At 38.9% G+C, this 134,740-nt stretch overlaps 3 protein-coding genes across 9 annotated transcripts; all 3 read right to left on the bottom strand.

Moving 5' to 3' along the window:
* Nucleotides 1–25,709: 25,709 nt before the first annotated feature.
* Nucleotides 25,710–34,886, bottom strand: LOC105444835 (zinc finger protein 577-like). The gene is made up of 4 exons (XM_030991878.1): nucleotides 34,825–34,886; nucleotides 34,453–34,731; nucleotides 33,855–33,944; nucleotides 25,710–29,099 (listed from the first exon to the last, which is right to left on the bottom strand). Exons 3-4 carry the CDS (start codon nucleotides 33,925–33,927, stop codon nucleotides 27,937–27,939), a joined length of 1,236 nt encoding a protein of 411 aa, XP_030847738.1. The 5' UTR covers nucleotides 33,928–33,944; nucleotides 34,453–34,731; nucleotides 34,825–34,886; the 3' UTR covers nucleotides 25,710–27,936.
* A 66-nt stretch (nucleotides 34,887–34,952) lies between these two features.
* On the bottom strand, nucleotides 34,953–82,161 carry LOC100891720 (zinc finger protein 271). 4 transcript variants are annotated; one of them, XM_030991876.1, is made up of 7 exons: nucleotides 81,917–82,136; nucleotides 68,873–69,730; nucleotides 68,069–68,158; nucleotides 60,632–60,691; nucleotides 53,309–53,560; nucleotides 44,381–44,539; nucleotides 34,953–35,082 (listed from the first exon to the last, which is right to left on the bottom strand). In XM_030991876.1, the coding sequence occupies exons 1-7, from the start codon at nucleotides 81,987–81,989 to the stop codon at nucleotides 34,967–34,969; spliced, it is 1,608 nt and encodes a 535-aa protein (XP_030847736.1). In that variant the 5' UTR covers nucleotides 81,990–82,136; the 3' UTR covers nucleotides 34,953–34,966. The 4 variants fall into 4 exon arrangements, with proteins under 4 accessions (XP_030847736.1, XP_030847737.1, XP_030847734.1 ...); XM_030991877.1 differs by lacking the exon at nucleotides 34,953–35,082 and adding an exon at nucleotides 41,076–41,645 and having other exon boundaries at nucleotides 81,917–82,131; XM_030991874.1 differs by lacking the exon at nucleotides 34,953–35,082 and having other exon boundaries at nucleotides 41,801–44,539; nucleotides 81,917–82,161.
* A 13,067-nt stretch (nucleotides 82,162–95,228) lies between these two features.
* LOC105438556 (zinc finger protein 2-like) lies at nucleotides 95,229–108,978 on the bottom strand. 4 transcript variants are annotated; one of them, XM_030991872.1, is made up of 5 exons: nucleotides 108,692–108,978; nucleotides 101,888–102,139; nucleotides 101,288–101,428; nucleotides 99,631–99,720; nucleotides 95,229–97,089 (listed from the first exon to the last, which is right to left on the bottom strand). In XM_030991872.1, exons 2-5 carry the CDS (start codon nucleotides 102,033–102,035, stop codon nucleotides 95,669–95,671), a joined length of 1,800 nt encoding a protein of 599 aa, XP_030847732.1. In that variant the 5' UTR covers nucleotides 102,036–102,139; nucleotides 108,692–108,978; the 3' UTR covers nucleotides 95,229–95,668. The 4 variants fall into 4 exon arrangements, with proteins under 4 accessions (XP_030847732.1, XP_030847729.1, XP_030847730.1 ...); XM_030991869.1 differs by having other exon boundaries at nucleotides 101,288–102,139; nucleotides 108,692–108,974; XM_030991870.1 differs by lacking the exon at nucleotides 108,692–108,978 and adding an exon at nucleotides 104,068–104,656 and having other exon boundaries at nucleotides 101,288–102,139.
* Nucleotides 108,979–134,740: the final 25,762 nt, after the last annotated feature.

Raw genomic sequence — 134,740 nt, 5'->3', positions numbered from 1 at the left:
GATTTTCTTCTGCCTCAATAGCCAAAGATAATTAATGTATAAACCTGTGGATGGGGCCACTCAGCAAATGAAAATGTAATTTACAACGAATATGTGCATGGTTAGGGGTTTTTAATTTAAATTCACAGATCTGCTGTATAGACTGGCGCTGGCAAGAGTCATGAAAGAGACATTCATGCATTCAAAACAATATCACAATTCTCCTCCTCCTTCTTCTCCCTTTTTCTTCTCCTTCTTTCTTATCCTTCTTTCTTTTTCTCCTTCTCACCACACGCACAAAAGAAGGAAACAAATGAATCAATCAGTCTTGCAAGAAAAGGTAGGGGTAGGACGGAGAGATCCAGGGCCGGGAGATCCCCGAGCCCGGTTCCTGGTTAATGGTTGACGTCTGCACCTGTCTGTCTGGAAAAAAAAACCAACAACAAACCTTTTTTGTTTTCTTTTATTTCGAAGCAGAAGTTGTATCAGCCGTGACAGGGGTTTCTCTTCGTTTATGACTAGGTCTAGAGAATCTAGTGCTTGTACTTTTAGGATCCATATGTCGGATAATTAGAACCAATTTTGGTAAAGCCTGCTGCGTAATTGGTTGGGACCTATGGATATGGCGGCGAAAACAATCCTCGTCTGAATACAGTCCCCCCCCCCTTCCCGCGCGAAGCGCGGAAGCTTTTATGTTTCATTAAATTATTAGAGAAAGAAGACGATTCGTTGTACCGTTCTCGACTCTTATTCATCGTCTGAATTCAGTACCCCCCTCTCCCGCGCGAAGCGTGGAAGCTTTTACGTTTCATTTAATTATTATAGAGAAACATGACGATTCGTTGTATCGTTCTCGAAAATATTCCTCGTCTGAATTCAGTTTCCCCCTCTCGCGCGAAGCGCGGAAGCTTATACGTTTCATTAATTTATTAGAGAAAGAAGACGATTCGTATTACCATTCTCGACTCTTAACACTTGTCTCAATTCAGTTCCCCCCCTCCTTCCGCGCGAAGCGTGAAAGCTTTGACGTTTCATTAAAATTATTTAAGAAAGAAGACGATCCGCTGTAACGTTCTCGTCTTTTAATCCTTGTCTCAGTTCAGCTCCCCCCCCCCCTCCTGCGCGAAGGGTTTGACATTTCATTAAATTATTAGAGAAAGAAGACGATCGTTGAACTGTTTTCTTAATCCTTGTCTGAATTTCAAACATGTTTTTTTGTCTGCTCCTTCTTCTTTCTACGTCCTCTTCCTTTTTTTGGGGGGGGGGGGGGGGCCCCCCACCGCCTTCTGGCTACGCGCCTGCGGTCAGATGAACATATTTTGATACCTTGTCCGCCCCGGAAATTACAGTCAGATAAGCATTCAGGGTCCCGCCTTTAATAGGCCCCTGGTGGGGTCCAGCGGGTGGAGGCCCCGTAAGCTCAGGGGTTTTAGGCGTTTAATTACGGTCAGATGAGCATTTTTGATACCTTATTTTGTTGTGACACTGGCAGTTAACTATTTTTTCTTTCTTGCTCTCTTTCTTTCTATTTCTCTTTAATATTTTTTTATAAAAAATTCAGGGGGGGGGGGGGGAGCTGGAAGCCCCCGATCCCCGCCGTTTCGCAGGCTCTGACATGTAGGCATCTCAAAAGGCATATTTCTTGCCTGGCTGTAAATTTAGGAAGTTGTCATTTTACAACAAACGCATAACAAAGTATAATTTACTACAAAATGAGAAAAAAAATCTCGGAAAATTATGTAATTTCAGCATTATGTGTAAACTACCGTTATGGAATTGGAAATAAACCACGATTAAATTTGATTTCTCCCGAGCCCCCCTCCCCCGATCTACACTTTGTTGGCGTAAAAATCGCAACTGATCTCCCCTTCCTTTCTTCTTTCTCTTTTTTCTTTCCCTTTCTCTTCTCTTTCCCTTTCCCTTCCCTTCCCTTCCTTCTCTCTCTTTTAGGTTTGCTGGTGGGGGGGGGGGGGGGGGGGGGGGGGGGAGGCAAGGTCCTTTCAGTCCCCACCCTTTTACACACGTGTTGGCGGGATTAACCGCAAATTATCTATTTCCCCTTCTTTTCACCCTTTTCTTTTCTCTTCCTCTTTTTCGGTCCCTTTTAGCTCTCCTTTTTTGCTTTTCCTTCCTTCTCCCTTTTTTTTAGCGGGGGCGGGGGGAGGCAAGGGCCTTTTGCCCCACCCCCACCCCGGGAAAATTGCAACTAATACCCCCTTCTTTTCTTTTCTTCTTCCCCAATTTCTTTCCCTTTATCTCCTCTTTTCCTATTTTATTTCCATTACCTTTCTTCTCTCATATTTTTTTGATTGGGGGGGGGGGGGGGGGAGGCAACAGCCTAGGAGGCGAGCCCCCCCCCCCGATCTCCTTCTTCCCCCTTTTCTTTTCTTCTTCCTCTTCTTTCTTTCCCTTTCTCTCCTCTTTCCCTTCTTTTCCTTCTCTCTCTCTCTTTTTCCCCCTTTTTTCTCTTCTCTTTTTGTTCCTTTATTTTTTCCTTCTTTTTGTTTTCCTTCTTTTTTTTCCCCCAGGGGGGAGGGGGGAGGGAACTGAATTCAGACAAGGATTACGAGTCGAGAACGGTACAATGAATCGTCTTCTTTCTCTAATAATTAAATGAAGTGTCGAAAGCTTCCGCGATTCGCGCGGGCGGGAAAAACTGAAAAATAACTTGGTTCCTGGCCCAGGGTTTATAGAGTTAAATTTGTAAACATTGGGAGTGCCATGGCTGATTGTCAATGAAACGAAGTTCAGTCTTTTGTCAACTCTACTTGTTGCTACGGCAGGCAGCCAGAGAAAACGAACTTTTAAAATCAAGTTATGAAAATGCAAGCATCACTTTGTCTGAAAAAAACCTCACTGGTCCTTATAGTTTCACGCCTCAAGCTGCCCCCTCACATGCCCCCTCCCTTACGCAAGGGGGGGGGGGGTCCGGGTTAACCCCCCCCCCCTTGTTTTTTTTTAATATGTATGTTTTGTGCATGTTTTTTGTGAAAACTCCCCCTTTATTATTATTATTATTTTTTTTTTATTAAAAAAAAATAATGCCAATGGCTGACCTAAAAAAGGTGACCTTACCCCCCCCCCCCCCCAACGGAACAAAATGTCAAATTTTTAAATTTCGAGACAAAAAAAAAAAAAAAGTGTCCGCAGCACCCCCTCCCTCCTTGAGCAAAAAGAAAGAAAATAAATTGAGGGGGTCACCTCCAAAACACCCCCCCCCCCCCACCCACCCCCTGCGTACGCGCCTGCACATTACATGTACATACTCCGTGGCAAAAATGAAATAAGTGAGGCAAAGGAAGGGCAGTGACACAAGGGAGAGAGAGAGAGAGAGACTGAGGGGGGGGGGGGGGGTAGCCGATGGCCCAGGTTCAAATTCAGTTCTCTTTTATTTATTAGACCCGGTACTGATGTTCAACGTATCTACCACGTGTTTGCTACGTGTACGTCACACCGAATAGCACCTCATTTTTGTTTATTGATGTAAGAACTTATTGGCATGACGCAATAGATGTTTATCAAGTGTTTGATCTTGTTATTGAAAAAAAAATCAAACACATCATCATAATCTATAGAGTGCAACCAAACATTTCTTAAAGGTAAAGACCAGTATTGGAAACGCCCCAATTTCAAAAAAATGAAATGGAAGCTCTTATTAACAATCATGTGAAAGAATATGTTTTGAATAATACATGATGGTAACATTTTTGCCGGGAAACCGCCTACTAATTGATATATTTGGTAAATTAGTTTATCTATTGGTGTGTGAGAGATAAAAACGCACGTGTCGCGCACCTGTGCGTGGTCTCATATACATCTTTCTGTGTATAGTGCTTGTAACTGTATGAAGACTGGACCAAATTTCTTATCATTTTGATGATTCCAGAACCTTGCAGTACATCTATGCTAGATGATCAACCTTTTCTGTTCGATTTCACAACGTTTCTTTCACAATGCAATCGCATGACCATATTTCTTTCATGAAGCCTAACAATAAAAGCTGTGTTTGATTCGTAGAGACGATGAACATATCTCTCACCGAGGGGAATCAACTGTTAAACGAATTTATCATGTGTTCTTGAAAAATTAATTAATACTGCTTGTCAAATATTATTGAAGAACAGCAAAGGCGAACGATTGTCGCTACACTTCAGAAATCGTCGCTTGGACTGCTTTTCCTTCAAATTATCATGAGATATCAATAAGCTACATGGAACCATGATCGACCAAAAAGATATCGTCTTGAAAACAGTCAGAAAACATTAGAACTATAGAATTAATAAAACATAATGCAAATGAATGAGACTAGCTAATGAAAGGACACAAGTTAATTTTACCATGTTATTCATATAATACCAAATACCCAAGCAAAATTTGAGCCAGATGCATAAAGTAAGCTTAAAGACAATGATTCGTGACAACTTGTCATGAGTTTATTCAATATAGACGTGTTGCAAAACATAATCAAGATAATAAGGATCAGAATGATCTTTTTTCGCCCCGGAAATGGGAAAATCGCGTACACCAATATTTCGCAGTGAGGAGGAAGGGGGGGGGGTGGGGGGTTAAGGAGCATTCAGTTGTTTTTTTTCTACTCGGCAACCCCCCCCCCCCCCTTGAGCAAAAAGAAAGAAAACAAATTGAGAGGGGTTACCCCCCCCCCCCCCCCCCTGCGTACGAGCCTGCACGTGCACATTACATGTACATACTCCGTGGCAAAAATGAAATAAGTGAGGCAAAGAGAAAGAGAGAGAGGGGGGGGGGGGTAGTCGATGGCCCGGGTTCAAATTGATCAACGTAAACCATGTGTTTGCCGCGTGTACATGCACGTGTACATGTGTTTGATCTTGTTATTGAAAAAAAGGTCAAACACATCATCATAATCTATAGAGTGCAACCAAACGATTCTTAACAACAATTGAATTTTTTTCATAAAGCCTAACAATAAAAGCTGTGTTTGATTCGTAGAGACGATGAACAAATAAGAATAATAATACAACGGGGGTTAACCCTTAAAATCCCGGGCTATTTGAGGTCTTAATACAGCCGGTTGGGCATTATGTCCCCCCTCCCCCCTAAGAATTTGGCCGTGAATATTTATATTTGTGGGAATTTATGCAAAGAAGGTCATAAAATTCACCTGTTTACTCATAAATCATACATTCTTTATATTTAAGCATTCTTTTTCACTACATGTATTTTTTAGACTTTTTTCAACAATACGACAAATAAAATTGGAAGAGCTAATTTATTCCTTATGTTATTTCTTGTTTTGGTAATTTCTTATGTATTTCACTGTTTGTTTAACTCATGTTGTTTTTGTTGTTTTATTTCATTTTCAACTACAATTCAACTGTTTTGAATCCCAAAACAAACACCTAAACTTTAAACAAGACCCAATAACCAATTTTTTTAATCTCTTTTAGGAAATGTGGCATTTCCATATGTTTTGTAGACAAAGATAAAAGGTCACGTGACTTTGTAATTGTAAGTCCGATTTTCAAAAAGTGTTTTAAAAGATGTGCGAGACTCGAAAGAAAAAAAAAGTCAGCGAGCGGCGGGGCGCCATCCGTATGCGTTCCCGAACAATCAGAAAGAAAGAAGAAAAAAAACGCGAAGGCGGAGGGGGGGGGGCATAAATTAGGGTTAAGGAGCATTCAGTTGTTTTTTCTACTCAGCACCCCCCCCCCCCTTGAGCAACAATATAGAAAACAAATGAGGGGGGATTAACCCCAAAACACCCTCCCCTCCCCCCCCCCCCCCTGCGTTCGAGCCTGCACGTGCAAAAGGTAAATAAGCGAGGCAAAGGAAGGGCAATGCCAAGAGAGAGAGAGAGAGAGAGAGAGAGAGGGGTGGGGGGGGGGGGGTAGCCGACGGCCCGGGTCAAATTCAGTTTATTTATTAGACCCGATACTGATGATCAACTTATCGTTTGGTGTTTGTATAGACCATCGAATTCTGACTCTTCTTATTTTGATAATATGCTGGCTATTTTTGAGAAACTAGCATCTGAAGACATGGACCTAGTTATACTGGGTGATTTTAATTATGATTATAAGTTTGATGCTGCAAGTTTAAGTGATAATCCTATTAATATGATTGAAAATCTCTTCTCATTAACGTAATTGATCCATAAACCCACCAAGGTTACATGCACCTCCTCTAAATGTTTAGATCATATTCTCATTTCTGTACCAGTTAAGCATAATACTAAGTGACGTAGCAAAGATACATGTATTAATGTTGACAATACTTCTAAGAATATTCATAATGTAGTACGTTTTAAAGACTATAAGAATTTTAATGAGAATGCTTTTATTGATGATTTAAAACATTCTGACGTACTAATTAAGAATTGTATTCTTGTATTCCCCTACGAGAAAAGTGGGTTGAATGGAAACAGGCTTTTTTTTTAACTTGTTTAAACAAAAATGCTCCTGTAAAAGAATGTCGGGTTAAAACTAGGCACTGTCCATGGATGAATTCTAATATTATTAAACTCATTTATAAAAGAGAGTACTTAAAGAGAAAACATGATAGACTAAAATTTCCGTATCCATTGACTAAATATCGAAATCTCAGGAATTCAGTCACCAAGCTCATACGAAAAGAGAAGAGAGAATATTTTGCCTCAGTATCTGAGAGGTACAGTAATGATAGTAATAAGTTATGGAAGGAGTTAAGCAAAATTACTGGAATGGGAAAACAAGACTTTGTTTTACCATCTGATTTAGACAGTAATAGATTGAACGATTTTTTTGTAAATATCGGTAAAAAGATTTCAGAAACCTTCAGTAATCATGATCTATCATGGAACCACCCTGAAAGTATACATATCTTCGTCTTGAAACCAATCAGTCCCGGGAAAACTAATATAATCTCTCTCTATTGTCGAAAGAGAGTAGCCTTGATATCTTAGAATTTGATAGAAAATTACTTCAAATCTCAGCTCCTTATATTAATATTTATCTTAATTATCTCTTTAATGAAAGTTTAAATTTTGGATTTTTACCAAATGATTGGAACCTGGCGAGAACTACTCCTGTTTATAAAGGAAAAGGTGATAAGAATGATATTTCAAATTATACTCAGTCGTATATCATATTGCTAAACTGCTTGAAAAGGAAGTTCAGTCTCAGTTTTATCTTCCTTGCAGACCAATCATCTTATTAGTGTTGACCAATATGCTTTCTTGCCAAATCATTCAACTAATGATAGAACTAAATGATAGAACTGATTGATTACGGTGTACATGTAACATATACGCTGATGATGTTGTCTCATATGTTTCTGATATGGATATTAATGTCATTATATCTAAGCTCCAAACAGATTTATATGCTATAAATGAATGGTATTGTAAAAAATAGATAACGTATTAATACTAATAAGAGTAATTTTATGCAGTTGAGTATAGTAACACACTAGGTAACGATAAATTAAGTCTGAAGGTGCATATTGATAATGAAATAATAGAACAAAGAAGTATCAGATATTTGGAGAGTGAAATTGATGACAAATTATCTTGGGATATCCACATTAAATCTCTTACCAAATCATTAAGTTATACGATTTTTTCTTTAAGAAAGCTCAGTATATTTTTAAGCTCTTCCATTGTGAATAAAATATACAAAATTTGTAATGTACCATACAGCCAATCTTAGATTATTCTTGTTCAGTATGGAGAAACTGTCACACAAAACAGAAATATTCTTGTAAGACTACAGAAAAGAGCTGCACGTATTGTCGTAGGGAACTATGATTATGATGTTAATAGCTTGAATATAATGAATTCATTAAAATGGCAATCCATTAATACTAGATGGGACTATTTTTAAGCATGTATAATGTACAACTGTATTCATGGAAAAGCCCCAGTACAATTATGCAATGAAGTGGAAATGGATTTTGACAGATATGGTTTTAACACTAGACTTGCCAATACGTTGAATGTTGTTTTACCCAAGCCTAATCTTGAATGTTTTAAGAATTTTGTTAGATATACGCTAGTGGAAAAATCTCGAATAGTTTACCGTTTGCTTTTCAAAATGCTAAATCTGTCGATGTCTTTAAACGTATGTAAAAGGACAATTCTTTAAAGGTACAACGTCCCTTTTGCAGGCCAAAAAAATGAAAAGGTTAAATTCCAATGGCATTTGAAAGATAATACTTATTTAGAACTCCCCTTGAAAAAATGGGACTTGAGAATGTCTTTAAGTGGGAAAATAATGACTATTAGTTGTCAAATCGACTTAGGAGCTATAGAGCCAATAAGTAATAGTCTTGATTTTCAGACCATTGTATCGCATGGTCGTACGTTTTATGCTGCGCAAAGATTCAATCAGTTTAATTTGGCCATTACAAGAAGTGGGTTATTGATGTAGACAAATCTTTTACAGCTCATGTTATGTACTATGTTATTACCAAAGAAGAAGAAAAAGCCAGTCAGTCACTCAATACTGACAATAGTGTCTGACAGTGAAGTCTCGCAAGTAAACGAGTTTCCTTGCATAATTTGAATATAAGGACACTGCTAACGTTTAAATTTCACAGATAGGACATACATGACATATTCATAATTTCTGCAAAGTTCTACAGAATTTGAGGTTGGCTGCAAAAGGGACATAGTTTTTTTAAAAACCTGTGAGATACAATGCCGATTCATAATATACTGCTCTTGACATGGCTTATTTCTCTCTTTCTCTCTCTCTCCTCTCCCTTTCTCTCTCCCCTCTTTCTTTCTTTCTCTCTGTCCTTCTTTTACTTTCTAACAATTTCCTTATATCTTTTCTTCTCTTCTATTCTTTTGATATTTTAATGCCTTTTATTAAAGTGATTTGATGTTTTCCGCTGTTAATTTCAAATATTACATTGTCGTTTTTTGTTTTTTGTTTTTTGTGTGCTTTCTAATACTTCTAATGCGTATTATTCTTATATTTTAGTTGTCATACTGTACACCTTTTATAAAAGCTAGTCCAACCTATAAGCACACGGGTAACCAAACCGCGGCCCTCGCGGAGCTTTGAAAAAGTAATTATAAAGAAAGCTGATGAATCAAATGTGGCCCGCATAGCAGCGATGAAAGAGGGAAAAACATTTACACACAGCTATCTATATTTCCATAATTTGTTTTCATCATTCACAAGATATTGATTTGGTTGATACAAAACTCCGCAAATTCCCTCTCATTTCCGCACGCAGTAACGTTTGTAAATATACAAATGTTGTGAATAGAAAAATATTCTTGAAACTTACAAGCCCTTTCTCCCGCCGTTGAATTTTTTCATGTATCTTAATTGCAAACTGGATAGTTCCCTTCCCTTTACACCGCGTGCGATGAGATAAAACTAATAAAGTTAGGATATTCTTTCTGCTGTGTCCCTGATTTTATTTGGAATAACAACCAACATGGTATAGACATCGAGACCTGCAAAGAAAAGGAAAGTTTCTGATGAAGTCAGAAACTTTAAATCAGATTGGTCTCTGAATTACTTTTTCGTAGAAGAGAAAGGTAAACCGCTTTGCCTCATTTGTCACCAGAGTGTGAATGTAATGAAGGTTAACAACAAAGCAAGATATGACACGCTGCATCTAGCAAATTATGGAAAGTTACAGAGTGAGGCTAGAAAACAAAGACTTGACAAATTATAGTGACCGGTCTGACTTGCTGAAAATTGTCCATCAAAATAATGCAGCCCCAGAAATTCCACTAAAAAAGTAAGCCTGCTTTTCTCCCAACTTATTTTCTTGTTTGCTTCTTTGTTTTTGCAAAATTGCAGATGTGTACACGTATTGCATGAGTGTGTGCGTATGTGTGTGTGTGTGTTTATGGAGGGGGGAGCGAGCTTTAAAAGGTTGGCTACCCGTGAGTGCTATTGGAGGTTGCAAAGGGTTAATAAAGTCTACCTACATATGACTACATTATAACAACTCAACGTGTCATTTTCTCCCAAATATTGGAAGTTTGCCCCCTGAGTGATACAGAGGAAACTATTTTTTGGTGTTGGTATATAAAAACTAATGAGCATCATACAGGCACGTTGCCAGGGGGGAGGCGGTGGGGGCGGTCGCCCCCAAAAAACGCCGCCCCCCCCCCAAAAAAAAAAAAAGAGAGAGAGAGAAAGAAGAAAGGAAGAGGACGTAGGAAGAAAAAGGATTGAGTCGAGAACGGTACAACGAATTGTCTTTTTTCTCGAATAATTTAATGAAACGTCAGAGCTTCCGCGCTATGCGCGGAGGAAGGGGAACTTGATTCAAACAAGGATTAAGAGTCCAGAACGGTACAACGAATCGTCTTCTAATAATTTATTGAACGTCAATAGAAACTGAATTTAGACAAAAATTAAGAGTCGAGAACGGTACAACGAATCGCCTTCTTTCTCTAGTAATCTAATGAAACATCAAAGGGGGGAAACTCCCCCTCCATGCACCCCCCCCCCCCAGGGAGCGCGCTACGCGCGCTCTGTAAGAGATTCGCACGCTTTGCGTGCTCACTACCGCCCCCCTAAAATAAAATCCTGGCTACGCGCTTGGCATCATAGGCTACAATAATGCAAAAAATTCAATGATATTACAGTGATATTATAAACAAAACGATGAATAAAACAATTATACACTGCATCTGTAGAGCTACACACGTGATATCAAAGATGAATGAACAGAGGGGGAAGCTAAGGAGAAAGAGAGCAAAGAAAGATAGGGAGAAAGCAAGAGAGAGAGAGAGAGAGAGAGAGAGAGAGAGGGGGGGGGAGGTTGAAGATGTAGATGGAGGAAAAGGAAAAGGAAAAGTGTCGGGGGTGGTAAGATGTGAGTACTGATACGAGAGGAAAGATGAAAGGTGAGGAGAACCATTAGGGACAACCACCACGATGAAAATTCCCCCCGAAACTTACCACCCTTTGCATTACAGGGGAAGTCAGTCTCCACAAGACTCTTCACAAGTAAACATGAAATATTAGTGATATTTAATATTATGGAAAACAACATTACACAAAATAATTGTATGATATTTTAGATATGAATATATTATATAGAACATAATAAATAATGAATTCATGCATATTGGAACATTAAGAAAAGCAAAAATCATGTACGCTAGATAATTATTAATAGACATGTAAATGGAGAGAGGGAGAGACAGAGAGACAGAGATAGAGAGAAGGGGAGGGGAGAAAGGGGATATATAGAGAGTGGAACAAGAAAAAGCAAAAGTGGTGGGGGTAAAAAGATGTGAGCACTGATACGAGACGAAAGATGAAAGGTGAGAAAAATAGATTCGACGGTGAGAACGAGAGAGAGAGAGAGGGAGAGAGGAAAAAAGAGAAGAGTAAGAGAAAGAGAGAAAAGTAATGGTAGCCTGACATACAAATAGAGAAGGGAGAGCCCGAGAGGGATGAGCGAAAAAAATAAATGAAGCTGGATGACAGACAGTGATGGAGAAAATAAAGTGACAATTTTCGACAGTGCAAATCACGATAAACAACGGCTCCCAAAGATCCCAAAATGTCCTGATTACCGTTCTGCCGCTTTTTGGAGGAGTCAGGTTTTAGGGCATTACGGCTTAACATTAACAAGCATTCTGACTTAGTTCTGCACAACCTAAAAATTAGATAACGGTCAGTCACCCCCCCCCCCCCCCCCTTCATGCGCGTGTCACTTAAGTAGTGCCATTTCCTTGGGTTTCTCCCTTCCTCACCCGGCTTCTCTTTTTTTTCTCTCTCTCTCTCCCTTTCTCTCTCTTTCCTTTCTTTACTTTTTGTTTCTCTTTTTTCTTTTTTCGCTCCTAATCCGTGAAATAGGAAGAAAAGTTCAATTTTATACAATATCAAAATTCTTTAACTAGAGTCTGTACTTTTAAAACGTGGGTCTGTTCCAAGATCAGATGAATGAGAACCTCCCCCCCCCCCCCCCATGTGTACGCGCCTGCCACTTCCGTTGTAAACTGAAAGGAAAATATAAACAAACATACACAAACAATAACAAATATCCTAGACATACCTGGGGCTACAAAGTAAGTAAAGCTGGATACCTTGTGAGGCCCTCAAATCTTTTTAGATTAAAAATTTACTTATAGATATATACTTTAAAATAATAATAAAATAATAATAATAGTGGGTTCTTGTAAAGCTACATGTTTAAATTGAGCTGAAATTGTTCATATCGATAGTACTCACTAATAAATTGAAGAGCGACTATCAAAAAAAACGGATCGTTAAAATGGGTCAAAATACTAATAAATAAAAAGCATAGGCCTGTATTTTGTAATTATCAAAGACTACACCTCATGGTACGACATGGTACGACGTTCGACAGAGTTTCAAAAACCACTTAGTCAACCTTTGTCATTGTTATTTTCCCTAGAAATTCGTACGGGAGAGGCAGGATTGGGTTTTTCATACTCCTGTTGTATCTGTACGGTGAGGCATTAGAGTCGCATTAAAAAAAATAATAATGAAAGCCACTCTTTGGAACAGCCTTTCATTATTATTTGCTGGCGAATAGGTTTTGTGGTAGAATTGCAGTGGTAGCTCTCTCTCTCTCTCTCTTTCTCGGGGCACCTCGTTTCATTGCTACATTCAGGCAAACTCATTCATTCTACTCTTCGTTTTAATGTAAGGACGTAATCAATGAGATATTGATGGTCATCTTGCGAGTAATAACCATTAACTACTCTCATCGGGCTCTTATCATTAATTTTTCTCTTATTTTTTTTTTGATGGTGAATTATTGGGGGGGATGATTGTACAGGCCACCCCCCCCCCCCCCACCTGAAATATTGGGGGGGGATATATCCCCCATCCCCCCCGGGATCGACACCCATGGACGTACTACGGTTACTCCGTTGGTTTGGAGAATCTTGTCGCTTTGCCGAAACGCTGGAACAAAATAAAAAGCAATGCAAGGGGTTTACCTGAGCTCCGTACTGTTGCTCTGTTTAGCTGTCGCTGTATTCACGAAGACAATCGATGACAAATGTCTTCCCCTCAACAATGATCACGGCCATGATTTCGTCGATGACGAGGGGAAATCGGTAAGCCGGCTCTTTTTTATCATTTACTGTAGGCCTAATTATGATCTGGTAAAACGAGTGTAATACTGAAAATAGTGTCTTTTAAATATGCCGATGACACTAATTTATTTTGTTAACATAAGTGTCGGTAATGATAACAAATTGATCAACGTAAAATGGGCTAGGTCGTTATAAAATTAGCCTTACTGTTGACAAAACCATTGGTATGTTGTTTGTACTGGCATTGTGTCTTAGAAGCGACCTTTTTAAATGAAAAATATCGATCACACAAATTTAAAAAAGTTAAATATCTTGGTATGTAGCTATTCAATGTTTTATGATTTGTGTGCAATTTCAATATTTTTGTCTGTAATGTTTTGAAACTGTGATTTAGAAAATGAATGAATATAACAACATTTGTTCATTAATAACATTAAAATCATTAATAACATTTCGGTTTCTTTCAACTTTTTTCAAAGTTAAGATCATATGAGTTACAAGGCACATCAATTGGAATAGTTATATCAAGATAGCAAATACTGTCTGAAATCCAATTAAAATTTATATTTTCACATAGTATTCCTTCGAATGATCCCAAACGAACTATGTTTCTCTTTTTAGCATTTATTCTCAGACAAGAGATTTGTGTGAAAGAAGACAAAATATCAAATGCTCTTCTTTAGTTTAACTCTCTAGCATATAAGTAGATGACATTATCATCAGCCTACTTTAATAGTATACTGACTCGTATTTCGACATCATTTGCCTTTAATAAATCTATCTTGCCGAATCAGCAATCCAAGGACTTCGGCTCCAATAAGGATAATTAAAGTCGATAAAGTCAGCCTTGTCTTATACCTCTCTGTAAATAAAAAGCTTGAGATGATTACCCATATCTATCACACAACTGTTAATATTTGTACATAGCAGTGAAACCCGTAAAATAAATTCTTTAAAAAAAAAATTCTGTATGCTCAGAAACAATACATTCCATTCTATGACATCGCACGCTTTTTCGCAATCAATATATAAAGCTAGGACTTTCAAACCATGTTAATGTGGTACGGTATGTCACTGAAACAGCTCCCGTAGGAATTTTGTGCCAAAGTTGATTTTTTGACTGTTTTGGCTTCAAAAGGGTCCCAATTGGCCAAAAATGATGAGGTTCAAATTTTCAGACTCCTTCATTTCCTGGGGGGTCCTAGACCGGGAGCAAGGGGGTTCAACCTAGCTGGGAAGGAAACCAATTTTCATGTGCACAGATGTAAAAATCGCATAGCTCCACATAACAAATTGACCGTCTGGCATGTTCTAAGGGGGGGGGGTCCCCCTGGCCACACCCACCACTAAGTAATTCTGCGCAATTATTCAAAACGTGAACATCTAGCCTAACGTTATATGATAGTGTTTGTAAAATATAAAACGTGACTCCACCTACTCTTTTAGTCTGTCTGTTATGAGGACAGATGAATACCGTCACCCTCCCCCCCCCCCGCCTCTCTCTCCCCCCCCCCCCCCCCCTACCCTCTCTCTCTCTCTCTCTCTCTCTCTCTCTCTCTCTCTCTCCTCCCTCTCTCACTTTTCTCACTTTCCTTCTTTCTCCCTCTCTATTTCTTTGATATATCTTCCTAAATATAAGGGTGAAATGTAAATTTTGTGAGCTTTTTAATCATTCCTAAGGTTATGCACGTAACATCGATTATTACAATGGCATCAGTTTACCCATGCTTTTATGCAATCCAATTTTTACGCGAAAATCATTTTTTGCAATACTCTACCTTTTGCTGAATTGGTCCAAATACAAAGTTTTCTGCATTTTACTTACAACTACTAAGCAGAAGTAAATGAAGAAAAAGGGGTAGGAGAAGAATCATTTCAGCGATATTAGTGAGGATATTCTCAATGATTGAGGCATACACGTGCATACACATTACATATTCCGTGGTAAGAATGAAGGAAACGAGGGGAAATGAAGGCAATGACAAACGAGAGCGACAGAGAGAGAGAGACAGAATATGGCCGGGTTCAAATTAAGTTTCCTTTAAATCAGACCCAGTACTGAGAATCTTTTCATCTGCCATGTTTTTCGTTATTTGATGGCTTTTGACGCTACATAGAAATGCCGTTTTTTGTCACCAAATATTGTTCAAATAGCATTGTAGAGACGATGAATAACTACTAACGCAAAGTCGTTAGCCATGAGAATATCAATTTCTATCTCGTTCTGCTAAATAACCCGAACAATAGAACAACTGTTAAACGAATTTATCATGAGTTCTGAAATTTCAATTTGTTACTGCACGTCATAATATAGTATTAAAGAGCAGCAAAGGCGAACGATTGTCGCTAAAATTCAGAAATTGTTGCTTAGATTGCTTAATTACCATGAGACATCAAGCTACATAGTACTATGATCGACACACATGATATTGTTTTGAAAACAGTCTGAAAAATTGGAGGTAGAATGAATAAGAGATAATGTGGTCATGTAAACAAGTGCATTATGTCCATGTTAATCCCCTAGTTCCAAAATCATGATTGTATTCTCTTTTTATTTCTCCAATATAATTTATTTCAATATAAAATAGAAATTCTAATGTTCCTTCTTTTGGCTTGATAATATTTGCTTTTCAGTTTTGGTAGACATCTTGGATGTATCATAGCAATAAATTCTTGGCACATGACGTATTGTGTATACGATAATAATGGTCAGAAGAAGAAGCATACAAATAACTATAAGAATAATAGCAATAACACATACTTACTATAATAATGATTATAATTATGATATTTACTATAATAATAAATATAACAATGATAATAATAATGATTATTATGATACTGCTGCTATTACTACTTCTACAACTACAAATACTAAGAAGAAGTAAATGAAGAAAAAGGGGTAGGAGAAGAATCATTTCAGCGATATTAGTGAGTATATTCTCAATGATTGAGGCATACACGTGCATACACATTACATATTCCGTGGTAAGAATGAAGGAAACGAGGGGAAATGAAGGCAATGACAAACGAGAGCGAAAGAGAGAGAGAGACAGAATATGGCCGGGTTCAAATTAAGTTTCCTTTAAATCAGACCCAGTACTGAGAATCTTTTCATCTGCCATGTTTTCGTTATTTGATGGCTTTTGACGCTACATAGAAATGCCGTCTTTTGTCACCAAATATTGTTCAAATAGCATTGTAGAGACGATGAATAACTACTAACGCAAAGTTGTTAGCCATGAGAATATCAATTTCTATCTCGTTCTGCTAAATAACCCGAACAATTGAATCAACCAAGTAGAATCAACTGTTAAAGATGAAGTTGAGTTCTGGTCATGCGATTGCATTGTGAAAGAAACGATGTGGAACCGACCAGAAAAGGTTGATCATCTAGCATATAAGAATTTGTGTGTATTGCAAGGTTCTGGAATCATCAAAATGATAAGAAATTTGGCCAAGTCTTGGTAAAGTTACAAACACTGCACACAGAAAGATGTATATGGGACTACACGAACACATGGCGTAAAAAGCCGGCCCCCGATTTTTACGATGTTACATGCATATTTAGAATATGAAGGCATTTGAAGAGCCATGCTTTTCAGGGAACATGTCTTATCTGATGTTCTTCCACACTTGCATAATAAGAATGAGTAACGCTCACAAATTAATTTTAACCTCTTCCCAGAACTCAACCTTTTCTTTAATATTTATCATGAGTTCTGAAATTTCAATTTGTTACTGCACGTCATAATAGTATTAAAGAGCAGCAATGGCGAACGATTGTCGCTAAAATTCTGAAATTGTTGCTTAGATTGATTAAATTACCATGAGGCATCAAGCTACAAAGAACTTTGATCGACAAACATGATATTGTTTTGTAAACAGTCTGAAAACATATTGGAGGTAGAATGAACAAGAGATAATAATAACAGTCTATTTAATAGAGTTTGCTGCGTGTTGCCCCAAGTAAGTATTCCATAATTCAGATATGGTAAAATTAAAGATGAATAAAGCATGAGTAGGGATGATGTCGGAAAATGAAATTTAAGTTTATTTATTATGCCAATATTCCGTGAAATGATCTTACATGTATTATCTATATGGTATTTCCACGAGAGTTTGTTATCAACAGTTGTGCCTAAAAATGTAATGAATGATACAACTTCCAAGGGGGTATCGGATTATTTACAAAAGTCATTTATATAAATAATAAACAATAAAGGGCCCAACAAACTTCCCTGCGGTACTCCACAATTTACGTTTTGCATATTGGAAGTATGATCATTCAAGAATACATATTGTCGTCTATTGGATAAGTAACTCCTGAACCACTCCAAGGCCTTCCCACGCACCCCATAATGAGAAAGTTTGAATAATAAGATGTCATGATTGATGGTGTCGAAGGCCTTGGAGAAGTCCAGGAAGATGCCAACCAGGTGAGAAGAATTGTCTAAAGCATGCGCTACTTTGTCAAAAAAATTCAATAAGGCATGTTCTGTATCACGTTTTTCTCTAAATCCAAACTGAAAGTTGGAAAAAATACTATGAGTTTTTAAAAAGTAAACAGTTCTACGATAAACAACTTTTTCTAGAATTTTCGACAAGGAGGATAATAAAGAGATTGGTCGATAATTACTGACATTCATCTTATCACCTTTTTTGTACAGGGGTATGACTATTGCGACTTTCATATTATCTGGGACTTGTCCATTAAGTAACGATAGATTAAGAATGTGTACTAAAGGATTTACAATTGAAGATATTACACCTTTTAGAATAAAAATTATTAATGTCGTCATAGCCGGGACTCTTTTTGTTATTCAAATTACATACAATATCAATGATATCTTCTTTAACTATAGGAGTAAGAAAAATAGTATTGGGGTTGGGTGTGCCTAGATATTCAGAGAAATGTTTGGCTGAAGGAGGAATACCTTCAGCCAAGTTTGTCCCTATAAGAGGATAAAAAGTTGTTGAAAGTATTGGCTATGTTTTCAGGATCTTCGACAATATCATCATTATACCTAATTTTAGTTATATCTGATTTGTTATTGGATAAATTCATTGGTTGTTTTAAAATCTTTCATGTGTTTTGAATATCGTTCTAATATAAAGTTAACTGCTTCGTAAAGTATTTTTTTTTTGCTAATCGTATTGTTTTAGTTCAAATATTTTTATAACTGGTGTATCTAGCTTTTGTCTGTTCAGTACCTTTCAGTTAACATTTATAGTATAAGTTATTTTTTCTGTTAATGGAACGTAAAAGTGATTTAGAAATCCACGGAAGTCTCGGTGATTTTTTGTAAGTAGTTCCTTTGTCTTTAACTTTAGGAATGTGAATATTTAATTGATCATAAAATATGTTAAGGAAATTATTAAAGATAAATTTACGTCATTATTATCGTAAACACACGACCAGTCAGCAGAGTCTGAAGATGCGCCAAAAATGGCAATGTTCTCATGGTTAGGTCTGCGTCTTGATGGTCTGTGATGATTAACTAATGAATGCGGGTAAAATGTGACATAATAGGAAGATGATCCGTTATATCAGACAGAATTACAGAAGAGTCTGGGGTAGGAAGAGTATTGCAAAAAACATTATCAATAAGGGTGGCGGAGTGATTTGCCATACGAGGCAGTCAAAAATATTTCAAGAAATTCATGAGATATATTGTTTTTATTATGCTTTAAAATATCAATATTATCTCCCATTATGAAAACATCTGTGTTTATAAAAAGTGGATTCTTTAGTAAATCTATAAGGTTCACTATGAAATCATTTAAATTTCAACTTGGAGGTCTATACATAATACCCATGATTATATTTTTAGTATCTGGAACAATGATTTCGATAAAAAAAAAAGACTCCAGTGTTTCGTTCATTACATTAATTTCATTTAGAATTGAATAGTCGTAACTGTTTGAAATGAACAATGCAACACCCCCGCCAGGTCTATTTTTTCTATTATTGACAACAAGATCATAACCATCTAATGCAAATGGTAGGTTTGATTCACTGGATATAACCAGGTTTTCGTAAGTCCTATCATGGAAAATGGCTGTTTGGATGGTTTATCTAATCATAATAACAGTTCTTCAAAGTGTTTATTTAAGCTTCTAATGTTTAAATGCAAAAGAGAAAATGTGTCTATAGCAAATTCCTTAACGAGGTTTTTAAATTGGGACTCGGTTACATATTCGGATGAAGGGCTTTGAATTTGGTCATGATCAGGGAAAAAATCTAAAATTTCTGTCGATGAGTTTATATTATTTGCTACAAACTGGTTATACGCTACATTAGTTGAAGAATACTCATTCGTGAGATTTGTTGATGAAGGGTTAAATGAATGAAAAAGGTCATCATCATTTGAAGAATAGAATGGCATATCAGCTAACTGGGCCATTAAAGTACAGTCAAGATCTCAATATATCATTGCATTTTCGGTTTTGGGTTTGTAGCAATAAGCAAGCAATTGGGCGATAGAAGCGTCCTGCATGGATACACAGAAAAAAAAACAGTTTTACATGTGGACAAGTACAGATACATACACAGATGAATACAGAGAACAGAACAATGACAACATACAACAGAGAAGGGGTTCAAAGAAGGACTTGACACAAAGAGAGAACACCAGTCCATTGGTTTTGTGCGTACATTTTTACAATTTTTCACTTTCAATGGGAGATAAATATAAAGCTGTTGATCTGACTTATTGAGAAATGTGTGCAAACCTATATTGGTCCAAAAATTTCATTAACAAGTAGGGCTGCATGATATTACAATAATATTTAGATATTGCGATACTGAAAAATCAATCAATAATCAATACTGGATTTTGTTAATATCCTATATATATTACCTTTGGTGGTTTAAAAAAATTGTTATCCAATATTGCAATTTTAGAATGATTTAAGCTGTTCACTACTTTATTCTGACAGAAAATTATTAGAAAGACATACAATATAATTATGTAACGACTTTCATCGCATGCTGTAGGTATCTGCCATGTGGGGAAACAAATCATTTGCTCTTTAAAAGAACTAAAAAAAAAGTCTTATAAATATTTGTAAGAGGATTATTCTCTGGAAGATGATATACTGTGATATCATGATATCATCGTTGGTGATAATCGAATACTGAAAATTGCAATATCGCGTTATTAACTAGTAAAGAGATTTCGTATTTTTCATTCAGAAATGCATTTCTGCAGATATTTTTTTGTACGAAAATTTAATGTAGTGCAGCATGACTTACATAGTTGTCAACTTACAAGTGCACAGCAAGTGTATTGTCCCTCTGGTTTTATTCCCATCCCACGCCACTGCAATCCAGTTACAGTAGTGTGGGAGTAGATATGTGTGTATTATTGTTATGATTAGTGGGATACTTTTTCAGAGGGCATAATTTTGTGACTCGATCTGTAATGAGTGAGGAAATATTTTCATGTAGTGTGTTGTCAATTTTGTTGTTAAACGTCAAGGCTTTATTTGAAATGTGTACCTGTGATCTTGCTTCTCAACATGCAGGAAAGCACACACATGATGAGCTATCTGGAAAACATTGATGTCAAGGAGAGGCCCAGCCATTCATCCTCAGCTTGTATGCAGAGGATATCCTGAAGCCACAACACGTCTTCACCATCATTGAGCCAAAGGCTGTACCAGCCAACTCCCTCCTTGAGGCTGTAGACACATGTTACAAGTCCCATTATGTACTGGACTGCTGCTACCAGGACAGCATGAAGGTATCTTAGTTACGACAACCTCTTCACGCATGATTTAATGTGCGGATGAATATCATTTTAGAGATAACGTGATAAGTTCATGATTGTTAGTCTCGTTTTAGGGCTTGGGAAAGTTTCTTGTTTGTGTTATTGATTATTCTTTTGTCTATGGTTATGCATTTATGCTTCTTTAAAGATTTGTGGTTTATCCAAACTTGGCAAATTATTATAACTATACAATTTAGATTTACTGACACAAGAATGGAACTTGGGTATATGTGGAAATTGGATACCTAAGTGTTAAACGTATTGCAAGAACATGTATTTAGTGATTTCATTGTTGTATTTTGCAGGAATTATCCCACACAGTTGTCGAATCTCTCTTCACTTTCTAATGATGGTCCACGACAGCGTCACAATAAAAGAACCAACATGAGTTAAACGGATATCTCCTTTGTTTCATCATTGAATTGCAACAACGTGTTTAAACAAGAACTCACATAAATCCTTTGAGTCCGTATTCCATCACAATTGGTATTACTGGAGAAATAAGGTTAGGGAGTCTTTTGTTTTATTTAACCATTTTAATGCAGTGCACTATGTTCAGATGTTAAGTTTCCATTTGAGCCAAACTACTGCTATAAATTTTACTAAGCTGGCCAGCCATTAGCGGAATACAAAAGAAACAAAAATGTAAAGGGACAAAGGGCATGAAGAGGAAAGACTGCTGTTGGAGTGTAAAGTTAATTTCTATCTTGCAGAGTGTCAGGGCTGTCCAGCTGATTAAATTTTGTATCAGTCTAGCAAACATTATGCAGACAAATTTCTCATTTATAATCCATAGATATGTACTGGTATGATTTTTTTCAGTGGGATGTTCTAAATTTATATACATTTCAATACTGTCTACTATTCAGCAAGTTGTTGCAGTATATAGAGAACCTGGGTGAAAAATCATGTTCAGTATACATTTTTACCCTGACACGAATTGATCTGAAAAGAAGAGGGGAAAATAAATGTTGTATGTTTTCTTAGATGTATTGCAGTTTACTGGATAATGACTACTTACATTTTCTGTTTGTGCCCTTGTTAAGGTTTTTTTTTTTTTTTAAAGAAGTAAATAATTCTGCTTTACAAGTTATAACTTGAAAAGCGGAATTATTTTCTTTTTTATTATTTTTTTATTTTATTTAAAAAAAAACAAAAATAAAAATGAAGAAAAAAAATGACAATGGCTGACCTAAAAAGGTGACCTTACCCCCCCCCCCCCCCCAACGGAGCAAAATTTCAATACGAATAATAGACCTAAACAGGATTACTTTACAGTAAAACAATCACCATAACATGTTTCGATCTTGGCGCAAGGGGTTCCATGTGGCTAAACTCTCTTCAAATAATTATGAGCTTCCAAAATTAATATTACAACATAAATGCTTTCTCAGTGAACAGTAAAATGTCTTGTTGAGGAGACTACCAATACTTTTTTTTTAGGCGTGGTTTTGTTAGTTTCAGTATTTTTTATTTCTTTAAATAATTGATAACAAACATTGTATGATTCAAATGGTGTTATTTGAAAAAGATATGTGTTTAATTCAATATTTCACATGTATATGTACAATTTGTTATTATTTCATTACTATACTTATGTTTGTATACTGTTATTGTATTATGCAGGGCTACCTTGAAAAGCAGGTCCACTACCAGTCCTCCAGGGGAACTGAATAAAATTACCTTGTTGAAAAAAAATCATGAATAAATAAATAAATATTACTTTAAGCCCCACTGTACTACTTGTAGCTACTTGCTACTTGGGTTTAGTGCGAGCCCTATATACACAGGGTTTTATGTTATCCCAGGGGTCTCAGGCATGTAGAAATACTGTAAGCATCATGACCACAGGTTTTCCGGACACGTACCTCCTAAACAAGGATTTCTTCTCAAGCCAAAATACACACTCTTAATAGCTTTTTTACAAAAGTTTACTCCCAAACAAGTATTGCAAACTTGTAACCACTCACGTGAGCGTTTTGAAGTGCGATAGGTATTACCATTTAAGTTGTTGACAATCATGGTAAATAAATCAAACTGCACTTTTTATGTAAAAATCAAAATATAACGAGATGGAACTTCGACTGCACGCAGTCGAAAATGATGCCTCCGTCATAAAGCAATTTTACAAACCAAAACAGAAGTAATTTTTTAAATTCAAGTTAAATTGTAATCCATTAACAGGTTCTCAGAATGTTATGATTACAAGCAATTTTTCATATACATATATGACCCATTGATCTTTGACCTCATGACCCTAAAATCTACTCAGTTCATTCGCCCTGCAAGATGTCCTGAGTTAAATAGTAATCCATCTGTCAGTTCTAATGAGAATGCGTTCACAAGCTATTTTTGCATACACAATGAGCCCATGACCTTTGACCTTGACCTCATGACCCCCAAATCTAATCAGTTCATTGGCTCTGCAAGATACATACATGATCTAAGTTTGGCAGGAATCCATCAATCGGTTCTAATGATAATGCGATCACAAGCTATTTTTGCATACATAATGAGCCGCATAACCTTTGACCTTGACCTCATGACCCCCAAATCTAATCAGTTCATTGGCTCTGCAAGTAACATACACGACCTAAGTTTGGTAGGAATCCATCAATCGGTTCTTCAGATAACGCGATCACGAGAACGGGACGTACGGACGTACGTACTTACGGACGGAAGGACAACCCGAAAACATAATGCCTCCGGCTACTTCGTAATGGAGGCATAAAAATGTATTTCAATAGAGAAGCAATAACATCAACCTGTACACTTCCAAATGGGTTTAATACACAGCCATCAGCCCATCATAAGTCCTTTCTTTGAAAAAAAGAAGTACATTTCAAATTTGGTCTATAATATATGAATACGTACATGTAGTGTATACAAAAAGTACACAATACACAATGAAAAGCTACTATTCTACTATTCAAAACAAAATATAAATGTATAGCCCGGTAATAACTGAGGAACACATGTACAAAGTTACCGGTAGGCAAGTAGCAAGTTGGAGTCGGGGTCTAGAAAAATATACCTAAACGCATACAGCAGGATTTTGAAAAAGTACACTTTTTCTTGAAAATGGACGTTTTTTAAACCCCTTAATTAAACCCCGTTTCATAAAACGTTTTCCTAACGTTTTTTTATAATACTAGTTTATTAGGGAAAATGAGTATGGTACGTAATACCCGTCACTCAAAGATGATTATTTTTTTGAGGCACTTCTCGATCACTTTGAAGCCCAATAATTTTAGGGCATCAATTTCACATATCACAGACACTGTTAACGCTTAGGGCCATGCATCTCAGATTTAACATTGTTAAACGATGCTTTTAAAGGTAATTCAAAGTTTTCGTATGGGGTCATGAATTTGGTTCAAATGAACATATTGGAAGTATATGCGACCCTACAATATCCAGTCATCGTTGTCGCGGTTGAAATCGAGTCTAAAGTTATGAAATTGTAAATAGTAAACTCTTTATGTTTTATAGCTCCCTCTCAAGGTCAAGATATTAATTAAGCTGTAAAACAATGTTTCTTGACTAAAATCGACCGATTAGCTATTCCTGTTTGGAAATTATATATCACAACTACATATTCTGAGATTTTCATGGAAAAGTGTTTTAGGGGCCAAATTTTCTAGTGCTTATAATACATCCACAGGGGAATCCAAATACATCAAAATTGTAAAGAATCACTATCCACCCAACTTTCAAAATTTCCCCAAACTATGTACCTTTGTATAACCTTTTCAGAGAAACCCTTTCTTACAGTGTGAACTGTGTCTTTGTACGTGCTCAATGGGATTGCTTTTCTGATAAAAATCTTTTCTCACATTGGGTGCATTTATATGGCTTTTCTACTGTATGTGTTACTATATATGACAATTGAGTACACTTTTCATAGAAAATGTTTTCCTACGGTGTGAATATTCATATGGTTTTTCTCCTCTATGTATAGTCATAGTGAGATAAGAATTAACTTTTCTGATAAAATTCTTTCTTACAATAGCAACATTCATATGGCTTTTCTCATCTGTGTGTTAGTATGTGACGATTGAGTTTACTTTTTTGAGAAAATCCTTTATTACGATATCAACATTCATCAGGCTTTTCTCCTGTGTGTGTGTTAGTATATGACGATTGAGTGCATTTTTCCGAGAAAATCCTTTCTTACAATAGCAACATTTATTATGGCTATTCTCCTGTGTGTGTTAGGAGGTGTAGGGTGAGATGGCTCTTCTGAGATGGCTTTTCTGAGATGGCTTTTCTGTGTGTTAGTACGTGACGATTGAGTTTACTTTTCTGAGAAAACCCTTTGTTACAGTATGAACATTGATACGGCTTTTCTCCCGTATGTGTTAGTAGATGACAATTGAGTACGCTCTTCTGAGAAAATCTTTTCTTACAATGGCAACATTCATATGGCTTTTCTCCTGTGTGTTTTCGGAGATGACGGTGAAAAGTACTTTTCTGAGAAAATCCTTTCTTACAGTGTGAACATTGGTATGGCTTCTCTCCTGTGTGTGTTAGTAAATGAATATTGAGTGCTTTTTTCTAAGAGAATCCTTTCTTACAATAGCAATATTCATATGGCTTTTATCCTGTATGTGTTAGTAGATGACGATTGAGTACACTTTTCCGTGAAAATCATTTCTTACAATAGTGTTACGGCCCTCCATCTTAGAACGGGTCCTGGATGCTGGAGGGCTGGCCTGTCCCTTGCCTCTATCACCGTCATCTGACGCCGAATTTGCCATCCTGAATAATGCGAGCGGTTTCTATTTGGCTTGTAGTTTAGAGGCCCGGACGTGGCTCCGTTTTCCCAAAGTATATGAGTGTGGGGATGAGAGGTGTTTTGGATAGCTGGACGTGTATTCTCTATGAGAGGGTTATATTACATCAGCCTATGGAGACTCAATAATTACACGTTATGAAACGATGGATTGTTTAACTGTATACTTTATTAATACAAACATAAGTCAACTTCTCCAACACGTTATCATAGTTCACACTGACACCAATTACCTGGATTAATCTCAACAAGTAGTAAAGGTAGGGATTGCCTTTTGTAGGAACTCTATTTCTCGCTTCCAATCCTTTCCCTTATTTTAGCTCTGTTGGAGCAAAGCGGAGAGTTCGCTATCTGACCAAGACGAGAGCCAGCGTCGAAGTGACGAAATTATCGTGAAATACTGGTATTTATAGCCTCTGAAACGCTCTGAGAGCTGCTTTACGCATGGTGCGTCCGTAATCGCGCTCTGAGCCCTTACGCCCCAAAAGCTTACTGCGCCCTCTACGTTTTCTGCAAGATAACCTAAATTGTGGCGAACTGGTTCGTTACACAGCCCCCCTCTTCAAGGAATGTGTCCTCACATTGTCATCCTCACATTAATACTAGGGAATTCCAAAAATATTTACAATTACTAAAACGTATTGAATTATGCATCGCTGTATTAAACATACTGAGAGTTACGTACGTCCTCTTTAAGATTACTGCTGATATGCATATAACAATCAAGCTCTCTATATCTTCCATAATCTCTTTCTATGAAGCTCTCATATAAAAACATGTTCATTCTATGGACATTAATTCTGAATATTACCATTACAGCGAGTGCTTTCTATGCCAATTATGTTCATGAATGTTTGTGCATTATGACACATCCTTGAATTTTCCAAAAGATAATGGTGTGGTGTTTTACAAACAAATGAATAGCTTACACTACGACATAAAAATGATTTTAAAAAAGTAGATACATGTATGGATTTAAACAATGAGGATGCCTATTGTTTTCCTCCTGAAAGATGTTGTCTTATTAACAGTTCATCTTTGTTTTTACAGTTAGTTCGTTTCCTGTCCTTCTAGGCATCACTTGGCTCATTGTTCTTTCTCTTCTCTTCTCTGGTAATACGAGTGTATACTGTTCCATCCGGCAGGTGCAGTGACTCGTATTGGTAGGTGATCTTCATCCCTGGCGGAATGATGTGTCTTGTTTTCTGCGTCACCTTACATCCGCCTCCAGCTTGACGCAGGCTTCTAGCGGCTTGGAACAGTTGATCACCATCTGTTTCTTCCTCCGTCTCAGTGGCGACGTCTTTCCTGTAATAAGGCTCTCTCGTCCTGCAGGTACAGTCTGCATCTCCGTAGTTACAATGCGGAAGCAGGTTGTGGTCTTGCCTTCATGGCGACACTGAACTGATCCCCATTCGGTCTCTAGAGTAGCCGTCTCCAAGTCAAGCTTCGCTCCTAACAACAGAAGATTGTCCATGCCCAAGACTCCATCGCCGCATACATCAGCGATAATCAAAGTGACCCTTGCCTTTCCCTGGCCTATTGTCACTTCAGTGTGGATCTTGCCGTCCACCTTCATATTTGAGCCGTTTGCAAGCATTATTCTCTCTGTAGAAGGTTCAATAGAAGGCTGCTCTATCAGTTTCACATATCCTGCTTTGGAGATGTATCTGTAGCCCCAGTGTCTACAAGAAAATGTAACTGTTGCCCGGCGATGATAACTGGTATATACATGCCCTGTAATTTCCCTTGGTGCATCTCTCTATTGTGCTTAGAGGTGCCTATTGGTTCTGTGGTATTTGTTGTTGAGAGGCTGTCAGATTTTGCTGCATTGGCCGCACCATGCACGTCCCCCTAGGGTAGCCTTTCCTCGTTTAGAGGTGCCTATTGGTTCTGTGGTATTTGTTGTTGAGAGGCTGTCAGGTTTTGCTGCATTGGCCGCACCATGCACGTCCCCCTGGGGTAGCCTTTCCTCGTTTGTTGAGACCTGTTGTTGCTGTTGTTCAGTTTGCCTTTGAGCCTCACCCTTGAGCCTTTTCCTGCACTTTTTCTTGATGTTCCCCTTCTTTCCAAAGTAGAAGCAACAACCATCAGATACAGCTGATTTCTCCCGTTGTTGCTTTCTATCAGAGTGAGCGGTTTGTTGAGACGCCTGAAAAGCGCCCTTTAATGCCGCCACCAATCCTACAATTTCCTCTTTCAGGCTGATCAGGGTGTTCCTCACTTCAGAGGTTGGGTCGGCTGGCTGTTGATTCATTTCCTCTTCCTTTGTCATACCCCTACTGTACTTTGGGGTCCTTCCAGTGCCCATCCTCTGATCTTCAGACTTGTGAAATGCCTCAGCTACTACAGCTACATGAATCACCTCGTCTAGTGTCTTACCCTGAGAATTGAATATGGCCTCTCTGAGCTTGGGTTTCGTTAGAGCATCCATGAAATGCCCTTTCCCCTCTCAAACATGATGCTAGAATCTTTCCTGCTTCTTCATCATTCCAGCCATTCACTGCACGGCAGGATTTAAAGTGTTCGCAGTAGTCAATCCATGAGGTAGACCCATCATATTTGTCAGGCGTAATTATAGAGATGCCTCTATTCCTTGGTATAGCTGCATGCAATGACTCATCCTTCCGATGTAGCCCCTTTATCCGTTGCTCTTTACTTACTTTCACTGCCTTGCTTGACAGTGAAGAAGTCTGGATCCCTTCTGTATTCGAGGATTCTTCTTGTGACTTTAGTTGTATTTCATCCGAACTTGACATCACATTACTGGGCATTTGCGTGTTGATACGCCTTTTAGGTTTCTTCTGCTTCGACCTTTCTTCGGTAGCCTTTATGTTTGAGAACCTTTGTAATAGCTCCTCAATCCTTGCATTAATTGCCGATATCTGCTGCCTCATTTCGGCAATTTCCGTCAAAGCCGTCGCCTTCTGCTTTTTCCGTGAAAATCCTTTCTTACAATTGCAACATTCATATGGCATTTTTCCTGTATGTGTTAGGTGTTGGGTGAGATTGCTTTTCAAAGAAAACCCTTTCTTACATTGTGAACATTCATATGGCTTTTCTCCTGTATGTGTTCGGAGATGACGTTTAAGATTATTTTTCAGAGAAAATGCTTTTTTACAATAGCAACATTCATATGACTTTTCTCTTGTATGTGCTAGTAGATGACAATTAAGGAGGCTTTTCTGGGAAAATCCTTTCTTACAATAGCAACATTTATTTGGCTTTTCTCCCGTATGTATTAGTATATGTTGATTGAGTACACTTTTCTGAGAGAATCCTTTTTTACGATAGCAACATTCATATGGCTTTTCTCCTGCATGTGATCTCAAGTGGAGAAGGGGATGACGGGCCTGACATGATCTCTTACTGCAACATGGACACTGATGTAGCTGTTCTCCAAAATGTATCCTTAGGTGAATGTTGGATCGATCTGTTGTGTGAAACACCTTGCCGCAATGTGAGCAAAGATGAGATTTACCTCCACTGTTGATTGACGTTCCACGATATACCGTCTCTTGTCCGTTGTTAACAATATCACCTGGTGGCGAGAAAGAGAAAGCTCATGGCATCGAAACCTCAGATACAGTGTAAGAAATTACATGAGTGTCCTGTCACTTCAAATTGAGACAGAAGTTTTTGGATTATGTTCTGAACTTCCGAGAGAAAGATGAATATGCCAAAATGGATTCAATTTATGGGTTCAAGCATGTAGGCCATCGAATTGGTCAAATGACACCACATGACAATGCATCTTTGTTTCCAACCATGCCTACCCTGCAAAAAAAGTTCCCAAAAAATTCTTGTACTACCATATGGTTCCATCTACATGTATAATTATGCTAGAAACAGATCACATGTTATTGCCCCCTACTCACCTTTTTAAGTAGTGGAGGGCCAAAGTCAAATATCATGCTTGGTTTTTTGAGCTGGTTGCCACTACCAGTATACCACATAAACTAGAAATATCGCAATCTGTATTGGTGCTCAATGCGAATGTATCCCCCTGCAGTGACAGCGAATTTGTGCCATCCTTAAGTTCGAAGCCTAGGGGCAAAGACCCCCTATGGTCAAGACTAGGAGCAGCATCACCGAAATAATATGTGTGTACAAAAGACATCTACCACAATATTACCCTTGACCCTATAACAGACGAAACACAGGTGGCAGCATCAACAAACACTAAAGATTTGTAGATTGTACTCAGACACACCTCCATACCACATTCAAGAGAAATCCGTCAGGAAATGTGGCAGTTAGGGCGCATGAAAGACATATGACCTTTGAACATATAAAACATGGAATAATGAGGGCAGCATTGCCCAAAAGTGTTGATGTGTAGATTAGAGTATAATGCATCTTTGCAGAAAATTTGAAAGGAATCTGTCAAGACAAGTGACAGAGCGCATAAAAGATATGATCATTGACCATATATAAGAGACGGAACAATGAGGGCAGCACCGCCCCAAAGTAATAGGTGTGTAGACTGTAGTAAGAAACACCTCCATACAAAATTTGAAAGAAATCCGTCATGAAATATGACCTACAGAGCGCACACTAGACACCCACCAAAATATAACCTTTGACCCTATAAAACACGGAACACTAGTGGCAGCATCACCAAAAATAGTATAGAGACAAAGTGTTTACCAACATACATTTTCATACTCAATTTGAAAGAAATCTTGTCAAGAAATGATGCAGTTAGACCGCACGCAAGAGAGCGCACACAAGACATCTATCAAAATATGACCTTTGACCCTATCAAAGACGGAACACTGGAGGCAGCATCACCAAAAGTTATAGGCTTGTAGATTATACCAAGATACACCTTCATTGAAATTTTCAAAAAAAATCCCTTAAGAAATGTGGCCTATAGAGCGTTCACAAGAATATGACGGGGCGGACGGGGCGGACGCTGCAACAGCGTAACACTGCTCAATCCAAAGTACCCCACCGGCATACAACTAAGCACACCTTGTTTATTCAAAAGATTTTATAATAATACACAATATTTCAGAGTTTTTTTTTTTTTTAATTTGTAGTGGTCACCCCTAAATCCATTACGATAAGTGGATGCAAAATAGACAAAAGACAAATGGTAATTGGCAAGATGCACTTTTTTTCATATTACTTGTTTGCAAGAGTGGGCTAATGGAGCTCTCACACTCTGCCGTGTAGGCCTACCGTCCACCTGCCGGGCTATTAAAAAACAACAGAGTCCAGAACGTTGGGTTTTGAGCGAACTTGTCCCCGGCCGCAAAAAAAAATCATAAAATTAATCGTTTCGTTGCCATCTTCTGAGCGTTCTCACCGGCCGCATACCAGGTGTTGAACGTGCTTCTACCGTCTTCACCGCCCAGATTGACTTTTGTTGAAAATTTTGGCCGTTTACATACCGGGTCTCGAACGTGTGCACCGGGTTTGTAGCAGCCACCTACCAGTCACGTAGCGTCCCCTCACCGCTCGGAGCGATATGTGAGCGAGTCCCCGGACACGTCACGACTGCCATAATACCCCGATTTGAACGGCAACGTTCACAACCCGCTTACAACCCGTTGCAGACGGTGGATTTTTTTTTGCCCGTTCATCACCGTTCTTTAACGGGTTATGAGCGTGTTGTGAACGTGTTCATACAGTGTGACCGTTTTCATAACGTATTCATACCGTCCTCATACCGTTCAACACCGTCCTCTTGCCGCTTACTTGCGGCCGGTGCCAGCCGGCCAAAGTTTTGAACATGCCCAAAACTTTCGTCGGGTCCCACCGGGTGTAAATAAGCGCCAACGCCCTATTAACGTGTTGCCCGCTTTGATAACGAACCACCGTGTGCCCTCGCCGTTCTCCACCGTCCGCAGACATTTTCGCGCACGGTGGCACACGGTAAGTTTACACGGCAGAGTGTGAGAGTCACTTTAAGGACATGCTACAAGCTTAAGCTATGGTCAAACACCAAAAAGTAGACTGCTCGGCGGCCGGGGGGGGGGGGGGGCGAGTTTTGACCCAATTTTGCCCGGGCATCGACCGGCGACCGTGCAGCGACCGCCCGGGCACCCCTTGTTTTTAGGGCATCGCTCGGTCGCTGCTGAAGTTTAAGCGCGGAGTTAAAATTCCGGCGGCGGCTGCTAACTTTCACTCGCCGCCCAAACTACGCCTGGTGTCCGGGTGCCGACCTAATGAGCGCTCGCCATAGAGCGATTTAAGTCAATTAAGGCCGTCGAGCAGTCACCTCCCGGTCACCGCTGGGAGATCAGTCTGTCACTGGGAGGCGAGTCCAAAATTGGTCAGCACTCGGCAGCCTTTGATCTAGCGGCTTCGATTTTTGACCTAAATTGCTCGATTAGGTCGGTACCCGGCCGGCGAACGGCCCGGCACCGAGCATATTTTGATGCCCCACCGATCACCGGCCAATATCTTTAAAATCAGCCGGCGGCCGGTGGGAGACCGCTCGGGAATCGGTGGGTCATCAGTCGGTCAGTGACGGGACGCCGTACGTAGAAGCTCCCTGATTTCGCTCAGTCTTGGCCTAAAATTGACCAGCGATCGACAGGGCACCGCCCAGGCGTCGCTGGGATTCTACAGCCTGCTCGAGTTCTCCAAAGATTGTTGGGCGATGTCTAAATTCCAGCGACGACCAAGCAGGCTACTAATCGGTCAGTTGCCGCTCTGATTTGTGACCATAGCTTAAGCTATAAAGATGCCTGAAGTCTGACAATGAATGAGTTAACATCTGCATGAACTGAATTATATTTGTATCGGGTAATTGTAGTTTAACAAGAATTAATTCCTTATTTTTGCTTCAAAAGAGAGCGATTCGCATGATCACTAACTCACATTATATATCACACACGAAACCTTTATTTCAGCGTTTAAAAACATTACAAATACAAGATATTCACATTTTTCAGACATGCATTTTTATGTATAAATATTCTCATAATCAACTACCATCCCTATTCCACAATATTTACAGTTTAAACTCAAACATTCACACATACCCCACCCGTTGTTTAACAAATTATCACTTAGAAAATCCTAATTACTTTTAGCACAAAAATCAGTAAGACATCATGGACCAGATGTTTGGAACTCCTTACCAAATTTAATAAGGCATTGTTCATCTCTCTATTCTTTTAAAGCATCTCTAAAAAAAAACTCTTATATCGAAGTATCTACATAACTGATTTCAACATGCAGTAGGCAATTGACAAATTTTGGTCACATTGCAACCCAGTTTTGAAAATTTTGTTATCTATTTCGTATTCTTAGTTTCCTTTATTGTAAAGGCTATATTTGTTTCCAATCCACTATACCACACAGAGCTACGTGCACTTCCACTATTCGTTACAAACACATACAAACAAGCACGCTCGCGTGCACATGCACACACACACACACACATACACACACACACACAATATATATATATATATATACACTTGCACAACACACTCACAAACTCATACACAAAGATCATTTGAACACTTTCATTTTAAGGTTTACCTTAAGATTTTGTTTTGTTTTGTTTGTTTGTTTGTTTGTTTTTGTTTTTTGAGGCCACCATCCTTGTCAAGCTTTGCTTATGATTGCGGTCTAATGCACTTTTCCAATAGAAACGTTCGGATAATACTTTAAATTTATGATTATATGTTATGGAAATATTAAGTTTCGTTATCATATGTACATATATTATGTAAAAAAACATTTTTGACATGAAGAAATTATTGTTTGTTTATGTTGTATTATACCTTACATTTATATGTTCTTTGTTATTCAGTTATATTTTATATGGAAAAAATGCAGAAATAAAATCAAATCAGAATCAAATCAGAATTATATCAAAGGAAGCAGATTATGGTGATAGGTCCTGATCAGAACTCATTGATAAACATAATGATGACTACTGCGATAAATTGCTCTCAAATCGTTCTGTTATGAAAATGGAAAATGTATTTGAAATTTGTTGCAGATGTAAGTCAGACATTGACGATATATGCTAATGAGCCTGCCTCGACTATTTCATCTTGCTATTGGGTTTGCTCGACCAATGATTTTTTTTTTTGAAGCAAGCAGAAACGATAACATCTGTAACCCAATAATTGCACTTCTTTGAAGTGACGCAGTGACAACAGTGTTTGACTGACACAACTAACATTTTTCTGGTGAAAATTGGTGAGGTCTTACCACTAAATACATCTTGCAATATGCACATATACTTTATCGTTTATTCGTTATAATTATCAATGTAGTCTGACCAGGCCTTAAAAAACCTCATTGTATTAGAGATTAAACCTACCTTCTGATGTAGGATGTTCAGATTCCTCGTCTCCACCAGTACTTGACACAGGATTATGGGTTGTACTATCCATTTCATGACTGATTTTACCTGAAATAAATCATGTGTCGAATTATTTAAAATCAGTCTTTCTTCATTAAATGTTAGTGCAGTCCTTCAAGTTCCATCTGTACGTGTACAGGGAGATCACAGCAAACAAAACGCATTCATTGGTCCATTTCTACACTTACAAATACGGCAGTCACACCCTCAATGGAAAAGAATTAGTAAGTTTTAAATTGCTGTTGAGGCGATTTATTAACTATCTTTAGTATTCTTCATTCTGATGATCTGCAATGCACAATCACTTTGTGTTTAATAGCTGATAAAGTAGATAGTTGAAACCTCTTAAATGTCAAGGGACTAGAGACTGCTAGAAGATTTTGTTAGAAAACCAGGACAAGTGAATATGAATTATTCACATTGACTGTGTCTTGATACATATCATCAGTTAAATTCTCATCATTTTTAGCATCACTTAACAGATTGCTTCAAGAGAGCCCAAGGGGTCTTGCCAGTCATGTCCTAATTCTGAACGTCTGTAGTGTATTTACTTTACCATTTGTTTATTAAGACCACTTTTCTTGCCTCCCTTGAGCCGTTTCTGTTGAGCTCCTATTCGGCGTTGGCGAAGTATGTAAGGTCCAACTCTCTGCTTTTTGCATACTGTGTTCTGGGACTGATGGGGTAGTTTCATCTCTGGAGGTCTTACTTTCCATTTCTTACTTGTTAGTATGTCCTAGGGTTGTTTCTATGCACATATCTGTAGAATGCAGTGAACTCAAGGTCCTGCTCTGAACTTCTTGCTTGACATTATCTTCTGGGACTGACTGAACACCTTCTCGTGCACTCCTAGTCGTTGTTCTGAGAGGATTTGATGACCCTCTCTCTGCTACTTGCTTGACATTATCTTCTGGGACTGACTGGACACCTTCTGCTGCACTCCTATCCGTTGTTCTGAGAGGATTTGATGCCCCTCTCTCTGCTACTTGCTTGATCATTTCTTCTGGGACTAAATGGACACTTTCTGCTACACTTCTATATGTGGTTTGGTGATGATTAAGTGTCCCTCTCTACACTTCTTGCTTGACTTCTGGGAATGACTGAACAGTCTCTGCTGCCATCAGATCTGCAGGCTGCACTGAATTCAAAGTCCTCACATCTGCTTCTTGCTTTAAGCCTATATTCCCTAAAAATAGCGAGAAAACAAAGGTGTTTTACAGCATATTCTTGCAAAGGGAACAACATATGGAGATAATTAAGCAAACCTTTCCAGTGAGAAATCAATCATACTCTGAGCACTACCAATATATTGAAAATGTATAGGCCTAGTAGTAGAACGGAGTGGGAGAAGTAGTAGAAGTAGTGGAAGAAGTAGTAGAAGTAGTAGTACAATTATTAATAGTAGTAGAAGTAGTAGTAGTACAATTAGTAATAGTAGTAGTAGTAGCAGTAGTAGAAGTAATAGTAAAAGTAGTAGTAGTACAATTAGTAGTACAATTAGTAGTAGTACAGCATATTCTTGCAAAGGGAACAACATATGGAGATAATTAAGCAATGCTTTCTTGTAAGAAATCTATCGTACTCTGAGCACTACCAATATATTGAAAATGTATAGTAGTAGAACATAGTGGAAGAAGTAGTAGAAGTAGTACAATTAGTAGTAGTAGTAGTAGTAGTAGTAGTAGTAGAAGTAGTAGTAGTAGCAGTAGTAGTAAAAGTAGTAGTAATACAATTAGTAATAGTAGTAGTAGTAGTATTAGTAGTAGTAGTAAAAGTAGTAGTAGTACAATTAGTAATAGTAGTAGTAGTAGTAGTAGTAGTAGTAGTAAAAGTAGTAGTAGTAGTACAATTAGTAGTATTAGTTAGTAGTAGTAGTAGTAGTAGTGGTAGTGTTTTACCAGGGACATACACAGGTACACAAAAAAACCAGTCAAAAAGTTTTGATTTATGACCCTCCACCTGGCGCTCTGCCTGGCAATGTCTCCCAGCTCAGTAATTTGTGTGTTGATTTACCACTCGGAAACTAGAACACCACTTAAATTTGTCATCTTGGTTGAAAGTAATTTTTCTAATAGATCTCAATATATAGTTTATAATAATAATTCCTCCAATTTTTCTTCTATTCATGTTCATATTCATATTCATATTTATTTCATTTCCAACAGAAAGGTAAACAAAGATATTACTTCTTTTTTTTTCATAAATAATTCATTTTGTCAGGAAACTATACAAATAAACTTTGCACATAATAAAATTATTACAAGAAATTCTAAATTTCTGAGGAAATGGGGGGGGGGGGGTCCACTAAAAAGCAGTGCTTGTAGTTTGTGGATCCCCAGGAAAAACTTTAATTGTTTCAAATTTTGCCTACGAAGACTTACAAAACACAAGACAATATTACAACACAACAGACAACCACGAAAAGAACAAGGAGAAATAAAACAAATAACAAGGAAAAGGGAAAGGGGGAAGAAGAAAGAAAGAAGCAGGGCAAATCATGACCAGAAAAAAAGGTAGTTATAATGTTAATTTTGGGAAGGTAAGATCATAAGACCAAATAAATATTAAATTAATCGAGCAGATGATGAAGACCTAAATGAAAAATTAAGATGATTACCAACCGTTATCAGATTATTCTTGTATATTACTATAAGATTTGAGCAAAAATGTTTTTAGATTTTTCTTGAAAGAATTTAGGGATGGACTATTTTTAATACCTTCACTTAGAGAATTCCAAAATCTAGGACCATCATACATAAAAGACTTCTTCGCTAATAAAGTTTTAAAGAAAGGTAGGTGAGACTCGATTGACCATCTAGTTGGGTAATCATGAAATGACCGATATAGGGGGAACAAGGCATCAAATATATGTGGAAGGGTATTTTTTGAATACTTATAAATAAATTGTCCTAAGTGAAGTAGATACAGGTCATTTGTTTTGAATAGTCTGCCATTAACAAATAACGGGTCTGTGTGTGAGAGTGGAGCAGAATGGTAAATAATACGGAGAGACTTCTTTTATAATAACAGTCTATTTAGTAGAGTTTGCTGTGTGTTGCCCCAAGCAAGTATCCCATAATTCAGATATGGTAAAATTAAAGATGAATAAAGCATGAGTAGGGATGATGTCGGAAAATGAAATTTAAGTTTGTTTATTATGCCAATATTCTGTGAAATGATCTTACATGTATTATCTATATAGTATTCCCCCCGAAAGTTTGTTATCAACAGTTATGCCTAAAAATGTAATGAATGAAACAACTTCCAAGAAGGTATCGTCAAAAATGATATTCTTGGGCAGTGTGTCCATAGAATTACTAAATAACATATATTTGTTTTTTGGGAGGTTAAGGGATAGTTTGTTTGCTTTTATCCATTGGGTGACTTTTTCAAGTTCAGAATTCACAACATTGACAAGAGTATTATGATTTCTATGGGAATAAAATAAACTAGAATCGTCTGCAAAAAGTATAAATGAAAGGACATCGGATGATTTACAACAGTCATTTATATAAATAATAGACAAAAAAGGGCCCAACAAACTTCCCTGCGATACTCAACAATTTACGTTTTGCATATTGGAAGTACATGTATGATCATTCAAGAATACATGTTGTCGTCTATTGGATAAGTAACTCCTGAACAACTCCAAGGCCTTCCTACGCACTCCTAATGAAGAAGTTTGAATAATAAGATGTCATGATTGAGTGTGTCGAAGGCCTTGGAGAAGTCCAGGAAGATACCAACCAGGGGCGGGTTCCTAGAAACCGTCATAAGTCTAACTTCTTGACTATCCCATTGAAACGTGTGTTATAGAATTAACACGGGTTTCAATGGTATAGTCAAGAAGTTAGACTTATGACGGTTTCTAGGAACCCGCCCCAGATGAGAGCAATTGTCTAAAGCATGCTCTACTTTGTCAATAAAATTCTATAAGGCATGTTCTGTATTACGTTTTTCTCTAAATCCAAACTGAAAGTTTGCAAAAATACTATGAGTTTTTAAAAAGTAAACAGTTCTACAATAAATAACTTTTTCTAGAATTTTCGACAAGGAGGATAATAAAGAGATCGGTCGATAATTACCGACATTCAACTTATCACCTTTTTTGTATAGGGGTATGACTTTTGCGATTTTCATATTATCTGGGACTTGTCCATTAATTAACGATAGATTAAGAATGTGTACTAAAGGATTTACAATTGAAGATATTACACCTTTTAGAATAAAATTATTAATATCAACATAGCCGGGACTCTTTTTGTTATTCAAATTAGATACAATATCAATGATATCTTCTTGAACTATAGGAGTGAGAAAAAAAAGTATTGGGGTTGGGTGTGCCTAGGTAATCAGAGAAATGTTTGGCTGAAGGAGGAATACCTTCAGCCAAGTTTGTCCCTATAGAGGAAAAAAAGTTGTGAAAGTATTGGCTATGTTTTCAGGATCTTCGACAATATCATCATTATACCTAATTTTAGTTATATCTGATTTGTTTAATGGATAAATTCATTGCTTGTTTTAAAATCTTCCATGTGTTTTGAATATCGTTCTTATATAAAGTTAACTGGTTCGTAAAGTAATGTTTTTTTTGCTAATCGTATTGTTTTAGTTAAAATATTTTTATAACTGGTGTATCTAGCTTTTGCCTGTCCAGTACCTTTCATTTTACATTCATAGAATGAGTAATTTTTTCTGTAAATTGAACGTAAAAGTGATTTATAAATCCATGGAAGTCTCAGTGACTTTTTGTAGGTAGTTCCTTTGTCTTGTCAGCGTACCACGAGGTTCTATCCTAGGTCCTCTACTGTTTTTCATTTACATTAATGATCTTACGCATTCTTCTAAAAATGACATTGTTACAATTATTTGTGACAAGTTCACTAGCACAAATCGGCACCTTCAACTTGTTTTTTGAAATTTGACACTCAGTTTTTCATTTTCTCACAATTTTTTTTTGTGTGTAGCGCCCTCTGCAACAGAACTCAACTATCCCTTTAACTTACAGACGCTGTACAGACTAAGGTGTGTGTTTAGTGTATGATACATGGGTTAGTGAATGTGTTACGTATAGCGAGAAAGAGAGATAGAGAGAAAACTAATACGGTAGTTTCGCAACGACTCAACCAGCCGCTGAATAAGCGGCGGGGGGGGGGGGGGGGGGGGGGGGGGGGGGGGGGGGGTAATGATGACATTTTTTTTTTTTTTTTTTTGTCTTGAAATTTGAAATTTGACATTTGGCTCCGTTGGGGGGGGGGGGTTCGGTCACCTTTTTAGGTCAGCCATGGGATTTTTTATTTTTTATTTTTTTAATAATTTAAAAAAAAGGGGGGTTTAGGGGGGTTTAGGGGGGGGGGTTACACACATAAAATACCAAAGGGGGGGGGGTAACCCTCCTAACCCCCCACCCCCCCCCCCTCCCCTGTGTACGCGCCTGATTGGAATACATCTCAAAACTAAGGTAGGCCTACTTATTAATTTTCATCACTCTCTGAGTATATTTGACAAATTAATTTGGGAACATTTGAATGCGATCTCCTCTCAGGTTGTTCACGCCACAGATCCGAGATAGACTAATTTAATTCGGTATTTATCGCTCCTCGAAAACTGGCGACCATTAAGCCCACGACCAATGAGAGGAGGATAGTCACCAATAATGGGTCCTATAGTGTCTCTAAATCGTATAATGGAAAAGGAAAAGGAGATTGTTGCTCGTCTAGGCTGACGGTATATATTATATAACAACAATAGGAAATCTAATCTCTTACTAGTAAGAGATTAGATTTGGATGTTTTTAACTAAATGAGATGAAATATATGAAAAACGATGGAGCGACAAGCGAGGGTATGTCTGCTATATTTGCTATTTTAAAACCACATAGTCTAGGCCCATTTTCAGGCACTTCCTGGTGAAATATGACGTAAAATTGATTTCCTCTACCCCCTCCAAGAGTAGGCGCATTAATGTCAACTGGCACTTCCTGGAAATAAGCGAGGCTTTCTCATTGGCTAGAAGTTAGAGAAAAGTGATCTGTCACGTCGCAAGACGTTGTATATAATACTTTGTTGCTTCATTATTCACAATTAAAGACGGTGGTCTGGTAGTCTTCATCTCTCTAGTTGCTGTAAATTAGCATTGTTTAATGAGGAGAGGAAAAGGGGACACTTATCGAAATGGATCATAAGTCAAATTAACAAAAAGAAAATAGGAGCACGTCGTGTCAAATTACATGTCATATTGCTCCCTCTATTGCTCCCTCTATCCGCTCTTCCTGTCTCTCTCTCTAACCCACCACTTCTCCCCCCCCCCCCCCCCCCCCCCCCCCCACTCGGTATTATTTAAGGTACGCATCTGCGTGTCTCCTCCTTTTAAAAACACCCCCTAATTAGTCCGGTGTGTAAAACGGGCTTTTGTGTACTACGAGCCGAACTTTGGTGCATGAAAAGTACCCCTTTGCCGGACATTTTGGTAACACGCATATGGTATCCCTCCGATCACGGAGTAGGGGGGGGGGGGCTTCTTCTCTCTCTCTCACTCTGTCTCTTTCTCTAAACCACCCCTCCCCCCTCTGTCTGTCTCTCTCTCTCCTACTCTCCCTAACCCACCCTCCCTCTATTGACCCCTCTGTCTTCCTAACCCACACCCGTCTCTCCCCCTTACATGTCTCTTTCCCTAAACCACCCTCTCTCTCTCTCGACCCCTTTGTCTCCCTATAACCAGGGAGGTGTTTCAACTCTCATATCCCTGCCCTATCCCACCCCTCTCTCGAGATCCTTCCCCCTAACCCATTTCTTTCTCTCTCTCTCCCTACAACCCATCCCTCTTTCCCTGACCCACCCCCTCTCTTTCTTTCCCTAATCCTCCCCCTCTCTCTCTCTCTCTCCCTAACCCATCCCTCTCTCTCTCTCTCTCGCTCCCTCGATCCCTCTCTCTCTCCCAAACCCACTTCTTTCTCTCTCTCTCTCCCTCTGTCTCCTCAACCAATCCCCCTCTCTTTCTCTCTCTCTCTCTCTCTCAATCCCTGTCTCTCTCTCCCTAAATAACACACTCCTTTCTCTTTCTCACTTACCCACCCCTCTCTCTCTCTTTCCCTAACTCATCCCTCTCTCTCTCTCTCTCTCTCTCTTTCTCTCGATCTGTCTGTCTCTCAACCCAACTCAATAACATTTGTACAAAGTATAAAAAATAAAGGATATATATTTTATAAAACAGAAAAGGAGCAATGAAATACTTTGTTACAAAGTTCAAAGATGCATTTCTGAAGGTTTTAAGAAATCAAAATTAATAGAAAATTTACAACAAATTTCAAAACGAATAATAGACCTAAACAGGATCACTTAAAAAAATCCCCCAAAACATGTTTTGATCTTGACGCAAGGGGTTCCATGGGGCTAAACTCTCTTCAAATAATTATGAGCTTCCAAAATTAATATTACAACATAAATGCTTTCTCGGTGAACATTAAAATGTCTTGTTGAGGAGACTACCAGTACTTGTTTTTTAGGCGTGGTTTTGTTAGTTTCAGTATTCTTTTAATTTCTTTAAATAATTGATAATAAATATTGTTTGATTCAAATAGTGTTATTTTAAAAAGCTATGTGTTTAATTCAAAATTTCACAAGTATGTACAATTTGTTATTATTTCATTACAGTCTATACTTATGTTTATATACTGTTATTGTATTATGCAGGGCTTCCTTGAAAAGCAGGTCCACTAGCAATCTTCCAGGGAAACTGAATAAAATTACCCTGTTGAAAAAAATCATGAATAAATAAATAAATATTAATTAAAGCCCCACTGTACTACTTGTAGCTTCTTGCTCCCTCTATATAGAAAACAATGCCTAATCGGTGACCATTGGTCCCCCATGATCCTCTTTTTCTAACGTTAATTGAGAGCTGAGTTGATGAGATAGCCACCTGTCAGTGACCACCCTAGTTGGTTTAATCCCTCCTAGCTAAACTAATACAGACGGCCTTTAAAACAGACATAGAACACTCTCATAGAATAGGGCGCACATGGTACCCAAGTACAACTTGGGTTCCCTGCGGACGCTATATACACAGGGTTTTATGTTATCCCAGGGGTCTCAGTCATGTAGAAATACTGTAAGCATGCGTCACCACAGGTTTTCCGGACACGTACCTCCTAAACAAGGATTTCTTCTCAAGCCAAAATACACACCCTTAACAGGTTTTTGACAAAAGTTTACTCCTAAACAAGTATTGCAAACTTGTAACCCCTCGAGTGAGCGTTTTGAAGTGCGATAGGGATTACCATTTAAGTTGTTGACAATCATATAAAATAAATCAAACTGCACTTTTTATGTAAAATTCACAATATAAAAATGTATTTAAATAGAGAAGCAATAACAATAACCTGTACACTTCCAAATGGGTTTAATGCACAGCCATCAGCCCATCATAAGTCCTTTCTTTGAAAAAAAGAAGTACTGGTACATTTCAAATTTGATCTATATTATATAAATACGTACATGTATTGTATACAAAAAGTACACAATATACAATGAACAGCTACTATTCTACTATTCAAAACAAAATATAAATGTATAGCCCGGTAATACCTGAGGAACACATGTACAAAGTTACCGGTAGGCAAGCAGCAAGTCGGAGTCGGGGTCTAGAAAAATATCCCTAAACGCATACAGCAGGATTTTGAAAAAGTACTCTTTTTCTTGAAAATTGATGTTTTTTAAACCCCTTAACGTGGCACCGCGCAGACACCATGACTTTTACAAGCCGATTGCCTGTCTGATCATCAAGACATTTATGATTGGAAATCCAAGTTTCAAAAAACGTTTTCCTAATGTTTTTTTATATACTAGTCTATTGGGGAAAATGAGTATGGTAAAACCCGTCACTCAAAGATGATTACTTTTTTGAGGCACTTCTCGATCACTTTGAAGCCCAATAATTTTAGGGCATCAATTTCACATCATATCACAGACACTGATAACGCTTAGGGCCATGCATCTCAGATTTAACATTGTTAAACGATGCCTTAAAGAACGCTTTTCAGAGAAAACCCTTTCTTACAGTGTGAACTGTGTCTTTGTACGTGCTCAATGAAATTGTTTTTCTGATAAAATCTTTTCTCACATTCGGTGCATTTACAGTATATGGCTTTTCTACTATATGTGTTTATACTGTATTTGTTACTATATTGAGTACACTTTTCATCAAAAATGTTTTCTTACAGTGTGAACAATACTGAACATTCATATGGTTTTCTCCTGTGTGTGTTAGTACGTGACGATTGAGTGCACTTTTCCGCGAAAATCCTTTCTTACAGTAAGAACATTCATGTGGCTTTTCTCCTGTATGTATTAGTATATGTTGATTGAGTGCACTTTTCCGCGAAAATCCTCTCATACAATAGCAACATTCATATGGCTTTTCTCCTGTGTGTGTTAGTAAATGACGATTGAGGAGGCTTTTCTGAGAGAATCCTTTCTTACAGTAAGAACATTCATACGGCTTTTCGCCTGTATGTATTAGTATATGTTGATTGAGTACATATTTCCGAGAAAATCCTTTCTTACAAAAGCCACATTTATATGGCTTTTCTCCTGTATGTGTTCGGAGGTGCTTGGCGAGATGGCTTTTCTGAGAAAACCTTCTATTACAGTGTGAACATTCATATGGCTTTTCGCCTGTATGTATTAGTATATGTTGATTGAGTACATATTTCCGAGAAAATCCTTTCTTACAAAAGCCACATTTATATGGCTTTTCTCCTGTATGTGTTAGGAGGTGTTCGGTGAGACTTATTTTCTGAGAATACCCTTTATTACAGTGTGAACATTCATATGGCTTTTCTCCTGTGTGTATTCGGAGGTGCTGGGTGAGACTTCTTTTCTCAGAAAATCCTTTACTACAGTGTGAACATTCATATGGCTTTTCGCCTGTGTGTGTTAGTAAATGACAATTGAGTACGCTCTTCTGAGAAAATCTTTTCTCACAATAGCAACATTCATACGGCTTTTCTCCTGTGTGTGTTCGGAGATGGCGGTGAAGAGTACTTTTCTCAGAAAATCCTTTTTTACAATAGCAACATTCATATGGCTTTTCTCCTGTATGTGCTAGTATATGACAATTGAGTGTACTTTTCCGAGAAAATCCTTTATTACAGTGTGAACATTCATATGGCTTTTCTCCTGTGTGTGTTAGTAAATGAATATTGAGTGCACTTTTCTGAGGAAACCTTCTCTTACAATAGCAACATTCGTATGGCTTTTCTGTTGTGTGTGTTAGGAGGTGTTGGGTGAGACTTATTTTCTGAGAATACCCTATATTACAGTGTGAACATTCATATGGCTTTTCTCCTATATGTGTTAGTATATGACGATTGAGTGCACTTTTCCGTGAAAATCCTTTCATACAGTGCGAACATTCATATGGCTTTTCTCCTGTATGTGATTTCAAGTGGAGAAGGGGATGACTGGCCTGACATGATCTCTTACCGCAACATGGACACTGATGTAGCTTTTCTCCCAAATGTATCCTCAGATGAATTTCGAGTTGATCTTTTGTGGAAAACACCTTACCGCAATGTGAACAAAGATGAGATGTACCTCCACTGTTGATTGACATTCCACGTTCTACCGTCTCAACAATATCACCTGGTGGCGAGAAAGAGAAAGCTCATGTCATCAACACCTCAGATACAGTGTAAGAAAGTACATTAGTGTCCTGTTACCTCAAGTTGAGACAGAAGTTTTTGGATTATGTTCTGAACTTCTGAGAGAAAGATGAATATGACAAAATGGATTCAATGGGTTCAAGCATGTAGGCCGTCTAATTGGTCAAATGTCACCACATGACCATGCATCTTTGTTTCCGACCATGCCTACCCTGCAAAAAAAATTCCCATAAAATTCTTGGACTACCATCTGGTTCCATCTACATGTATAATTATGATAGAAACAGATCACATGTTATTGCCTACTATCGTATTTACCGGCGTAAAGGCCGCAGTATTTTTGGAAGAGAAAATATCAAAAAGTCGGGGTGCGGCCTTTACGACGAAAGAGTAAAAAAAAAAAAAAACGAAAGTCAAAACCAGCACGAATTTGCACAAATGGGACTAGAAACAGTAAAATAACTATACCACTATATGGTACAGGACATTTCCACACATCTTACCAACAATTTTACCTTGCATTGTTGACATGAAGACAGAAATAAATGTCCTAACACAACATTTGCCGATAGATCTTGATCTAAGTTCGTGCCAATGCATCGCAAAAGTAAAGGAAGGGACCGTTTAAAGAGAAGGTTGAGTTTTTGGAAGAGGTGAAAAATAATTTGTGAGCATTACTCATTCTTATTATGCAAATGTGGAAGTACATCAGCTAAGACATGTTCCCTGAAAAGCATGGCTCTTCAAATGCCTTCATATTCTAAATATGCATGTAACATCGTAAAAATTGGGGGCCGGCTTTTTACGCCACGTGTTCATGTAGTCCCATATACATCTTTCTGTGCAAGTGTTTGTAACTTTACCAAGACTTGGCCAAATTTCTTATCATTTTGATGATTCCAGAACCTTGCAATACACACAATTTCTTATATGCTAGATGATCAACCTTTTCTGGTCGGTTCCACACCTTTCTTTTCTTTCACAATGCAATCGCATGACCAGAACTCAACTTCATCTTTAACTGAGCTACCGCGAACATCCATCCCAAGTCGCCATTTTGTTTTTCCATTTCATGCAGTTTCACATTACACCGTACATTGTGGTAGGGGTATATCGGACACCAAATCTGCCCGCTATCACTTTTTGAGCTAAACTTCTGGTAAATTATAAGAATATTGATGAATTTGGTATCAGTTTGTAAAAAAATAAATAGTGTTTTACAAGAAAATTACGATTATTTTGTTTTGTCCGTAGGTTTTTTTTTTCCTTTTTTTTTTTCCCTCTTTGAAATGTCAAAGTTGGGGTGCGGCCTTATCGCCGGCTAATAATTTTGAGTTTCCAAAATTAATATTACAACTTAAATGCTTTCTCAATGAACAGTAAAATGTCTTGTTAAGGAGACTACCAGTACTTGTTTTTTTTTTTAGGCGTGGTTTTGTTAGTTTCAGTATTTTTAATTTCTTTAAAAAATTGATAATAAATATTGTATGATTCAAATAGTGTTATTTTAAAAAGATATGTGTTTAATTCAATATTTCACATGTTTATGTACAATTTGTTATTATTTCATTACAGTCTATACTTATGTTTTTACACTGTTATTTTTTATGCAGGGCTTCCTTGAAAAGCAGGTCCACTAGCAATCTTCCAGGGGAACTGAATAAAATTACCCTGTTGAAAAAAAAATCATGAATAAATGAATAAATATTACTTAAAGCCCCACTGTACTACTTGTAGCTACTTGCTCCCTCTATATAGAAAACAATGCCTCATCAGTGACCATTGGTCCCCCATGATCCTCTTTTTCTTACGTTAATTGAGAGCTGAGTTGATGAGATAGCCACCTGTCAGTGACCACCCTGGGTGGTTTAATCCCTCCTAGCCAAACTAGAATAGAATAGGGCGCACATGGTACCCAAGTACAACTTGGGTTCCCTGTGGGCCCTATATACACAGGTTTTTATGTTATCAGGGGTCTCAGTCATGTAGAAATACTGTAAGCATGCATGACCACAGGTTTTCCGGACATGTACCTCCTAAACGAGGATTTCTTCTCAAGCAAAAATACACCCTAAATGAGGATCTCACATGGTTTTTCCCCAAAATTCACACCCTTAACAGGCTTTTCACAAAAGTTTACTCCTAAATAAGTATTGCAAAATTGTAACCCCTCGAAAGAGCATTTTGGAGTGCGACAGGGATTACCATTTAAGTTGTTGACAATCATGTAATATAAATCAAACTGCACTTTTTATGTAAAATTCACAATATAAAAATGTATTTCAATAGAGAAGCAATAACATCAACCTCTACACTTCCGAATGGGTTTAATACACAGCCATCAGCTCATCATCAGTCTTTTGTTGGAAAAAAGAACTACATTTCAAATTTGATCTATATTATATATATACGTACATGTAGTGTTTACAAAAATTACACAATATATAGTGAACAGCTACTATTCTACTATTCAAAACAAAATATAAATGTATAGCCGGGTAATACCCGAGGAACAAATGTACAAATTTATCGGTAGGCAACCGGCAAGTCGGAGTTGGGGTCTAGAAAAATAGCCTTAAATTTGAAAAAGTACTCTTTTTCTTAAAAATGGACGTTTTTAAACCCCTCAACACGGCACCTTGCAGACCCCATGACTTATACAAGCCGATCGCCCGTCTGATTATCAAGAAATTAATGATTGGAAATCTAAGTTTCAAAAAACGTTTTCCTAACGTTCTATATTCTACCCATAGTATAATACGCTAAGGCGTCGAGGGGGGTATCCGGGGTCCATTTTACGGCGCCCAAATCTCCCCTCCCGCCCGCCCCCGGGCGCCGCCGGGCGGTCCCGCGGACGGACGGCGCTTTAATCTACCCACTGGGCCACGTCCCGGCGCGGTGCGACGTCCCGGTCGTCGTCGACGTCGTCGATGCGTCCGCACGTCCCACTTATCCGTCGCGAACTTCATGCTTTAGCATGAAGCGGAAGTGGCCGAGCGGTCTGAGGCGCCGGTTGCGTTCGATTCGCCGGTAGCTCTTGCACTTTTTGCACGCACGGGTTCGATCCCGCCTCCGTCGCAAGTTTTTTTTTCTTCCCCGTGTTTGTTTTGTATATTTTAGATGTTGTAATCTTTACCATTTTTTAAATTTTAATTAAAATGTAGACCTCATATTAAAAATTTAAATGAGTCGAGTCTTTATTTGATATTTATTAGCTTATTTCATGATCAGCGCAACAGATGTCTTCCCATCCACGTCCAAACTTAGAGACCTATTTCCATCATTATCGCCGGGATTTTTATATAGTTTTCGTGAGTGGAGGTATGAAATCAAAGCTTATTTTGTGATGATTCTGGCCATGTTTACTGAGTTTTGATTATCATTTATTAAAGGAAAATTTTCACAAGAAAATCAGAGAAAAACATCGTTCAGTTTCAAGAGCTCTGCCGTACGCATACAGTGTGTAGTGCAGTGCACTCTAGCTGCGCTGGCTGCTCGACTGAGTGAGTGAGTGAGCTATTCAGAGTCGAAGAGACTATGAAGGGCCAAACATGCCAATATTCGACAACTATACGCTTTATTATGTATCCATCCATGCGACTATTTATGTCTATCCATTCATTGAAGTAGGCCTACACGTGAACACAACAGCGGGCAGGCCGAAGTGCCATAAGATCGTTGGGGGGAGGGGGGGGGGGGGGGCAAAATATTTTTTTTTGCATCTTACATGTTACAAAAAAAATCTGCATCTTACATGTTACATGCAGACCCCACAAAACATTTTTCAAAGTGTGGGGGGGGGGCGAGGGGGATCAGGTAGATCGAAGCGAGTTGAGTGTAGGCGTGGGGTCCACGGGTTTCAAGGGGCCATAAACCCCCGAAAGCTCGGGGGGTTTAGGCGTTTAATTAGGGTCAGATGAGCATATTTTCAATACTTTATTTGGCGTGGGGTCAATACGTAGAGTTGCGTAGTGTTGCGTACCAACTACGCTGACCTACGTTACTATATGCTGGGGGACGGAAAGGGGTACGCAAGATGAACGAAAACAATTCAACATGTTTAATTTTTTTCGCGTACTTTCGGCGTAGAAACTTGACGCAGAAAGTACGCCTTTTTACGCAACACTACGCTACATGACTACGCAACAGTACGCTACCCTATGCCAGATTGACAAAGCAGTAAAAGCTTTCCACACAGTAAGCAACCATAAGCAAACCTGTACGCCAGCCTACGCATAACCTACGCAGGGACTATTTTCCCATTAATACACAGACTAATTTCTGCGTAGTCAGTACGCCACACTACGGAACTCTACGCAGTTCCAGTGGCTTAAAGAATAACTACCGGTATAGTTGGATCGTTTTTGTTTTTTTATATAAGGCCAAATTAAAAAAAAAAACATGTTTGGCGTCCTGTTTTTTCGAAAAATGGGAAGGAGGCCCTTTTTTTCTTTTTTTTTTCTTTCAAAATGGCCGCTCCGTACATTTTCCCTGACATTCAGGCTATTTTTCAAGATGGCGGCCGACAATTTTTTTTTTTTTTTTTTAAATCAGAAATACATTTTAGCAGTGCTTTTCATGTTTTTTTTCTTTCAAAAAAAAATAAAAAATAAAAAAAAATAAATAAATAAATTTTAAAAAAATAGGAGGCGGCCCCCAAAAAGAAAGCAGGCAGGAACGGTGTTTTTTTCTTTCAAAAATAAAAAAAATAAAAAAATAAAATATTTAAAAAAAAAGCGGGCGGGGACGCTAAACATGTATATTTTTTTAATGGCCTGAATGGCAAATAAAGTTCTTGGTGGTTTTAATTTAGACAGTCTCTATATATCTATTTACAACCCCCGCCCCCCTCTAGAATCCCGCGGATTTCCGCGGGTCCTGCTAATCTATATAAGTAATACGCTAAGGCTCCGCGGGGAGCGCGACGTCTCCGCCAGCCTTTGTATTTATTGTTTTTTAATGAGATCGCCGACCGAAGTTGGTGCAGCTATCTCCTCCTGAACCCTCCCCTCGGGGTATCCGTGCCCGGTGCCATCGTCCGCGGGAGAGTCTACTCTGTGGAATTGGCTACACTCCGCCCGAGGTCCTCCTCCGTGTCGACGTCCAGGGCGAAAACAAACGCGATATGCATAATGCAGGATATGCGTGACGACAGAGATACCTCATGGATATTCAACATTACATCCGTAGACACACGACCGATGACTGTCCACTCACATTAAGTTGCGTATTAAATGCACGATGCACAGGGTCGGGATTACCCGAGTAAAGCATCTTTCTATAGGATATCCTTTGTAGTAGCTGCACAAGCACAAAGCCAGAGAGATATACGGGGCTAATTCCCGTCCACGTCCAAACTTAGAGACCTATTTCCATTATGATTGCCGCGATTTTTATATAGTTTTCGTGAATGGAGGTATGAAATCAAAGCTTATTTTGTGATTATTACGGCCATGCTTACTGAATTTTGATTATCATTTTCTAAAGGAAAGTATTCACAAGAAAATCATTGGACTGACAGTTCAGTCGCAAGCTGCCTTCAGTCTACACACACATACATACAGTACACACAGTGCTGTGTCGGCCGTGCCGGGACTTTGGCGGTAGCGTACGAAGGTGCGAAGTAACGCTAGGCTAGCGGCCTCATGAATAAACATGAGTAATGACGTCACGAACTCGCCACGCCTACTTTGGCTGAGTGAGGTAGAGTCGAAGAGTATGGGGGGCCAAGCAGGCCAATATTCGTACAACTACACAATTACACATACGTCTATCCATCAATCGAAGAACCCGTCAACACATTAGCGTGTGGGCCAAAGTGCCATAATTTTGTATACCTATACAGCTATAAAACTATACGACTATACTACTCAGCCATCGGAGACTAATATTGTCTTATATCTACAGTAAATTACAAGAAAATTTAAGCAAGGTTATTAATAGTCCAATATCAACCAGACAGAATATGTGACTTCATGCATTGCAAAACAGACAGTTGCGTAATGAGTAAAATCGTTGGGGGGGGGGGGGGGGGGGAGTGCTGAAAAAAAAATCTGCATCACCATGCACCATTCTTACATGTTACATGCAGACTCCAAGAAACGTTTTTCAAAGTGTGGGGGGGGGGATCAGTTAGATCGCAGCGAGTTGAGTGTTTATAGGCGTGGGTCCACGGGTTTCAAGGGGCCATAAACCCTGAAAGCTCACGGGTTTTAGGCATTTAATTAGGATCAGACGAGCATATTTTTAATACTTTATTTGTGACACTGTCAGGTCACTAATTGGCGTGGGGTCCATACGTAGATTTGCGTAGTGTTGCGTACCAACTACGCTGGCCTACGTTACTACATGCTGATAGACGCAAACAATTCAACATGTTTAATTTTTTCCGCATACTTTCGGCGTAGAAACTTGACGCAGAAAGTACGCCTTTACACGCAACTCTACGCTACTGTACGCCATGCCTACGCAACAGTACGCTACCCTACGCCAGATCGACAAAGCAGTAAAAGCTTTCCACACAGTAAGCAACCGTAAGCAACCATAAGCAAACATGTACACTAGCCTATGCATAACCTACGCAGGGATTTTAATTTAGAGAGTCTCTCTCATGGGCGTCAATCCTTACGTAATACCTATTGTTCAGGGTGGATGAATGAATAGATCATCCCCCCTGAACAATAGGTATTTTGGTGTAAGGATTGACGCCCATGGTCTCTATATATCTATTTACACCCCCGCCCCCCTCTAGAATCCCGCGGATTTCCGCGGGTCCTGCTAGTTTTTTTATAATACTACAGTCTATTGGGGAGAATGAGCGTGGTAAAACCAGTCACTCAAAGATGATTACTTTTTTGAGGCACTTCTCAATCACTTTGAAGTCCAATTTTTTTAGGGCATCAATTTCTCATCATATCACAGACACTGATAACGCTTAGGGCCATGTATCTCAGATTTAACATTGTTAAACGATGCCTTTAAGAACGCTTTTCAGAGAAACCCTTTCTTACAGTGTGAACTGTGTTTTTGCGAGAAAAGATTTTATCAGAAAAGAAATCTTTTCTCACATTGGGTGCATTTATAAGGCTTTTCTACTGTATATGTTACTATATATGACAATTGAGTACACTTTTCATAGAAAATGTTTTCTTACAGTGTGAACATTCATATGGTTTTTCTCTTCTGTGTGTAGTCATAGTGAGATGAGAATTGACTTTTCTGATAAAATCCTTTCTTACAACAGCAACATTCATATGGCTTTCTCCTGTGTGTGTTAGTACGTGACGATTGAGTTTACTTTTCTGAGAAAATCCTTTATTACGATATCAACATTCATCAGACTTTTCTCCTGTGTGTCTTAGTATATGACGATTGAGTGTACTTTTCTGAGAAAATCCTTTCTTACAATAGCAACATTCATATGACTTTTCTCCCGTGTGTGTTAGTAAATGACGATTGAGTGCATATTTCCGAGAAAATCCTTTCTTACAATAGCAACATTCATATGGCTTTTCTCCTGTATGTGTTAGTAAATGAATATTGAGAGCACTTTTCTGAGGAAACCCTCTCTTACAATAGCAACATTTATTTGGCTTTTCTCCTGTATGTGTTAGTATATGACGAGTAAGTGCACTTTTCCATGAAAATCCTCTCTTACAATAGCAACATTCGTATGATTTTTCTCTTTTGTGTGTTCGTAGGTGTTTGATGAAATTACCTTTGTGAGAAAAAATTTTCTTACAGTGTAAACATTCATACAGCTTTTCTGTTGTGTGCGTTCGGAGATGACGTTTCAAATTATTTTTCCATGAAAATCCTTTCTTACAATAGCAACATTCATATATCTTTTCTCCTGTGTGTGTTAGGAGGTGCTGGGTGAGATAGCTTTTCTGAGAATACCCTTTCTTACAGTGTGAACATTCATATGGCTTTTCTCCTGTATGTGTTAGTAGATGACAATTGAGTACGCTCTTCTGAGAAAATCTTTTCTTACAATGGCAACATTCATATGGCTTTTCTCCTGTGTGTTTTAGGAGGTGTTGGGTGAGATTTCTTTTCTCAGAAAACCCTTTCTTACAGTGTGAACATTCATATGGCTTTTCTCCTGTGTGTTTTAGGAGGTGTTGAGCGAGATTTCTTTTCTCAGAAAATCCTTTCTTACAGTGTGAACATTCATATGGCTTTTCTCCTGTGTGTGTTACAAGGTGTTGGGTGAGATTTTTTTTCTCAGAAAATCCTTTCTTACAGTGTGAACATTCATATGGCTTTTCTCCTGTGTGTGTTCGTAGATGACGGTGAAGAGTACTTTTCTGAGAAAATCCTTTCTTACAGTATGAACATTCATATGGCTTTTCTCCTGTGTGTGTTAGTAAATGAATATTGAGTGCACTTTTCTGAGGAAACCCTCTCTTACAATAGCAACATTTATATGGCTTTTCTCCTGTGTGTGTTAGTAAATGAATATTGAGTGCACTTTTCTGAGAGAATCCTTTCTTACAATAGCAACATTCATATGGCTTTTCTCCTGTATGTGTTAGTATATGACGATTGAGTACACTTTTCTGGGAGAATCCTTTCTTACAATAGCAACATTCATATGGCTTTTCTCCTGTATGTGTTAGTTTATGACGATTAAGTGCACTTCTCCGTGAAAACTCTTTATTACAATAGCAACATTCATATGGCTTTTCTCCTGTGTGTGTTAGTATATGACGATTGAGTTCATTTTTCTGTGAAAATCCTTTCTTACAATAGCAACAGTCATATGGCTTTTCTCCTGCATGTGATCTCAAGTGGAGAAGGGGATGAATGGCCTGACATGATCTCTTACTGCAACATGGACACTGATGTAGCTTTTCTCCAGAATGTATCCTCAAGTGAATGTCGGATCGATGTGTTTTGGAAGACACCTTGCCGCAATGTGAACAAAGATGAGATTTACCTCCACTGTTGATTGACATTCCACTTTCTACCGTCTCTTGTCCGTTGTCAACAATACCACCTGGTGGAGAAAAAGAGATAATTCATGTCATTGACACCTCAGATACAGTGTAAGAAAGTACATGAGTGTCCTGTCACCTAAAATTGAGACAGAAGTTTTTGGATTATGTTCTGAACTTCTGAGAGAAAGATGAATATCCAAAAATGGTTCAAGCATGTAGGCCATCTAATTGGTCAAATGACACCACATGACCATGCATCTTTGTTTCCAACTATGCCTACCCTGCAAAAAAAATTCCCATCAAATTCTTGGACTACCATCTGGTTCCATCTACATGTATAATTATGCTAGAAACAGATCACATGTTATTGCCTCCTACTCACCTTTTTGAGTAATAAAAACACACATCATCGGATAAGGCCAGGGAGAACAGAGGGCAAGGAGAAAACTTGACTCAGGAGAAAAGCTTTAAACATCATTCCAAAGAGAAAACGCCTCTAAAACCTAAGGCAGGCTAAAAACAGGAGACACCTTAGGGTTTGCTGGTTGTTGTTAAAAAACGAAAACAGCAACTCGGATAGGAAATGGGAGTTAGAAACTCCCGAGCCGTCCGGAAACCCAACAAGAAAGGCGGCGAAGGCCTGAGCGATATCCACGAAACGTGGAAAGGGCTCTACCCCTAAAAAATAACGAGAAAAGAACCTCCGCAATCAGGCTTACCAAAACCGTAGAGGGTGAAGAGGGTGTGCTGCAAGGTCCAATTCTTATTCCCGTTTTATTTTCAATGTACTGTATGTTAATAGTCTACCCGAATGTACTCCTCAGGAAGAGCTTTGCGCATTGAGCGCCCTCGTTGGTTGATCGCTCGAGCGGCTTTTATTTCGAATTTGAATAGGAGGGGTCAAACAGCGCAGAGAGCTAATGCGCAATGATGCTGACCGTACTTTGACTTTTGGGCGGGAGCTTTGCTCTTCTGCTCTGGTTTTCGAACATTATTCGGTTAATTTGTTAAGCTATCAAAAAAAAAACGAAAAAGTCGAGCGTGGGTAAATCGAACCTATAGCTATACGTATGGCAACATGATTTGGGTCATGCAAAGTTCAGCGGTGCGTGCCTCGCCAGCTCAAGGAATGCGGTCTAGTCATTAATTCTTGGCCAGTGTTATAATTAGCATCAGCAAAATGAAAAACATAGTCCGCTGGACAAAGATCTCATCGGCTTGGACTAGCAATGAGCCATTTACGCAGTCTCTTTAACAGGTTCACATCTACCACTGATTATTATCAATAATCAAGCTATTAACTCTTTGTGTGATTCATTGGCAGTGATTGGCCAAGTTGGCATTGATTTGCCAACATGATCATTTGTGGGTTGCACAGGAGCAGGGTCCACGTCCTGCAACCTGGGTGTCATGACTTCTTGAAGCCATGATAGCAGATGCTCCTAAATACATGTATTAATAAATTTAAATATCAATTTACCAATCATATAAACATTAGACACGATTGTCGTACTGAGCCGTGCTACTCATAATTAGGAAATGTATTTGTTGCACAAGGCAAAAGAGATGAATCAATGAGTGTGGAGGTATATGTATTGTGTATTTGAGCTTTGAAAAAGTGACATCCAACCCAAGCCCCCCCCCCCCTTCTCTCTCTCTTTCTCCTTCTCTCTAATTATTTCTCTCAATCTAATATGAAATTGGACTGAACGGGAAAAGAATGACCGCATTCAAAGATGTATGCACTTACATTAGTAACATAGCTATAATAGATCTATACATGTTTTTAAGTTCTTTTGTAACTGATAGAAGAGAAAAAGATTTTTTTTTTTTCAATTTTGGGACCCGCCGACAGGCTATCTTATTGAAAATAAATCTCTGAACAACATATTTGAATACATATACAAATGAATATCATATCAAACTTCAGAATAAGATATAGACTACATGATGGATATAATAAGCGATGACTGAAATCATATCATATTGATAATAATGGTACGATAATGATAATAGGTCTACTATACATACAGAACATGATAATAACAAATATTTAATAAATTATTATTACCAAATCAAAAAGAAAAAGAAAAAGAACCTTCCCCCCTCCACTAATTTTTTTTTTTTTAAAACCCTCCTCCTCCAACAAAATATAAACAAGGGAAACGCTCTCGGCGGTCTCGCCTGCATAACGCAATTCAATATGATAAACCAGAACGTCAATGACGTAGCGCTCATCCGCATCTCACAACAACAAATATCGTAAATTTTATGTGGTACACTTTTGAACTGGTCAAAAAATAGAAATTTGATGCCCTGGAAGGGACATAATTTCATTTCATTTGCATAAACTACCATAAATAATCAATGGAGCAAAATCTCACAATTCTGTGTAGAAGTTTATTGTTCCAAATTTAGCTCTACCAGATAAGGCAAAATCGGTCAAGAAATGAGGGAAATGAGGGAAAAGAAGCAATTTTTGTTATTTTTGGAATAAATTTGCATAAATTACCATAATTAATTAATGGAGAACAATTTCAAAATTCTGTGTAGAAGTTTAGTGTACCAAAGTTAGCTCTACGATATAAAGCAAACCAAATCAAAATCGGTCGAGAAATGAAGAAGAAGCCTTTTTTGTGATTTCGAATAAATTTGCATAAATTAGCATAGATAATGAATTTCACGATTCTGTGTAGAATTTTAAATCCCCTCCTAGCCCTATCATATGAAACAATCAGAATCAAAATCGGTTGAAAAATAACGAAGAAGAAGCATTTTGAAAATCTTAATGTTGATGCCACAACAAAGTCTAAGTTTGTTGACCTTAAATGGCCTTTGACCTTAACTTAGTGACCTGAAATTCTACTCACATGATTGGGGAGACTTGATAACCCTATAGTCCAAGTTTCATTGACTAAGATCTTATACTTTCAAAATTATATTAAAAATTCAAAAACTTAACCTTAGGTTAAGTTTTCGATGATGATGCTACAACATAGTCCAAGTCTGTTGACCTGAAATGACCTTTGACCTTGACTTTGTGATCTGAAATTCTACTCACATGATTGGGGATACTTGATTACCCTATAGTCAAAGTTTCATTGACTAAGAACTTATACTTTAAAAATTATACCAAAAATTCAAAAACTTAACCTTAGGTTAAGTTTTTGATGTTGACGCCGTCGCCGTCGCCGTCGCCGTCGCCGTCGCCGCCGCCGTCACCGGAAAAGCGGCGCCTATGTCTCGCTTTTTGCTACGCAGGCGAGACAAAAACTCCCCCCCCCCCCCCCCAAAAAAAAAAAAAAAAAAATTAAATGCAACATTGTTACTGAAAATAATTTGGGAAACTCTTTTAAATAATATTATATACCTCACTTAAGAAATCCAGCCATCCGATTGGTCGAAATTGCAGTCGTGATTTTAGCCATTCCCGTAAAGAAACAAATGACAAATGACATAACTATATCATCCATGAATGCGAGCGAGTGAGCTTGGGAAAAATTGTTTTTAGTCGCTGTAAATTGGCATTGTTTAATGATGAGAGGAAAAGGGACACTAGTATCGAAATGGATAAGACACATTAACAAAAAGAAAAGGAGCACCTCATGTCAAAGAACAGATCATATTGCTCCCTTTATCCTCTATTCCTGTCTCTCTTCCGAACCCACACCCGTCTCTCCCCCTCACACAATCTGTCTCTTTCCGCAAACCATCCCTCGCTCTCTCCCTAACCCACCCCTCTCTCTCTCTCTCGCTCTCTCTCTAACCCATCCCCCCTCTCTCTCCCTAATGGTTAACCCACTCCTTTCTCTCTCTCCCTTACCCACCCTCTCTCTCTCCTTTTCCCTAACTCATCCCTCTCTCTCTCTTTCCCAAACCCACCTCTGTCTCTCCCTCTGTCTCTCTCTGTACCCCCTCTCTTCACCACTCCCCTCCTACCCCCCCCCCCCCACCCCCTCTCTCTCTGTCTCTGTGACTTCCTTTTCCCCAACTCACAATTTATATTTGTACATACATTTTACATAGTGTAAAAATAAAGGATATTTATTTCATAAAACAGAGAAAAAGCAGTGAAATACTTTGTTACAAAGTTCAAAGATGCATTTTTGAAGGTTTTAAGGAATCAAAATCAATAGAAAATTAACACCGACTTTCAATAAGAATAATAAACCTAAACAGGATAACTTTATAGTAAAACAATCACCAAAACATGTTTTGATCTTCACGCAAGGAATCCATGTGGCTAAACTCTCTTCAAATATGTGAGCTTCCAAAATTAATATTACAACATAAATGCTTTCTCAGTGAACAGTAAAATGTCTTGTTGAGGAGACTACCAATAGGCGTGGTTTTGTTAGTGCCAGTATTTTTAATTTCTTTAAAATTTCTCAAAGAAAAGGGGGCACATGGTACCCAAGTACATTGGGTTTAGTGCGAGCCCTATATACACAGGGTTTTATGTTATCCCAGGGGTCTCAGTCATGTAGAAATACTGTAAGCAAGCGTGACCACAGGTTTTACGGACACATACCTCCTAAACAAGGATTTTTTTCTCAAGCCAAAATACACACCCGTAACAGGTTTTTCACAAAAGTTTACTCCTAAACAAAAATTTTAACCCCTCGAGTGAGCATTTTGAAGTGCGATAGGGATGGATTACCATTTAAGTTGTTGACAATCATGTAATATAAATCAAACTGCACTTTTCATCTAAAATTCACAATATAAAAATGTATTTCAATAGAGAAGCAATAACATCAACCTCTACACTTCCAAATGGGTTTAATGCATCAGCTCATCATAAGTCCTTTCTTTGAAAAAAAGAAGTACATTTCAAATTTGATCTACATGGGTTTGTATATATTATATTAAATACATACATGTAGTGTATACAAAAAGTACACAATATACAATGAACAGCTAGTCGGCTACTATTCTACTATTCAAAACAAAATATAAATGTATAGCCCGGTATTACCTGAGGAACACATGTACAAAGTTAACGGTAGGCAAGTGGCAAGTCGGAGTCGGGGTCTAGAAAAATAGCCCTAAACACGTACAGCAGGATTTTGAAAAGTACTCTTTTTCTTGAAAATGGACATTTTAAAACCCCTTAACGCGGCACCGCGCAGACCCGATGACTTACACAAGCCGATCGCCTGTCTGATTATCAAGACATTTATGATTGGAAATCTAAATTTCAAAAACCGTTTTCCTAACGTTTTTTATAACACGACAGTCTATTGGGGAAAATGAGTATGGTAAAACTGGTCACTCAAAGATGATTACTTTTTTGAGGCACTTCTCGATCACTTTGAAGCACAATTTTTTTAGGGCATCAATTTCACATCATATCACAGACACTGATAACGCTTAGGGCCATGCATCTCAGATTTAACATTGTTGAACGATGCTTTTAAGAACGCGTTTCAGAGAAACCCTTTCTTACAGTATGGCCTGTGTCTTTGTACGTGCTCAATGAGATTGCTTTTCTGATATCTTTTCTCCCATTGGGTGCATTTATATGGCTTTTCTACTTTATGTTTTACTATATATGACAATTGAGTACACTTTTCATAGAAAATGTTTTCTTACAGTGTGAACATTCATATGGTTTTTCTCCTCTGTGTGCAGTCATAGTGAGATGAGAATTAATTTTTCTGATAAAATCTTTTCTCACATTGGGTGTATTTATATAGCTTTTCTCCTGTGTGTTAGTACGTGACGATTGAGTTTACTTTTCTGAGGATATTCTTGATTATGATATCAACATTCATATGGCTTTTCTCCTCTGTGTGTTAGTATATGACGATTGAGTGCACTTTTCCGAGAAAATCCTTTCTTACAATAGCAACATTCGTATGGCTTTTCTCCTGTGTGTGTTAGGAGGTGTTGGGTGAGACTTCTTTTCTCACAAAATCCTTTCTTACAGTGTGAACATTCATATGGCTTTTCGCCTGTGTGTGTTAGTAAATGACGATTAAGTGCACCTTTCCGGGAAAATCCTTTCTTACAATAGCAACATTCATATGGCTTTTCTCCTGTGTGTGTTAGTAAATGACGATTGAGGAGGCTTTTCTGAGAGAATCCTTTCTTACAAAAGCAACATTCATATGCCTTTTCTCCTGTATGTGTTAGTAAATGACGATTGAGGAGGCTTTTCTGAGAGAATCCTTTCTTACAATAGCAACATTCATATGGCTTTTCTCCTGTGTGTGTTAGTAAATGACAATTGAGGAGGCTTTTCTGAGAGAATCCTTTCTTACAGTAAGAACATTCATATGGCTTTTCTCCTGTGTGTGTTAGGAGGTGCTGAGTGAGAATTCTTTTCTGAGAAAATCCTTTATTACAGTGTGAACATTCATATGGCTTTTCTCCTGTGTGTGTTAGGAGGTGTTGGGTGAGATTTCTTTTCTCAGAAAACCCTTTATTACAGTGTAAACATTCATATGGCTTTTCTCCTGTATGTGTTCGGAGATGACGTTTAAGATTGTTTTTCAGAGAAAATCCTTTCTTACAATAGCAACATTCATATGGCTTTTCTCCTGTGTGTGTTAGGAGGTGTTGGGTGAGACTTATTTTCTGAGAATACCATTTATTACAGTGTGAACATTCATATGGTTTTTCTCCTGTGTGTGTTCGGAGATGAAGATTGAGTGCACTTTTCCGAGAAAATCCTTTGTTACAATAGCAACATTCATATGGCTTTTCTCCTGTGTGTCTTAGGAGGTGTTTGGTGAGATTTTTTTTCTGAGAAAACCCTTTCTTACAGTGTGAACATTCATTTGGCTTTTCTCCTGTGTGTGTTCGGAGATGACGATTCAGTACGCTCTTCTGGGAAAATCCTTTCTTACAATAGCAACATTCATATGGCTTTTCTCCTGTATGTGTTAGTATATGACGATTGAAATCATTTTTCCGTAAAAATCCTTTCTTACAATAGCAACATTCATATGTCTTTTCTCCTGTATGTGATCTCAAGTGGAGAAGGGGATGACTGGCCTGACATGATCTCTTACTGCAACATGGACACTGATGTAGCTTTTCTCCAGAATGTATCCTCAGGTGAATGTTGGATTGATCTGTTGTGGAAAACACCTTGCCGCAATGTGAGCAAAGATGAGATTTACCTCCACTGTTGATTGACATTCCACGATCTACTGTCTCTTGTCCATTGTCAACAATATCACCTGGTGGCGAGAAAGAGAAAGCTCATGTCATCGACAGCTCAGATACAGTGTAAGAAAGTACATGAGTGTCCTGTCACTTCAAATTGAGACAGAAGTTTTTGGATTATGTTCTGAACTTCTGAGAGAAAGATGAATATCCAAAAATGGTTCAAGCATGTAGGCCGTCTAATTGGTCAAATGACACCACATGATCATGCATCTTTGTTTCCAACCATGCCTACCCTGCAAAAAAAGTTCCAAAAAATTCTTGGAGTACCATCTGGTTCCATCTACATGTATAATTATGCTAGAAACAGATCACATGTAATTGCCTACTACTCACCTTTTTGAGTAATAAGTGGAGGGCCAAAGTCAAATATCATGCTTGGTTTTAGGAGTTGGTTGCCACTACCAGTATACCACATAAACTAGAAATATCGCAATCTGTATTGGCGCTCAATGCGAATGTATCCCCCGGCAGTGACAGCGATTTTGTGTCATCCTTATGTTCGAAGGAGAGGCAAAGATCCCCTCTCCACTCCCTGAAACAAAAGGATGACGTAGAGATCACCACAAGTGGCTCGGACTATGGTCAAGACTCAGAGCAGCATCACCAAAATAATATGTGTGTAGATTATAGTATAATGCATCTCTGTAGAAAATTTAAAAGAAATCGGTCAAGAAATGTGGCAGTTAGAGCGCACAAAAGACAACCACCGCAATATTACCTTTGACCCCATAACAGACGAAACACAGGTGGCAGCATCAACAAACACTAAAGATTTGTAGATTGTATACGAAGACACACCTCCATACAACATTTGAGAGAAATCCGTCAAGAAATGTGGCAGTTAGTGCGCATAAAAGACATTTGACCTTTGAACATATAAAAGATGGAACAATGAGGGCAGCATTGCCCAAAAGTGTAGATGTGTAGAGTTATGCACATGGAAACTGCCGATCCAGTCCCTTTAAGTCAAAGGCTGTCAAGCAGTCAACGCCCGGTCGCCACTGGGAGATCAGTCGGTCACTGGGCGGCGAGTCCAAAATTGGTCGGCACTCGGCATCCTTTGATCTAGCTAGATCTTTTACCTAAATCGTTCGACGGCGAATGCTCGATTAGGTCGGTATCCGGCCGGCGAACAGCCCGGCACCGAGCATATTTTGGTGCCCCGCCGATTACCGGCCGGCTGCCGGCCAATATCTTTAAAATCAGCCGGCGGCCGGTGGGAGACCGCTCGGGAATCGGTGGGTCATCAATCGGTCAGCGACGGGACGCCGTTCGGAGAAGCTCCCCGATTTCGCTCAGTCTTGGCCTAAAATCGACCAGCGATCGACGGGAAATCGACAGGGCACTGCCCAGGCATCGCTGGGATTCTACAGCCTGCTCTAATTCTCCAAAGATTGTTGGGCGATGCCTAAATTCCAGCAGGCTACTAATCGGTCGGTCGCCGCTCTGATTTGTGACCATAGCTTAAGCTATAAAGATGCGTGAACTTAAGTCTGACAATGAATGAGTTAAAATCTGCATGAACTGAATTATATCAAAGGAAGCAGATTACGGTGATAGGTCCTAATTAGAACTCATTGATAAAGATAATGATAACTGTAAGATACTAATCTCTGTTTTGAAAGGACATTTTTCGTTTCAGTTGACGATCGAGGTATGACGTCAGAAGCGATGGTTTTTTGGTTGAATTTTAGGTCTGCCGAGTGGGGGCGTAACAATTTAGCTGCACATGATTCTCTATTTGGGAAAGTCATCTTTCTGATATGCAATCGATAATTTAGCATTCCAGACAAGCCCAATGTTGTGAGTATAATTTGAACATATGATGATAATAATTAATAACTAGCTGTCAGTTTGAGTTGGGTGTTGGTTTTATATACTGTTCATAGTTTTCAGATAATTTGGTGTATAAAATTTGTTATGAAAGTGATACGTACGCACAGTAACTTTGTATGATGCATTACACATGCAGTTACATAATACGGTGCATGTGTGTAGTGCTATGGGGATAGTCTGTTGTACAGACCGCGTTGTGTTATTTTAATATCATTTATATATAAGAGGCAGTTGTATAAAGTGACAGAATGAAGATAAATTCTGGTAACTGTAGACATGTATATAAAGAAGAATTTAGGGTAATTTGTGTAGAGCCAAAAGGGTTATTGTTTTATCATTCACACAAATGCAATAGTGAACAAAGGAAATTCAAGTAGCCATAGTTTCAGGGTATCATAAATATTTTATTCATTTATTATGATGCTAAGGAAATATAACATAGTCTTTACTGGGCGTTGATATTTCATTTTGGAACAGTGTAATATGTAATTTCAGTAAACGACTAAGCATGCATTAATCATACAACTAATTTGATGCAAGATTGTTTGTAAACACAGTTTAAAATTGACATATTATTTATGATTGTTTAATTCTGATTAAATTTCAGGTTGAACCACCTTTTGTTAACGGTATCACTACAAGCTTGAAATTGTTGCTCTTTATCGATGTGCTGTCAGTCTGATTGGTAAGTTATACACTACATTAACTACTGATGAGTTCGAGGGTCTTAGAATTGGTAGATACTCATGATAATATACGAGTCACCAGTCCGGTTTGATATGATGGTAGACATGTTTATTCAACTACGACGGATACAGGATATTCGGATATCGCATATCGTAACATCCCCCTTGCTCTGGAAAGATTGGGAATCAGTGAACATCACTGATCGATGATTAATAACATATTGCTTTGATAACAATACTTTTGGTAGTATGCAAGTTTTGGTTATTTGCTTCCTAATTAACTTTTTCCAATCAGGTTATATAACATAAAATCTTGATTTGTTTTCAATACGTTTCTTTTGTATTGTATTAACGAATGAGTATAACTGTATATATTATTATCGTTCCACTCTCAACTTCACAGTTATCTGCGAGATTGAACATAGTTTTGATATAACTTGATTCCTTTATAAACATGAATTTCCAAACGAAACGTGTTTGGGCTAGCATCTGTTTCTTGAGTTGTAAAGATTATGCTTGTTATACCAAAAGTACTGTACAATGATTATACATGCATATGAACAATAAACTTCTTAGACTACATTAAACTAAGCGTCGTCTGTGTTCTCTTCTCTCTTCTTTGAAGATATTTAAGAGTTCAGTTTCAATCTTCAAACATGTATCTCGCTGGGGTACGGATGTTGCGTCCATATCTAGTTGTGGTTTGCAAGTTTGTTGTTGGTTCTTTAGCTTGAATGTTCCGAGTCTCTGGTGTTGGAGTTGCTTGATGGTTGTTGCCATTCTGTTGTGGTGTTTCTGCTTGAGTGAATGAAGTGTAGTCTTCGGCGAACCGAACATGCTTTGGAGATGGGTTGGTTGACGATGGAATCTCCCTCAAGTGAGATCGGTTTCGTCTCAGGATTCCTCCGTTGGGTGTTGATACTTCACACGACCTAGGCTCGTCACAGACTTTGGATACTTTGGCTGGTATCCAAGTATGATCTTTGGGATGTAGGACTCTGTCTGGTTGTCCTACCTGGAGTGGTGGAAGATCTGGACCCGCATGTCGATCGTGCGTTTCTTTCATCTTGCTTTTTCGATTCAAGAGATGATCAGTGGTGGTAGATTCTCTTGAAAGATAATGACTTGGCAGTGTTGTTCTGATGGGTCTTCCAAACAACATCTCTGCAGGTGATCTCATGTGACTGTCAACAGGTGTTGCTCTTAGGTGTGACATAGCCAGTTGAGTGTCTTGGCCAGTCTGTGAACACTTTTTCAACAGATTCTTGACGGTACGAACCATTCTCTCAGCTAGTCTGTTGGATCTTGGATAGTGAGGTGAAGAGATTGTATGTGTGTTTGACCACTTATGGCACATTTCCTTGAAGTGCTTCCCGACAAATTGTGGACCGTTGTCCGATACGATCTCCTCTGGTGGACCAAATAGACTGAAGATTCCACTCATCACGTTAGCTACTGCAGCACTTGATGTGTCAGTCAGCTTGTAGACTATCGGATACTTGGAGTAATAGTCAGTGACGAGTAAATACTCTTGTCTGTTGAGCATGAACAAGTCTGTCCCTAGTCTAGTCCAAGGTGCTGAAGGTACATCATGGGGTAACAACGGCTCTTTCTGTTGCCTTGCCTGGTGTTCCTGGCAAGCAGCACATTTCTTTAAGAGCTGTTCAATGTCCTTGGTGATGTGTGGCCAGAACGCTGTCTCAGGAGCTAGTCGTCTCATGCTCTCGATTCCCATGTGTCCAAGATGAAGTTGTCTAAGGATATCTTCCCGAAGTGTCTTTGGTATGATCACTCGACTTCCTTTGAAGAGTACTCCTTGTGACACTCCAATCTCATCTCTGTAAGACCAGAATTCTCTTAGGGATGTCGGCAGCTCTTGAAGAGTTTCAGGCCAACCCTGTGTGACTGTCTGCCACAGTGACCTAAGAACAGGGTTATTGGATGTTTCCCTCTGGAGTTCTGTTCTCTTGTGTTGTCCGAAGAAGATCAAGTCGATTTGATGAGTGTCTTCTACTTCGGAGCAGATTGATTCCACTCTGATGTCTAGCGGAACATCGTGTGCTTCCTTGGGGTTAGGAAGACGGCTCAAGGTATCTGAAAGAATCATTTCTTTCCCAGGTCGGTACTTGATTTGGCATCTGTATCCTTGTACCTTGATCAATAGTCTCTGTAGACGAGGTGATGTGCTTCTTAGAGGTTTCTTCCAAATTGTTTCCAATGGCCTGTGATCGGTTATCACAGTGAATTCCTTCCCGAATAGGTAAGTATGGAATTGGGTGATACCAAACACTAGGGCTAAGGTTTCCCTCTCTATGTTCGAGTAGTTGGATTGTGCATTGGAGAGACTTTTGGATGCAAAAGCTACAGGATTGCCATCTTGGAACGGGCATGCTCCCAGCCCTTTCATCGATGCATCTACCTCAATGGTTGTCTCTTTCTTTGGGTCAAAGAACTGCAGGCATGCACCCGATGAGACTACGCTTTTCAGGCTGTTTAAGGCATGTTCGTGATCCTCGTCCAAGACGAATGGAATTTCCTTGTGAAGGAGTTCATGAAGTGGTGCTGACTTCTCTGATAGATTAGGTATGTATGGTGCTAGGTATGTGAACAGTCCAAAGCATCTCTGAACATCTTCCTTGTCCTTGGGTGAAGGCATTGTATTGATAGCTTCAACCTAGCTTGGATCTGGGAAGATTCCAGATCTTGTGTACATGGATCCAAAGTAGCTGATAGCTTCCTTCTTGATAGTACACTTACATCTGTTGAACACGAGTCGTTCCTGTTTCGCTGTTTCAATGAGTAAGTGGAGATTCTCGTCATGTTCCTCCTTTTTTTCTCCGACAATGGCAATGACGTCTGTAAGACATATGCAGCCAGGCACATTCTGGATGATCCTATCCATGTGTTGCTGGACGATGTATTGGCTTGTGCATAAGCCAAAGGGTAATCGTTGGAAACAATATCTTCCAAATAGTGTTCTGAAGGTGGTCAGGTCTTGGCATTCCTCTGCTAGGTGTACTGACCAGTATCCAGCCTTTGCGTCTAGCTTGAAGAATTGAGCTCCTGCGAAGATCGGTTGGATTTCTTCCAAGGTTGGAATTTTGTGTGGACACCTTTTCAAGGCATCGTTCAACCTTCTGGGGTCAAGACATATCCATAAGGATCCATCTTTCTTCACAACGGTGGTCATTGAGCTACACCAATCTGTGTGGTGTTATATCTTTCTGATGACTCCTTGCTTCTCCATGTTATCTAGCTCGGGTTTGATCTTGTCCTTCAGGTGGACACTGCACTTTCTAGGTGCATCTATGGTGGGCTCTGCATCATCTTTCAGATGCAGCATTGCTTTCCCGCTAAAGCTTCCTATGGCATCAAACTGACCTGGGTATGTTTGTTTAAGGTCACTAACAACACATGTGATAGGTGTATGTGTAGGTGTGTCCTTGTGCATTGTGTGGATTGTGATAATCCCAATATCTGTGCAACCTAACAACCCTAAGATAGCTGGTCCATTCACATCTGCTACATAGAATGTATGTGTATACCATTCTGGACTCTTGTATCTACAAGCTATGTCTAATGTACCAACGCATGGTATTGATATCTCGCCATATGCTACTAGCTTTACTGGTGTACGTTTCACTACTTGCCTCCACTTGTCACCACACATTTGTTTGGCTGTGCGTACTGTGATAGTATTAGCGCTTGCCCCAGAGTCTATTTTCAGGTACCGTATTTGCTGGCGTAAAGGCCGCAGTATTTTTGGAAGAGAAAATATCAAAAAGTCGGGGTGCGGCCTTTACGGTCAAAACCAGCAGGAATTTTCACATATGGGACTATGAACGGTAAAATAACTTTACCACTATGGTACAGGGCATTTCCACACATCTTACCGATGTTTGCATTAATGAGCTAATGAGCTATTAATGAGTTGATCACTGTGTGGTCCGATCGTGTGAATGCTGTCAAAATGTACAAAGTTGGATGGACCTGCTGTTGATTGATGATCATGATCTGTGGAAGTATCATGTTTAGTGTCCATTTCGCTAATCGGCTTATACTTTCGACCCTTTGATTTCGATCGTGATTTGTTTCCGTGCTTCGGTTTACGGTCATCAGATTTCTGGTCATCTGATTTACGATCTGGTTTACGACTGCGATCGTTCTTAGCCTTTCTACAGAACTTAGCCCAATAGCCCTTTGTGTCACAGGCACGACACACATCTTCATACGCAGGGCACTGACGAGGTTTGTGGATACGTCCGCAGTTTCCACATGTCTTTCGTCCCTGGTTCCGCTTCAAGAATGAATCTATGTTTTCTTTCGTCGGATCAAGCGTTTCTAGGCATTTTCTGCTCGCCGCAACTGCCTCGTATTTTCGACCCTCTACTAGAATTGCTTCGATTTTATATCCCTTATGCCTCGTTGACACTTGCCCGCATTTTGGTCCCGCACTGCCCCGCTCTGTGGCGTGCCAATGCGTACCAATTAGTGGCACGCAGGGTCACGTATAATTTACGAAAAGTTCACGCAATGCGTAACCACCAGGACACGCATTCGTAGACTATGCGCATAGCATGCGAAAACTGCGCAGGAAGTATGCGCAGCCAATGCGCAAATTGTTCGCAAATTAGTCGTTAACTAGTCGTGAACATGCGTGCCACTAGGCCATCGGACACGCATCGGCGCACACATTGTTTTTTGTAAAGATTTAAATAACACGCGCTTCAACCAACCTTAAAATTAACTTGGCACACAGGACATTTGTGGCTGGCACAATAGGGATTAGCACTGTGGCACTGGGTGCATTGTATGGGTGGCAGCTTAAGAGTTAAAAAACCTCATTGTACTATAAATTAAACCTACCTTCTGATGTAGGTTGTTCAGATTCCTTGTCTCCATCAGTACTTGACACAGGATCATGGGTTGTACTACCCACTTCATGATTGATTTTACCTGAAATAAATCATTAGTGTCGGATTATTTAAAATCAGTCTTTCGTTATTAAATGTTAGTGCAGTTCATAAAGTTCCATCTGTACGTGTACAAGGAGATCACAGCAAACAAAACACATTCATTGGTCCATTTCTATACTTACAAATACGGCAGTCACACCCTCAATGGAAAAGAATTAGTAAGTTTTAAATTGCTGTTGAGGCGATTTATTAGGTATCTTTAGTATTCATGCTTCATGCATCATGCATTTTGCAGTGTTTTACACGATCCCACATCTTCACCTCAGCTATTCATATTGTATAAAGGCGCGGCATGAATTTGTGAAACATTCATAGCACTGTGTCCATTGACGAGGGCCAAGCTAGCTAAGCGTGGCGTGACATGCATAGACGAACTTGGTATCTAGTATTTGTCACTGTACTGATCATTGAGCGATCGCGAGTGCAAGATTTGTTGGCAAAAGTTCGAGTTCGGATACATGTTCATTTTCCCATTAATTTTAAATCATGACAGATTGTTTTTGAGTGTGTGTGTTTCCGTGTTTTTGGAGTTCAGTTTTAAGCCTCTTTTCATGAACATGATTATATATGTCTTCATCAAAACAATTAAATGAAACCGCCCATATATAATAATTAAACGTTTAGCAAAAGAAACCTTAAAGACTCAGGCATACTTTGTATACAGGTTTCACTGGAATATCAATTCAAGTAATACCTTCTAGACTTGATGGAACACCTTCCTCTTCACTTTCTCCTGTAAGTTCTTGCTTGATGTTGGTTTTGAGGGCTAACTGATCGATTTCCTCTCCACTCCCACATGTGGTTGGAAAGGCCTCTGCTTCTTTCTTGATGAGAATTTTTATGACTGATGGAATGAATTCATTCATGGGTGACAGGTAATGAACGGCATTGCTATCAACCTCTTGCTTGATGAGAACTCCTTCAACAAATTGAATTGTTTCTGTTGAGCTCCTATTTGGAGTTGGCAAAGTATGTAAAGTCCAACTCTCTGCTTTTTGCATAATGTGTTCTGGGACTGATGGGGCAGATTCATCTACACTCTGTTCAGTATGTCGCAGAGAGTTGGAGGTCTTACTTTCCATTTCTTGCCTGTTAGTATGTCCTAGGGCTGTTTCTATGCACATATCTGTAAAATGCAGTGAACTCAAGGTCCTACTCTGAACTTCTTGCTTGACATTATCTTCTGGGACTGACTGAACACCTTCTGCAGCACTCCTATCCATTGTTCTGAGAGGATTTGATGCCCCTCTCTCTGCTACTTGCTTGATCATATCTTCTGGGACTAAATGGGCACTTTCTGCTGCACTCCTATCCGTTGTTCTGAGAGGATTTGATGCCCCTCTCTCTGCTACTTGCTTGATCATATCTTCTGGGACTAAATGGACACTTTCTGCTACACTCCTATATGTGGTCTGGTGATGATCAAGTGTCCCTCTCTCCATTTCTTGCTTGATTTCTGGGAATGACTGGACAGTCTCTGCTGCTCTCAGATCTGCAGGCTGCACTGAATTCAAAGTCCTCACATCTGCTTCTTGCTTTAAGCCTACATTCCCTAAAAATAGCGAGAAAACAAAGGTGTTTTACAGCATATTCTTGCAAATGGAACAACATTAAAGATTATAAAGCAAAGCTTTCTTGTGAGAAATCAATCATACTCTGAGCACTACCAATATATTGAAAATGTATAGTAGTAGAACGTAGTGGAAGAAGTAGTAGAAGTAGTAGTAGTAGTAGTACAATTAGTAGTAGTAGTAGTAGTAGTAATAGTAGTGGTAGTTATATTGGTAGTAGTAGTAGTTGTAGTAGTAGTAGTAGAAGTAGTAGTAGTATTGGTACTAATAGTGGTAGTAATAGTGGTAGTAGTAGTAGTAGTAGTGTTTTACACAGCATTAAAGCAAATACATAAGAAATCAGAAAAAGACGATAAACATGTAAAGATGAACATAATTCAACCACTGGAATGCCAGGGACAGATTTAGTTATTCTACATAGTTATGTAATAACTCTGACATAAAGTCTTCTGTCCCAGTTTCAGTGGATGTTAACATAAAATGATGATAAAATACACAACATACATAAAGTTGGACGTCCTGACTTTTTACAAGAACATGTAATATAAAACCACAATTTCACATCATCCACATAGGTTGGAATCGAACCCAAAATTTTTTTTGGTTTAAAGGAATAGTTGATTTCTGTTTTCAGACCGCAAATGCCTTCAAAGTGCATGATTATTGCTTTTATTCTTATATATGACATTTCTAGTGCCTTTTTAGAACCTAAAATTGCTATGAAGGTAATTTTAGATCCCAAAATGTGTAAAATTTAGCCAAGACGCTCATACCAATACAGCTCCACTTTCAACAAATTAACGGTGACCGTTAATTTATTATTTAATTAAAAATAACAATACATGAGCCGGTTGGTGGTGCGTAATATAACCATCACGAACATGTCCAAAAAAAAAGCCAACACCGGCATTGACTGAAATACGACGTAAAAGGCGCCCTTTCATGTTTTCAATGGCTTGTTCAAATTATCTAATATTTGTGGTGGTACACAAGTATTAGAATTCGTTATAATTATGGATATTTCAATGGTCTCTGAACCGATTTTGATCAAAGACGATTTTGTCATTTAAATTGTATGTTCTTTCACCACGCCTCCTTGAACACCCTGATGCATATACAGTGAATGATTATAGATTTAATAGAGGGAACAACATTCCTGTTCGAAAACAAGCAGGCTACTACACACCTACACACCCCATTTGCCCCACTCTTGCATGTAAAACACACTTGCAGGTACGGTAAGTCAGTGGGTATGTCATTTCTGACTGCATTATTTCATCAAAGATATATGGGTTAAGATTCTCAGCCTCCTGTTAAATTGCTCCAAAGTAATTTCCTACACTATTAAAATTCACAACTTCAACACTTGAACCAGGACTAGGCCTATATGATAACTAACCCCAAACCTAGTACTATATTGGCTTTCTCTCTCTGTTTTGTCCCTCCATGGCTCGATTTCAGGATTGCGGCTTGCAATTTCCGTATTTGTGTGGGTACGATGTGTACTTGTGCGACCAATTCAACTGGTGTGATGTCAGTGCTGAGTGTACAGTAACCTAGGCATTTGTTGTTTAAATCCCATTTTTGGGGTGATTTCCTGGAATTCATTGTGGCATAACTCTCTTATTTTGTTATGTAACATCTGAAGCTACTGCAGGATAGTATTTCATGGATTAATTGTGAAGGATTGCATGGATTTTTTTGGATTGCCTTTTTACATGGAATGGCCTCAGGTAGACAGTGCTTCTAGCTCGGTCCCATACATGCATCCTTGCATCATGTTGAATTCATATTCAAGATGGACAATGGGTCTACATTACAGGTTTTTGTAGTGTTACTCTGCTTTATTTTTTATTTTGATTTTGCTTTTACTTGGTTGGATGTGGATTATTCTACTCTTTGAATTTTTTAATTGGTCTACTATATTTGATTGATATACAAACAATGCAATGTGACTTGTGGCATTGTGCTACAATTACACAATCCTTGATAGCTGGATGAGGACTTCACTTTTCAGCCGTACTTGCTCTTGCCATCATGTCAAGCCCCATAGACTATTTCTACTGGCTCTTCCTGGCTTCAGCAATTGTTAGTATTCATTATGACCATCCGATACTTGAGCCCTACACAGAGAAGCAGGACTTTATCTTTCAAGAACTGAAAGGGCTTCAACACGCTTTCAGCCCTTCGACTACCACCATCAGTTGGCTTCAGGAAAGTCTTCATTGGTCAGCATGTGCATCAAGTCGAAGAATAAGAAGATGTACTAACACTGCACCTAAGCATGGAAAGAAACACACCTTGCTGTATCTTACTTTTGTGCTACTCTCTATTGCTTCAGATGTTGAACTAAATCCTGGACCAAGAGCTTTAAAATATCCTTGCCAGATATGTTCTCGAGCAGTTACCTGGAACCAACGTGGGGTTGCTTGCAACGATTGTGATGGGTGGTATCATGTTCAGTGCATGGGCATGACAACACAGGTGTACGAGGCCCTTAATGATCCCAATGTCTCATGGCACTGTGTTAAATGTGGCCTCCCACAGTTCTCAAGCAGTCTTTTTGATCATACTCACCTTGAAACGTCCAACACCTTTGAAACGCTGGATCTCTCAACTGACAACACCACCGGCTATAGTGGTAGTGATGCCGAGCAGGACACTATCAGCAGCTCTTCCTCTTCCACTGCGAGTTTTGGCCCACCACAGCACACTTCCTCACCCACAAAGCGCAGGAAGAAGGGATCCAAGCAAGAACAACAACTTCGTAGCATGAAAGTCCTTAATGTAAACTTCCAGAGTATAAGGAACAAGAAGGAGGAATTGGCTGTTCTTATAGAATCAACAAAACCCAGTATCATCATTGGGACGGAAACCTGGCTCAACAGCTCAATTTTCACCTCAGAGATTTTCCCGCCTAGCTACAGCGTAGTGCGAAAAGACCGCGTGGGTGGTCATGGTGGAGTCCTACTGGCAGTAAGAAGTGACTTAACATATAACACCTTGCAAATACAAGACGAAGGAGAACATGTATACATCAAGTTGTCATTCGGAAAAGATGTAAGCCTGATTGTGGGAGCCCTGTATCGCCCTCCCAACAGCGACACGCAATACATGGATAAGATCTGTTCTACGATCGAAGAACTCTCTGTCCAGAACAGAAAGGCAGTCTTGTGGATAGGTGGTGACTTCAACTTACCAGACATTAATTGGGAAGACTTAAGTGTTGGTGGTCACAGTAACCCAGCTTCTATCAACAATCGATTCCTAGACATGATCCAGAACTGCAACTTACAACAGATGGTTACCTTTCCAACACGAGGAGATAATGTACTTGATCTCTTCTTAACCAACAGACCAACGCTGATCAACAAATGTTCTCTACTACCTGGTCTTGGTGATCATGACATTGTTGGTGTAGATTCAGATGTAACAGCGAAAAGGAGTAAGCCGGTGAAAAGAAAAATCTACCTATGGAAGAAAGCCAATCTGCTGGGAATGAAACAGGACTGCCGTCAGTTTCAGCAAGAGTTTGTGCACAAATATACTGAACGGAGCTCAGTTGATGAGATGTGGAACTGTTTCAAGATCAGCCTGCTAAACATGATGGACAGCCACGTACCAGCGAAAATGACATCCACTCGCTTTAGTCAGCCATGGGTCACAAGGTCGGTGAAACGGTCATCAAGGAGGAAAAAGCGGGCCTTCAATCATGCCTTAGCGACTGACAGACAGGAGGATTTCAACAGATACCGTGAGATCAAGAAATTTGATTCGGTTTATTGAAATAAAAGAAACATGCAGCTGGGAAGCTGAAATAATTCAATTTACAAAGTCAATATACAAACACAATAAACGAACAAAATATGAATGACTAAAACGTACGACTATAAATTATGCAAATTGAGAATCAAATATTACATCAAAATCTAAATATATTACAAAAATTAAATCAAAATCTTAATATATTACGAATATTACATCAAACTCGAGATATATTACAAATATTACGTTAAAATTCAAATATATTACAAATATTATAAACATTAAAAAAACCTTAAAAACCGTCTGTGTCATCAAAAAAAAGGGGGAGAGAGAGAGAGAGAACTAGAAATGTATTGTGTGAAGAAAGAAGAACGAGGGAAAAGGTGATAATAGCTGAGGAAAGGGGTAAGAAAAGAGAAAGAAAAAAGAAAAAGATGAGGACCTTACATACTTATCAAATAATGATTAACAGAGCTACCTTTAATATTTCCGAATTGAGAAGGATCTATGTGGGATTTCAAATCTGACATTATCCAGTCCGCCAAAAAACTCTCAAAGACTCTAGCAAAAACAGAAGTGATGGATATCGGGCGGAGTTGAGAAAATTCAGACGCTCGAGGAACCTTCGGGATTGCACACACTGAGGCATTCTTCCATTTTCGGGGAAAGCATCCGGAGCGTAGACAATGGTTGAAGATCTTGGTAAGGGGCGCTGAAAGTTCTAAGGCAAACTCTTTAACTAAACGAACGGGAATATCATGCGGATGAGCGGCCTTCGAAGCATTGAGACGCTTGAGACGAGCATACACTTCATTATCCCGGATCACAGGGGGTGATGATGGCGCCGGAAGGTACGCAGGTAAAGTTGACAAATTCAAAGGAGGTAACTGCGTACATATACCAGTGAAATATGAATTCAAATCATCAGCTACTTGTTGAGGAGATTTTTCACTTGAAAATTTCAATCAACTCAAGCAGCCTGCAAACAAGCTTACAGTGAATACATCAACAACATAATCAGCCCTGACTCCAAGGAAAACCCCAAGCGAAGGTTTCATCAACAGTAAGAGGAACGACCGTACTGGAGTAGCCCCACTGAAAGACACCAATGGGATTACACAATCAGGCAGCAAGGAGAAGGCCAACATGCTGAATCACCAGTTTGCATCAGTGTTTAACAGGAATGAGGACATGTCAACCATGAAGGATAAAGGACCAAGTCCATTTCCAGACATGGATGACATCCAGATCTCACCAGCTGGTGTCTACAAACTGCTTTCGTCTCTCCAGGTACATAAAGCTACTGGACCAGACAAACTGCCTGCACAACTACTGAAGACGCTGTCATTGGAAATAACTCCAGTGTTGACTACGCTTTTCCAAGCTTCGCTGAATCAAGGAGACGTCCCAGAGGACTGGAAGAAGGCAGACGTAGTTCCCATCTTTAAGAAGGGAGAGCGGTGCCAAGCAGTCAACTACAGGCCAGTGTCACTGACATCTATTATCTGCAAGACACTGGAACACATCGTATGTAGCAGTATCCTTGAGCACCTTGATGACTTTAACATTCTGTCAGATGCTCAACATGGATTCCGGAAGAGACGGTCTTGCACATCCCAACTTCTCCTCACTATTCAAGATCTTTCCAGTGGAATTGACTCGAGAGACCAGATAGATGTAATCCTGTTGGACCTATCAAAGGCTTTTGATAAGGTTCCGCATGGAAGACTCCTACATAAGATCCACTACTATGGAATCTTGTATTGCTTGATGGATGCACTTCTCACACCTCTCCCGTCCTGTCGGGCGTTCCCCAAGGCAGTGTAGTCGGGCCTCTTCTCTTCCTGCTGTTCATCAATGATTTTCCTGACTGCATATCAGCGAAGTCTACAGTGAAATTGTTTGCAGATGACTGCATATTGTACAGGAAGGTGTCAAGTGCAGATGATGCTGAATGCCTGCAGAAGGACTTAGATGCACTCCAGGAATGGGAAGCAGACTGGCTAATGCAATTCCACCCTCAAAAATGCCAGGTTATGCATGTCTCTAGTAAAAGGCAGACATCCAAAGCCTCCTTTCCTTACTTCATCCATGGAGTGCAGCTACATGTAACAGAAACTGCAAAGTACTTGGGGGTCCACATCCAGAGCAACCTGAAATGGAATCACCATGTAAACGTCACCACCAAAAAAGCCAACTCTGTACGGTGCTTTCTGCAAAGAAACATGGGGGCCTGCCCACAGAAGACCAAGGAGTTGCTGTGCAAGACATTAGTACGCCCTGTGATGGAGTATGCTGCAATAGTGTGGGACCCGTCCACCCAGGAGAACATCAGAAAGGTGGAAATGGTGCAACGCCGTTGTGCACGCTTCGTCCTGGGTGACTATCGGCGCAGAAGCAGCATCTCAGCCATGCTGAATCAACTTAAATGGGTAAGTCTGCAGGAAAGAAGGGCTCAGCAGAAAGTAGGCATGGTTTACAGCATACTCCATGGCCTGGTTGATCTTCCAGTCACCTACTTCATACCCGTTGTTGGTCCCAGCACCCGTGGAAATCTACAGAAATTCCATGTCCCCTTTGCCCGAACTCTGCTATTCCAAACCACATTCTACCCAGATACTATCCGACTGTGGAACTCCTTACCATCTGCTATCGTCGATTGCACCTCTTTGGAACTTTTCAAGCAGAAGGTGCAACACATCAAGCTCCGTTGAGCTTCAGACTGTTTTTTAGCTGCACATAGAATTCTTGTAGAACCTTTTTACTTGCACTGTACACTCGGCACTTGACAAACACAAGGTACGATGATACGCCAACGGCGGACTGTACTATACTGGAAGAAGAAGAATAATTCAAGGCTAGCCTATGCCGAGTGAATGTACTTTCGCGCAAAGTTTTAAACTTAATGACACGCCCATCCCCTGGGGCCTGTCTAATTATGAACGTAATTTCGCGACATGAAATTGATTATTTTAAGGCTCTTACAGACGGATTGGCGTAGAAGGAACACCCAAATTTAGAGCTGGATATCTCCTATTTTATGGAACTCTTAAGGAATGGAGTCGGCAGATGGGTGGGTTGTCTAATGCTACGTTTACACTATGTTCCCGGCGGCCACGGTAACCACGTTTCAGGCCACCGTGGGTGAAACGGGATCGACGTGACACCATGTGGGGGACCGTATGGGCAAACGTGACAGACTGTAAATGCTGTGGATACCGTGTCAGATTTTTAAACTGTCAAAAAATTTGCCACGGCAGTCACAGTGCAGATGAGAAACCTAGTAGGCCGTAGTAAAACGGGGTGAACGTAACAGTCCGTAATAGGCCGTAACAAAACTTGGAGGCGGTCCGTAGTGGGACGAGAGGCCCACACATTCCCCGGCATCTTACGGACTTTTCAAGTTTTGTCACGTTCTGCCATGTTTAGTGCACGTTTTGTCATGGTTGCTTCACGGTTGCTGTGCATTTTGTCCCGTTTGCCACGTTTTGCCAGGGTTTGCCACGGTTCTCACGGCAGGCCAGGGTGTATGGTAGCTATTTTGTCGCGTTTAATCACGGCGCATCCCGGCGTCTGATGGTTTACGGGTGCGGCGCATGCGTTCTGACATGGTGCATGCGGTCGGGAGGTAGTACATAAAAGAGGGGCACGGCAGGAGCCTCATTCCAGTCTGAGCAATCGATGACACATTACTGCACCTACAATAGGAAGAAAGAAGGTAAAGCTATGCCACCGAAGAAGCCAAGACGTTTGAAGGCCCTCTGTCCTGCACCACCACCACCACCACCAGGATACAATGATGGATAATGCTTGGGAGGCCTTCTTTTTATACCGTGGGCACAATCGTGCTCCAAAGCTGCCTGGTGTCCACATTTCATCCGTAGAAAGCCCTGACAGAACGTGAAACACGTGTCAGAACTTGAGAAACGTGAGGGACCCCATCACAACGTGACAAGCCGGGAGGAAACGTTCTAGCTCCCGTGGTAGAACGCGGGCCGAACGGTAGTGCGCCTTGGAGCCTCCGGGACTCACCATCCCCTTCCCCACATGGCCTGTCACGGATACCGTGAGAAAACTTGGCAAGACCTAACAAAACTTCAATACACAGATAAAATTGGTCTAAATCCCACGGCGCACTACGTTTCGGGCAAACGGGGCTGCCATGGCCGCCGGGAACATAGTGTAAACGTATAGTTAAAGAAAATATTTTCTTTTAAACTTTGTTTTATTATAAACAAATTAGTAATTAAAAAGTTATATTTTGGTATTGGCCTCCCTACTCATGATCTTTATGTGGATATTTAATGAATATTTACTTCATTTTTGGCACTCCAGCAAAGCATAGAGAGTCAATGTTAATGCGTAGTGACCTCTAGGCTCTAGCACTGCACTACGTGTTAATAGGCAGCATTTGAATACATGAATAGTCAATACACTCACAACATGCGAATGCACACAATTATGCCGATGCGGCTGTAAGCAAAGCTTGACAGTAGACTTACAATTTGAATTTTTAAATTATTCTTTTTAACATCAGTAAGTTGAAAAAAATGTATTTTACTGCTATTTAGGGCCTCATCAATTGTCACTAAACTAAAGTACCGATATTGAGTGAAATCAGTTGAGTTTTGTACAGTGGTATTTGAAATGTTGAGAATCAAAAGCACAGCTTTTACTACACAGCAAGGATAGTGATGCTCCTATGTGTGGTCATATATAGGTTTCTGAACAAGCGTCATCCACTCCACATGCTCCAACTCCAGCAAAGCATAGAAAGAGGATAGAGTAGGGAGGCCAATGCCCAAATCTAACTTTTTAATTACGAATTTGTTTATAATAAAACAAACATTAAATGAAAGGATTTTCTTTTACTAAGACAATTAACTCACCCATCTGCCAACTCCAGAATTTCCATAAAATAGGAGATATCCAGCTCTTTTCTATGCATTTCCTTCTACGCCTGGCCATACGCAAGAGCCTTGAAACGATCAATTTCATGTCCCCAAAAATTACGTCAAAAATTAGACAGGCCCGAGGGAATAGGCGTGTCATTGCCCGAACAACAAGTTCAAAACTTCGCGCGAAAGTACATTCATCTTTCGGCTAGCCTTGAATCGGTCGCACACACCGAACCACTTCAACCAGGCAACCGCCGCAATACAGGCTGAAGTTGAAATCGAAGAATTCGAACCATCATTGTATGTACGACTACTAAATCTACGAGTAAAAAAAGAAGGAAAGAACTAGATCTAATTCATTAATATTTACCTTAGATTGGTATTCCAATAACTTGATTTCCTCATAAGTATTCCTTATGATTTCAGTCGGAGATCTACTGTACAATCAACAAGAACGACCTCCATAATCCATGCAGCAGCTCACACTCACAGTGCTACACAAGATACTACCACATATACCTGCATATACCTGTATGATCTCTCTTTCTCTCTTTCTCTCTCTCTCTAAGCTGTACGCGACAACTAACCATTTATCACGCACTCACAATCACATCATCCAATCATATCTTTTCATCCTAACTTCTCAATTGGAGTAGGCCTATAGGGTCTAGACTGCTCACGTAGACATTTTTTTACTGAAATATCGTTTTTAAACATTTTTTCATATATGACTTACTGTACGAGCTCGACACTCAAGTCTCGTGCTGTGAGAATAAGGTACTGTGAGACTAGCCAAATTTTTTCGGTGGGCATTCTGACAGGAGCTCATACATTATTCATATTATGATGTAACGTTTAAACGTAACAAGATCTCTATTTGGGGCTGGAACAATGACATCTCTGTTCACAGTTTCCCTTCTCAATTTGAGATGGCTGTAGCTATCGGCCTCAAACCAACGCAAGATTGACAAAAACATCGTAGAGTCTACTCTATCTACCTTCAAATGTGCAGTTTTTAAAAATCTGCAATTGAAAAGATATCTTTTTTAGTTATAGTCTATTTTCTAGTTGTTAAAAGTGACATTTGTGCACATCTGATATGTTAATCTCTATCAAAAGTTCTTTCATTTAAAACGGATTCCATATTTTTAGGGTTTACCTTCTGCCATTGAGAAGGATTTTAGTGAGCTAACCTCCTTGCCCTCTAGGACCCCTCTAGTTTCCCTTATGTGCGCGCTAATGTTCGTCTGCCAACATAATTATTGGATTAAAATACATCAAAATCTGCAAGATCGTCAACAACTACAGATCCGTGATTATAGGTATGTTGTGGAGTGTACAATTGTGTATTTGTTATAGATTTTATTCTATAGATACTTGCTTTCTTTTTTTTCCCTTTTTTTTTTCTTCTGGTAATTTTCTGACTTGGACGACGAGCGCACAAATCGTAGGCGTATATGACGGGCGGATCGCGCCATAAAGATGACAACTATACAACTATACATCCATCGAATGGATGTAAGGTTTTAACCAATCAGAACGCAGGAAACTGTACAACTATACAACTATACAACTATACGACTATGCAACCATACAGCTATAGAACGTATGTAAGGTTGTTACGTTTGCGGGCCGAAATGCCATAATTGCGAACAACCATACATCCATTCAGCTTTATGGTTGTACGGTTTTAACCAATCACAATGCAGGAAACTATACAGCCATGGCGGCGAGAATGTCTGTATAGTTTTATGCCTGTATGGTTTTAACCAATCATAATGCAGGAAACTATACAGCCATGGCGGTGAGAATGTCTGAATTTAGCCGACACTTATGCCTCTAAAGCCATTGAATGCTGAACATAGCAAAGCAATGATGGAATAAATAAAAATAAAAATTGATCTTATAGGCCTACTAGTAGGTCTACTAAATAATATTGGATCTAGTGGTAGATTTACTAGTAGTCGACCAGAACTAGATCTAGACTAAGTGATAGCTAGGTCTAGTACTAGTACTAGGCCTAGATCTAGTGCTTAATTAGTACTGCTACTACCTAGTACTATTCTATTTAATTTAGTGGACTATTACTATAAATAGACCTAGACCTACTAGTAAATAGTAGATCTAGACTATTATTACTATAGACTAGACCTAGATCTACTCTAGTAGACTAGATCTAGGTCTATTATAGAAATATTAGTAGACTTTAGGCCTAGATTTACTCCTATTTAGATCTACTAATACTAGACTAGGTCTAGATCTAGATCTAATTTCCTATTAAAATCGGCAACTGTAGATCTAGACCTAGGTCTATTTAGATCTAGTCTAGGGTATATAGGGTCGAGATCTCTCTCTAAGCAACAGACCCATCGGCAAATGTATATATAGACTACAACATGATTATTCCTAATGACGTGGAGGACCTACATTGTTATCAACTGCACGAATAAATTAAATTAATTAATTTGTACCTTTCCTAACCGAACATTAAACTTTGGTGGACATTTGCAGTTGGACCTGGATGAATTTATATGAATGAGACTGAAATGCATGAACTGGTGCAATTCGCCCATCTTTTTCCAAGTTGGGGAGTAATATTTGTATGTTTATTTAGAATATCGTTCGGTTAAACAACAAATTATTTGCCTTATTGCATTAGTTTAGCGATTCATGGCTAGTCTATATAATTTCCTGCATTGTGATCAAAACCGTATAGCCATAAAACTATACAGACATTCTCGCCGCCATGGCTGTATAGTTTCCTGCATTGTGATTGGTTAAAACCGTACAAGCAAAAAACTATACAGACATTCTCGCCGCCATGTCTGTATAGTTTTCTGCATTATGATTGGTTAAAACCGTACAGGCATAAAACTATACAGACATTCTCGCCGCCATGGCTGTATAGTTTCCTGCATTATGATTGGTTAAAACCGTACAGGCATAAAACTATACAGACATTCTCGCCGCCATGTCTGTATAGTTTTCTGCATTATGATTGGTTAAAACCGTACAGGCATAAAACTATACAGACATTCTCGCCGCCATGGCTGTATAGTTTCCTGCATTATGATTGGTTAAAACCGTACAGGCATAAAACTATACAGACATTCTCGCCGCCATGGCTGTATAGTTTCCTGCATTGTGATTGGTTAAAACCGTACAACCATAAAGCTGAATGGATGTATGGTTGTTTGCAATTATGGCATTTCGGCCCGCAAATGTAACAACCTTACATACGTTCTATAGCTGTATGGTTGCATAGTCGTATAGTTGTATAGTTGTATAGTTGTACAGTTTCCTGCGTTCTGATTGGTTAAAACCCTACATCCATTCGATGGATGTATAGTTGTTTAGTTGTCATCTTTATGGCGCGATCCGCCCGTCATAGGCGTAGAAACCTTACGCCCGGGCATTGGCCTCCCTAGATTGAGTCATACTCCAGAGAGCCCGACGCGACGTGATGCCGAGTTACATAGAATCTATAGATCTATGTCTACTTACGTTCATTCTTGAGCTTAATATGGAAGAAATTGCAGTTGCCATCAAATTCTTCGACAAATAAATTTGGGAACATTTGAATGCGATCTCCTCTCAGGTTGTTCACGGATCCGAGATAATTTAACTCGGTATTTATCGCTCCAATGAGAGGAGGATAGTCACCAAAAATGGGTCCTACAGTGTCTCTAAATCGTATAATCGAAAAGGAAAAGGAAAATTTTGCACGTCAAGGCTGACGGTATAATAGGAAATCTAATCTCTTACTAGTAAGAGACTAGATTTGGATGTTTTGAAAACTATCTCATGACATTTTAACTAAATGATACGAAATCGCATGGGGTGAAATATGAAAAACGATGGAGCGACCAATTAAAGGGGAAGTCCACCCTGAAATTAAGTTAGTTTTAAAGGGAAAGTCCACCCTGAAATTAAGTTAGTTTTAATAGGAGTAGAAAAATGAGAGAAACAAGTCAGTGAAAGTTTGAGCAAATTCCGATTAAAAATAAGGAAGTTAGGATTTTTTGAAATTTGTTGAAGTTGTGATCAATCAAACACAAATTGGCAACTCTATGACGTATCATGCGAGCTCAACTTCCATTTGCTCAGTACTAAAAAAATCTAAAATTTTCATTTTCCCTCAAGAAAAATTTCAACCATACATGCACCCTAAATATAATAATTGCAAATATGTTTCTATACTCCCCCTGCAAGGAACAAATATATATTCCGATCATCAATAACGAAGAAAACATGATTTTATGGAATATTATGCACAAAGCAAATGAAGGAAAGCTCGTATAATAAGTCACAGAGTTGCCAATTTGTATTTGATTGATCACAACTTCAATAATTCATAACTTTCTTATTTTCATTCAGAATTTGCTCAAACTTTCACTCACCTGATTTTCTGCCTCTATCGAAACAAATTTATTTTGGGGTGGACTTTCCCTTTAAGCGGGGGTATGTCTGGGAGGAAGCATTTGCTATTTTAAAACCACATTAGGCCCATTTTCAGGCATTTCCTGGTGAAATATGACGTAAAATTGATATCCTCTACCCCAGGGGCGTAAATCCGTACCGAGGAGTGGGGGGGGGGGGGGGGGGATGATCGGCGATATAGCCATCACATACTAGCAGGAGCACACGCCCACACTAATTTACGCAAGCGCGCGCGATCGCGCACGCACAAACTTTTTTTTTTTTTTTTAACAATTTTGTTTTATTTCTCCAGATGTGTAATACAAACCATGACATACAATTGAATAAAATAAACGTGTTCAATATTGATGCTTTTACATAAACATAATTAAACACAAACTTATTTGCAGTATAATATAACTTAGCAACAAAGTAAACGTATAAGTACCTAAACATATATTAATATGTCAATTGTAAATGTTATTTACTAATATATTACAAAAAAAACTTAAACAAATCTGGAGGTAATTTTACTGAAACAATCCTGCCCCCTCCCTGCCCCCTCCATCACACAAACATACTCACCCTCTATCACACAAACATACTCACCCACCCAAACACATACTCACCCACCCACCCACCCACCCCCCCCCCCCCCACACACACACAGTACCAGGCACGGATCCAGGGGGGCCGAGCGGGCCTTGGCCCCCCCCCCCCCTCCCGCAAAAAAAAAAAAAAAAAAAAGAGAGAGAAGAAAGGAAAAGAAGGGAAAGGGAAAGAGGAGAGAAAGGGAAAGAAAGAAGAAGAAGAAGAAAAGAAAAGGGGGAAGAAGGAAATCGGGGGGGGGACCGAAAGGGCCTTGCCTCCCAGGCTGTTGACCCCCTCCCCAATTAAAAAAATAGGAGAGAAGGAAGGAAAGGGAAAGAATAAAGGAAAAAAGGAAATACTGGCGTACTAATAGGGGGGAGGGGCTTTGGAGAAATCAAAGTTCAAACGTGGTTTATTTTTAATTCCACAACGGTGGATTACAAACTGCTGAAATGACATAATTTCCCAGATTTGTCCTCATTTTTTAGTAAATTATACGTTTGTATATGTGTTTGTTGGAAAATGACAAATTCCTGAATTTACAGCCAGGCACGAAATATGATTCTTGAGATTCCTACATGTCAGGGCCCGAGGTACGGCAGGGATCGGGAGCCTCGAGCTCCCCCCCCCCCCCCCCCCCCCCCCACTTTATTTGAAAAAGTATATTAAAGAGAAAAAATAGAATGAGAGCAAGAAAGAAAGAATAGTTAACTGCCAGTGTTAAAAAATGAGGCATCAAAATATGCTCATCTGACCATGATTAAATGCCTAAAACCCCTAAGCTTCCGGGGCTCTGCCCCCTGGATTCCACCTTGGGTGCTACGGCGGGCCCTTAGATGCTCATCTGACCGTAATTTAATGCCTAAAACCCCTCTTTTGGGGGGGGATCCGCCCCCAAAAAAGTGACCTGCCAGTGTCACAAAAAAATAGGTATTAAAAAAAAAAATGATCATCTGACCTTAATTAAACGCCTAAACCCCTGAGCTTCCGGGGCCGGACAAGTTATCAAAATGTGTTTATCTGACCGCAGGCGCGTAGCCAGGGGGGGGGGGTGGTCCCCCCAAATCGGAAGAGGACGTAGGAAGTAAAAGGAGCAGACAAAGAACATCTTTGAAATTGAGACAAGGATTAAGAGTATAGAGAACGGTACAACGCATCGTCTTCTTTCTCTAATAATTTAATGAAACGTCAAAGCTTCGCGCAAGAGGGGAGGGGGGGGGCTGAATTCAGACAAGGATTAAGAATCGAGAACGGTACAACGAATCGTCTTCTTTCTCTAATGATTTAATGAAAGGTAAAGCTTCCGCGCTTCGCGCGGGAGGGGGGGGGGACCTGAATTCAGGCGAGGATTAAGAGTCGAGAACGGTACAACGAATCGTCTTCTTTCTGTAATGATTTAATGAAAAGCTTCAGCGCTTAGCGCGGGAGAGGGGGGGGGGACCTGAATTCAGACGAGGATTAAGAGTCGAGAACTCTACAACGAATCGTATTCGTTCTTTAATAGTTTAATGAAACGTCAAAGCTTCCGCGCTTCGCGCAGGAGGGGGAGGGGGGCTGAATTTAGACGAGGATTAAGAGTCGAGAACGGTACAACGAATCGTCTTCTTTCTCTAATGATTTAATGTAACGTCAAAGCTTCCGCGCTTCGCGCGGGAGGGGGAAGCCTGAATTCAGACAAGGATTAAGAGTCGAGAACTCTACAACGAATCGTCTTCTTTCTCTTATAATCTTATGAAACTTAAAAGCTTCCGCGCTTCGCGCGGGAGGGGGGGGGGGACCAGAATTCAGACGAGGATTAAGAGTCGAGAACTCTACAACGAATCGTATTCTTTCTTTAATAGTTTAATGAAACGTCAAAGCTTCCCCGCTTCGCGCAGGAGGGGGAGGGGGGGTACTGAATTTAGACGAGGATTAAGAGTTGAGAACGGTACAACGAATCGTCTTCTTTCGATGATTTAATGAAACGTAAAAGCTTCCGCGCTTCGCGCGGGAGGGGGAAACCTGAATTCAGACAAGGATTAAGAGTCGAGAACTCTACAACGAATCGTGCAGGAGGGGGAGGGGGGGGGGGGACTGAATTTAGACGAGGATTAAGAGTCAAGAACGGTACAACGAGTCGTCTTCTTTCTCTAATGATTTAATGAAACGTAAAAGCTTCCGCGCTTCGCTCGGGAAGGGGGAACCTGAATTCAGACGAGGATTAAGAGTCGAGAACTCTACAACAAATCGTCTTCTTTCTCTAATAATTTAATAAAACGTCAAAGCTTCCGCGCTTCGCTCGGGAAGGGGGAACCTGAATTCAGACGAGGATTAAGAGTCGAGAACTCTACAACGAATCGTCTTCTTTCTCTCATAATCTTATGAAACTTAAAAGCTTCCGCGCTTCGCGCGGGAGGGGGGGGGCGACCTGAATTCAGACGAGGATTAAGAGTCGAGAACGGTACAACGAATCGTCTTCTTTCTTTAATAGTTTAATGAAACAACAAAGCTTCCGCGCTTCGTGCAGGAGGGGGAAGGGCAGGCGCGGATCCAGGGGGGGGGGCCGAGCAGGCCTTGGCCCCCCCCCCCCCGCAAAAAAAAAAAAAAAAAAAAAAAAAAAAAAAGAAAAAGGAAAAGAAGCGAAAGGAGAAAGGGAAAGAAAGAAGAGGAAGAAGAAAAGAAAAGGGGGAAGAAGGAGATCGGGGGCCGAAAGGGCTTTGCCTCCCAGGCTGTTGACCCCCCCCCCCCCCCCCCCCATAAAACAAACAAGAGAGAAGGAAGGAAAGGGAAAGGAAAAGAGGAGATACTGGCGTACTGATAGGGAGGGGGGATTTTTAGTAAATTATACGTTTGTATGTGTTTGTTCAAAAATGACAAATTCCTAAATTTGCAGCTAGGCAAGAAATGTGATTCTTGAGATTCCTCCATGTCAGGGCCCGAGGTACGGTGGGGATCGGGAGCCTCGAGCTCTCCCCCCCCCCCCCCACACTTTTTTGAAAAAGTATATTAAAGAGAAATAAAATAGAATGAGAGCAAGAAAGAAAGAATGCTTAACTGCCAGTGTTAACAAATAATGAGGCATCAAAATATGCTCATCTGACCGTGATTAAATGCCTAAAACCCCTAAGCTTCCGTGGGCTCTGCCCCCTGGATCCAACCAAGGGCCCTACGGCGGGCCCTTAGATGCTCATCTGACGGTAATTTAATGCCTAAAACCCCTGATTTTGGGGGCTCCGCCCCCTGGACCCAACGCCAAATAGTTACCTGCCAGTGTCACGAAATAATAAGGTATACTAAAAAAATATGCTCATATGACCTTGATTAAACGCCTAAAACCTCTATGCTTCCGGGGCCGGCTTCGCCGCCGCCCCAGACAAGGATTAACAATCGAGAATGGTACAGCGAATCGTCTTTTTTCTCTCATAATCTTATGAAACGTGAAGCTTTCGCGCTTTGCGCGGGAAGTGGGGAACCTGAATTCAGACAAGGATTCAGAGGCGAGAACGGTAATACCAATCTTTTATGATTTAATAAAACGTAAAAGCTTCCGCGCTTCGCGCGGGATGGAGGGGAGGGGGGAACTTAATTCCGACGAGGATTATTTTCGAGAGCGGTACAACGAATCGTCTTCTTTCTCTAATGATTTAATGAAACGTAAAAGCTTCCGCGCTTCGCGCGGAGGGGGGGGATGGAACTGAATTCAGACGAGGATTAAGATTCGAGAACGGTACAAGGAATCGCCTTCTTTCTTTTATAGTTTAATGAAACGTCAAAGCTTTCGCGCTTCGCGCAGGAGGGGGAGAGAGGGGGGAACTGAATCTAGACGAGGATTATTTTCGAAACGGTACAACGAATCGGTTTGTTTCTCTAATAATTTAAGGAAACTTAAAAGCTTCCGCGCTTCGCGCGATAGGGGGGAGGGGAACCTGAATTCAGACGAGAATTTAGAGTTGAGAACTCTACAACGAATTGTTTTCTTTCTCTAATAATTTAATGAATCCTAAAAAATTTCGCGCTTCGCGCGAGAGGGGAAAAACAAAATTAAGACGAGAATTATTTTCGAAAACTGTACAACGAATCGTTTTGTTTCTCTAATGATTTAATGAAACGTCAAAGCTTCCGCGTTTCGCGGAGGAGGGAGGGAGAAATTCGCCCCTCCCTGCACCGACCCCCCCCCCCCCGCATCACGTCACTGTTGGTTACCATTACGTACCAATATTTGGCTCGCATAATTTCAAATTTGGGCCCCCCCCCCCTAAGAAATCCTGGATCCGCGCCTGGGGAAGGGGGCTGAATTTAGACAAGGATTAAGAGTCGAGAACTCTCTAATGAATCGTCTTCTTTCTCTAATAATTTAATAAAACGTAAAATTCGCGCGGAAGGGGAAAAACTAAATTCAGTGAGGATTAAGAGTCGAGAACGGTACAACGAATCGTCTTCTTTCTTTAATAGTTTAATGAAACGTCAATTAATCTTCCGCGCTTCGCGCAGGAGGGGGAGGGGGGGGGGACTGAATTTAGACAAGGATTAAGAGTCGAGAACTCTACAACAAATCGTCTTCTTTCTCTAATAATTTAATAAAACGTAAAATTTTCCGCGCTTCGCGCGGGATGGGTAAAAACTAAATTCAGACGAGGATTAAGAGTCGAGAACGGTACAACGAATCGTCTTCTTTTTTTAATAGTTTAATGAAACAACAAAGCTTCCGCGCTTCGCGCAGGAGGGGGAAGGGGGCTGAATTTAGACAAGGATTAAGAGTCGAGAACTCTCTAATGAATCGTCTTCTTTCTCTAATAATTTAATAAAACGTAAAATTCGCGCGGAAGGGGAAAAACTAAATTCAGACGAGGATTAAGAGTCGAGAACGGTACAACGAATCGTCTTCTTTCCTTAATAGTTTAATGAATCGTCAAAGCTTCCGCGCTTCGCGCAGGAGGGGGAGGGGGGACTGAATTTAGACAAGGATTAAGAGTCGAGAACTCTACAACGAATCGTCTTCTTTCTCTAATAATTTAATAAATCGTAAAAATTTTCGCGCTTCGCGCGGGTGGGGCAAAACTAAATTCAGACGAAGATTTTGAGTCGAGAACGGTTCAACGAATCGTCTTCTTTCTCTAATAATTTAATGAAACCTCAAAGCTTCCGCGTTTCGTGGAGGAGGGTGGGGAAAACTCGCCCCTCCCTGCACCGACCCCCCCCCCCCCGCATTACGTCACTGTTGGTCACCATTACGTACAAATATTTGGCTCGCATAATTTCAAATTTGGGCCCCCCCCCCTAAGAAATCCTGGATCCGCGCCTGCACAGTACTCACTCAGTGGATGTCTGCCAACATTCTCAACTCAAGAAAAATAAACTAAATAAGTTATCCAGGCCGCAAAATCGAGTTACGCTTTTAACAGGCTCACGGTGGAAAAGAAAGCAAATCTTAATTAATCTTAAGCTGCTCCCACTTTAAGAAATGTGATCCTAGCTTACCCATTTTAATTGCTATTTTCTTTTCCTCATCCCTATACTTAAACATGCTTTTTTTCATTTCTAAAGTTAGTACTCGCCCCCCCCCCCCCGATCTTGACATAAATGTAACATACTTCACCATGAAAATGATAGTATTACACATTTTTATTCTATATGAACTACCAACCAACCCAACAAATATATCTCGCCATTCTAAATCTTTAATTTCGTCTAACTGCCATATCCTTTGAACTCTCCCACAAGATAAAAATAAATGTTTGTATGTTTCTATTTCCTGCTTACAACACGAACATAAATTATCACCAACAAAACCAAATCTATGAAGATGCTCATTAGTGTATATGGCTCCATGCAATAATTTAAATTGAAATTCACGTTGTTTTCTAATGAGTATAGTAATTCTTGGTCTAACAAATATTTCTTTTAATTTTTTATCTATAAAATCATAATCATTTTGCCCATCCCTTACCTGCAAATCATACGTTTGTTGCAGTGCTTTGATAAAATAATCATAGATTGTTCTTGAACCCACATCCACAAACTGTATTTTTTTACTAGAAATATGGAAATAAGTATTAAAGCTTATCAAATCAACCTCGAGGAATTCTATTAACCCTGAATCATCCTTCCATAACCTGGGTATCGCATCATAAATATCAATAATCATAAGCAAATTATTACCTTTCATACCGAGGTTCATGACAGATTTAACAGACTTAACATGACCTTTCTCAACCAAATGATTCAGTTGAACAATCCCTCTTTCAAACAAGTATCTATCAAATATACTTTTTCCATTTATACATATATTCTGATTATTAAAAATAATTGGATTAATATAACCCTCCAAATATCTTAAATTACTTGTCTCTTGCCATGCTTGCAACATTTCCATATAGTATGGTGGAATATCTAAAACGAGTTTAATCTTTTTTAAATCATAATCACATAAAAAAATAAATCTACCACCCACAAACTGTAAGCAATGATCAAAAAACAATTTCCATCCCAAACTTTTCTCTCCATATAAAAGACGTTTTATCCACATTATGCGCTGTATTTTAACGGACATTTCAAAATTAATCATTCTTAATCCTCCAAAGTCATAATCCTGATACATTATTGCCCGTTTAATTCTATCTTTCCCCCTCCATATGAATTCAAATGAAATATTTGCAACTTCTTTATATACCCAATGAGGGAAACACAAACACAACACACACACACACACACACACGCACACACACACGCACATGCACACACACACAAACGCACATAAACACAGACAACAAACACGGTTACAATTAAATGTCTCAGAATTTTTTTTTCTTTTTTCTTTTCTGATTAAGCATTGATTTTTATCAAGATCCCTGGCATTTCCCTGACAATTTTCCCTTTAGTACACATTCACTATACCACCATATCATCATCATTGTCATCATCTTAATCTTAATCATAATCATCATCATCATCATCGTCATCATCAAAATTGTTTTTGTTTTTATTTACCGACGTTTGCGGTATTTGTCTGTGAGTGTGTTCCTGGGTGCGTGTGCGTGTGTTTGTGTATGTGTGCTTGTGTGTGTGTTTGTGCGTATGCGTGCGTGTGTGTGTGTCTGTCTGCCTGTCTTTGTTCAATGCACTGTTTTATTCATCACCCAGTAAGTTGGCGCAAGTGAAATCTGGCAGTCTTGTAAAGATTGTCTGATGTTCAGTCATGCATGAACGGATTCAAATTAAAATGGTACCTAAATGTACTGGGAGGATAACTCTATCAAGACATATCATTAAATCCCTAATTAAATATTCATACTTCAAACAATACAACTTTTAAAAAGTGGGACATTCTTTCTGACTCACCCTGTATATGTTTCGTTGCTGCACATTAGGCCAAACAAAAAATGTTTGGTTGTCCTCGACCGCCCGCTCGTCATTTTCGGGCTGCTCGTATTTTTTTTTTTTTTTTTTTTTTTTTTTACACTTCATTTTGTGTGTGTCTTTTTTTGATTTTTATTTATTATTTTTGTAATATGTGTTTTTTTTTGTGTATTATTTTGTTTCCATAAACAAAACAAAAATCATTGGAATTGTCAAGCATTTAAACAAAGTCTATAAAGCACTTTGGTTAAAGACCGGTTTAATGTACAATGAATATCAAGACCAACACAGAAAGTATTTTGGGCTTTGAAATACAGCACCTTTTAATTCTCCATTGTACTACTTACAGCTACTTGCGCCCTCTATGTAGCAAACAATGCCTAATCGGTGACCATTGGTCCCCCATGATCCTCTTTATCTTATATGAACTGAGAGCTGATTTGATGAGATAACCACCTGTCCAGTGACCTTGCAGGGTGGTCTAATCCCTCCTGTAAACTAGTACAGATGGGCTTTAAAATGATTTTAAGAATGCTCAGAACCTGATTTGAATGAACGGCATTTTGACATAGAAAAATAAAAATGGCAATTAAGTTTAATAAATACCTAATTGCGTACTAAAAAGACCAAACTGGCAACGGGACGCATAATTTTGATCCTTGCAAATGCATAAAATGGTATGTTTGACATTTAAGGTTGCTCCCCACCCCCCCCCCCCCGAAAAAAATAATAATAACAACAACAAAAAATGAATAAAACAAAAACAAATTTGAACCTGCCTCTACTCCAGAAAAGCAATCGAGGACAACCAAACAATTTTTGTTTGGCCTTATTCAAAAAGACGGTGGTCTGGTACTATCACCTCTCTAGTTGCTGTAAATAAGCATTATTTAATGATGAGAGGAAAAGGGGACACTTATCGAAACGGATAAGACAAATTAACAAAAAGAAAAGGAGCACGTCGTATCAAAGTTCATGTCACATTGCACCCTCTATATTGCTCCCTTCATCCTCTCTTCCTGTCTCTCTCTCTAACCCACCACTTCTCTCTCCCCCCCCCCCCCCCCCCCCCACCTGAGGGTACGCATATGCGTGTTCCCTCCTTTTGAAAACACTACGAGTCCGGTGTGTAAAACGGGCTTTTGTGTACTACGAGCCGGACTTTGATGCGTGAAAAGTACTCACGCATGGTATCCCTCCGATCACGGAGTGGGGGGGGGGGGGGGCGGGTCAGTTCTTCTCTCTCACTGTGTCTCTTTCCCTAAACCACCCCTCCCCCCCCCCCCCCCCTCTGTCTCTCTATCTGTACGGCCCGCTCTATTCACCCCTCCCTAACCCGCACTCTCTCTCTCTCCCTAACCGACCCCTCTCTCTCTCCCTCTCCCTAACCCACCCCTCTCTCTCTCTCTCTCTCTCCTAGTCTCCCTAACCCACCTTCCCTCTCTCGACCCTTCTGTCTTCCTAACCAACACTGTCTCTCCCCCTCACACAATCTGTTTCTTTCCCTAACCCACCCCCTCAGCCCTCTCTCTCTCCCTAACCCACCCTACCTCTCTCGACCCCTTGTCACCCTAATCAGGGAGGTGTTTTAACTCTCATATCCCTGCCCTAACCCAACCCTTTCTCTCGACCCGTATCCCTAACCCATTCCTTTCTATCCCTCTCTCTCTCTTTCCATGACCCATCCCTCTCTCCCTCTCTCTCTCCCTTACCCATCACTCCCTCTATCTCTCTCCCTAACCAACCCTCTCTCTCGATCCCTCGGTCTCCCAAACCCACTCCTTTCTCTCTCTCCCTCTCTCTCCTTAACCAATCCCCCCTCTCTCTCTCCCTAAATAACATACTCCTTTCTCTCCCTTACCCACCCCTCTCTGTCTCTTTCCCTAACTCATCCCCCCCCCCTCTCTCTCTCTCTCAACCTAACTCAATAACATTTGTACACAGTGTAAAAATAAAAGATATTTATTTTATAAAACAGAAAAGTAGCAATGAAATTAATACTTTGTTACAAAGTTCAAAGATGCATTTCTCAAGGATTTAAGGAATCAAAATTAATAGAAAATTTACACGACTTTTGATACAAGTAATAGACCTAAACAGGATACTTTACAGTAAAACAATCACCAAAACATGTTTTGATCTTGACGCAAGGGGTTCCATGTGGCTAAACTATCTTCAAATAATTATGAGCTTTCAAAATTAATATTACAACATTAATGCTTTCTCAGTGAACAGTAAAATGTCTTGTTGAGGAGACTACCAGTACTTGTTTTTTTAGGCGTGGTTTTGTTAGTTTCAGTATTTTTAATTTCTTTAAAAAAATTACCCTGTTGAAAAAATCATGAATAAATGAATACATATTACTTAAAGCCCCATGTACTACTTGTAGCTACTTGCTCCCTCTATATAGAAAACAATGCCTAATCGGTGACCATTGGTCCCCCATGATTCTCTTATTCTTATGTAAATTGAGAGCTGAGTTGATGAGATAGCCACCTGTCAGTGACCACCCTGTTGGTTTAATCCCTCCTAGCCAAACTAGTACAGCCGGCCTTTAAAACAGACATAGAACACTCTCATAAAATAGGGCGCACATGAAACCCAAGTACAACTTGGGTTTAGTGCGAGCCCTATACCGTGTAAGTCAAAAAAAAGTTTACACCTCGAAAGTTGCTAATTATTTTAAAAATCTTCTATGAACAGTAAATTATTATACATCTTATGAAAGAGTGTTTTATCCCAACTCATTTGGTATCATTTTTTGTGTGGCATGTATTCATGCTTCGATGAACAGGAGGCATTGTTTGCAAGAGTGCAAAAATCGACTGCCAAAGTGATACCTACAGTAATTATGTTGGGATTAGCAGAGTGAGAGAATGAACTGAATGTATCAAATGAAATGCATTGCATTTGCTATTTGCAGAAGCAAAGTCACACACACACGCCCACAAATGTTCGTTTACATTTGATATTCATTATTTGATATATGTGTGGCATGATTAATTGTGTTGGGGATGTTATTTGGATCTGAAAAGTCCTACCGGTAATTAATACCCAAATCCCAATTGTTTTATTCAAACATCACATAAGCAACTTTGGCACAAGTTGATTTTTGCACTCTCCCAATCAATGCCTCCTGTTCATCTAACCATAAACACATACCACACAAAATGATACTAAATGATTCTGGATAAAACACTCTTTCATAAGATGTATACTTATTTACAGTTCATATATGATTTTTAAAATAATTAGCAATTTTCTAGGTGTAAACTTTTTTTTTGACTCACACTGTATACACAAGGTTTTATGTTATCCCAGGGGTCTCAGTCATGTAGAAATGCTGTAAGCATGCATGACCACCGGTTTTCTGGACACGTACCTCCTAAACGAGGATTTCTTCTCAAGCCAAAATACACACCCTTAACAGCTTTTTCACAAAAGTTTACTCATAAACAAGTATTGCAAAATTGTAACCCCTTTGAGTGAGCAATTTGAAGTGCGATAGGGATGGATTACCATATAAGTTGTTGACAATCATGTGAAATAAATCAAACTGCACTTTTTATGTGAAATTCACATTATAAAAATGTATTTCAATAACAGCAATAACATCAACCTCTACACTTCCAAATGGGTTAAATGCACAGCCATCAGCCCATCACAAGTCTTTTCTTGCAAAAAAAGAAGTACATTTCAAATTTGGTCTATACATGTATGTAGTGTATACAAGTACACAATATACAATGAACAGCTACTATTCTACTATTCAAAACAAAATATAAATGTATAGCAAGTCGGAGTCGGGTCTAGAAAAATAGCCCGAAACGCGTTACTCAGGATTTTGAAACGGTACTCTTTTCTTTAAAATGGACGTTTTTAAACCCCTTAACGCGGCACCGCGCAGACCCCATGACTTTTACAAGCTGATTGCCTGTCTGATTATCAAGACATTTATGGAAATCTAATTTTCAAAATACGTTATCCTAACGTTTTTTATAATTCTACAGTCTATTTGGGAAAATGAGTATGGTAAAACTAGTCACTCATAGATTATTACTCTTTTGAGGCACTTCTTGATCACTTTGAAGCCCAATATTTTTAGGGCATCAATTTCACATCATATCACAGACATTGCTAACGCTTAGGGCCATGCATCTCAGATTTAACATTGTTAAACGATGCCTTTAAAGGTAATACAAAGTTTTCGTATGGGGTCATGAATTTGGTTCAAATGAACATATTGGAAGCATATGCAGTCATCGTTGTCGCGGTTGAAATCAAGTCTAAAGTTGTGAAATTGTAAATAATAAACTCTTTATGTTTTATAGCTCCCTCTCAAGGTCAAGATATTAATTAAGCTATAAAACAATGTTTCTTGACTAAAATAGACCGATTAGCTATTCCAGTTTGGAAATTATATATTACACTACATATTCTGAGATTTTCATGGAGAAGTGTTTTAGGGGCTTAATTTTCCAAGGGGCATCCAAATACATCAAAATTGTAAAGAATCCCTATCCACCATATTTTCAAAAATTTCCCAAAACTTTGTATTACCTTTAAGAACGCTTTTCAGAGAAACCCTTTCTTACAGTGTGAAGTGTGTCTTTGTACGTGCTCAATGAGATTGCTTTTCTCACATTGGGTGCATTTATATGGCTTTTCTACTGTATGTGTTACTATATAATATATATGACAATTGAGTACACTTTTCATAGAAAATGTTTTCTTACAGTGTGAACATTCCATATGGTTTTTCTCCTCTGTGTAGTCATAGTGAGATGAGAATTAACTTTTCTGAGAAAATCCTTTATTACGATATCAACATTCATCAGGCTTTTCTCCTGTATGTGTTAGTATATGTTGATTGAGTACACTTTTCTGGGAAAATCCTTTCTTACAATAGCATCATTCATAGGGCTTTTCACCTGTGTGATTTAGGAGGTGTAGGGTAAGATGACTTTCCTTAGAAAATCCTTTCTTACAATAGCAACATTCATATGATTTTTCTCTTGTGTGTGTTCGTAGGTGTCTGATGAAATTACCTTTGCGAGAAAAACTTTTCTTACAGTGTGAACATTCATATGGCTTTTCTGATGTGTGCATTCGGAGATGACATTGAAGATTATTTTTCCAGGAAAATCCTTTCTTACAATAGCAACATTCATATGGCTTTTCTCCTGTGTGTGTTAGGAGGTGCTGGGTGAGATAGCTTTTCTGAGAATACCCTTTCTTACAGTGTGAACATTCATATGGCTTTTCTCCTGTATGTGTTAGTAGATGACAATTGAGTACGCTCTTCTGAGAAAATCTTTTCTTACAATGGCAACATTCATATGGCTTTTCTCCTGTGTGTGTTCGGAGATGACAGTGAAGAGTACTTTTCTGAGAAAATCCTTTCTTACAGTATGAACATTCATATGGCTTCTCTCCTGTGTGTATTAGTATATGTTGAGTGAGTATACTTTTCTGTGAAAATCCTTTCTTACAATAGCAACATTTATATGGCATTTCTCCTGTATGTGTTACTATATGACGATTGAGATCATTTTTCCGTGAAAATCCTTTCTTACAGTGTGAACATTCATATGGCTTTTCTCCTGCATGTATTAGTATATGTTGATTGAGTACATATTTCTGAGAAAATCCTTTCTTACAATAGCCACATTCATATGATTTTTCTCTTGTGTGTGTTCGTAGGTGTCTAATGAAATTACCTTTGTGAGAAAAACTTTTCTTACAGTGTGAACATTCATATGGCTTTTCCCCTGTGTGTGTTCGGAGGTGTTGGGCGAGATTTCTTTTCTCAGAAAACCCTTTATTACAGTGTGAACATTCATACGGCTTTTCTCCTGTGTGTGTTTGTAGGTGTCTAATGAAATTACCTTTGTGAGAAAAACTTTTCTTACAGTGTGAACATTCATATGGCTTTTCTCCTGTGTGTGTTATGAGGTGTTGAGTGAGAGCACTTTGCTGAGAAAACCCTTTCTTACAGTGTGAACATTCATATGGCTTTTCTCCTGTGTGTGTTTGTAGGTGTCTAATGAAATTACCTTTGTGAGAAAAACTTTTCTTACAATGTGAACATTCATATGGCTTTTCTCCTGCATATGGTCTAAAGTGGAGAAGGGGATGACTGGCCTGACATGATCTCTTACTGCAACATGGACACTGATGTAGCTTTTCTTCAGAATGTATCCTCAGATGAATGTCGGGTTGATCTTTTGTGGAAAACACCTTGCCGCAATGTGAGCAAAGATGAGATTTACCTCCACTGTTGATTGAGATTCCACGATCTATCGTCTCTTGTCCGTTGTCAACAATATCACCTGGTGGCGAGAAAGAGAAAGCTCATGTCATCGACAGCTCAGATACAGTGTAAGAAAGTACATGATTGTCCCATCACTTCAAATTGAGACAGAAGTTTTTGGATTATGTTCTGAACTTCTGAGAGAAAAATGTATATGGCAAAATGGGTGAATTGGTTCAAGCATGTTGAAATGATTTTTTTTTCTTCAAAATAAAAAGGACATTAATGTACATGTATTTACAATTTTTCCACTTACAGAGCAAAGGAAGAACCTTGGATTTTTTCTCGTACCCATCATGTTTGAAATGAAGAAACGAGGACCAGTGCGCAAGCACAGGATGGGAGATGCATTTATTGACTGTCAGCTGGTGAGACTGATAGATGCATACTAAAATTATTGACCTCTTAAGCTATGGTCACAAATCTGACCAGCGACCTACCGATCAGTAGCCTGCTCGGTCGCTGCTGGAATTTAGGCATCGCCCAGCAATTAGGTCGGTGCCCGGGCGGCGACCGCCCAGGCACTGAGCATATTTTGGACGTCGAGTGAAAAGTGAGCAGGCGCCACCCAAATTTTAACTCCGCGTTAAAACTTCAGCGGCAACCGAGCGATGCCCTAAAAACGAGCGGTGCCTGGGGGGCTGCGGCTCGGTGGCCGGGCAGCCGCCGGGCAGAATTGGTTAAATACTCGCCGCTCGGCTGCTGAGCAGGCTACTTTTGGGTAATGTGACCATAGCATAAGAAGGGAATTGAAATCCAGAATATTTAATGAAACTCACCTGTGAATTTTAGAACAAAATTTGATAAACTATATTCAAAAGATATATTTTTTCAAAGCTTTGATTGCATTTCATATAATTTTTTTTACTATTCCTCATGGATTAGCAGCTGTGTGCTGTCATGGCCACACCAGTCCATTGGTTTTGTGCATACCGGTAAATTTTTACAATTTTTCACTTTGGGTGATTTATAAAGCTGTTGATCTGACTTATTGAGAAATGTGTGCGAACCTATATTGGTCCAAAAATTTCATGAACAAGTAGGGCTGCATGATATTACAATAATATTTAAATATTGCGATACTGAAAAATCAATCAATAATCAATACTGGATTTTGTCAATATCCGATATATCGCCTTTGGTGGTTAAAAAAAAATTGTTATCCAATATCGCAATTTTAGAATGATTGAAGCTGTTCACTACTTTATTCTGACAGAAAATTATGAGAAAGACATACAATTATGTAACGACTTTCATCGCATGCTGTAGGTACCTGCCATGTGGGGAAACAAATCACATGTTTTATAAATATTTGTAAGAGGATTATTCTCTGGAAGATGATATATTGTGATAATCGAATAATGAAAATTGCAATATCGCATAACCCTATTAACAAGTACAGGGATTTCGTATTTTTCATTCAGAAATGCATTTCTGCAGATTTTTTTTTGTTCAAAAATTTAATGTAGTGCAGCATGACTTACACAGTTGCCAACTTACAAGTGCACAGCAAGTGTATTGTCCCTCTAGTTTTATTCCCATCCCACGCCACTGCAATCCAGTTACAGTAGTGTAGGAGTAGATATGTGTGTATTATTGTTATGATTAGTAGGATACTTTTTCAGAGGGCATAATTTTGTGACTCTGTAATAACTATTTAATAACTATTTCTTATATGGCGCTTTTCAGGACCTATCAAAGCGCTTTACAGATATATATATTATTACCCTGGTCATCGGATTCAGGCTTACCTGCACACAATGTATGCACATTCTCCACTCCCTGGGGAGCATTCCAGCCAGGCATCATTTTTACAAGCGCACACTTGCTAATCTAAGCACATTGGCTTTCGCATCCTACCGTCTCTCTTTTCTCACATACTCTCTTTCTTTGTTCTTTTCTCATCCCTCTTCTTCTTCTATCTCTATTTGTTCACATTCTCTCTTTCTTTGTTCTCTTCTCATCCTATCCCATTCTTCTCTTCCCCTATGCCTATTTATTAAAATGACACTTTTTTAATGACACATATTATCTATGTCTGTAATTTTCATTTAATATGTTGGCTTCTTACTTAATTTTGTTCTTCCTAATTTATTCATATGAAACCTTTTATATCATATATCTTTATGCTTGTTATTTTATTTGATGCAATAGTTTGTTATCTAAGTTTTGTATTTTATGCATGTATGTCATCTTCAACTCTTATCATGCCACAGGGCTAATCCCCATTGCAGATGTAAGACAGACATTGACGATATATGCTAATGAGCCTGCCTTAACTATTTTATATTGCTATTGGGATTGCTCGGCCAATGATTCTTTTTTGGAGCAAGCAGAAACGATAACATTTGTAACCCAATAATTGCACTTCTTTGAAGTGACACAGTGACAACAATATTTGACTGACACAACTAACATTTTTCTGGTGAAAATTGGTGAGGTCTTACCACTAAATACATCTTGCAATATGCACATATACTTTATCGTTTATTCGTTTTCATTATCGGTGTGGTCTGACCAGGCCTTTAAAAAACGTCATTGTACTATAGATTAAACCTACCTTCTGATGTAGGTTGTTCAGATTCCTTGTCTCCATCAGTACTTGACACAGGATTATGGGTTGTACTATCTACTTCATGATTGATTTTACCTGAAATAAATCATTAGTGTCGGATTATTTAAAATCAGTCTTTCATCATTAAATGTTAGTGCAGTCCTTCGAGTTCCATCTGTACGTGTACAAGGAGATCACAGCAAACAAAACATATTCATTGGTCCATTTCTACACTTACAAATACGGCAGTCACACCCTCAATGGAAAAGAATTAGTACCGGTAAGTTTAAAACTTCTGTGGAGGCGATTTATTAGGTATCTTTAGTATTCTTCATTTTGATGATCTGCAATGCACAATCACTTTGTGTTTAAAGGTATTACAAAGTTTTGGGACATTTTGAAATTGGGTGGATAGTGATTCTGTACAATTTTGATATATTTGGATGCCCCTGTGGATGTATTATAAGCACTAGAAAATTCAGCCCATAAAACACTTCTGATTTCGAGAAAAATTGAATATAGAAATTTACCGGTGCTCCCGGTAAATTTGGATAAATTTCAAAAGCGCCTACTGCGGTACAGTGGTAGCTGCGACCATCAAAATCTCAGAATATGTAGTTGTGATATATAATTTCCAAACAGGAATAACTAATCGGTCGATTTTAGTCAAGAAACATTGTTTTATACATGTAGCTTAATTAATATCTTGACCTTGAGAGGGAGCTATACAACATAAAGAGTTTATTATTTACAATTTCATGACTTTAGACTCGATTTCAACCGCGACAACGATCAATGAATATTGTAGGATCGCATATGCTTCCAATATGTTCATTTGAACCAAATTCATAACCCCATACCAAAACTTTGTATTACCTTTAATAGCTGATAATGTCAAGGGACTAGAGACTGCTAGAAGATTTGTGTTGGAAAACCAGAACAAGTGAATATGAATTATTCACATTGACTGTATCTTGATACATTTCATCAGGTAAATTCCCATCATTTTTAGCATCACTTGACAGATTGCTTCAAGATAGCCCAAGAGGCCTTGCACGGTCATGTCCTACAAATGATGGACATATGGTACTGTGGTTTGTAGAGTCTCAAGTACCTTGCGCACTAGTAATGCGTGAGCCATTCATCACGTGAGTCACAGAGCCACGCCGTATTCACGCTACTTCCTGCATCAGCATCTTGTAGCGTTTTACACGATCCCACATCTTCACCTCAGCCATTCATATTGTACGAAGGTGCGGTATGAATTCGTGAAACATTCATAGCGCTGTGTCCATTGACGAGGGGCAAGCTAGCTGAGCGTGGCGTGACATGCATCGACAAACTTGGTATCTAGTATTTGTCACTGTCCTGATCATTGAGCGATCGCGAGTACAAGATTTGTTGGCAAAAGTTCGAGTTCGGAGACGCCTATGTTCAAATTTGAATTACGATAGATTGTTTTTGAGTGTGTGTGTACATGTTTTTGGAGTACTGTTTTAAGCCTTCTTTCATAAACATGATTACATACATGTATGTCTTTATCAAAACGATTAAACGAAACCACTCATTTAAAGTTAACAATTAAACATTTAGCAAAAGAAACCTTAATGACTCGGGCATATTTTGTACACAGGTTTCAATGGAATATCAATTCAAGTAATACCTTCTAGACATGATGGAACACCTTCCTCTTCACTTTCTTCTGTAGGTTCTTGCTTGATGTTGATTTTGAGGGGTAACTGATTGATTTCCTCTCCAACTGTTGAAAAGGCCTCTGCTTCTTCCTTGATGAGAACTTCTATGACTGATGGAATGAATTCATTCATGGGTGACAGGTAATGAATGGCATTGCTATAAACCTCTTGCTTGATGAGAACTCCTTCAACAAATTGAATAGTTTCTGTTGAGCTTCTATTTGGAGTTGGCGTAGTATGTAAGGTCCAACTCTCTGCTTTTTGCCTAATGTGTTCTGGGACTGATGGGGCAGTTTCATCTACACTCTGTTCAGTATGTCGCAAAGATTTTGAGGTCTTACTTTCCATTTCTTGCTTGTTAGTATGTCCTAGGGTTGTTTCAATGCACATATCTACAGAATGCAGTGAACTCAAGGTCCTGCTCTGAACTTTTTGCTTGACATTATCTTCTGGGACTGACTGAAAACCTTCTGCTGCACTCATATCCATTGTTCTGAGAGGATTTGATGCCCCTCTGGGCCCTCTCTCTGCTACTTGCTTGATCATATCTTCTGGGACTGACTGAACACCTTCTGCTGCACTCCAAACCGTTGTTCTGAGAGGATTTGATGCCCCTCTCTCTGCTACTTGCTTGATCATATCTTCTGGGACTAAATGGGCACTTTCTGCTACACTTCTATATGTAGTTTGGTGATGATCAAGTGTCCCTCTCTCCATTTCTTGCTTGACTTCTGGGAATGACTGAACAGTCTCTGCAAGATTTGCAGGCTGCACTGAATTCAAAGTCCTCACATCTGCTTCTTGCTTTAAGCCTACATTCCCTAAAAATAGCGAGAAAACAAAGGTGTTTTACAGCATATTCTTGCAAAGGGAACAACATATGGAGATAATTAAGCAATGCTTTCTTGTGAGAAATCAATCATACTCTGAGCACTACCAATATCTTGAAAATGTATAGAAGTAGAACGTAATGGAAGAAGTAGTGGAAGTAGTACAATTAGTAATAGTAGTAGTAGAAGTAGTAGTAAAAGTAGTAGTAGTACAATTAGTAGTAGTAGTTAGTAGTAGTAGTAGTAGTAGTAGTAGTGGTGGTAGTGTTTTACACAGGTACACACACAAAAACAAACAAAAAGTTTTGATTTATGCCCCTCCACCTGGCGCTATGCCTGGCAATGTCTCCCAGCTCAGTAATCTGTGTGTTGACTTACCTCTCGGAAACTAGAACATCACTTAAATTTGTCATCTTGGTTGAAAGTAATTTTTCTAATAGATCTCAATATGTAGTTTATAATAACAATTCCTCCAATTTTCCTTCTATTCATTTCATATTCATATTTATTTCATTTCCAACAGAAAGGTAAACAAAGATATTACTTCTTTTTCAGGAAACTATACAAATAAATTTTGAACATAATAAAATTATTACAAGAAATTCTTAATTTCTGAGGAAATGGGGGGGGGGGATCCACTAAAAAGCAGTGCTTGTAGTTTGTGGATCCCCCAGAAAAAAATATAATTGTTTCAAATTTTGCCTACGAAGACTTAGAAAACACAAGACAATATTACAACACAACAGACAACCACAAAACGAACAAGGAGAAGTAAAACAGATAACAAGGAAAAGGGAAAAGGGTAAGAAGAAAGAAAGAAGCAGGGCAAATCATGACCGGAAAAAAGGTAGTTATAATGTTAATTTTGGGAAGGTAAGATCATAAGACCAAATAAATATTAAAATTAATCGAACAGATGATGAAGACCTAAATGAATTATTAAGATGATTACCAACTGTTATCAGATTATTCTTGTATATTACTATAAGATTTGAGCAAAAATGTCTTTAGATTTTGCTTGAAAGAATTAGGGATGGACTATTTTTAATACCTTCATTCAGAGAATTCCAAAATCTAGGACCATCATACATAAAAGACTTCTTCGCTAATAAAGTTCTGAAGAAAGGTAGGTGAGACTTGTTTGACCGTCTAGTTGGGTAATCATGAAATGACCGATTTAGGGGGAACATGGCATCAAATATATGTGAAAGGGTCTTTTTTGAATACTTATACATAAAATGTCCGAAGTGAAGTAGATACAGGTCATTTGTTTTTAATAGTCTGCCATTAACAAATAACGGGTCTGTGTGTGAGAGTGGAGCAGAATGGTAAATAATACGGAGAGACTTCTTTTGTAATAACAGTCTATTTAGTAGAGTTTGCTGTGAGTTGCCCCAAGCAAGTATCCCATAATTCAGATATGGTAAAATTAAAGATGAATAAAGCATGAGTAGGGATGATGTCGGAAAATGAAATTTAAGTTTGTTTATCATGCCAATATTCTGTGAAATGATCTTATTCCCCCCGAAAGTTTGTTATCAACAGTTATGCCTAAAAATTTAATGAATGAAACAACTTCCATGGGGGTATCGTCAAAAATGATATTCTTAGTAATAGAATTACTAAATAACATATATTTGGTTTTTTGGAGGTGAAGGCATACCTGCCAACCTGAGACAAGAGAAATTAGGAGTAAATTTTTCTGGATGGACTACGAGGTCGCAAACCACCGAAGGATTGGGGTAGTAGCCCGTAGATTGGGGGGGGGGGGGTACACAGGACTTTAGGGTCTATTTTTTTTTCTCTCCATTTTAATGGTGCAAATGGGCCTTTTCCTTCAACCTTTTCGCCCCACACATAAACAATTTTTGAAATATCAAAATGTGAACACTCACAAAACTACATGTTTCACTACCCACCTCAGTTAGGAGCCCTGTTTTGCAAAGGTAGAAAGATTCAGAATTACTGGCTACTGGAACCAACCAATCCAGCTGATGTACAAGGTTGAAATTGCACGAGCCTTGTCCTTAATTTCGCTGAAAGCTTTATGTTTCTTCGAGTTCATGTGTTTCTGAATGTCATTCATTCCCCCATGGTTGATACTGAAGTCGGCCGAACACACAATGCAAAATGTGTGTTGAAGTCCGAGTGCTGATTCTGCAACTGGAAATTGTTTCCCGTATTCTTTCTTATACTTCTGATTATGAACAGCACGAGTCTAACCCATTTTGTCGTTCAAAAATGGAGAAATCAACGAAGAAGAAGAATATAGTAGTAGTAATCCAAAATAAATCCGAGGAAGTCCGGTAAATAACAAGCTTCCACGATCGCAGTCATCGCTCAAGCATTGAAGAAAACACGCCAATATATACAATGTTTAAGCACGTGGGCTATACGCATGCAGTTACTATGCAATATCTTCTATGAGCGCGAGCGCGGATGTCGGCGTGATCTGGTTATCAGTGCTGTGTTATGCTTTAGTCTTATGCAACAGTCGTTTGTTTTAAAAAGTTTTGAGGCATGCACTCGGAATTCGGAGTTGGTATGAAAAATGCGGAGGAACTCCGCCTAAATCGGGGTGGTTGGCAGGTATGTGAAGGGATAGTTTGTTTGCTTTTATCCATTGGGTGACTTTTTCAAGTTCAGAATTTACAACATTGACTAGAGAATTTGAATTTCTATGGGAAAAAATAAACTAGAATCGTCTGCAAAAAGTATAAATGAAAGGACATCGGATGATTTACAATGTTCATTTATATAAACAATAAACAATAAAGGGCCCAACAAACTTCCCTGCGGTACTCTACAATTTACGTTTTGCATATTGGAAGTATGATCATTCAAGAATACATATTGTTGTTTATTGGATAAGTAACTCCTGAACCACTCCAAGGCCTTCCCATGAAGTTTGAACAATAAGATGTCATGATTGAGTGTGTCGAAGGCCTTGGAGAAGTCCAGGAAGATACCAACCAGGTGAGAGCAATTGTCTAAAGCATGCGCTACTTTGTCAATAAAATTCAATAAGGCATGTTCTGTATTATGTTTTTCTCTAAATCCAAACTGAAAGTTGGAAAAAATACTATGAGTTTTTAAAAAGTAAACAGTTCTACGATAAACAACTTTTTCTAGAATTTTCGACAAGGGAGATAAAGAGATCGGTCGATAATTACTGACTTTAGAGCTGGATATCTCCTATTTTATGGAACTTCTGGAGTCGGCAGATGGGTGAGTTGTCTTAGTGAAAGAAATTACTTTCTTTTAATCTTTAATTTATTATAAACAAATTAGTAATTAAAAAGTTAGATTTTGGCATTGGCCTCCCTACTATTAAAGGGGAAGTCCACCCTGAAATTAAGTTAGTTTTAATAGGAGTAGAAAAATGAGAGAAACAAGTCAGTGAAAGTTTGAGCAAATTCCGATTAAAAATAAGGAAGTTAGGATTTTTGAAGTTGTGATCAATCAAACACAAATTGGCAACTCTATGACGTATCATGCGAGCTCAACTTCCATTTGCTCAGTACTAAAAAAATCTAAAATTTTCATTTTCCCTCAAGAAACATTTCAACCATACATGCACCCTAAATATAATAATTGCAAATATGTTTCTATACTCTCCCTGCAAGGAACAAATATATATTCCGTCATCAATAACGAAGAAAACATGATTTTATGGAATATTATGCACGAAGCAAATGAAGGAGAGCTCGTATAATAAGTCACAGAGTTGCCAATTTGTATTTGATTGATCACTACTTCAATAATTCATAACTTTCTTATTTTCATTCAGAATTTGCTCAAACTTTCACTCACCTGATTTTCTTATTATTCTGCCTCTATCGAAACAAACTTATTTTGGGGGTGGACTTTCCCTTTAAAGCTACATTGTAAGACCCAATTGCAACCCTTCCTAAATTTTTGATGAAATAAGTTCCAAACCTAGTACTATATTGGCTTTCTCTCTCAGTTTTGTCCCTCCATGGCTCGATTTCAGGATTGCGGCTTGCAATTACCGTATCTGTGTTTGTACAGTGTGTACTTGTGCGACCGATTCAAGGCTAGCCTATGCCGAGTGAATGTACTTTCGCGCGAAGTTTTAAACTTAATGACACGCCCATCCCCTGGGGCCCGTCTATTCTAATTATGAACGTAATTTCGCGACACGAAATTGATTATTTCAAGGCTCTTATGGACGGATTGGCGTAGAAGGAACACCCAACTTTAGAGCTGGCTATCTCCTATTTTATGGAACTTCTGGAGTCGGCAGATGGGTGGGTTGTCTAATGCTACGTTTACACTATGTTCCCGGCGGCCACGGTAACCACGTTTCAGGCCACCGTGGACAAAACAGGATTGACGTGACACAACACGGGGGACCGTATGGGCAAACGTGACAGAACGTAATTGCCGTGGATACGGTGTCAGATTTTTAAACTGTCAAAAAATTTGCCACGGCAGTCACGGTGCGGATGAGAAACCTAGTAGGCCGTAGTAAAAACTTGGAGGTGGTCCGTAGTGGGACCGGATGCCCACACATTCCCCGGCATCTTATGGACTTTTCAAAATTCAAGTTTTGTCACGTTCTGACATGTTTAGTGCACGTTTTGTCACGGTTGCTTCACGGTTGCTGCGCATTTTGTCCCGTTTTGCCACAGTTTTCACGGCAGGCCAGGGTGTATGGTAGCCGTTTTGTCGCGTTTAATCACGGCGCATCCCGGCGTCTGAAGGTTTACGTTCTGGCACCCGTGGTAGAACGCGGGCCGAACCGTAGTGCGCCTTGGAGCCTCCGGGACTCAGCATCCCAGGGAATAATTTTCCTCAAATTTTTGATTAGCAATTTCAGCTGATGGATAAATATTTCAATGAAATTCTGTACATTTCTATGGAAGAAAACTGCTACCAAAAGATATTTTGTATAGCAGTCATGCAAAAATGCACAGCAAATTGCGATGCGATACCAGGAAAATTATTCCCTGCATCCCCTTCTCCCCACGGCCCGTCGCGGATACCGTGGTAGACCGTGAGAAAACTTGGCAAGACCTAACAAAACTTGAATACAGAGATAAAATGGTTCTTAATCCCACAGCACACCACGCTTCGGGGAAAGGGGGCTGCCGTGGCCGCTGGAAACATAGTGTAAACTTTCTTTTAAACTTTGTTTTATTATAAATATATTAGTAATTAAAAAGTTAGATTTTGGTATTGGCCTCCCTACTCATCTTTTTGTGGACATTTAATGAATATTTACTTCATTTTTGGTAGGTTTTAGTAGTATCTCCACGCCAGGCGCGGATCCAGGGGGGGGGGGGCCCGAGCGGAAGAGGACGTAGGAAGAAAAAGGAGCAGACAAAGAACATCTTTAAAATTCAGAGAAGGATTAAGAGTATAGAGAACGGTACAACGCATCGTTTTCTTTCTCTAATAATAAAACGTCAAAGCCTCGCGCAGGAGAGGAGGAGGGGGGGGGGGACTGAATTGAGACGAGGAATCAGAGGAGAGAATGGTAATACGAATCTTTAATTATTTAAAAGCTTATGCGCTTCGCGCGGGATGGAGGGGCAAATACCGATGATGATTATTTTCGAGAACGGTACAATCAATCGTCTTCTGCTCTAATGATTAAATGAAGATTAAAAGCTTCCGCGCTTTGCGCGGGAGGGGGGAACCTGAATTCAGACGAGGATCAAGAGTCGAGAACTGTACAACGATTCGTCTTCTTTCTCTAATAATTTAAAGAAACGTAGAAGCTTCCGCGCTTCGCGCAAGAGGGGGCGTGAGGGGCTGATTTTAGACAAGGATTAAGAGTCAAGAACTGTACAACAAATCGTTTTCTTTCTCTAATGATTTAATGAAACGTAAAAGGTTCAGCGCTTCGCGCGGGAGGGGGGGGGGGAACTGAAATCAGACGAGGATAAGGGTCGAGAACGGTACAACAAATCGTCTTCTTTCTTTAATAGTTTAATAAAACGTCAAAGCTTCCGCACTTCGCGCAGGAGGGGGAGGGGGGGGGGACAGAATTTAGACAAGGATTAAGAGTCGAGAAGTGTACAACGAATCGTCTTCTTTCTCTAATAATTTAATAAATCGTAAAATTTTCCGCGCTTTGCGCGGGAGGGGAAAAACTACATTCAGACGAGAATTATTTTTGAGAACGGTACAACGAATCGGCTTCTTTCTCTAATAATATAATGAAACGTCAAAGCCTGGGAGGGGGAAACTCGCCCCCCTTGCACCGACCCCCCCCCCCCCCCCCCCCCCCCCGCATTACGTCACTGTTGGTCACCATAACGTACCAATAATGGTTCGCATAATTTCAAATTTGGGCCCCCCCCCCCCCCTAAGAAATCCTGGATCCGCGCCTGCTCCACGCCGGAGTTACGGGTCATATTAAGGATAGGTTACTGAACAAGCGTCATCCACTCTACTAGCTCCAGCAAAGCATAGATCTAGTCATACTTGAGTCATTGCATGCATGCATTGCTAACTCCAGGGAGCTCCGACGCGATCGACGCCGAGTTACATAGAATCTATGTCTCTACTTACGTTCATTCTTGGGCTTAGTATGGAAGAAATTGCAGTTGCCATCAAATTCTTTGACAAATTAATTTGGGAACATTTGAATGCGATCTCCTCTCAGGTTGTTCACGAATCCGAGATAATTTAACTCGGTATTAGGCTATTCAGTATTTATCGCTCCTCGAAAACTGGCGACCATTAAGCCCACGACCAATGAGAGGAGGATAGTCACAAATAATGGGTCCTATAGTGTCTCTAAATCGTATAATGGAAAAGGAAAAGGAGATTGTTGCTCGTCTAGGCTGACGGTAGGTCTATATATAACAACAATAGGAAATCTAATCTCTTACTAGTATTTGGCTTTTAAAACTATCTCATGACAGTTTAACTAAATGATACGAAATCGCATGAGATGAAATATATGAAAAACGATGGAGCGACCAAGCGAGGATATGTCTGCAGGCGCGGATCCAGGATTTTCCAATAGGGGAGGGGGCCGGAAATTTGAAAATCGCGCAGACCGTTTTGGCAACTCGACATACCAATACTGACAAGGTCATAAGAAGCAACATACCTGTACAATTTTTGACGTTTTCATCGGGAGGGGGGGGGGGGGGAAGCCTCTTGCCCGAAAAAGTAACTTTCTGGTTTCACAATTCGGCTATAGTGAGCGAAGCGAGCGAGCAAAAATTTGAGCATAATATATATTTTGTGAAACTGTTATTTATCACCAAAATAAACGAGAAAAGATATCAAAAAATCATATTCGGCCAGCTCGCTGTTCCCCCTCCCCCCCCCCCCCCCCCCCCATTACGCGTGAAGTAGCGCAGAAGCTTTAATGTTTCATGAAATTATTAGAGAAAGAAGAGGATTCGTTGTACCATTCTCGACTCTTAATCCTTGTTAGAATTCAATTGCCCCCTCCCGAGCGAAGCGCGGAAGCTTTGACATTTCATTAAATTATTATAGAAAGAATACAATTCGTTGTACCGTTCTCGACTTGTCAGAATTTTTAGAAATGTTTCTTTGTCTGCTCCTTTTTCGTCCTCTATGCCCCTACCGCCCCTGGTTACGCGCCTGCTTTAACCCTATTCCCATTGGGGGGGGGGGGCTCTTTAGGCCCCCCCCCCTCGACATTTTTTGTGATAAGTCTGAAACGCGAAAAGCTTGCGCCATGATTTTATGTGACTTTTTTGTTTCAAGTCTCGCGCAACTTTTGAGACCAAATTTGCGACGACCGGGTGTGTGGTTACGACGTTACGCGCGTTTGAAGAAAAAAATTGTCAAGCCAAAAATGGCTCAAAAACGTGAATTTCATGTACAAAGTCAATGTAAATTGTGTATTCAGTCAAAATTCATAAATCTTTGTCTATTTTTCCTTTCACTGGCTGAAACGGTTAAAAAACTCTGCTTTTTATGACTCTAATAATATCACCAACAATTTCTATCGAAAAAACAATAAAAAATAATAAGGTTGAAAAAACAAAGAAATACATAAGAAATTAATAAAAACAATAAAATACATAAGAAATTAATTTTGATACCAATTTTTTTTCTTGTTAATATATTAAGAACATTACTAAGAGTATCTGCACAAAAGATGAGGATGTTTGGAGCTTTTATTTAATGATTTATTTATATTTATCATTTTTATTGTTTTTTACGCATAAATTAGCATAATTAGAATAATGAGTGGATTTTTAAAAAAAATTGACTACGCAGTCTCGCAGTTTACATCACAGGCTATGGACATGCCGATTTTCGGCGCGATCGCGCGATTAGCGGCCGAGATCAGAGGGGGGGGGCCAAAAAGCCCCCCCCCCCCCCCCCCCCCAATGGACTCAAGAAGTGATCAAAATAACCCAATGGGAATAGGGTTAAAGGGAAAATAAAACAATCATGATTGTGATAGCATACAATTAGGTTACTAGAAATGAAAGGGGAAAAAAAGATCTATTATACCAACCATGGATAAATCACGGCGTCATAATTATCATTTGTACTCGTTCTAATTACTTAGCTCATACAAATCCGTTATTTTATAGATTAAACATTTTAAAAGTGAGTGATTTGCACTTATATCAAACAGCAATCTGTATGTTTAAATACACACAAAATTCACTTCCTCTTTTTCATGACGTATTTATTCCTAATTCCCATGTTCACTCATATCCAACGCGTAATTGTACTGATTTTCATTTACACAATCCTAAAACTTTGTTAGCGCTTAAGTCCATAAGATATCACGGTCCAGACATTTGGAATGCACTCCCTAGACATATTAAACAGTGTACATCTCTCTATTCATTTAAAGCTACACTAAAAAAACACATTATTTCACAATATAATGTATAAAGGTTTAAAAAAAAAAAAAAAAAAAAAAAAAAATTTAAAGCGTTTTTTCTAAAACTTTAGAAACTACATTAAATTTTGGTCTGCGTTACATAGTAATACTGATGATTCAACATTTTGGCGCTTGAGGACACTTGCACTTGCACACACACGCACCACTTGCACCCTTGTTTTTGTTTAGTTTCTCTCTTATCTCTGTCATTAACGTATAATATTAGTAGCCATATAAATATGAGATTCATATGCTAATTCTATAATTATTTATATTGAATACAACTGTCTATATTCACATTTAATTGTAATATATATCATTTGAGTATCATGGCCCCCTCTTCTTGTTAATTTGCCAATATTTCACATCTCATTTTTATTTTAGCTCGGTTGACCGTCTACTCAAGCTTTTGCTTATAACGGCGACCTTCTGCTTTCTTTCTTTATACACGCAATGGCCCAACGTATAAGTTTACTCTTACTCATGTATTATACATTTGTTTCTATATTTTGTATATTGTTTGCATACCTTATGTTTTATATAATTATCCATATTTGTTGTATAACTGATTTGTTTGATTGCAGAAAATAAAGTCTTTGAAATGAAAAAAAAAATGAATAGTTTTGTGTTATCGGGCGGAGGCCGGGGCGTAGCGACCAAGCGAGATTTTGCACTGTTGAATGTTGAAATTATGCATTCTAGAAAATCCCTCAGCCAAATATGTACGTTCTTTCCGCTATATTTCTTTCTAGCTATATTTCTGATTTTCCTGGGGGACGTGTCCCCCTATCGAGCCCAGGATCGCCGCCCCTGTCCATGATTACTACCAACATGAGTTCAAATACAAGCACAAGCGAGTTGGTAATGAGCTGAATCCAAATGAAGGGCAAATTAAGAGTTGCGAAGCGGCCCTACCGTTAATTTAAATTTTGACTGTTGAGTATAAAGCTTCTATTTAAAAGACATCCAAAATATTGTACCCTTTTCAAATTTATCACTAAAGAATGATGACCTTTGTAGCGCAGGGGCTGTTTTTAGCGTTTAACTTTGAATCCGCGGCTCGAGATATTATGCGGCCGGCCCGGCCCCCTCTATTCAATAAAGTTTCCCAAGCCCTCTGGAATGACCCCAAATCTCCCGATTACAGTTTTTCCCTTATTCGTCGTTACTGTCACTTAGCGCCATTTCCTTGTCTTTCCCCCTTACTCACCCGACTTTTCTCCCCCCCCCCCCCCCCTCCCTCAGTATTATCTAGGGTACACGCATATAATGTTCCCCCTCTTTGAAACACCCCTCTGTCTCCTGTGTGTAAACTCAGTACGGGCCGGATTTTTGTGTATTACGGACCGGACTTTGTTGCGTGAAAAATAACCCTTTATCGGAGATTTTGGGGACACACATTCGGTCCCCCCGACCTCGGAGTGGGAAGGTGGGGGGGGGGGGTTCTTCTTCTTTTCTCTCTCTCTCTCTCTCTCTGTTTCTTTTCTCTTCTCTTCTCTTTTTTGTTCTCTTTTCCTTTCTTCTCCTTTTTTTTTTCTTTTCTTCTCCTTTCTTTTTTCTACTTCTTTTCTTCCTCTTTTTTTCCTTTTTTTTGCGCCGCCCCCTGGGTCCGCCACTGTGTCTGAGAGGAAGCATTTGCTATTTTAAAACCACATTAGGCGCATTTTCAGGCACTTCCTGGTGAAATATGACGTAAAATTGATTTCCTCTACCCCTTCCAAGAGTAGGGATCTTTTGCAATTTGAGAACAACATTTGGCGCATTAAATGTCAACTGGCACTTCCAGGAAATAAGCGAGGCTTTAATAGTTAGAAGTTAAAGAAAAGTGATCTGTCACGTCGCAACGGACGTTGTATATACTTCCTTGCTGCACATTATTCACAAAGACGGTGGTCTGGTATACTTCACCTCTCTAGTTGCTGTAAATTAGCATTGTTTAATGATGAGAGGAAAAGGGGACACTTATCGAAAAGGATAAGACAATTATTAACAAAAAGAAAAGGAGCACGTCTTGTCAAAGTACATGTCATATTGCTCCCTCTATGCTCCCTCTATCCTCTCTTCCTGTCTCTCTCTCTCTCTCTCTCTCTCTAACCCACCACTTCTCCCACCCCCCCCCCGCCCCCACTCAGTATTATTTAGGGTACGCATATGCGTGTTCCCTCCTTTTGAAAACACCCCCAAGTCCGGTGTGTAAAACGGGCTTTTGTGTAGGTCTACTACGAGCCGGACTTTGGTGCGTGAAAAGTACCCCTTTCTTGGACATTTTGGTAACACGCATAGTATCACTCCGATCACGGAGTGGGGGGGGGGGCACTTCTTCTCTCTCACTCTGTCTCTTTCCCTAAACCACCCTCCCTCTATCGACCCCTCTGTCATTCTAACCCACACCCGTCTCTCCCCCCTCACACAATTCTCTTTCCCAAAACCACCTTCTCTCTCCCCCTAACCCACCCTCTCTCTCTCTCTCTCTCTCTCTCCCTAACCCACCCCCTCTCTGTCTCTCCCTAACCCACTTTCCCTCTCTCGACCCCTTTGTCTCCCTAACCAGTAACCAGGGAGGTGTTTTAACTCATATCCCTGCCCTATCCCACCCCTCTCTCTCGACCCCTGTCTCACTAACCCATTCCCTTCTCTCTCTCTCTCTCTCTCTCTCTCTCCCTCCCTCCCTCCCTACAACCCATCCCTCTCTCTCTCTCTCTCTCTAATCCACCCTCTCTCTCGATCCCTCTGTCCCCCAAACCCACTCCTTTCTCTTTCTCCCCCTCTCTCCTTAACCAATCCCCCCCCCCCCCCCCCCCCTCCCGATGCCTGTCTCTCTCTCCCTAAATAACACACTCCTTTCTCTTTCTCCCTTACCCACCCCTCTCTCTGTCTCTTTCCCTAACTCATCTCTCTCTCTCTCTCTCTCTCTCTCTCTCCCTAACCCACCCTCCCTCTCTCGACCCCTTTGTCTCCCTAACCAGTAACCAGGGAGGTGTTTTAACTCATATCCCTGCCCTATCCCACCCCTCTCTCTCGACCCCTGTCTCCCTAACCCATTACTTTCTCTCTCTCTCTCTCTCTCTCTCTCTCTCCCTCCCTCCCTAAAACCCATCCCTCTCTCTCTCTCTCTCTCTAATCCACCCTCTCTCTCGATCCCTCTGTCCCCCTCTCTCCTTAACCAATCCCTCCCCTCTCTCTCTCTCTCTCTCTCTCGATGCCTGTCTCTCTCTCCCTAAATAACACACTCTTTTCTCTTTCTCCCTTACCCACCCCTCTCTCTGTCTCTTTCCCTAACTCATCCCTCTCTCTCTCTCTCTCTCTCTCTCTCTCTTTCCCTTACCCCCCCCCTCTCTCTCTCTCTTTCTCTTGATCCGTCTGTCTCTCAACCCAACTCAATAACATTTGTACAAAGTATACAAATAAAGGATATATATTTTATAAAACAGAAAAGGAGAAATTATATACTTTGTTACAAAGTTCAAAGATGCATTTCTGAAGGTTTTAAGGAATCAAAATTAATAGAAAATTTACACCAACTTTCAATACGAATAATAGACCTAAACAAGATTACTTTACAGTAAAACATCCCCAAAACATGTTTTTATCTTGACGCAAGGGGTTCCATGTGGCTAAACTCTCTTCAAATAATGATGAGCTTCCAAAATTAATATTACAACATAAATGCTTTCTCAGTGAACATTAAAATGTCTTGTTGAGGAGACTACCATTACTTGTTTTTCAGGCGTGGTTTTGTTAGTTTCAGTATTTTTAATTTTTTAAATAATTGATAATAAATATAAAAAAGATATGTGTTTAATTCAATATTTCACATGTATGTACAATTTGTTATTATTTCATTACAGTCTATACTTATGTTTATATACTGTTATTGTATTATGCAGGGCTTCCTTGAAAAGCAGGTCCACTAGCAATCTTCCAGGGGAACTGAATAAAATTACCCTGTTGAAAAAAATCATGAATAAATAAATATTACTTAAAGCCCCTCTGTACTACTTGTAGCTACTTGCTCCCTCTATATAGAAAACAATGCCTAATCGGTAACCATCGGTCCCCCATGATCCTCTTTTTCTTACGTTAATTGACAACTGAGTTGATGAGATAGCCACCTGTCAGTGACCACTCTGGATGGTTTAATCCCTCGTAGCCAAACTAGTACAGACAGCCTTTAAAACAGACATAGAACAATCTCATAGAATAGGGCGCACATGGTACACAGGGTTTCATGTTATCCCAGGGGTCTCAGTCATGTAGAAATAATGTAAGCATGCGTGACCACATGTTTTTCGGACACGTACCCCCTATACAAGGATTTCTTTTAAAGCCAAATACACCCTAAATGACGATTTCACATGATTTTCCCCCCAAATTAACACCCTTAACAGGTTTTTCACAAAAGTTTACTCCGAAACAAGTATTGCAAAATTGTAACCCCTTGAGTGAGCATTTTGAAGTGCGATAGGGATTACCATTTAAGTCGTTGACAATGTAAAATAAATCAAATTGCGCATTTTATGTAAAATTCACAATATAAATATGTATTTCAATAGAGAAGGAATAACATCAACCTGTACACTTCCAAATGGGTTTAATGCACAGCCATCAGCCCATCATAAGTCCTTTCTTTGAAAAAAAGAAGTACATTTCAAATTTGATCTATATTATATAAATACGTACATGTAGGGTTTACAAAAAGTACACAATATACAATGAACAGCTACTATTTTACTATTCAAAACAAAATATAAATGTATAGCCCGGTAATACCTGAGGAACACATGTACAAATTTACCGGTAGGCAAGCGGCAAGTCGGAGTCGGAGTCTAGAAAAATAGCCCTAAACGTGTACAGCAGGATTTTGAAAAAATACTCTTTTTCTTAAAAATTGACATTTTAAACCCCTTAACGCGGCACCACCCCAGACCCCATGACTTATACAAGCCGATCGCCTGTCTGATCATCAAGACATTTATGATTGGAAATCAGAATTTCAAAAACTGTTTTCCTAACGTTTTTTATAACATGACAGTCTATTAAGGTAAATGAGTATGGTAAAACCCTTCACTCAAAGATGATTACTTTTCTGAGGCACTTCTTGATCACTTAGAAGCCCAATTTTTTTAGGGCATCAATTTCACATCATATCACAGACACTGATAATGCTTAGGGCCATGCATCTCAGATTTAACATTGTTAAACAATGCCTTTAAGAACCCTTTTCAGAGAAAACCCTTTCTTACAGTGTGAACTGTGTCTTTGTACAGGGTCTATTCCCTATTCATAAGGACCGCTATTCATAAGGTCCGCTATTCATAAGGACCGCTAGTCATAACGTGTAAATTCCCGTACTTCCTGGTCCGCTACTCATTATGGTAAAAGAGGGTCACTATTCATAAAGAAATAAGGTTCGTTAATCATAAGGACCGTTATTCATAACGTGAGATGAGGGTCGCTATTCATAATTCATATTAAGGGTCAATAATCATAAGGTCCGCTATTCATAATACGACGAGAGGGTCGCTATTCATAATACGAATTGAGGTTCATTACTTATAAGGGTCGCTATTCATAACACGGAAAGAGGGTCCCTATTCATTACACGAAATGAGGGTCGCTATTCATAATAGGAGTAGGGGGTCGCTATTCATAATATGAAATGAGGTTCGCTATTCATAATAGGAGAAGAGGGTCGGTATTCATAATAGGAGAAGAGGGTCGCTATTCATAATAGGAGAAGAGGGTCGCTATTCATAATAGAAGTAAAGGGTCGCTATTCATAATACGAAATGAGGTTCGCTATTCATAATAGGAGTAGGGGATCGCTATTCATAAGACGAAATGAGGTTCGCTATTCATAATAGGAGTAGGGGGTCGCTATTCATAATACGAAATGAGGTTTGCTATTCATAATAGGAGTAGGGGGTCGCTATTCATAATAGGAGTAGGGGATCGCTATTCATAACACGAAATGAGGTTCGCTATTCATAATAGGAGTAGGGGGTCGCTATTCATAATAGGAGAAGAGGGTCGCTATTCATGTAGGGGGTCGCTATTCATAATAGGAGTAGGGGGTCGCTATTCATAACACGAAATGAGGGTCGCTATTCATAATAGGAGAAGAGGGTCGCTATTCATATTACGAAATGACGTTCGCTATTCATAATAGGAGTAAGGGGTCGCTATTCATAATACAAAATGAGGTTCGCTATTCATAATAGTAGTAGGGGATTCACTATTCATAATACGAAATGAGGGTCGCTGTTCATAATAGGAGTAGGGGTCGCTATTCATAGTACGAAATGAGGTTCGCTATTCATAATAGGAGTAGGGGATCGCTATTCATAATACAAAATGAGGTTCGCTATTCATAATAGGAGTAGGGGGTCGCTATTCATAATAGGAGAAGAGGGTCGCTATTCATAATAGGAGTAGAGGGTCGCTATTCATAATAGGAGTAGGGGGTCGCTATTCATAATACGAAATGAGGGTTGTTATTCATAATAGGAGAAGAGGGTCGCTATTCATATTACGAAATGACGTTCGCTATTCATAATAGGAGTAGGGGGTCGCTATTCATAATACAAAATGAGGTTCGCTATTCATAATAGGAGTAGAGGGTCGCTATTCATAATAGGAGAAGAGAGTCGCTATTCATAATAGGAGTAGGGGGTCGCTATTCATTATAGAAGAGGGTCGCTATTCATAATAGGAGAAGAGGGTCGCTATCCATAATAGGAGTAGGGGTCGCTATTCATAAAACAAAATGAGGGTCGCCATTCATAATACAAAATGAGGGTCGCTATTCATAAAACGAGAAGAGGGTCGCTATTTATAATAATAACAAAGGGAAATATTGGATGGAGGCCATCGTTGTTGTTGTTGTGTTTTGAGTTATTGGCGATTAGTCAGTGATTTGACTATTGTCGCCAAATTACTTTACGGCACGTGTTATATCTCTCAATTTTGGATTTTTTTAAAATACATTTATTTCGTTTTATATTTATCTATCTTTTAAGATAGTATCGTAAAATAATATCGTAAGCAAAACATTCATGGGCTTTGTTAGTGTTTCTTAACAGTACGTGCAGATTATTTGTTATATCACATACCACCATACATAAATATGTGATAGCACCTACACAAGCTTCTATATTCAGTAATCTTATCATACCTTTTATCATTGTTGTTACTTTTTCTTATTTTATTTTCTTAATACATTATGTTATTATATTTTTAATGTACTGAGTGTAATTTAACATATTTATAATATCGTATTATGTTTTACTGTTCTTATTTTATTTTCTTATTACATTATGATTGTTATTATATTTTTAATGTACTGAGTGTAATTTAGCATATTATAATATTGTATAATGTTTTACTATTTTTATTTTATTTTCTTATTACATTATGTTATTATATTTTTAATGTACTGAGTGTAATTTAACATATTTATAATATTGTATTATGTTTTACTGTTCTTTTTTTATTTTCTTATTACATTATGTTATTATATTTTTAATGTACTGAGTGTAATTTAGCATATTTATAATATTGTATTATATTTTACTGTTCATCAAGGGAGGTATTACTTCCTGATAGGGAACCGTTTCGTTCTGAGAAAGAACCGTACAATAGCTTTTTGTATACTGGACTCACTCTTTTTTAAGTATTCCATAATTTTTTCAGGTTGGGATTCGTTAATTTCTGTTAGAAACATAGCCCTTTCTATAATATAGTTAGGGCAATGTACTAAAAAATGTTTTACAGTCTCTATTTCACTGGGGCATCTATTACAGAAACCAGTAGCATGAATTCCCAATCTGAGGAGATCCTGGTTAAGTCCAAGGACTCCAAAGCGGAGTCGATGTATTATTGTTGAATGTTGTCTCTCTAATGAGCATATATATGGTTTATTAACATCTTTTTGATATGTTTTCAAATACGAGTTGGTTTTGTTCCACCTTTCTTGCCAAAGGAGTTTGGAACTTGTAGTAATTAAGCTTTTCATTTCTGACATATTTAGGTTATTTTTGACTTCTATTTTCTTTACTAATGCGGCCTTTGCGTGGAAATCCGCCATCTCGTTCCCTTTTATTCCACAATGTCCAGGTATCCACTCTACATATATATCAACTCCTTTATTCTTTAAGTGAGTAGTCATGGTGAGAATTTCCAGAATAAAAGATTCGTCCTTCTGTTGTTGTAATGCAATAAGTGCACTCAGTGAATCACTAAAAATAACAACCCCCACATAAATGTCTAATTCATCTACCCATCTGAGAGCAAGAATGATGGCAGCCAATTCAGCCCTGTACGAAGAGGTGAAATTTGCTAACCTTTTGCTCCGATGTACAGAATAGTAAGGGACGTAAAAAGCAGCTGCAGAGGTCCCTCTTTCAGGTACTTTTGATCCATCGGTGTATATATGTAATTGAGTCGCCCATTTAGTATGTATGATTTCCAGGCTGCTTTGTTTTTGTTGTGTAGGATGATCTGTTTTCTTTATTCGAGTACTTAATTCCGTTGACACTGCCGGAGGGTAGAATAACCATGGTGGAAATGGGGAGTAGGTTATCGTTTCTATACGTTTTCCCAGCTTGCTTTGTATTCTATATCCAAAAGGTTTGTTTACGTTTTTCCCCTTCAAGTATTCAAAATGCCAACATGGTTCAATGTTTTTTAACAACGGATGATTCGCCCATCTTTCGATGTTTTGTCTATATTTACTTGAAAGCATTTGTCTTCTTATATCCAAAGGCATTTCCCCCATTTCCACCTGTAGTGATTCTAAGGAGGTTAATGGCAGCCCACCTGCGCATATCCTCAGTGCTTGGTATTGGACAGAGTCAAGGGCCCGTATTCTGAAGTCAGGTTTAACTTTAAACCTAGGTTTAAGTCTAGTCTAAGCCTCGCCTAACTCTCAGATTTAAACCTAGGTTTAATTTTGCGTTTCTGAAGTCGGGTTTAACTTAAACCTAGGTTTAAGCCTGGTCTAACTCTGTGGAAATTGTACACATATTTAAACCTGGGGTACACCTAGTTTAAGTCTGGCTTAAGTCAGGTCTAACTATTTGTTGGATATTCAGAGGAGAAGAAGACAACATTAAAAGACATTACGACGAATTATTGCAAATAATGAGACCGGAGAGAGCTCTTGTGGAAAGAAAAAAACCTTTCACAATCATGGCGACGATGATTTGTTTGTCATCGCTGTCTTTTTTTAAATACCAAACAGCGATTTGCATTGACTCCAACATTGGAGAGACACACACATCGCTTGCGGATAAAAGTGGGCCTTGCGATTTTATGCCTTCGGCAAGTTTGAACATTAATTTGGATACTTCATTTGCTTATTGAATCTTTATGCCTAATATTTTCTAAGTCTTAAGATTTTATATTTTATATAAGATTGTGTGATTTGTATAGTACGACAATCCTTGAAACTAAAAAGTTGCCAAAGTAAATCAACACGTATCACTTTGTTGCAGAGGAAAACAAATATAGTAGCCCCATACCTTTAGTTTGACGTTATGCTCACGTAGTTTTGAAACTGTGAGTGCAATACACATTTTCAAATTGCGTCCCAACGATGTAAACAAATGCGAGATAAAATAAAACTGTAGGCCTAAGGTTGGATTAGAATAATCTATATTTATAAGACAATCATGGATTAGTATAATTAAGAGCCGACGAGTGTATTAAGCCGGAACTCTAGACCTAGATCTAGTAGAGTTTTGGGTAGAATCTGCCCTAGATCTAGTCTAGACTCTAGATCTAGACCGATTAGGCGCGCCTAGACTAGTCTATTTATATTATGATGTCAAAACATCGAGAACATACTTAAGATGCCCCGAACGATGCACTAGAGGTCTAGATCTAGATCTAGACCTAGGCCTTAATAAGATTAAAATGACTGAAAGAGAAATGATCACAAATACCTTCTTGATGCAGAATAACTAGTCCAAAGTCAACATTGAAGCTCATATAATATGGTCGAATTTTAAGCGTTTTTTGTTAGGACAATGCAATATTTCTAAACCGTGTGTACTTGTACAAATGAATGCGCGCACGGTGACCGAGAAGGGGATCATGATACCCGACATGTCGGTTCGAAAAAGGATTCCATTGTCCTAAAAAAAAAAAAAAAAAAAAAAAAATGAGCTTTATCAATGTTGACTTTGGACTAGTTATTTTGCATCAAGAAGGTATTTTTGATCATTTTTAGTTTCTCTTTTAGTCATCTAAATCTTATTTAGAGCATTTTTATGTTGTTCTGGAAGTTTTGACTAATCTGCATGGGCATGCAGAAATTGTAGAATCCCGATTTTTGTATTATTTATTATTCGTAAAGATCAATTCCACCTCGATTCAGACTTTTTCAGCAGTTTAACAATAAATCAAAGGGTAAAACAAAACAAAAAATCACGTCATAACGTTCAATGGTTGCTTCGAAAGAGATTTGTTTGTGTCGAATATTTTGAATTGAAATTATTAAATTTGCAGCACGAAATCCAGCTATAACAAAGCCTATAAAGGCCATATCAGCTACCCTTGAAGATGGATGAGCTGTACTGAGCATGTGCAGTAGAAGCAGACTACATCTCCATGGTAGTTAAACCTTGGCTTAACTTTAAACCTGGGTTTTAGACTTAAACCTGGGTTTAACTAAACCTGGCTTTCAGAAACTGAAATGATACTTAGACCTGAAGTCTGGCTTAGTTAAACCCGGGTTTAAAGTTAAACCTGGGTTTAACTAAACCTGACTTCAGAATACGGGCAAATGGCTTTTTTGGTGGTAGCAGCTGCACTGTCATACGCCTCACATCCGTAATCAAAAAGAGACCTTATAATTGCTCTGTACACCATGATAAGTGATTTCGAGGAACTTCCCCAGTTTGTTCCAGTTAGACATCTTAAGATATTTAATTTTCTTTTACTTCTCGTGATTACATTTTCGATATGTGGTTGCCAAGTTAACCTTTTATCAAATATAACCCCTAAAAAGCGATGAGATTTTTCGTACATTAACACATTTCCATTCAGTTCTATATCAGGCGGTAGAACGGCATTCCAGCTTTTCGTAAAAAGTACGGGCACTGTTTTGACAGGTGAGAGTCGAAACCCCCACTCTTCAAACCAACGATTTAAAAGATTCAAATATTTCTGTATTTTTTCAGTAATATGTACAATGTTCCTGCCTGATATCCATATTGCGCAGTCATCTGCATACATAGATATGCTTACATCTTGGTCTGTAGGTATATCACCCATCATTATATTATATAAAAGAGGACTTAAAACACTCCCTTGTGGTAACCCGTTATGCGTTTTATAAGTTTTAGATTCTGTATTTCCAATTCGTACTTGAAAAGTTCGTGCTGTTAGATAATTTTCTATATATCTCAGCATGTTCCCTTCTATTCCATTTTTTGCTAATTTAAAAACCAGACCCTTTATCCAAACTGTATCGAAAGCCTTTTCGACATCCAAGAAAACCGCTATTACATGTTCATTACAATTTATACTCTTTTGGATGTCATTTTCTAATTGTACAATATTGTCCGTCACACTACGACCTTTCCTAAATCCACTTAAAAAATTGGGTAATAATTCATGCTTTTCAACATACCATTGTAATCTTTCTTTTATCATTCGTTCAATTATTTTGGCAAAACATGATGTTAAAGAAATTGGTCTATATGACGATGTATTTCTGGGATCTTTTCCATGTTTGAGAATAGGGATTATTATAGAATGCTTTAGTTGAATTGGAATTTCCCCGGTTTTCCATATTAAGTTAATAATGTTCAGCATGATTTCCTTGTTTGCTTTTGGCAGATTTTCATAAACAACGTAAGGTATATTATCTTTTCCTGGGGCAGTCTTTTTTCGCGATTGCACTGCCTTTTCAAATTCTGTTATAAAAAAGGGTTCATTTATAACATGATCTACATTTAAAATATGAATGTCATTATTTGGTGCCTTCGGTAATTCCTTATTAGTATCCCTGTCTTTTATTCCTATTTTTTGAAAGTAATTTCCAAAGGCATTTGCTTTCTCCTGATCGGAGACAATATCTTTACTATTTACAATCAATGTTGACATATTTTTTGTTTTTTTTATTAGTACACCATTCAGCCGTTTTATACAAGCCCAGATCTTAGATTCTGGCATATACTGATCAAGCTTTGTGCAAAATGCTCGCCAGTAATTTCGTTCTGCTTGGCGGAGCACACGCTGTGCTTCTGCTTTCTTTTTAAGTACTCATCTACCTTTTCAAAAGTTATTTTCCGTGACATCTTATTACACATTCTATTTCTCTCTTTGATTTTCTCTGTACATTCTTTGGTCCACCAAGGCACCGGATTTTTAGAGACATTTCTCCTTTTCGGTACAGTTTCTTTTATACACAGTTTTAAATATTTCATGAAATTATCATATATTTCCTGTATATCATTATTTATAAGTATGAGATCATTTGTAATCATCTCTTCACATTTCTTAGCAAATTTTTTCAAATTTATATGTTTAAAGGAGATAAAATCATCTGCACTTCTTATTGAAGCATCTTTATATTCAGAGCTTTTCCCGTCTAAAGTTGTTTGGATATTTATTGGGAAGTGATCACTTCCAAAAAGGCTTTCCATGACTCTCCAAGTACTTCTACATGCCAGTGAAGGAGTGGTTATACATAAATCTAAGCATGACAGTTTTCCTGTTCGTGGATCCAGTCTGGTTCCTTCGCCATCATTCAAAACAGTTAGATTATCTTGATTCACGAATTGTTCTATCACTTGTCCATTCTTGTCTGTTTTGTCACTTCCCCACATGGTACCATGAGCGTTAAAATCGCCTACTATAATAACTTTATCATTTTTATTAACGTCTTTTAATAGCACATTCATAATATATTCATTTAATTTCTTACAAGGATTATAAAAGTTCACAATTGATAACTTTTCATTTCCTGCGTGTATGTTTACTTGCTGCATTTCTAAATCCCCACAGCTATGGCGTCCTGTACAGGCACGTAGCCAGAGTTTGATGTTTGGGAGGGCAGCCAGGGCACATACATGTAATCGATCGAGGTAAAAAAAAGGGGTCTAAAAAAAGTTCATCCGATCTTGGAAATTTTGGGGGGCACTTGCCCCCCCCCCGTGCCCCCACCCCCTCCTCGTGGCTACGTTTCTTGTCCTGTAGGCGGGGGACGACATATAGCCCTGACTAGTTGTCTCTTTTTTAAGTAGTTATATTTTATCTGTTATCTTTGATAATTATATATAGCCAAAACCCCGCTCATGTGGTGACAAAAAAAGAAAAAAAAAGTAAAACATAACACACATGTAATCCTATCGTAAATTGTCCTCCTTGTTGGAAATCTTGCCCCACCACCCTGCCCCCGACTGATCTTATCCAGGCTACGCCACTGAGACATCAAGTACGCCAAGCAGGCCCATTATCCATTTTAGTTTGCTATTTAAGAAACTATATAGTAATTGTTTATACGACAATAATGTTTTTGTAGAAAGTAATTTTTATTAGAACCTAAGCACCTACAAATTATTGAACGGGATTGGACCTGACCATAAGCCTAGTATCTACCGAGCCCCCTCCCCCCCATCAATACACCCTGCGCTGATCCAGAATTTTCCAATGGGGGAAGGGGGGCGGAAATTTGAAAAATGCGCAGTTTCCCCCCTCTCGCGCAAAACGTGGAAGCTTTGATGTTTCATTAAATTATTAGAGAAAGAAGAGGATTTGTTGTCCCATTCTCAATTATTAATCCTTGTCTGAATTCAGTTCCCACCCCCCCCCCCCCCCCCCTCTTGCGCAAAGCGGGTAAGCTTTGACCTTTCATAGTTTAATGAAATTATTAGAGAAAGAAGACGATTCGTTGTACCATTCTCAACCCTTTTTCCTTGTCTGATTTGAGTTCCCCCACCCCCTCCCACACGAAGCGCGGAAGCTTTGACCTTTTATAGTTTAATGAAATTATTAGAGAAAGAAGACGGTTCGTTGTTCCATTCTCGACTCTGGCTACGCGCCTGTTTTAAAGGGAAAATGAAACAATCATGATTGTGATAGTACACAATAATGTTAGTAGAAATAGTAAAGAAAAAAATTATTGCAACAACCATGGATAAATCACGGCCGGGAGCGTGGGCCGAATGTCATATCATAGTTTTTTGTTATTGGGCGAGGGGGCGTAGCGACCAAGCGAGACTTTGCAATGTTGAATGCTGACATTATGCACTCTAGGAAATCCCTAAAGGCTTTTCCCCTCTCTCTGTGTTTCTTTTCTCTTCTTTCTTGTCTCTTCTCTATTCTTTTTCTTCTCCTTTCTTTTGCTTCTCCTTTTTGTTTCTCTTCTTGTTTTCCTCTTTGTTTCCTTCCCTTTTTTTGCGCCCCCCTGGATCCGCCACTGAGTATATGCCTGTGGTGTCCAGTGGCGTATCTGGCGCTTGTTCTCGTTTCGAGGGGGGGTGAGAGGGCGCAAAAACGTATCTTTTCCCCCTTGCTTTTTCTTCTTTCTCTTTATTTTCTTTCCCTTTCTCTCCTAAAATAATAAATTCCTTTTCTGTGGGACTAAATAACTTTCACAATGTTGAGCATTAATTTCCATTGCTAAGGTAAACACATGTTATAAAGATATTTTCTTTTTTATTGGGAATTGGGAATTTTTTTGCCCAATATTTTTTAGAGTGTGTACTATATCAATGCAGAAGTTTGAACTCTGTGAGATGTATAATGTCGGTCCGAGCTTACTGATGACTTAAATCTGAGAGATGTTCTTGCCAAGGCACTAACTGAATGAATCCAGGGCAACATGATTATACCCTACACATCCATAATAACATTCTATAGAGAAATTTCACTGACAGATGAGATTACCCATTTTATGTCCCATTTGAGTCATCTCTTGTTATCAAAGCCTTTTCCTAGGGTTTAGTCTCTCTTGAATCTTTCTGGACATTTCTGGATCTGGTCCTTCTGGACGCAATTATAGATATGAATTCAAAGGTTTCAATAAGCATGTTTTGAGTATGACAGTTTTAAGATGATTTAAAAGTTATATATTTGATACAAACATGCATTATATTCTTTAAGTTCAGCAGGTACTTAATTAGGCTAATTAGGTGTTGATTTTTGTACAGTAGTGGTATTTAAAAAAAATCAAATTGATAAGAACCAATAGTAACGAGTAGCAATATGAAAACAATTCACTGGTTTCGTTAATTTGCCTTTAAATTCAGTAGATAATGAAACACACTCTGGGTCTCTGCCTGCCCAAACCCAAGGACGAATTAGTTGTTGGTTGGTTAAAAAAGACTGTTGATTAGCTTGATTTCAGAATGACAGATCTATAGATAGTCTGTGGTAATCTTTGGATAATAACAAGCACTGTCGTACTGATAGAGGGTGTGGGGGGGGGGCTTGGGGGTAGTTGCCCCAATATTTGAAACGTGGTTTATTTTTAATTCGATACCAGTGATTTACAAATGTTGCTGAAATAAAACGATTTTCCAAGTTTCCAGGATTTTTTTCACTTTTTTGTAAATCATACTTTTGTATGCGTTTGTTGAAAAGTGACGAATTCCAAAATTTATACTCGGGCAAAATATATGCTAAGTTAGTAGCTAACGTGTCAGGGTTTGAACCCCCCCCCCCCCCCCCCCCCCCCCGCCACACACCTTTTTGAAAAAGTATGTTAATGGGGAAATATAAAGAAAGAAAGAAAGAAAGGTGACCTGCTGGTTTCACAAATGAGGTATCAAAATATGCTCATCTGACCGTAATTCAATGCCTGAAACCCCTGAGCTTCCGGGGGCATGCAGACCCCACCAAAAGCCCTTAGGCGGGCCCCTGGAAGCTCATCTGACCTTATTTTAATTCTTAAAACACCAGAGCTTCCTTGACCCTTACCGGGGCTTTGCTCCTGGACCCCACGCCAATTTAAACAATATTGCCCAACTTTTTCACAGTATATAGGCTAATGGTCCGGTCAAACTCTGTTTGTTTTCAATATTAGGAACGTGTCAGGAGATCAAGTTTTTGGATAAATCAAGTTAGGTTAATTAATATGATTATTAGTATCCTGAGGCATGATAATTCATGGAAAACTGAAATCTTGAAACTCTTCATTGGCTGAAATTGAAGAGCTTCTGTGTTCCTAGTTCCTACTAAAAGTTACTTTCTACAAAAATATTATTTTCGTATAAACAATTAGTAGTTTCTTAAAATAGCAAACTAAGTCCTTAAATGGCTATGATAATGAGCATGCTTGTTCTACTTAATGTGTCAGTGGCGTAGCCACGATAAGCTCAGTCGGGGAGGGGGGGCAGGGTGCTGGGGCAAGATTTCCCACGAGCGGGACAAACGACGATAGGATTATGTGTGTTTTCCTTCTTGTTTTCACTGCTGTAGCGGGGGAAATATATTAACTAGATTATGGGGATATAATTCTATTCTATAATTATCAAAGCTAAAAAGTAAAATATTTTTAAAAATACACAATACAGGGGATGCAACCATTCGCATAATGTCTTACGGTAAAAAAAAAAAACGTATCTGATTCTGAATATCCAACTTCCTTACTTATATGGAAAATATGTCGTGCGACATTGTACATTTACGAAAAGCTTGAATATAGGAATATAATTTAAGTCCCTACAACCCCCTCTCTGTCGCTTTCTTCCTTTGCTGAGGATAAGATACATGATAGATCAACCCCTTGAAGGCAACACTGATACAACCCCACCGCCCCCCCCCCCCACCACCCTTAAACACACAGGCTACGCCATCTATGAACTACTTGGACGATAATTGTTGCTAATATGTACATGTACCAAGGGAATACTGCCGGGAGGGTGGGCCGAATGGCGCGTGGTCGGGCTGAATTGGAGGGGGGGGGGGGGGTGGGGTGGGGCTGGTGACCGGGGGGGGGGGCTAGCCATGTCCTCTATCCAGTATGTTGCTTTCTTATTAACATTTAGTTTATTGCTTATGTCATTTTGACTTTTTCGGTATTATGAATAGCGACCCTCTCGTCGCATTATGAATAGCGACCCTCATTTTGTATAATGAATAGCGACCCTCATTTCGTATTATGAATAGCGGCCCTCTTTCTGTGTTATGAATACCGACCCTTTTGCAGTATTATGAATAGGGACCCTTATGAATAACGACCCCAATTTCTTATTTTGAATAGCGACCCTCTCCTGATATTATGAATACCGACCCCCTTCTTTGATTATGAATAGTGGTCCTCATGAATAATGACCCTTTTCTCCAATTATGAAAAGCGGACCTTATGAATAGCGGTCCTTATGAATAGCGGACCTTACGAATAGCGGTCCTTATGAATAGCGACATTGACCCCTTTGTACGTGCTCAATAAGATTGCTTTTCTGCCTTTTCTAGCATTGGGTGCATTTATATGGCTTTTCTACTGTATGTGTTACTATATGACAATTGAGTACACCTTTCATTGAAAATGTTATCTTACAGTGTGAACATACATATGGTTTTTCTCCTCTGTGTGTAGTCATAGTGAGATGAGCATGAACTTTCATGAGAAAATCCTTTCTTACAATAGCAACATTCATATGGCTTTTCTCCTGTGTCTGTTAGTATACGCCTGAGCTCGCCACGAGCTCCCCCTTTTACCCGTGAGTTCACCACGATTCTGATTGATACACTGTCTGTAAAAACCCAATACACACACACACGGATGAATTGATCTTGTAGCAGAGTTTGGACATAAACCATATAGGTATAATACACGACAAGGAATCAGATTTCCCATAGGGTTGTACCAAACCATGACATTCCTCTCCTATATCATAACACGCAAAAAAGGGCATTTTATTACATTGTTTGTGATGATATATGATATGCTACAGTAGTCAAATTAACAAACGATTAAACACTAGAATGAAAACAAAAAATTATTTAAAAAAATAAAAAAATTGACCCACCAGAAACCGACCTGGGTCACCAGAATAGAATTGAGTGCTTTAAACAACAGACCAAAATCTGTCTCATAGACATTACATGCAAAGCTGACAAACGGCTTTGCCAGTCGCAATTTCAACTTTCAATAGAAAATTTTGACATGACTACAACATCAGTGCATACATTCAATTTGCTTTTATCCTGTGTGTGTTAGATGACAGTTGAGAACACTTTGCCAACAAAACCTTCTAACAATAGCAACATTTCTATTGCTTTTCTCCTGTATGTGTTTGGAGATGACGGTTAAGAGTACTCTTCCGAGAAAACCATTTCTTACAATAGCAACATTCAATTGGCTGTTCTCCTTCGCGTTCTTGGAGATGACGGTTCAAAAAACTCTTCTTAGAAAATCCTTCCTTACAATAGCAACATTCATATGGCTTTTCTTCTATGTGTGTTAGGAGGTGTTGGGTGAGATATCTTTTGCGAGGAAATCCTCTAATACAATAGAGACATTTATGCAGCTTTTCTCCTGTGTGTGTTTGTAGGTGTTGGGTTAGATTGCCTCTCTGAGAAAACCTTTTCTTGCAGTGTGAACATTCATACAGCTTTTCTCCTGTATGTATTAGTATATGAAGATCGAGTATACTTTTCTTAGAAAACCCTTTCTTTCAATAGCAAAATTCATATTGCTTTTCCCCTGTGTGTGTTCGGAGATGACGCTTAACTCTTATCATGCCAAAGGGTTAATCCCCATTGTGCCAAGCCCCAAATCCCCCCGTGCCAGGTTGTTTTGGAGATAATCTGATTAGCGCGGTGGTTCTATGAATAGCGAGTGCAAAATGCACAGCACAGTCCAACGAGCATGAACAATAACTGCTATTACGAATGCTGCATTGCACGTACATGAAACTCAAGCGATGGCTCTCTCGCATTTACAAAGCATTATAACGATAGCGTGCATGCAGCCTTATGGCAGGCTATGAGTTAAGAGTACTTTTCAGACAAAACCTTTTCTTGCAGTGTGAACATTCGTATGGATTTTCCCCAGTGTGTGTTCGGAGATGACGTTTAAGAGTACTTTTCAGAGGAAACCTTTTCGGTCAGGAGGTCTGATGACAAAGCTACAAGTCAAAACCATCGAACATGTACAAAAGCATGCCCTTAGAATCATCCTTGGTGCAGAATATTACTCGTACAAGAGTGCATCACTCCAGTCAAAACTAGTGTCCCTCGAAGATAGACGGGTGAAACTCTGTCTCTCGTTCGCAAAATCCATGCAACTGCATGTCCTCATGTAAACTGCATCACCTTCTACCAAAAAGTGCGCCTTGTAACTATCAGACTAAAAACGCAATAGCCACTGTAGAGTTACGATGTCGTACTACAAGATTTAGAAACAGTCCTGTGCCTTCTTTGATCCGCGGCATCTCAACACTAATAGGATTGATTATAAAGAATAGGTTTTTTTAAAGGTGTTGTTTGTTTGTTTGTTTTTTTTAATTGTGTTTTTTTAAATTTTCATCAATATTACCTAATGAGAAGCAATATCACGAATATGAGAAATTCAATAATTTATGAATGCACTATATATTTATTTGGAGTACCCTGATTCAATTTTCTTCTTTTTATTATAAAATGTTATTTTTAGGTGGTCTGTCAACGACAGATCACCTATTGTTTTCGTCAGAATTTTCTTTATTATTATTATTTCTTTATTTTTATTTCCTACACTTTTTTGTGCCTAGGATAACTCAAGTTCGATTTCGTCAATTTCATTCAATTTTGGCACAGTCATAGGTCATTGTCATGAGACGTGACAGGAACCTTTTCAAGGTCATCACGTCATCGTGACGTCATCCAGGCGCCATTTTGTGAAATCACGTTATCCATCATATCTTCATGATGCATAAGCAAAGGTCATTCATATCCATATCACATATATTTCAGGTCAAGGGTCAAAAGGTCATGTCATCAAAGGTCACATAAAGGTCATGACGCGCGCGTACGTGCGCGTCAAAATTTAAAAATGCTCAAAATCACTTTACTAATGAAGGAGAGTACGAATTAGGTCATTTTAAGCATTTCAAAATTTTCCGTCCGTACGTGTCCACGCGCGCGTTGCGCGCGCTCACAACGCGCGGAAAAGGTCAAATTCATTTTTTTTTACATGATTTAGATTCCTCTTACCGTAAATGACAATTTACATTAATTTCAGTCACTCTTGACCTTTTATAAGGCCGTGAGCGCGCGTCAAAGTTCAAAATCCGCACGGGCTGCTATGGGCAATATAATGCAAATTTGATCAAAAACATCCCATTTTAAAAATCAAAATAGCTCTTCAGAGAGTCAATTGACCCCAACTTTTATATCATGGTTGGAAAAAGCATGAGTTGGAAATATGATTTCATGTCTCATTTGACCCTCAATTAACTCATGACGTCATCATAATGGCCTTCGAACTCAAAATTGTAATTTTCATATTATGACGTCAGCAGATTTTTGGAAAATTGATTGTAACTCTGTAAATGGTGATCAATTTTCTTTCAAATTTTGATATGTTCTACCTGAGAATATTTTCTACAAATGCAGTTACCACGATATTTCATTTTGACAAAGGCATCATGGCGTAATTTTGCGATTAAAGGAGGCATGTCAATTTTTCACATTTTGCGTGTATTCTCTATGGGATATGACTTTTTCTCAAAACTGGATTCTACATTCTCGTCTTTCGGGAGCAATATCTCCGTCGTTTTATCTTTGTTTACGCTGAGCTTTGAGTATGTTGCAGCTGAGACAATAAGCTATCACAAGTGTGCCCTTTATTTTTCGATCAGATGCCGGGATCATGCTCATATCTCACTTGCAAAGAGGGATTTGAGAATTCAATTTTCCGTTTACGTGTATTCTCTATGGGAAATGTTTTGGTATATCGGTAACGCACTTGACTTCCGACCTCGAGGTCCCTGGTTCGAGTCCGGGCGTCTCCAACAATTTTTTTTCTTCATTTTTTTTTCTTTTTTGACTTTTCAATGATCATAAAATTGAAAACAGACCACCTAATTCGTCACCATGACGAATTAAATTTCTAGTTAGGTGGTCTGTTATCAACAGACCACCTATTGATTTCGTCAGAATTTTCTTTATTATTATTATTATTATTATTATTATTATTCTTTATTTTTATTTCTCCCCGTTTTTTGTGGCCCGGATAACTCAAGTTTGGTTTAGTTAATTTCATTAAATTTCGGCACAATTATAGGTCATTGTAATGAGACGTGACAGGAACATTTTCAAGGTCATTAGGTTATCGTGACGTCATCCAGGCGCCATTTTGTGAAATCACGTTATCCATCATATCTTCATGATGCATAAGCAAAGGTCATTCATATTCATATCACATATACTTTAGGTCAAGGGTCAACAGGTCATGTCATCAAAGGTCACATAAAGGTCATGACGCGCGCGTACGTGTGCGTCAAAATTTTAAGAAGCTCAAAATCACTTAACTATTAAAGGAGAGTACGAATCAGGTCATTTGAAGCATTTCAAAATTTTCTGTCCGTACGTGTCCCCTCGCGCGTTGCGCGCGCTCATAGCGCGCGGAAAAGATCAAATTCAATTTGTTTACATGATTTAGATTCCTCTTACCGTAAATGACAATTTACATTAATTTCAGTCACCCTTGATCTTTCATAAGGCCGTGAGCGTGCGTCAAAGATCAAAATCCGCGCGTACTGCTATGGGCAATATAATGCAAATTTGATCAAAAACATGCCATTTTAAAAATCGAAATAGCTCTTCAGATAGTCCATTGACCCCCAATTTTTATATCATGGTTGGAGAAAGCATGAGTTGGAGATATGATTTCATACCACCCTGACTCGTACAAAGTGAAATAAAGTCATAATATTGGTATCTAAACTCAAACAAATGTATTTTGTTGATGACGTCATTTTTGTTTTTGTTTATTTGAGATTATCTCACTTATCGGTGATCACTTTTCTCCCAGATTTTGATATGTTGTAGCTGAGATAATTCTCTATCAAAAATATGTCATTCATTTTTCATTTTGATGACTTCATCATAGTTAAATATTCGATTAAAGGCGACAATGCATAATTTGTCATATTTGCGTGTTATGTCTATGGGAGGTCACTTTTTTCAAAACATGAATCTGCATGACAAGGTGTTTTGACCAGTATCTCGGTTCTTATTCAACAGTTTTCTCCCAAATGTTAGTATGTTGTAGCTAAGACTATTTGCTATCTAAATATTTCCTCATTTTTTTTAATCAGTTGTCAGGTTCATGCTCATGGTCATTATCATCATTAACATTATCGTTTTTATCGTCATATAACATTAACATTATCATCATCATCATCACCTTTACTATCATGATCATCACCATGTTCATTATGATCATCATTGTTTACATGTCCATATAACTTGTCCCATTCTCAAATCTGTCATAAGACATAGACAGACCACCTTATTCGTCTTCGTGACGAATTAAATTCTAGTTAGGTGGTCTGTTGAAAACAGATCACCTTTTGTTTTCGTCAGAATTTTCTTTCTTTATTTATTTATTATTAGGTGGTCTGTTATCAACAGACCACCTATTGATTTCGTCAGAATTTTCTTTCTTCTTTATTATTATTATTATTATTATTTATTTATTTTTATTTATTTCTTCACTTTTTTGTGTGTCGGATAACGTAAGATTGGTTATGTCAATTTGATTCAATTTTGGCACAGTCATAGGTCATTATCATGAGACGTGACAGGAACATTTTTAAGGTCATTAGGTTATCGTGACGTCATCCAGGCGCCATTTTGTGAAATCACGTTATCCATCATATCTTCATGATGCATCAGCAAAGGTCATTCATATTCATATCATATATACTTTAGGTCAAGGGTCAACAGGTCATGTCATCAAAGGTCACATAAAGGTCATGACGCGCGCGTATGTGCGCGTCAAAATTTAAAATTGCTCAAAATCACTAAACTATTAAACGAGAGTACGAATCAGGTCATTTTAAGCATTTCAAAATTTTCCGTCCGTAAGTGTCCCCGCGCGCGGTGTGCGCGCTCACAGCGCGCGGAAAAGGTCAAATTCAAAATGTTTACATGATTTGGATTCCTCTTAACGTAATTGACAATTAACATTAATTTCAGTCACTCTTCATGTTTCATAAGGCCGTGAGCGTGCGTCAAAGTTCAAAATCCGCGCGTACTGCTATGGGCAATATAGTGCAAATTTGATCAAAAACATGCCATTTTAAAAATCGAAATAGCTCTTCAGATAGTCCATTAACCCCCAATTTTTATATCATGGTTGGAGAAAGCATGAGTTGGAGATATGATTTCATACCACCCTGACTCGTACAAAGTGAAATAAAGTCATCATATTGGCATCTAAACTCAAACAAATGTATTTTGTTGATGACGTCATTTTTGTCTTTGTTTATTTGAGATTATTTCACTTATCGGTGATCGATTTTCTCCCAGATTTTGATACGTTGTAGCTGAGATAATTTTCTATCAGAAATTTGTCATATATTATCATTAGGATGACGTCATCATAGTAAAATATTCGATTAAAGGTGGCAATGCATAATTTGTCATATTTGCGTGTTATGTCTATGGGAGGTCACTTTTTTCAAAACATGAATCTGCATGACAATGTGTTTTGACCAGTATCTCGAGTGTTATTTAACAGTTTTCTCCTAAATTTTAGTATGTTGTCGTTGAGACCATATGTTATC

This window comes from Strongylocentrotus purpuratus, unplaced genomic scaffold, assembly GCF_000002235.5.
Source record: "Strongylocentrotus purpuratus isolate Spur 01 unplaced genomic scaffold, Spur_5.0 spur5_scaffold_2, whole genome shotgun sequence".
NCBI classification, from domain to species: Eukaryota; Metazoa; Echinodermata; class Echinoidea; order Camarodonta; family Strongylocentrotidae; genus Strongylocentrotus; species Strongylocentrotus purpuratus.
The sequence above is the reverse complement of the archived record's forward strand: the minus strand, read 5'-3'. Positions and strand labels throughout refer to the sequence as shown.

Excerpts from the sequence above, each read along its gene's own strand:
- LOC105444835 (XM_030991878.1), bottom strand. The coding sequence starts at position 33,927 with ATGGATAGTACAACCCATAATCCTGTGTCAAGTACTGGTGGAGACGAG. Across the intron at positions 29,100-33,854 it reads TGAACATCCTACATCAGAAG|GTGATATTGTTAACAACGGA; the intron begins GTAGGTTTAATC and ends TCTCGCCACCAG.
- LOC105438556 (XM_030991869.1), bottom strand. The coding sequence starts at position 102,035 with ATGGAGAGAGGGACACTTGATCATCACCAAACTACATATAGAAGTGTA. Across the intron at positions 99,721-101,287 it reads TGTTCCATCATGTCTAGAAG|GTAAAATCAATCATGAAGTA; the intron begins GTATTACTTGAA and ends GATTTATTTCAG. Across the intron at positions 97,090-99,630 it reads TGAACAACCTACATCAGAAG|GTGATATTGTTGACAACGGA; the intron begins GTAGGTTTAATC and ends TCTCGCCACCAG.
- LOC100891720 (XM_030991874.1), bottom strand. The coding sequence starts at position 81,989 with ATGTTCCCAAATTTATTTGTCGAAGAATTTGATGGCAACTGCAATTTC. Across the intron at positions 53,561-60,631 it reads AATGTCAATCAACAGTGGAG|GTGGTATTGTTGACAACGGA; the intron begins GTAAATCTCATC and ends TTTCTCCACCAG. Across the intron at positions 44,540-53,308 it reads GCCATATGACTGTTGCTATT|GTGATATTGTTGAGACGGTA; the intron begins GTAAGAAAGGAT and ends TCTCGCCACCAG.